This window comes from Pristis pectinata, chromosome 18, assembly GCF_009764475.1.
Source record: "Pristis pectinata isolate sPriPec2 chromosome 18, sPriPec2.1.pri, whole genome shotgun sequence".
NCBI lineage: Eukaryota > Metazoa > Chordata > Chondrichthyes > Rhinopristiformes > Pristidae > Pristis > Pristis pectinata.
The window spans coordinates 10,698,215-10,842,393 of NC_067422.1; the positions used below are offsets into that span (position 1 = coordinate 10,698,215).

The 144,179-nt window shown below is 39.8% G+C and overlaps 2 protein-coding genes across 7 annotated transcripts; both read right to left on the minus strand.

Moving 5' to 3' along the window:
• Positions 1-762: 762 nt before the first annotated feature.
• On the minus strand, positions 763-70,605 carry usp36 (ubiquitin specific peptidase 36). Of its 6 annotated transcripts, none has more exons than XM_052033144.1 (22): positions 70,538-70,605; positions 63,944-64,195; positions 42,919-43,180; positions 39,831-40,049; positions 32,363-32,473; positions 31,429-31,531; positions 30,855-30,922; positions 29,413-29,483; positions 28,112-28,194; positions 26,852-26,963; positions 26,247-26,387; positions 25,591-25,691; positions 25,211-25,349; positions 22,222-22,809; positions 14,640-14,755; positions 11,849-12,320; positions 11,128-11,243; positions 9,131-9,333; positions 7,307-7,483; positions 6,409-6,524; positions 5,004-5,124; positions 763-3,220 (listed from the first exon to the last, which is right to left on the minus strand). In XM_052033144.1, the coding sequence occupies exons 3-21, from the start codon at positions 43,169-43,171 to the stop codon at positions 5,005-5,007; spliced, it is 3,309 nt and encodes a 1,102-aa protein (XP_051889104.1). In that variant the 5' UTR covers positions 43,172-43,180; positions 63,944-64,195; positions 70,538-70,605; the 3' UTR covers positions 763-3,220; position 5,004. The 6 variants fall into 6 exon arrangements, with proteins under 6 accessions (XP_051889104.1, XP_051889107.1, XP_051889102.1 ...); XM_052033147.1 differs by having other exon boundaries at positions 28,112-28,191; positions 63,944-64,211; positions 70,538-70,563; XM_052033142.1 differs by having other exon boundaries at positions 63,944-64,211; positions 70,538-70,563.
• Positions 70,606-80,611: 10,006 nt separating this feature from the next.
• timp2a (TIMP metallopeptidase inhibitor 2a) lies at positions 80,612-130,722 on the minus strand. The gene is made up of 5 exons (XM_052033161.1): positions 130,353-130,722; positions 102,038-102,138; positions 95,613-95,721; positions 90,418-90,542; positions 80,612-84,542 (listed from the first exon to the last, which is right to left on the minus strand). Exons 1-5 carry the CDS (start codon positions 130,480-130,482, stop codon positions 84,345-84,347), a joined length of 663 nt encoding a protein of 220 aa, XP_051889121.1. The 5' UTR covers positions 130,483-130,722; the 3' UTR covers positions 80,612-84,344.
• Between the last annotated feature and the right edge of the window lie 13,457 nt (positions 130,723-144,179).

Genomic DNA, 144,179 nt, shown 5'->3' on the forward strand with positions numbered 1-144,179 from the left:
GCCCTTACACAGAAACAATGGTTAAACGCAGCTGCACATTAATAATGAATTGGGTGTCCCACAAGAGCAATGATGAATATGATGATAACCATTTTCTTTAAAATACTTGAGCTTGATCACAGCTTCAACATCCAAGTCATGATTTCTGTTAAATTTCAATGAGTAACACTGACAAATAAAGTGGTCAGCACTGGAAATTTAGATTCAATCTTTGAAAAGAACTGGCATGGAGAAAACATATCAATTACTTTACTTTAGAAAATATTTCAGTTTCTTGTCCCAGTTCCCAACTTCGGCTGCCATCTTCCACTCAACATCTGGATGCCAGGTACATGAAACTGACTGTTCAGGTTTCCAAATCTTCAAAACTGCTGTTCAACTCCAATAGGAACCTTGCTTCAAGGAGGCCATAATACTGGAGATGCCTTGTGTTTCCATCATTTAATAACATTTAACAAATCTCTCCACCACTCCCACTACTCAGTGTAAAAATTAAAAGATCAACATAAAAAACTGTAACGCAAGCCACTTCTGGCATCCTGCAGAGTAAACCTCGTCTTACAATTTGCACTTATAAGTGGGGGCTCTTGAAATTCAAGTCCTGAAAATGATTGGTATACAACATCCTGTTGCTTCACGAATGAAGAAACCCTCTTAACGCATATGCACAAATCACAAAGACATTGTGAAGGTTTTCACTGAGTAATACGCTCAGTATCTAGTTAAGTACACATAACATTACCTCTACTGTAAACCAAGCAATTGATATTTTTTCTTAATTCATATGTTGAAGGCCACAGATAACACATTGCCAAGCTTTAAACTAGTTTAATTATAAATTTATATGGGCAAATCTGCAATATAATTTTAAGTATTTCACTTCACCAATTCTACTGATCTACTGAAGTTTTACTTGATTGTGTGTTACTATTAAAGTCACAAACCAGAATACTGAAACATGAAGTCCTAACAGAATTTCATTGATGTGCAAGTTGTTCATTTTCCAGACATGTTTCTCTTATAACTCTTGCTGAAATGGGGCATCATTCACTAAGTCTTAACTGAATTGATATGACACAGAATCAAACTTAAAAAGAATACATTCAACAAGTAACAGACATTGTTTTTTTCCTCCCAAATATTGGAATGATGCATCTCAGAAAATGATGAGACATATTAAACAAGTCTGACGTCAGTAAAGCCAAGTTCTAAAGCCTCAAATATTCTCCTTACAAAGCCATTTAACCAATGTATTTCAGTTAATAATGTAAACATACATCACATTACATTGAATTCAATTCAATACACTGCTCAAACATTAACAAACGCCCAGAATTCCCAAACCTATTATTCAATCCTTTCAATACAATTTAAATAAGATACAAACTTGACTGGTACTCAAATTTTTAAACTTGTTAAAATACATTTCTTTTTACAAACAAAATGTAAACTCTTGATAATTCAGCTATTAGAAAAGAACTTTTCCACAGGAAAGTTGTTTGATTTAAATTGCAACCCTTTCTAATATTAACATATTTAACATCACCTTTTGTTTAATATTTTCTGTTTTAATCAAATAGAGATTACAATATTCTAAAGCACCTAAGGATCTAGTTACTTACAGTGGTAAGTTACAGGACTTTCTTGTTCAAATGAAAGACAAGAGCATATCTTGTTACTGGAGCTGAAGATTTGAAGCAGACAAAAGTAAGGCAAATTCTTTTTTTTAAATAAAGCATCAAGTTGGTGTTTTCGTGGTGAATCATTGATTAACATATACAGTCAAAGTTAATATGTATTGATATTCCTCAATGTCTACTTGCATCTCAGAGCACTGATCTTGCACCTTATTTTAGTACAGCAGTATTCCATTGGAAAAAGTAATGAGTTCCTTTAGTAGTAAATATACATTTGCAGAAGCTTAAGTGAATTAAATTGGAAATATCCTAATACAGAGTGTGAAATAAAAATTTGGGAATGCTCCCAAGCAGTAATGTTATAACACACTGAAAGAGTTGAGTTTCTAAGCAACTAATCTTGACATTCAGAACACCCCCTCCTGCTTTCCACCATCCTGTTGGAATAAATATGTTAAAAAAAATTAAGCAGCTAACAGAACTCCTTTACTAATATTGTGCAAATGGAAATCAGAAACATAGCAAAGGAGTGCCACTGTTGTGCACTTTGTACACAATGTCAACTTTGCTCCTTAGCACTTTGCCTGTTGTTCTCAAAATCTTTACTATTTTATAGGCACTTTGTTTTCAAACTGCCTTGCCACATTGATATCTTAATTACAGTAAATGAAGTAGTGTGCCAGGCTCATCTACTAGTAAAATAAAACATGACTGGGACACCTTCTGGAAAGGAGGAAGGCACAGAGCAAGTGTCTTGCACTGTTTAAAAATGGCATCCCAGAAGGAGGAAAAGGCAGTGATATCTTTTTCCCTTCCAATGACAGAAAATTAGGAAACGGTTGCACAAGGGGAAATAAAATTCACTATCTAGTAATTTTAAATGTACCCCGTTCAAATGACCGGTTTGGCAAGACAATACCCATGTTCTATGCTCTATATAAAATTAGTTATTAACACAAAGTGTAAAAATGCCAGTTAATAGGAGTGCAGAACTTGCACAAAACAGAACCTCAGCTTAGTACTGCCCTGCTGTACATCAAATAAATTTGATTGTATCTATAAGCAAATGTGTCATTTCTCATCGACCAACTGATTAAAAATGCCCAGCACAACCATCAGCAAACAAGTTTTCACTGAATATCATGACTAGCTGCTACAATGCAATATAGGACTTCCGTTTTCTTTCCTCCAAGGGCAAGAGAAAATGGATAGAGTTGCAATGCAGTTCTGTATTTTGCCACATAAATCAGAAACAGCTTTCTAACACAAATAATGCATTTCCATGGAATTCTGAATCCAGTTTTTTGCTGTTTATTGACGTGATGAGCTTCATAAAATTGGAGACACTTAATCCACACTTGATTGCAGACTCTCAGTTCACGGTCAGTTTAACTGTGTGTTGTAGGTCTGTTATCACCAATAAACCTGTTTCAAACATTGTAACTTGGGTTTGCTGCTGACAATGGCTTCAGCATCAATGTCTGAACTGTAACAAAAGTCACAACATCATTGCACATCGCCTAACAGTTTGTTGTGCTACTTCTTCCTGTAGACGTCTTTAACCAGCTGAAGTCTGTTTTCTTCTGCAAAAGAACGTGAAAGTATTATAGATACACTCAAACATAAGGAAAGTGACATATTTTCGTACTAATTGAAAATAACTCATTTCACAATATCCTAAACACAATGTGTTCAGTTAACGCTTCCAACTTAAGTTTTTTCATTCCAAAACAATTGACATCAATATGGTATTCCGATTTAGAATGTTGATGTTTTTAAACATAGAAAACCTACAGCACAATACAGGCCCTTCGGCCCACAAAGTTGAGCCGAACATGTCCCTACCTTGGAAATTACTAGGCTTACCCATAGCCCTCTATTTTTCTAAGCTCCATGTACCTATCCAAAAGTCTCTTAAAAGACCCTATCGTATCCGCCTCCACTACCGTTGCCGGCAGCCCATTCCACACACTCACCACTCTCCGAGTAAAAACTTACCCCTGACATCTCCCCTATACCTACTCCCCAGCACCTTAAACCCGTGTCCTCTTGGGGCAACCATTTCAGCCCTGGGAAAAAGCCTCTGACTATCCACATGATCAAAGCCTCTTATCATCTGATACACCTCTATCAGGTCACCTTTCATCCTCCGTCACTCCAAGGAGAAAAGGCTGAGTTCACGCAACCTGTTTTCATAAGGCAAGCTCCCCAATCCAGGTAACATCCTTGTAAATCTCCTCTGCACCCTTTCTATGGCTTCCACATCCTTCCTGTAGTGAGGTGACCAGAACTGAGCACAGTACTCCAGACCATGGATCTACATAGCTGCAATATTACCTCACGGCTCCTAAATTCAATTCCACGATTGATGAAGGACAATATACCATTTGCCTTCTTAACCACAGAGTCAACCTGAGCAGCCGCTTTGAGCGTCCGATGGACTCGGACCCCAAGATTCCTCTGATCCTCCACACTGCCAAGAGTCTTACCATTAATACTATATTCTGCCATCATATTTGACCTACCAAAATGAACCACTTCACACTTATCTGGGTTGAACTCCATCTGCCACTTCTCAGCCCAGTTTTGCATCCTATCTATGTCCCACTGTAACCTCTGACAGCCCTCCACACTATCCACAACACCTCCAATCTTTGTGTCATCAGCAAACTTACTAATCTATCCCTCCACTTCCTCATCCAGGTCATTTATAAAAATCACGAAGAGTAAGGGTCCCAAAATAGATCCCCGAGGCACACCACTGGTCACCGACCTCCATGCAGAATACGACCTGTCAACAACCACCCTTTGCCTTCTGTGGGCCAGCCAGTTCTGGATCCACAAAGCAATGTCCCCTTGGATCCCATGACTCCTTACTTTCTCAATAAGCCTTGCACGGGGTACCTTATCAAATGCCTTAGCTGAAATCCATATACACTACATCTACTGCTCTTCCTTCCTCAATGTGTTTAGTCACATCCTCAAAAAAATTCAATCAGACTCGTAAGGCAGGACCTGCCCTTGACAAAGCCATGCTGACTATCTCTAATCATATATAAACTTTGCAAAGAATATATAAAACTTTGCAAAGTCAGACAAATTTGATCAAAATAATGTACTTATGATGGTAATGGATGAAGTGATTATTCATATCTTTATAAACAACTGAAGTTTGGAAGACTTCAAAGCTGGATGATTACCATGACTGGTATAAATACTGAAGCAGTATGGAAGAATCTGTGCACAAAATGTATAGACTTGCTTTACTCAGCTGTAATTCCTTGAGCCACCTCTGAAACAATGCCCTACTAACTCACTCCATTAACCTGTATATGATGAAAGTCATTGCTACGCTATGATACTTACTTTAAAATCTGGAAAACTTTCCATAGCGAGTGGTAGACCAAAAATTCCTTCTGTTCTGCATTCTCTGGAAAACATTAAAGCTTCTCCTCCTTTCCTTTTTGTATTTCTTCATCTTTTTAACCTGAGAACACAAAATGCAGATATCAATTGCAACTTCAACATTACTCTCAAGTGGTTTATGGGCAGCAATCACACAACAGGACCTAAACCACACATCAAGTGAATGAGTTTAAGCCTGTTATCTGCTTGTTGCTTCATAGCGAGTCTAATCTTTACCTATCGGAAACACATGCAATTCCAGCACAAGGCCAATGATCTACCTGTCGACGTTCTCAACTTGTACTAATTACAGCCAGAATTGTTACCCTCGAACAAACTAGAGCTGCTCTCATTTCTATTAGCTAGAAGGTACAGAAATGTTTCAGTATTTGTACATCAGTATTGCACACCACAATCTGCTGATTACAATCAAAATATGGTAGTCCAGAATCATAGGCATATAAAACAGTGCCTTGTTAAAGATACTTCATGCAACTAATGTGGTTGGTCTGACAGTCTTGGTTTCTGATTTTCTATAATCCATTAAGAGGGTTCTCCTGGTTGCAGGCTCAGAGGTGGAGCAGGAACCTTTTAAGTAGCTCTGGACTATTCCAGGATCAGCACCGTTTACAATAATTCTGACTACCTCTCCCATACGCAGTACAAAGCCACTCCGAGGGTGACGAGCAGCAAAACAAAAGTCCTGGGCAACACTTGCTTCAATTCTCCAAGATTTGCAGATCTTAATGAATGGGGAACATCACTCCCACTTATTCCCAGCAAAGGATATGGTGCTGATAGTGGGCTTCTCAAAATATATTTTAAAAATAAGAAGCTTCTCCAGCCAGGTACAACCAACAGGTTAGAAAGAATAGACAAAAAGACATAACCTACACACAATATTATTAAAGGCATTACAGTGACTCCTAGGATTAATAAGGCCATCCTTTGCTGGGACGTTGAATGTGATGGGCTTACAACTCTCCGGAGATCTCATTGAAACATGCAAGATTCTGAAAGGGTGGATGGTAAGAGACAAGTTTCCCTTTGCTGCAAGGTACAGAATTAGGAATAATCTCAGCTTCACAGGACTGGCGCATTGAGAAGTGTCTTCACTTGAAATACTGTGAATCTTCTATCTTGGAGGGTATAAAAGCTCCAAATTCAAATGTTTCTGGACTTTAACAGTATCCATGGGATTCGGTATCAGATGGAAAAGTGGAGTTCAGGTAGAACATCAACCATAATCTGATTGAAGGTAGAGCAGACATAAGGTGCTGTTATGGTCCTTTTTTATTTTTTGACATTCTATACATAGATCAATTTAATTAAAGAAAAAGCTTCAAGGATATACGGAGCCTCTTACCTTTCCCATATCAAATTCTTCATCCCATTCATCAATGACATGTTCTTCTTTTGCATGTTTTACATCATTTATGGCATCTTCACTGATAGCTGATGTTGCCCCTCCCCAAGTCAGCACTATCAAAACAAAATGATGGGACAGAAGGATCATGATCCAGATTAATCATACTTAAAATTATATCGGTCAATAAAATGTCAATGCTAAATAAATGTTAAATCCTGTATCTCAGTTAAGTGTCCTGCTTTTGCGTAAAGTTCTACGAAATGAAAATGCAAAACTTTAGTCTGTAGTGTTTTGAAAGGGCTGTGTTCAGACAACGCAAAACAAGGTGATGCTAACCTGGCTGATCAAAACCATTGAGTTTACATAATCAGAGCCTCGAAATGAGGCCAAGTTTTGCAAAGTTTCTTCGAGAGATGTAAATATATTCCAATATCATGAGCAATTGCTCTTCACTGAAAATAGGAAGAACACTTAAGATGAATTATAATTCGGCTTAGTCAGGTCATCACAAGGGAAATAAAATTTGCCTCAAGCCTCTGCTCTGTTAGTTTGGGGGAGTGTATCAGTTTGGGAGAAGGTAATCACAAATTACTTATGAATGGCTTATTAAGAGAAGGCCTAAATGTGTGTGGAATAATTAAACAACTGGGAGTCGATGGCCAGTTGATGGATGGAGAGCTGTTGTCAAAGGCAAAAACCAAAACCAATCCCTGGGTCATAGCTGGGATGAAGATCCCTCAACAGGAGACTTGTAAGAATCACTGAATTATAATACAGAAGAACACTGCACTGTGTGTCTTATTGAGTCTTCAACATATTCCATTATTTACAATATTATCATGAGAAAAGACTACAAACACAATAAATTTAAATGTAGGCTATGTTACTTCTCTACCTTCAGTTCCATAAGCTTTGTTGCTTGAATGTTTCAAGAGCTCTTCAATTACAGTGGATCCCTTCTTCTCATCACAGGCCAAGCTGGTAATGGGCTCTGCAGGTTGATCCTCACCAGAGTAATTCTGTGAGCATTTATAGCCATTTGTAATCTGGCTGTCCCATAAAATAACTGGAACTGAAACACAGCAGCATATTACTGACAAGCAATTGACCAATCAATACTTGGTTCCATTGTAAGATCACTTGATTTGTGCCCGTAGCCACAACTTTGGTTTGCACGAGTCCAGGACCAGACAGGTTCTAATACCATTTTAACAAAGCAAGACTTTGCCAGGAACTATTAGCCCCACAATTATGGTTCAGCCACGTGGATTAGTGACAAAGTCTCAGCCCTGCCCATGAACAATGCCTGTAATTGCGTGCAAACTCACCAGACAAAATTCACAACTAGGGTGCCAAACAATAATGAGAAAGCACAGACATCATTATTCTTTTTTAAAAAAAGAGTAATGAGACCCAAAATCAACAAAGATCTGTTTGCAATGGGTAGTGCAAACAGGTTTCACCAATAGTCTATTTGGAAATCTGCACCAAAGGCAAAAGGCATTCAAGATGTAACGGTCACAGAGAGCTTGGACTATGGCAAGAAACTAGATCATGATGTCGACTATTGCTGGAGAAATCAAATATAGATCAATGAAGGACTGATGCCTGGCATGAGGGTTGTCCTACAAGGAAAGGCATTAGACTTGGCCCATGCACAATGGAATTTAGTAGAATGAAAAATGAGCTGAGGGGGCCTGACCTGCGCAGATGTTGAAAGACTGTTTTCCCAGGCTGCAGAGTCTAGGATTAGTGTTAAAACTTCAGGTTAAGGGATCAGCCATGTTAGACTGAGGCAAGGAGAAATTTCTCCACATAATATTTAAAACCTGGCCTGAAAAATTAGCCAGAAAGTGCAATGCAGTTTAAAAAATAAATTATTTTCCAAAGCAACTGGTTCCTACAACAGAGGAGTTAAAGACAGAATACATGCTGATGGAACACTGTTGTAAAACTCGGTGCAAGGGATAGATTTTCAAGTTCCTTCACCGAACTATTTCAAAGGACAACCAGTAATTTTCCTGGGTGAACCAGTCAATTGTGACAGGTGACTTTCATTGCAAATATGCTACCAGGAAAAGTGTAATGAAGAATCAGCAATGTAGAAAACAGAGTCTAAAATCCCAATGTAGCTGGCAAGAATTTTCAGAAGTTTAAATTTTGCATTTTTTCAGGGGGTAGAGAAGCCCTTAGTCCCACACCACCAGATTCAAGAACAGCCACTTCCTTTCAACCATTCGGTTCTCGAATGAACTGGCACAACCCTAATCACTACAGTTTAACAACACTATAACCACTTTGATCACTTTGCACTACAATGGACTTAGTTTCTTTTTGTTCTAATTGTATTCTCTTTTGCAAAAATTCTGTTTAATTGGTACTTAATTTATGTTTTTGTTGTGAATGCTGTCTATATAATGCTCTGACACTTTGCTCTGTTAGTACATTCCCCCTGTCTGATCAAGGGGTTACTTTCTCAGTTGCACTGTGGGGTCCTGCCTGGTATGTTGAGAAGGTATGTCTTCTTCCCCTGCCCACCTGTAACCATTTTGCCCACCTGTGAAAAAGTACAGTTTTTATATAAATAAATGCTGATGCAAGAAAGTTTTTCATTGCACCTGTGCATACACGTACTTGTGCATATGACAATAAACTCCACTTTGAAGTGTTCATTTTGGGAGAAAATTTTAAAAATCTAGAAATGCAAATAAATACGTACCTTGTTGACTTCCACTTTTGCTTTTAGTAGGCTGATCTATTGGAGGTTCTGAACATTCATCTAAACTCAAGCTTCTCTTTCGTTTCCTGCGTTTTTTCTCACCCTTTTTGCCCTCTTTTGTTTCATGGTTTTTCTTTCTTGGTTCAAATTCTTCAGGCATTTCCAGTGCCTCTTCATCCTGTAGTTCATCCCGTATTGAATAACTACAATAAAAGAGATTAACACCAAGTTTTGTTTTACATTTAAAATTAAACAAGCTGTGTTTTAAATATCTGTTAAAGACTTGCAGAATAACAGTTACAGGAAAACCTCTTGTGGAGGCCCACTGGGGTAGAAACTGGATCTTGGCTGCTTTTGCTAACTGCACGATAGAGTTGAGGTCTTCCATTAAATAACTCTTTCAAAATTTTGTTCCACTGAAGCTAATATAGTTGAATTTCAGGAACAGAGTAAATGATACAACTACTAGCATATTTAGTACAAGCAACCAAGACAACTTTCTACCCTGGTGAGGTTCACTGATGAAGATTTCATCATATTGATTATTGGTCATTAAAATCTCAAGATTTTCTACAAATCAGACTTTTCAGGGTCACTAAAGTTCTGTGAACCTCTGTAATGCATTGTGGTGAGGCTTTAACCAAGTTATTTGATCCAAAGCTTGTCGTGTGTTTGCAGCTATCGGGTTGGGATGGTGGAATGAACCCACTGCCCTTGGATTCTGGACAGGAGTTACTGTCATTCATGATCACTATACCTTGAAAAAAAAAATCACTAATCTGCATTCTGACAGGGTATCTGAACTTTGGCATATAAAATTCCACAGACCTTTGATTCACCTTATACGATTACACGTATCTAGATGATTCACTTGAAATGTATTGCTCACTTTCCTGCCACTTGACAGCCAATGTCATTTTCTAACTTTGTGGCATAATTGGGTTGGTTTGCCATGTTTTCTTCTGGGGAGGTGGTACAGGAGTCTGAAGACCCACACTCAGTTCAGAAAGAGATTCTTCCCCCCGTCATCAGATTTCTGAACGGTCCATGAACCCACGGACACTACCTTGTTGTTCCTTTTTTTGCATGATCTATTTATTTTTGTAGTTTATAGTAATTTTTATGTCTTTGCATTAAACTGCTGCCACAAAAACAACAAATTTCATGTCATCTAAGTCAGTGATAATAAGTGGGATTCTGATTCGGGAGAAAACACTTGTTCAAATCTCTTAAGCACTGAGATAAAGAGTTCTCTGTCATTATTGCAAGTGACAGAACCACAATAAATGGTGGATGGTCTCCAGTTAAAGAATTACCATAATGGCAGGAAGTAGATACATACAAATTATGAAATAAATATTTTAGTCAACAGGATGTAGATCAAGAAATACTATCAAACCTGGACTCCTCTACTATCGGGAATTTGTGAAGAAAAAGTGGCAAACCAACCCAATTATGCCACCAATCTCAAAGTTAGAAAATGACAGGGAAGTGAGCAACCCATTTCAAGTGAATCATCTAGATACGTGCTTTAGGATCAACAGAACTAAACGCGAGAAAGAAAATATGCTTGTATGATGTACGTAGCCTCTAAAATTTAGTCCATTTGCCTTCAGTGAAGCAGAATTTTCAGAGCGTGGAATCTACGCTTGTAACTATATCATTGTTTAGCCCAGTCATATTGAAGAATTTCCCCTCCATTGAGAAATGCAACTCAAATCGGAGAACAAGACAGTTCAAAAATTATTTGGGTTCAGGAGAAATGTCTGAACACAGCAAGAACAGATTTGGCCACTCCAGGCACATACTTAAACTGTGGGGCAATAGAAAGCAGTCATTTCACGTCAGAGGTTGTAAGCAAGAATGCTGAATGAGAGTATTCCAGGAGATGAAAGCAGTCAAACACAGGCTAAGAAACAAAATAATCAGGGAAATTAATGGATAATACCACTCCATCAAATCACACAAAAATAACTTGACCAATCATAATTACGCACTTTTCTTCAGCAGTGTCGGCAAGGTAGTTTTCTTCAGATACTTCTGCACACTTCTTACGCTTCTTTTTTTTCTTAACTTTCATTAGGGTCAGTCCTCCAAAACTGTTGTTCTCTTTCTGCAATACATTAGCCTGCTTTAGTAATTATTTCATGGAATCGTTTTAAACTCTGCACATTGCCTAAACACCCTTAATGTCACGGTCAAGAAACAAAATGTTATAAACATGACAGACTTTACTATTGCATTCACCTTTCTATAAACAGCTTAAAATCTTGCTATTTTGATGACAATTCTTTTTTTTAAAAAAAATAAGCGTTCATTCAATCCACTTTCAAATATAGCACACGAAATTCAAAAAGGCACTATTTAAATTCTCGTAAGGATCTGTAAAGGGTTGTGGTTGGGAGCAGTGAGGCAAGGAAATAGCAAATGTGCCTGTTCTAAGTTACATCCATCTTAAACAGATAAACTGAGACTGCACATTTAACTGGCGCAGGGGTTCAACAGATGTTGAAACTGACTAGTAAATAACTCATCATTCTGGCTCACCTTAAGGAAGAAGGGTTAGCCAGCTTAGAAGTGCCAAGTATACGTGAAAAATAGTGTGCTTTTCTTCAAAGACGCAGTCCACAATTAAAAAGACAAAAAGGAACTTCTTCTGCTATTTCTTTAGTATTGCTAAAATTAATAACGTACTGATACACCTGTGCAATAACTTACTTGCAGTTGGTCACAAGCACCACCATTCACCTCTGTCCTGTGTCGCTTTTCCTTGCCTTTATGTTTGCTGTGAGTCTTGGCAGCTTCATCACAATTTGTCTGGACGGATGATTCAGAATCAAAAGAAATCGCATCCCTTTTCAAAGCGGATTTATGTTTTCTCTTTTTTCTTTTACTACTGTTATATGGGTCCATGGAGTTGGCAATGCTAAGTCTGTGTGGCTTACTTGCCAAGTCAGTCTTGGAATTACACATTTTACCAGTACTTTTACTGGATAAACTATTCTTTTCCAATGAGGTAGCACTGCCATCAACTGGAGGAGAACAGGGCAGCCCAGTTGCTTCCATGGCTTTTGATGACTGTAGCTGCGACTCAGAGTAACTAGAACTACATGACTTCTTAGAGATTTTAGATGAAGAACAAAATCTTGTTTGTTGGGAAATCTGCATTTTTGGAGTAGGTGGGAAAGTCCTAAAAATGAAAAAAAAGCATTTTGGAAAGCTCTTTTGTAACCAATTTCCTAGAATACAAGAAATATGGTACAGAGATGGAGCCACACTCAACCTCTCAACCACCTGCTCCACCATTCAACTGTAAGATCACCTCCCATTCCTCTAACTCCTTCAATATGTGCCAATCTCATTCAACCTCTCCACTGGAATACCCCTTTATCCTTGCAGTCAGTTGAGTGAATCTCTTTTGTTAGGCAGTCTCTCAGCATCTTGGAAGACTTCCACTCTTACTTTGAGGGGTCTGAGATCACTAATGAGGCCAATGTAGGAGCCACAAAGTCTTCCACAGATGGGGTAAGAGAGTGGGTAGTTGGTACCCTCCTTTCTTCATTTACACAGGGTTTCCGAGTGTCCCTGAAACATGGACTTCAGGTTCCCAATATTAACTTAAAATGCACCTTCTCCACTTTGGGCAGTAATGGGTCGGAAATACTCAGGAACCAGTAGGGACATTACACTTCTTCAATGAGGTGTTAAGCACATCCTTGAATCTCCTCCTCTACCCACCTGGGAATGTCTTCTGAAAATGTGCTCTTTCACAGGGCTTCTGGTATTGGGCAAATAGACCTGCCTGAAGTAACTGACCAAGTGCAACCAGGACCTTGATGCTGGCCTAGAAGACGACATCAACACTGGTTTGTTTATCCTTCCAATGAATTTGGAGGATTTTGTGGAGATTGCATTTGTGGTATCTTTCAAGTGCCTTGTGGGGCTTACTCTACATAGGCCAGGTCTCAGAAACATCACAGGAGGGCAGGAAGCACTGCCACCAAGTAGACCATGCATTTTGTGTGAGATCTGAGGTCTCGATCTTCAAACAAACTTTCCCTCAATCAACCGAAGGAAGTGCTGGCACATTGAAGGCAGTGGTGAATTTTACCATCAATGCCTCCCTTTGCCAAGAAGTGACTTCCAATGTATCTGAGGTGGTCCACGTTTTCCAGGCTCTTGCTACGAATCTTTATTGCTGGAAAGGCACATCAGTGAATGAACACTGCAGAGACTCCAAGGTGTATAGTTCTTTAGCATGAAATATTTTCTAAACCACATCCCACTTAATTTCTGAAGATTCAAAAGCCCTGATGAACTTCAATAATCACTGCTTCCATTCACCTTTGCACACAAAAAACACTAAACTTTCTCGGTTTTCTCCCAAATGGAAAGACTAAGAACCCAAGCAAAATCTATCTGCAGTGTATGACCACATCAAAATAACATTTCCATGTTTTTTCCACTCCAGAAGTGAAACTGTAAATTCATTTTTTGTGTTTATCAATTTTGCACATAAAGTATACATGAAAATATTTTTACATAATGTGTAAAAAAAAATGCCAGATTTCAAATGTTCACAGGCTTAAAAATAGAATAAGACAAAACAGTGCAAACTTAACTGGTCACCCAGAATATTTATTGAACCAAATATGGTTAAATCAAGTACAGGTAGCTCTGCTATAACATGATAGTTATGTTACTAAGAAACCTCACGTTATAGAAAGTCACCTTGTAGCAGGACAGGCTGTAGTTGCCTTCAAAACACAGATTTAAACAGGCTTTCCCAATCGCAAAATAACCAGTGTGACCCGTGCAATGCGATTGGTGTTCCCTAATCCATCAATCATGTTATAACCAATCTGCATTATAGCAGAACTACCAGTATTGTTTTAGCCATACCTCATGTTTGATACACTCCCTGAACCTAGTAGTGGATGCACTATTACTTCAGCGTGCAAAAGAAATTCCTGATGAAGCCTAAAAATTATATTAAATCACAAATGACTCTCAAAGCTCTTAAAAACAGACATTCAATTCTCACGATTCCTGAACACTTGTACAGATTTTGCACACGAGTTGCTTTTATTTTATTAAAATATAAAATTCTCAGGAGCTATTCCCAGCTCTTCACTTGCTTGGCCAACTCTGAGGTTGCCCACTGGAAACAAGAGGACAGTTATTCAAATGTTATACTAATGACAAAGGTATGTCACACGACACAATATACAATGCAGAGCATGGAGGATTGCTATTACCTCTGGGTGGTGGAAAGGTCCATAAAAATTAAAACAACCCAAAAGACTTTTGAGGCCATAATGCTGCAGCAGCCCAGTCTGTGTCTGCATTGTAATAGGTCTCTGAACACCTCTTTATAACTTAGGTGGGTTAAACTGAATTAATTAGACAATTAAGTAGTCAGCAGCTACTGAAAGCTTTCAGCTGCTTTGTCCAACTTGTGCAATTTCACCATGAAAGATTCAGTTCATAAGCAGCACATTCCTCTTACCTAGTTTTGTTTGCAGAAGGAAATGGGTGGCCTTTATTCATTAATTTTGCTTTGTGGACTGATGAGAGTGATGGGGAGCGTGGCTCATTTTCTGTCACCTTCCAGTTGTAGGTGGCCTGCAGTTATTGACATAAATAAAAACTTGGTGGTCTAAAAAGTATCCATGAATGAAGAAAACATAAAAGAGGGTATGGCAAAGAAGAATCAGAAAGTTTTCATGGTTAGACAGCTAGGGAAACAAAGTAGGAAAACACAAGAAAGTGTTAAAACAATCACTGTTCATTCGTTCAGAAAGATTTGCAGTTTTAAATCGTTAATGCTGGAGGCAAAAAGAAAATTAGAAGGATTAAGATTATAAGGTATACTAATGTCATGAGCTTTATAACATCTATGCCTTATGTTTATAACTGGATGGAACTATTCACATATAAGCTCATGTAAAAGCACAAAAGCTGTTATCAGTGCAGATAACTTAAATTAACTGCTCCGGAATGAAAAAGCAAGCCATAAATTGCTGTAATCCCCGAGTCCCCTTTAATGGAATCTTGCTTGTCATTTTTGTAAAAGAGTAACTATTTTAAAAAGGTAGTAAAATAAAGAGGTGAATACAATGTATTTGATGTAATATTTAATTACTCTAAAATCTTGGATTTGCTTCCATAAAACATGACTGCAAGCAACATGAAATGGAGAAAACTCTCAGCTGAACCAGTGCACAATTTTGGTCAGGCGCACAAGTCACCATTAGCCCTAGGTAGATCAGAAGAACCAGAATTCATTCTCTGCCATGTCTTGATAGAAATGGTCAAGATTGGAGGATGACAGCCAATGATGAGCAGGGAGAAGAGTAAAAGGTGCAGAGCTCCCACTCTTGTTCAGTATCCATTAAGCAGCACCAGAAGGATGCACCTTTTGATTCTAAACAAGACCAGTACTGGCTGACTCTAATGGTTAGATAATCCATTGGGTGAGCAAGCTACTGAAGAGTTCATCGTGCCTATGCACCAAGCACATTCATTCTTTTAGAGAGGAGGGGTGGGGGAATGTAAATATGTATACAAGATAAAAATGGTCACAAATGAAAGACTTGTGTGATTATATGAGTTATCTGGCAACAGTACACAATTGCCTCGACTGTTGAGCTTTAAGGGAGATTTAAAGCACATGCAGTAGGTTCTTTCAGTTTTTGTCTATAGACAAGCAAAAAAAAATCAGAGCAAGACAGTTTCATTTTGTACAGGTGCCAGGACATTTTGCATATATTATATACTCATGTTCCCTCAATCACTGGAAACAATCCATTCTAGCTGCTATTCCAATGAAACAAAAAAAAATGCTCATTCCTTTTATAAGAACTGAAGTCAATTGCTTCAGAAGATCTTTTAAAAATAAATTCCAATAGGAGCTATAGGTTAAGTGCCGGGTTCCAATCTGGTAGAATTACACAGAAATTACAAAATGGAAGCAGGTTTTGGTAGTTGTTTGTTCTTCACACAGTCGTTCTAATTCCTCACAGCTTTTCCTTCCTTTTCCATCAACCATTTATCTAACCTATTATGCCTGCATCATGAACTGTCACAGAGCAACCTCTGCATAAAAATGCTTCCACTGCTCTCTGGCCTATATCTGACATTCAACCGTGCACTCATGTTGCCTCACGTCACTGGAAACTGCCCACTCTAACTGCCAACCCAATACTATAAAGATGTATGGCTATATAATCAGAGATAACCATTTATAACCAGGATTTCAAAAAACTGGGTTTGGCCACAGCAGCTAACACCTTGAATTTAAAGATATGTCCCTCACAATTTGTTTTGTTTTTGTTTCTGAAAAGGCAATTTTAAAATCACAAATGAGGTGCACATTGTCCAAATATGAAACTGGTAATACAATACTGTATTTGGGTACAGTAGCATGGTGGTTCTGCCAGTGGACTAATGAGCTAATGGCTTGGATCCCATCAGGACATCTGCAGAATTTATATTTAGGTATTTAAATATCCAGACAAAAAAGCTAGACTCAGCAAACATGACTCCAGAACTGTTAAAGTGTCATTAAAAACCTTTCAGATTCATTAAAGTGAACTTCCTATTTAGAGAAGGAAATCTGTCATCCTTTCACAACCCAGCCCATATCATTGCTAGACCCATGGCAATTTAAGCAGCTGTCCTTTCAAAAGTAGCAAGCCACTCAATTGTTTCCAAAAAAATCCAATGGTTTCCCATTATCGAACAAGGCAACAAGTTCATCACAGACACACAGCAGTCCAATTGATCAGACAGATCTTCTTCACACACTTGACCCGAATTGGGAGGGTTATCAATAAATCACCAAGGAACAGGCTGACAATCAGAATTTTCTAAAATAATTATTTGGCCAAATTCTTAACTCCATCAGCATTCGATTGGTAATTCAGACACACCAGAGATGACTGCATGGTAACAAATAACTGGGAGAAAGCCATTCGGGAATGCTCAGTGAAGGAAACCTGCTGATGACTAAGCTCCTTTGACTAATGAATCAGTGCACCTCTATGGTGAATGCATAAGGTGCTCTTTATGTGAGCAACTTCAATATCCATCACTAAAAGTGTTCTGAAAGCTTCACTGAGTGAGCTGGAAGAGTCCTTAAGGCCAGGACTGCTAGGATGCTCGGGGGCAAGAGAACCAACAAGTATGAAAAATCTACTCGACCTCATCCTCACTCGTCTACCTGCCATGAATGCATTTATCCTCAACACATTTGATAGAATTGAATGCCCCCTTCGCTGTTATTTGGCACTACAAAATTACATTTGACTACAAACTATGAGCCCATGAAAACACAAGAGACTGCAATGGTGGAATCTGGAGCAACAAACAATCTACTGGACGAACTCAGCAGGTTGAGCAGCATCTGTGGGGAGGAAAGGAATCGTTGACATTTCAGGTCTGATGCAGTGTTTCGACCAGATGGTTTCTCCCCACAGATGCTGCTTGACACACTAATTTCCTCCAGCAGATCGTTTGAGAATTCATGGCCCTGCATACCCCTCACTTCATGTTAACCATCAAAGCAGGATACCAACTGGTTCAATGAGAAGTGTTGAAGAACATGCTTCCAGGTGAAACACATCTAAAAATGAAGTACCAATCTACAGAAACTGAACCAGCTCAGATGCATAATGAACACCAAAAGCAACGTGCAAAAGACAACTGAATAGTCCTAGCATCGACTGATTAAGGGTCAGCATTCCTGTCACATCCTGTTGTTAATGGCGGTGGACAATTATGAAACTAACAGGAAATGGCAGATGCTCCACAAACATCCAATCACCTCTATCTAAATTGTTCCAACACAGCTGCAATACAAGCATGTATCCAGCATGTGGAAAATTACTTCGATATGTCCTGTTTTACAGAAAGAACAACAAAACCAATTCAGCCAATCACCAACCCAGCCTACTCACAATCATCAGTCAAAAGGTGGAAGGTATTGTCAGAAGTCCTATCAAGCAGCAGGAACATCGAATTCTCAAACTTCCAGTAACTGCTCCTCCTACCCCTTCTCTCTCCTCCTGATCTACCTGGTACCCATCACCTTATCTCTTTCCCCTCCCCCACCATCTCCACCTGCCCATCACCCACACACTCCGCCCACCGGTTCCCCTCCCCACCTCCCTCCTTTTATTCAATGTTCCACCTTCTTCTACTATCAGATTCCATCATCACTTCCCAGTTTCTGACATCATTCCCACTCTCCCCCCTCCCTCATCTGCCTATCACCCCCCTCACCTGGCTCCACCTATCACCTGCCAGCTCTTGCTCCACCCTTTCCCTCCACCTTTTTATACCGGCCATCTCCCCTCTTTCTTTCAATCCAGATGAAGGGTCTCAACCCGAAATGTTGACTGTCCATTTCCTCCATAGATACTGCCTGACCCGACAAGTTCCTCGATTCCAGCATCTGCAGTCTCGTGTCAGCATTAACCTGATGTTCAGTTTGGCTTCTGCTGGGACTGTTCCACTCTGGATCCAACCGCAGCAGTGGTCCAGTCTTGGGTTAAAGCAGAATTCTACAAGGGGCAAGAGTGACTGCTCTTGACATCCAGCCAGTATTTGACCAATTGTGATTTCAAGGAAAACTGAAGAGGGATCTGTGAAATTTAGTGGGGAGTTGGGGTGTAGGAAACACTGTTGGGGAGAGTCATATCCAGCACAAAGAAGATTGATTATGGCCATTAAGACGTCAATGTCTCAGCCTGAGGATATCACTGCAGGACTTCCTCAGGTCAGCATCCAAATAACTTCAAGAGCTTCTTCAATGATCTCCCCTCCATCACATCTGAAGTGGGGACATCAGTTGACGATTCAATCCCAATCATAATTCCATGAATGCAATCCATGGCTGTATACAGGAAAAATTGGACAGAAGTGGGCTGCTTAGTGACAAGCGTGCCATATATTAGTGATAAGTGTGCCAGTTAATGACCACCTCCAACAAAACAGCAGCCCAACCCTTCTGACATTCACATCTCAGACACTGGTCAGAATCTTAATTGGACTATTCACATAAATGTTGTGGTTGCAAGAGCAGGTCAGAGTCTGGGCATTGTGTAGCTGGTGATTCACCCACGAGTCCACAAAGCCCTGCCATCATCTGCAAAGCAGACGTCAGCAGTGCAATGGAATGCACATGGCTTTAATGAGTGCATCTCCAAAAATATTCAAGAAGCTAAATACCGCACATACCACACAGACAAAGGAACCCATTTGATCTGCACACTTCCATCATTTAAATTTAAATATTCCATCATAGAACACAATGATTGCAGTATGTAGCATCTACAAGACACACTTCAGCCAGGATTTCAATGGCAGCTCCAAATCTGCATCTTCAATGGCAGCAGATAGTTGGAAATATCACCATCCATAAATCCCCTATATGACTTGGAAGTATATTGCCAATTTTTCAAAATCGCCAGGTTACAACAGTGGAACTTGTTACCTAATTGCATGGTTGGAGTAATTGCTCCAACAGTTTTCAGTGATTCAAAGCAGTGGTTCACAACAATCTGAAAAGCAATTAAGATGTGCAATAAATGCCCACATCAACCACGCCCACATCCTTTGAAGAAAAAAAGGAATTCAATCTCACTTAGAATAAGTGAATTTAGATTGAGTCATAATTCTTAAGAATGATCCTTTATCTTGCCAAATTTTCCCCCTCCCTAACCAGGTACAAATTGCTTTGTGATGATGAAACCTAACCTTCCAAGTGTTGCAGCCAACCACTATAACAGATGAACAAAAAGAGTTTCATATACTCATCTCAATTTAATAGAGACTGGCAAATTCATGTCTACTGGTGCTATTCAACCACATTTTAAAAAAATGTTACCAGTTTCAGCATCATGTTTCTGTCATTCAACAAAATAAAATCAGGTATGTTTCAGATATCTCTCCATTGCCCAGAAAATATTACCCCATTGCATTACATCAGGAAACTATCCAAACCAACAGACATCAGGTGTGGGTTAAAGCCCAAAATTTTTCATGAATTATCTTTGAATTCAATCGTATACCAATGGAAATTACATAAAGGACAGTTTTGATGGAGAGAGGGAGAAGGAAGGAATAAACAAACAAATCAACCCAAATAAATTAACAACCTTTTCTTGGCATCATTGGAGAATATGGTTTTAAAATAAAATGGTAGAAAAAAAAACGAGGAAGGTGGCAGGGTTCATTAAGCAGAGAGTTTAACTGGCTGGTAATAAACAAGTTATAAAAATTCCTTGGCCTGTAGAATAGAGATTAAGTTGTTGCCCGTCATACTGATCTGATCTAGCCATTTGGAATCGCTGCCACATGTCGTCATCTAGCTTGCACTGTGAACACCAATAAGTAAGTGCTTTTGTTTTCTCAAACCAGTGTTCAAAAAAAAAATTTCTATCCACAGAAGGCCACTGCATTGGGTCAGAATAGCACTGTTAGCATTTTGAGTGTACACAAAGTACAGCTTAGAGATGGGTGTAGAGACAAACAATGTAGAGCCAGCGTAATTAAATATTAATTTGTTGGTCCACCTGGGACAACAATGCAGCCTGAGCAACGGAAAACAAAGATCAATAAACATTTAGTTATGGAATGATTCCTGTGTCCCAGAACACCTTTTTGATCAAGAAAGGTAAAAAGGGATAATCCCAGGAATTATAGACCAGTGAGTCTTACATCAGTGGTGGGCAAACTACTGGAGATGATTCTTAGGGACACGGTTTATGAGCATTTGGAGAAGCATCATCTTATTAGAGACTGTCAGCATGGCTTTGTGAAGGGCAGGTCATGCCTAATGAGCCTAGAGTTTTTTTTTTGAGGAAGTGACAAGATAAATTGATGAATACAGTGTGGTGGATGTGGTATATATGGATTTTAGCAAGGCGTTTGACAAGGTTCCCCATGGTAGGCTCATTCAGAAAGTCATGAGGTATGGGATCCATGGTAAATTGATTGTGTGGATTCAAAATTGGCTTGCCCACAGAAGGCAGAGGTGGTTGCAGAAAGGGGGTATTTGACCTGGAGGTCAGTGACTAGTGGTGTTCTGCAGGGATCTGTTCTGGGACCCCTGCTCTGTGATTTTTATAAATGATTTGGATGAGGAAGTGGAGGGATGGGTTGGTAAGTTTGCAGAAGACACGAAGGTTGGTGGTGCAGTAGATAGTGAAGAAGGTTGTTGTAAGTTGCAACACGATTTAGACAGCATGCAGAGCTGGGCGGAGAAGTGGCAGATGGAGTTCAATTCAGAGAAGTGTGAAGTGATACACTTTGGAAGAACGAACCTGAAGGCAGAGTACATGGTTAACGGCAGGATTCCCAGTGGTGTGGAGGAACAAAGAGATTTTGGGGTCCAGGTACATAGATCCCTCAAAGTTGCTGCACAAGTGGATTGGGCGGTTAAGAAGGTGTATGGTGTGCTGGCCTTCATTAGCTGGGAAATTGAGTTTAAGAGCTGAGAGGTAACGTTGTAGCTCTCTTAGACTCTGGTTAGATCACACTTGGAATATTGCATTCAGTTCAGGTCATCACATTATAGGAAGGACGTGAAGCATTGGAGAGGGTGCAGAGGAGATTTTCAAGGATGCTCCCTGGTTAGAGAGCATGTCTTATGAGGAGAGGTTGAGAGAGTTAAGGCTTTTCTCTTTGAGAGGAGACTTGATGGAGGTATACAAGATTATGAGAGGCACAGACAGAGTGGACAGCCAGCATCTTTCCCCCAGGGTGGCAATGGCCAATACTAGAGGTCACCAGTTTAAGGTGCCTGGAGGAAAGTACAGGGAGATGTCAGAGGTAGGTTTTTGTTTACACAGAGAGTGGTGGGTGCCTGAAATGCACTGCCAAGGGTGGTGGTAAGGGCCGATATGATAGGGTCATTTAAGAGACTATTAGATAGGCACATGTATGAAAGGAAAAGAGGGTGATGGGAGGTGAAGTAGAGAGGGGGATAGATTGAATGGGGACAAGGTTAATATACGTCGGCACAACATCGTGGGTCAAAGGGCCAGTACTGAGTTGTACTGTCTTATGTTCTGACACACACCCACCTTTTTGGCTGACAGAGCAAGCCTCTTTGCTGGAGGTGGTGACATGGTACTGGATTGCTCTTCTGCAAGTAACTGGGGCTTTATTTTGGACACTCCCTGTTCCTCAATGCTGCTCTCAGTCCTCTCATTACCAGAGCTGTGTGCCTGAGATTCAGAATCAGACTCTTCTGGCTCAGATTGTTGATTATTCTTTGTAGTATTGCTCTCGTTCACAGCACATTTAGGGCTGCCAATCCCTTTCTGCTGGTTCTGGGTGCCTTCCTTTCCTTTCTGCTCCGCTCCACCAGTTGCCACCAATGACTTCAATGAGGTAGATGAAGGCAGTTCCTTGCTTTCTGCTGCAGACACCTTTGTACTTTCCATCGGTGGTGGTCTGCTCCCACTTGAACCATTAACTGACTGGCCCTGAGAAGATTTTGGTTGCAGCTGAGGTAAAGATTTCTTAAGCTTCTTCAGTGATTCGTCTATGAATGTCTGTGGATTTGTTGGTTTCCCTGGAAGCCTAGGTGACTGGTTAGTGGTGGTTCTTGGCACTGATACACCAACGTTCCCAGAAGCTTGCAGTTTTGCTTGCTGAGACTCTGGTTTCTACATTAAACAACAATACAAATACTCGTTTACGTATAACATTTGGATGCGAGCATCAGAATTACACACGAGTGACAACTTTTGAAAGCGGAGCATAGATATATTCAAATGCTATGAAAGATTGTGACGAAATACAAAGGAACGTTAATAAAATTGGAGAATAGGTGGTGTATTTGGCATAGTAATTTCAAGTATGAAATGATAACTTTGGTAGGGAAAAAGAGGCCATATACTCTTGTGAAAATAAGAGTCTAAATGGAATAGGGAAGCAAAGGAACCTAAAGAATTCAAATGCATAGATCACTAACAAGACAGATTAATAAGACCTTAGAAAAAGCAGAATAAAAAAAAAAATTCATTTCTAGAGGGCTAAGAAAGAAAAGATACTAATTTTACCTAGAACCTTGATTAGACCACACTGGTAGTTTGTGGAGTGTTTTAGTCTCCATGTTATAAAAATAATGAAGAGCCATTGGAAAACAGAGAAGTCATATCTATCGAGATGACCAGTCTAGCTGGGGCATCTTTCTCCCAAAGACTGAGAGGGGTTATGGTATAGGGTAGTCAAAGATGTTTCCACTTATGGGAAATATCAAAATCAGGAGCTTTAAATGTACAATAGTTATTATTAAATCCAGTGGCAAGTTCACAAGAAATTTTTTACTCAAAGTGGGACTATCTTTTACAGTACCCAAGGCAAAAGAAATATTGTATTTAAGACAAAGCTTGATAAGTACACAGGAAAAAAGCAGGATACATCAATAGGGTTAGATAAAGCAAGTTGGTGGAGCAGAAATACAAGCAAACAGTGGGCTAATGGACTGTTTGCGCTATATATTCTTCGGATTATTATTTTATTTACACTCTCCTGAATTAAATATGAGATTACCCAAAGACCATTGTATTAAAAGGGGAAAAATGCATAGATATTTATGTATACATTGACTTTAAAATAACTCTGAAAGACTGCCCTGCTTGGATGTACCACCTGTTTTAGAGATGAAGCAATGCAGAATTTGGCAGGTTCAGTTCTCCGTCTATTGGCTTTTAGGTGATTTCAGACAGGGGAACAGCTGTTAAGCTGCAAATCATTTAAATTCCTCTAGATGTGGAAGGACTAAAAACAAGATTCCACAAATGTTTATAAGTAACCACCTGCAACCACGTGGGCTGCAGTAGCATTGGAGAGGGGAGGAAAAGAAATGTGTAATTTCAGCTGTTCATTATTCAAGTTTGCACATGAAAATCAAAAAAAAGTAACTGCAGATGCTGGAAATGTGAAACAAAAACAGAAGATGCTGGGACCACTTCATTCTGATGAAGGATCCTGGACCTGAAACATTAACTCTGTTTCTCGTTTCACAGACCCTGCCTGACCTACTGAGTGTTCCCAGTACTTTCTATTTTTAAGATAAAAATCACTATTTGGGTGGTGCAAGGAAGAATGAAATGATGATTCAGGAGCAGTCAGTGTCTTCAAAGAACAATTCAAATCTTTGAGGCCAATTTTACAATCAAAATGCCAATTTCAGACCAACACTCTGTATGACTTCTCGAAGAGTTGAAAACAAAACTTTTGATATCTGGCTCCTAAATGCCAATAATGGATCAGAGTTGTGTCAAACAAGACCAAGTTTTAAAAATTCTTTCTATGTTACCCATCTATGGCCACTTTGATTGCTAAATGATCCAAGCTATATAATGAAATGCCATATCTGTTTTGTGAGTTGATACTATTTCAAAGGCTAATTTAGTAAACCATTTGATAACTCCAAGTATAGCGCTTAGTATTAATCACTGGCATTAATTGGTTTAATTTTGAATAATTATGGTCTTCAGTCTCATGCCTAATTTCCAATTAAGGATCACCAGTTATTAATATTCCTTTAGCCCTCATTTGCTACGCAGGCCAGTCACAAGCAGAGTTGAATTTAATATTGGTCATTGGAGACAAGATACATGATACCCAAATTTATTTGCTCATTAACTAGATTATGGGACTGTTCTGCTGCTCCTGACACGTTCTCCATCACTAAGAGGCATCACCATCCCTTGTTATTTTATACATTAAAAAGGTCACATCTGTATTCACAAAGACTGCACACTCGTAGAAGAATATCCCATTGAAAGGATTGAAACAAACCACCACTGGTGCATTTGAATTTCAGTAAACTCAAGACACACCGAAGTTGGGTTCGATTTTCTTCTACAAATTTCATCTTGTGAATATATACACAAAAAAAAGTATAGCTGATCACACGGCTCATTATGTTTGTGGGTCTCATCCATCTGAGTCTTTAAATGCAATTCCATTTCCCATTTGGAAGAACATTGCAGTCTAGCAGGCTTCGTTACCTTCTACACTATAACATGATGTTACCAACATTATCTACAAGCTAACCTTTATCATCTGAGGAGAGCCCAAGTATCCATTCTGTACAGGTTTCTTTGGCATGGTTGTGCCGTTGCTGGTTTTGACAGTTGGCTGAATAGAATTCTGCTTCAACACTTCATCCACGCCACTCTTTGAATTTGTCATCCTGCAACAATGAAACACTTCAAAGTTAACAGGCATAAATTTTTCAAATTACACAACAGCTGAGAAAGGTGGTGAAGTATAAATGCGCGAATGCTTGTTTTTCGCCCTAGTCTTTTATACCAGCTGGATCCCAAATAATTCACCACAGATTAATTTTAACTAAAGCATGGAACCTTCACACATACAAAACAGAGGAAGCCTCAAGAATGATACATTAACAAAATGCATTCAGTAACACCAACCTCAGGTAGAAAAGTACATATGCCTGTTGGTTCAGCACCACCTTGATGTTACTACAATGGACCATTGAATCATTCATCTGATACCACTGCCCATTGCTAGCCTGAAAGAAAGCAACATTATATTCACACCCTGGGTAAATCATTAGCTGAAACACATGACTTTAGTAACATCAGTTCATGTGATTTTGTAACCTGTCTTGAGTCATCTACTTTGGAACTGCTGATGAATCTTTATATTTTTTTTATTTGATTTGCACTTTATGTTTAATCACCAAGTGCTTCTTTGGAGAACTATATATTGCATTTATTTTCACAAGTGAGTTTATATTTTGAAGATTAAAACCGATCTAGTGTTGGATTTAAACATTAGTTCATTATTGCAGACTATTTTTCTGATAATATTTATGGAAGTAAATGACTAGTCAAAACTGTCTTGAAAGTAGATCATAAATCAGTAGGACACAATAAAGCAAGATTAAGTTACTATTCAAAGAATTAGTGCAGGGCCAGTGTACAACATAAGTGAGCAATCTAATTGCACAGCCATTTGTTCATTTTTTTTTACAGGTAATTACATTTTTCAGTATTATGGTGAATTGCCCACATTTCAGAAAAGTGAAACAGTTTGAGCTGAAGTTAACTGTGCGACTTCTTACCTTGACATAACAGTAGTAGTGTCCAGCATGACAACTGTATCCAGAATGTACTAACACTGCATACAGCCCATAATTGACAGGTTCGCCATTGGTTTGGGACATATATGGACGTATATTCAAGTGCTCAGGGTAGCCAATATCCTGTTAAAGCAGAGAGAACAAAAATATAAAAAAATTTTCAGAGTTAATTTTTATTTCCAAATGTGAAACATTCAGAAATCTATCAAAACATTATTTCAAAATAATTGCCCCAAGATATTTTCACATATTCCATTCCAAGCCCTCAAGAAATTCACACATTATCCGTAGAGGGGACTCACTAATGAAACTTTTTATGCAACTGAAAACTAGACTTTAACTAGAAGCAAGATGTGTTTTTAATCCAAAAGGCATTTATTTACCAGCTTTCATTATGACTCTGAAATTCTGCAAAGCAGCAACTCAAATTCTGAAATGGGAAACAATGGTTTCCTTGAAGGAAGCTGTGCACTGCCTCACAATACATAATCTTTCACCCTTGATTTATCTTTTTGCAAGGCAAACATTTTGCTACAGCATAACAAAATGTCATAGCTATTAAAATAATTCACTAAAGATGAATTCACCTTTGTGATTTTGCCACCACTGAAGTTTGCAAATCGCTTTAAGGAAAGAGTCAGAACATTTGACGCTCTGTGAATGGAAAAGCGTTTGGTAGCTGGGACCTTCTTCTTGCACCTAAAGAAATAGGCTGTTGCAGTTAATAACATTCTTCCAAATGAGTTTAAAAAGATCAGAGTTAACACTGTTGTATGCTTCAACAAGAATGGCAAACAAGAGTCTAAATTCTAACTGTAATAAATTTTAATCTGGTCCTGCAAAGATTAATTATTTTAAATCTGCTTCAAATATTTGTTACAGAGATCTAATCTTAATTTGTTAAATTTACACAATTGGATTATCTGACAAATATTACATGTACATTTCTATTGCTGAACAGGACAATGCACCATTCACAAGAAATTTGATGGATTGTGCTGTAACTGAGTACTGGAAAGTAAGGATATCAATAATCTCAGGCATGTAAAACCTTGCATAATGTGCTGATGTGAAATGAAGAACAAAATAAGTATGCTTACCTTGTTTAAATACATTACTGTAAGTACAAACATGAAGTAACATTCTCCCTCCCAAAGCAGAATGCAAATAAGTTCAAATAAAAATATGCCATTTTTTAACATAGCTGAGTGCAGCCAAAAAAAACCATGAAATTGATACAGCGGAATGAAATGGAACACTCGTGATTTCTCACTGTGTTGATTTAAGACAGGTGCATACCAAAAATTGAATGGGAAGGCTGAAAAACAAAACAGGCAGAATCATCCCCAACAACTCTGCAGTATTTTGAGGTGGCAATTTCAAAGCAAATCTTGGGAGCAGGTAAGCTACCAGCTTTGCAAAGGATGGCACAAAGTAACACATGTTGTATAAATATAGATATTATATTTATCTTAGATACCTTGTGCACCCACAAGAGGAGAGGAAAACAAATTATTGTCCTTGAAGTACATGCTTCGCTCTTCTGCATTCTAGACATCTACTGCTCAAGACACAAACTGCTGATGTGGGCTGTATGCAGAAATTATTGATCTAAAGTAAATTACATTTGACTTAGAAGGAAACAGTGCTGTCAAAAGGAAAAGTTCACTGTTCCTGTGCATGGATACATGCTATATTTAATTTTCTATTCTTCCCACCCCCCCCCCCCCCCCCCCCCGCAGCTGAGGAGAAAGACCAACCCTGGTACATTCACTTAATGAGCTTTCATACTTTCAGAATTCTCCACAAATGTTTAAAGTGACTTACTCATTCTGAAAAACACTTACTTTGCACACATGTAGGCATTCTCCCCACTGAGAAAATCAGGTTTCACGAAGAGCTCAAGAGCTCGGACAATGTTGGGTGCCTGCTAGAATACAATTAACTGAGGGTCAGACCAAAAAGAAATACTGAATAGGCATTTATGAAAAAAATAGAATTCTACTTGATTCATTCTATTTATGCTCCAAATAAAAATTGCTATTTGCACAAGGTGCCTTCATAATCTCCATATGTATTGGTCAAATAATGTGTACAAATCCATTCAGGCTTTCTACCATTGCACGTCACATGCTCCGGAGTATAGGCACACTCCACTTTACGGCAGTTGGAGTAACAGAAATTCACTCTAACAGAATTCACAAACTACTACTAAAAAATCTGGAATAAAAATTCACTCATCAAATTTATGTGAAAAAGATAAACAAATGTTTCTTGAACTCACATTTCCTTGACACATGCACAGATGACATGGCTTAATGTAATGGAAAATCACAATATGGACCATTTTCTGGGAACACTACCGCCCAGAAACATGGGGGTTGCCTGTATTATCACGTACAGAACACAATGAAGTAATACACCAAATATAACACTTAAATGAAGACACAAGAGACTGCAGATGCTGGAATCTGGAGCAACAAACAATCTGCTGAAGGACCTCAGCTGGTCGAGCAGCATCTTTCCACAGATGCTGTTTAACCCACTGAGTTCCTCCAGCAGATTGTTTGTTGCTCCATGATCCTTATATATCAGTCTGCAGCACTGTGTGGAATAATACAGCAAGTGATTTACTTCGGTAGCATTAGAAAAGTGGCACCTTATTTGCATAACTGAGTTTATATATAGTTCAGAAGCTGCATAAAAACACCTAAGTAATTACAATCTTGTAATTTCCCATCTATACTAATTCTTCTCAGCTGCTGAATAAATTTGCATTTTGAAATAAGGAGAAGAGGAACATTTAACAAATGTAACAATGACGTATAATTTGCACAAAGATGGTTATGATCTCCAACATGGGCCACATCATCTATTTCAAAGATGAAAGGACAAGAAATGCAACATGTTAAAACTAAAAGCAACCAAGGCAGACTGACTAGAGACAAGGCTTCAATAACAAGGCAGAACTTCACGTAACCCCCATTTGGAATACAAACGCTATTGAAGATTAACATTCATAATGAACTTCAATGAAAGGAGATCACATTCCATCTTTTGGTGTAACACGAATGGCACCCACACCCACATCTGTATTCAGAACATTTTTCAAAAACAACTGATTAATCCTTCAGAAAGATGCACTTACCCTTATTTCAAGAGCAATATCCAAATAAGGATCATATGTATCCGATACACTCTTGCACACGGAGCATTTAACTTTGAGTGCAGAAAGCAAAAAAGGTTTAAAAAAAAACAAAAATATGATATCAGTTAATGGACATTAATATAGAGTGTGGAAAATCTTCCCCCAACCCAACATTTTGGCTTCAAATCACCTTTGATAGAAATTAGAGTGATATTTGCTACCAAAGTCTACGATGTAGCTGTTTCCAGGAATCCCTTTAAATGGTTACTAATACTGGGAAGTGCACTTAATCTGATATGCAACTTGTATTTTAAATGATCAATTCACAAGTCTACATGACTCATATATACCACACTATGCTAAGCAATGCAAGGCAGTAACTCATTCTCAGTCCCTTCTCTTAAAAAGGAAATGCTTTTTTTTTAAAAAAACTTCTAGCATTACTAAGTCACATATTCTCATGGTAAATGAAATTCTTGACAGAAATCCTGGCTGTGATTTTTATAATTGTTGAGATAAACCAAGAAACATGCACTGTGGCTTTTATAAATACAAAAGCTGTCTAAATTCTAATCCTGTAAGAAGTAAATCTTTCCAGTACTACGTATTGGTTAGGAACTGGTCTTGTGTGCTGCTGCAATCTTATTATTAGCCAGCAGAGAGGTCAAAGACCAGAGTGCATAGGTTTAAATTTGTTGGGAGACCAACACAAATATTTTCAGAGTCAAGAACTCAGTGCTTGAAAGAGCAATGGGGGCAGAAACCCTCTAAACAGTTAAAACACTTGTTGGTTATGGTCCATGAAGCGCTCAAACAAGACCATGGACCACTTCTAGAAAGCTAGATTTGCTTCAACAAGTTATTTGCAGCCAGCATGGTTACAATAGGTCCTATGGCCTCCCCGTGCTATAAATTTTATACGATTAATGTTTTCTAACAGAAGTACAAGGAGAGATTGTTTAGGCTGAGTTTGCTTTCCCCGGATCAAAGGAACATGATGCGTGACCTGATAGCGTATATAAAATTATGAGAGCTATAGCTAGGGTAGATGGGAAAGAGATTCTGACCATGGTAGGGGTATCAAAATCAAAAGTGCACAGGTTTAAAGTGAAAGGAAGGAGTTTTAAATGGGATCTGAGGGGAAAGTTTTTTTTTGGGACAGAGAGAGTGGTTGATATCTGGAACCTGCTGGCAGAGGAGGTGGTAGAAGCAGATATAAATCACTACATTTGAGACACTTAAGACAGGCAGTTGAATAGGCAAGGCATTGAAGGATATGGACCTAATGCGGGCAAATGGGATTAGTGTAGATGGGCAAAAAGGTCAGCATGGATGTGGTGAGCTGAAGGGTCTGTATGATTTTAATGACTCTTATGACATTTCTAAAGTTAACAGATTACAACTACATAAAGAATCTGTTAACAATTTTTCATTGAACTTACCACGCGACCGAAGATATCCTCCAAAGATCTGGTGGACTAACGAAGTAGCTTGTGTTTGTCGATCCAACCTTCAGGGGTTGTAAGCGTTTGGAGGGGGAGAAAAAGACACTATTACACTCGACTGCTGGATTATACTAAAGAGACATTGTTCACATTAACATGGGATTAACCTCATTTCATTGTAATCCAGGGGAGACAGAAGCACCTTATTATTTAGCTATAACTGTCCACTTGGTGAATCAAGGAATATAAATAAATGGTACTAGCAAACTACATTTTAATTATACTTGTGTAATTGTGGGCCCCATACTGTGCTCAGACCGGAAAAGGCACATTACAAATCTTGTATGCCTAATTCAGTACCAAATTGAATCTCAGTTGGCACTGAAAAAAACACATCTGTCAAATTGCTTCATTCCACTCCATACACAGATTTTATCCACAAGGGTATTAACAGGATGTAGGGCGTGAAAAAAGATTCCATTCCCCACAATTTTCTTTCAATAAGCAGAAACTTAATTTACATCCCTACCAGTTATTCTCAAAAAATAACTACATGCAAAAATTAACATACTTGGTGCAACTGTTCAGACAGGCCTTCTGCATTGCATCAATGGTGTATCTTAAAAACTCATGTGCATCTTCTTGATTCCCAAATCGAAAATGTCTTGCTATTTCTGTAATTAATATTAAAAGGAACACAAGGCAAAAATCTCACATTACAGGAGTAAAATTCTACAGCAGACTAACAATAAAATGTGATGGACAATTTAATCAAGTCTATTTTGGTCACATTCTTGTTATTTTCACACTAACATGGTCTGAAGAGTTTGGCCTCTGGAACATAACTTTGCAATGACCATTCTGGGAAGAGTGCTTCAGGCAACAAGCTACAGCTGATGGGTGGTGGGATGAGAGGGGTTGGGATTATACAGAACCAATATTTCATACATAGTTACTTGGCAGTTGAATAGAACTTGAGCAATGTTGGAAAATATGAAAAACTAATTTCATGATCTGTGTCTTGTAGTTTGGCAGGAAGAAGACAAGTAGAATTATAGCATTACATTAGTCCAGCAACTTCACTGCTTGACAAATTTCTCCCCCAAAAAGTCGTTGAGACTGGGTCAATTGAAAACGGTTTGCTTTTTTCTCCCCAGGTAAAAGTATTAATTGTTACAGAACCAAGGCTGATAGGTGAAGTTAATGCACAGATCTGATAGGTGGAGTTAATGCATTATCTATTTGAATGGCAGAACAGGCTTGAAGGGCTAAGTGGCTTACTCCTGGTCCTAAAGTCACAAATGTTGTCATTACTTCCAAGCACAACAAACTAATACCGTAAGGAGACATTGTAAATGGACGTACAGCAAGATTTTTGGTTAAGAAAATGTTATAACAGGTTCAAATGAATGGTATTTTAATAGGCCTTCAATAAAATGAAATGCTGAAACACTTAATATACAAACATACCGAAAAACAAACTGCAACTGAAATTAACAACTTACTTTTTAATTCACGAATAAATGACAACGGTTTGATCGCATTTCCACTATTGGCAAAGGCCTGTATCAGATGGTTCTGCATGATGCAGATCATACAAAATCCAGCCTGAGTACCTGTTGAAAAACAACGAAACACACATCATTAACACACAAAATGCAAATTCAAAAATGTTGATGTCAGCTGCTTAGTTAAATGTGATATTTATGAATGGAACAACTAAGTTCAAAAGGTCAATACTTGATTCAAAATAAACTATTTAATCTGAAAAAATCTCAACAACTGGGACTGAGTGATATGCTCCTGTAACAAACTGCATTTGTAAAGCATCTTCCTTCCATAAAATGCACCAAAGAGGTTTTCAAGAAGAGGAACTGGTAATAAAAACATAAAATGGTGAAAGAACACAGCAGGTAAAGCAGCATCCAGGAAGAGAGAAACAATCAAAATTTCAGTCAATAGCCCTTCGTCAGAACTGGAAAGAGCAAGAAAACAAGCATGTTTTAAGCTGAAGGCAGGGTGAGAACAGAGCAAGAGAATGCAGACCAAAGTTGTCAAGGTAGCATTACTTTAAATTATTAGCGATTAGAGACAGAAAGAAACAAAAAAAAACAACCAGTAACATTTGTGAAGGAAAAAGCTGGTTATCTGAAATGACTGAATTCAATATTAAGTTGCAAAGGCTGCAAGGTGTTCAGATGGAAGACAAGGTGCTGTTCTTAAAGCTTACACTGGCCATTGTTGGAACAGCACAGGATGCCAAAGCAGCAAGAGTGGGTGTGGCCAGAGAATGACATTAACTGGCAATGGAAGCTCAGATTCACACTTGCCAATTGGAGGCAAATAATCTGCAAAATGGTTACCCAATCAGCGTTTAGTTTCTCCATTGTAGAGGAGACCACATTAAGAGCACCAAATGCGTAACACTAAATTGGAAGAAGTGCCTTGTGAATTGCTTTCTCACTTACTAGGACTGTACGAGTCTTGGAAGGTGGGAAAGGAAGAAGTACAAGGCATATAACTTTCACCATTGCATAGGATGGAGGTGGAGGAGTAAACCAATGGAATAAGTCAATGGGCCCTTTGAAAGGACAGCGGATGGCAAGGATGAGTCTGGTGGAGGAATCCCATTGTGGGTGGTAGAAATCGCAGAATCTTATCTGTTTGAATGTGGAGGCTGGTGATGTGGAAGGCAGGGACAAAGGAAAAACTATTCATATTCTAGATGGGAGGAGAGGGAATGGGGACAGAAGTACAAGGAATAGAAGAAATACAGTTGAAAATCCTGTCAACTATGGTAGACATGAAAAGGACACCTCAAAAGGCACAGGAATGGAAAGTCTTGTCATCAGAACAGATAAGAGACAGATGGAGAAAGTGGGACAATGGAATGTTGCTCTCACAGGAGGAGGGGTAGTCAAGATAGCTCTGGCTATTGGTGGGCTTGCAGCTTACTAACCCATCCTCCAGAAACGGAGATAGATGTCATAAACAAAAAGTCAGTTATGGACCATGTGAAACTGAGAACAGAGTGGAAACTAGCAACAAAGGAAATGAAATTTGAGTTCTGTATGAGTACAGGAAGCAGCACCAATATACCCAGAAGAGAGTCGAGGAAGGGGCCTGAATAGGACTGAAACAATGGCAGTTTCATGCATTAAACAAAAGGCTTAGGTATTGCTTGGGACCATGCAAGTTCCAGTGCTGTACCTCTGACTTGGAGAAAGTGAGTGGAGTTTAAGGAGAAGATGATTGTTGAAAAGCAAGTTGACATAAGGATTTTATAGGCCCAGTATGTCCATGCTAACCATCAAGCACACTATTCCTACACTAGTTTTATTTTATTCTCTCCACATTCTCATCAACTCTCACCAGATTTAACCACTCAATACAAACAAGGTACAATTTACAGTAGCCAATTATCCTACCAACCTGCACTTACTTGTGACATGGGAGAAACTGTGTTCACAGGGAGAACATGAAAACTTCACACCAGTAGCAACAGAGGTCAGGATTGAATCCAAGTTGCTGGAACTGAGATAGTAGCACTTCTAGCTGCATCATGGTACCACCCAACAAAGGTTTGAAAAAGGCAGAGAGTAGTGGGAGGCACAGAGATTAGGGAGCGAGTTCAAAGAAGAGGATACACATTTAAAATAGGACATCTTTGGAAACAGGAGAGCCAATGGCATTTTTCTTTCTTGCTTGCATAATATCCTATGAATTGGCAAGGGGTTGGGACTGATAGAAAAGCTAGACTTTGAAAACAGGATGCAAGCTGCTGACTTCTGGGGGAATGTACTGCTCAAATTATTTTGGTTTTATAGTTGGTTCAGGTCTTTGTTTCAGCTCTTATCATTGGTGAAAAATCAAGTATTTTCAGTTACTAAAAAAGAATCAAATGCATCAATTCCAGATTCCATTAAATTGGAAATAAATTGATTCTGATTCACATTTGAAGTCTCCCCTTTGCTGCCTGAGCTTTTAGCTATTCTGGGTTTTATTCCTGTTGCCTAGTCACATCACAAATTAGCATATCCATAACTAAGTACGATTGATCTGCCCAAGCACAATACCTGCAATTTGAAAGCAAATACTTGGTTGATATCTGAAATATTTACCATTATATTAAGTTCAGTGTAAAAGAAAAACAAATTTCTCTAGTCTGTTTTAAATGGTCATTTTTGGTTGTCATCAGATAAATTCAAAAAAATCAAGCCAAATGGTAAGCAACAAGCAAACAGAAAGGACGGAATAATTAATCAAGTGATGATTAAAAATAGGGCTGAGGATTTCTGCTGCAAGGAGTGCCGAGACAGAAGCAAAGATAAACAGCACTGGTGACACAAGTAAATAATCTGCCACGGTGAAGATGCAAGGAGTGAAGCTCAGCTCAGCATGAACACAATACCAGCATTGCAAAACTTGGATCACCTTAAGGAAATAGTTCAGAGCAGAAGCAAGACATCAGCACATAAAGAGTGCATACCAAGAACGAGTGCAAACTCAACATTCAACTGAAAGAAAAGGGCAATTATCAAAGACATTATGTTCCACACTGACAAATGGTGAAATGAAACAGCTGAGCATCTTCAACAAGCATAATCCATACTGGCACCCTGCCAGTGGGTGAACTCACCAATTTTTTTAATCCGTTTTCAAATAATGGAAATTCTATAATCAGTGAGAGGCCATACTGCCAGGCCATTGGATTTTCAAGGAGAGAAAGAAAAATACCATGCTGGAAAGATAGACTTGCACTCTTGATCACTGGGAACCATTACAATAGTTAATCTAACTTGGAATTGGTAGAACTCCAAATCTGTCAAATTCAAAGTGAGGTGGTGGGGTGGGGGGAGGTGGGTAGTGGTGGGTGGGTTGGAGAGCTTGATGCAATACATGTTGCCTTCCCTGTTGAGGAATTCAGAAGGTTCCGCACCAAAATTACAACATGTTCAATGGATTTATCCAGACAGGATTAAATTTAAGACAAAGGCTGTCCTTACAACTACAGAGAAATACTTAGATGGATTGGGAAGAGTTAATTGGTTTTAACCATATAATTTTTAAGTGTTTAATTATATAATATAATTATATTCCAGATACAAAAACAGCTCTGCATCAGCACAATAAGTGTAAAATAACTGCAATTTAATTAACTACTTGCACGAGTATCAAAACAATTTATTGATGAACACAAAAAAAATAAAGTATTGAAGTGATTTTCTTCATTCTTCTCAGATAGGTTCGGAATATTGTGAGATACTGCAGCATGGTGTTAAGTTAGCAGAGGCCTATACTAGTTGTTCTGAAGCTAATATCCAACCTCAGGAGCTGGGAAGTTTACGGAAGAACAATTAAATAAACCTGCGTGAAAAAAAACTCAGTAATTCTAATTGTCACAATATACTAGCTAGTTCACCAATACCTGGCCAGTCTAACCTAAATGTGACCCCAAACTCACAGCAGTGGTCTTGTAACTTATTCAGTTCTAAGTCAGTTGATGCCAGTTTAGCCAGTTTTACACTTAACATGTGAATGAAGGTAACTATTCATTCCATTTTATTTCTGAAAACATGGAGCAGAATATTTAAATTGAAATACATCAGCGAGTATGGGGATATTTATTTTATCCAATTTATTTTGTAAATTTTAAGCTGAATCCTTCACTGCCACACAATGTTTGGTACCAGTTACGACATCAAGTCTTTCTTTTGCATTTCTATTGCGAATCCAAGGAATTTATTTTGAGTGCTCCCAATGCCAAGCTTCAAGACTTCTCCCAAATTCCTCTGAACTATATTCATTTACCATGAGGCAGTTTATAATCTTATCCAAAATTCCCAGTTGCTTTTGAAATACTGAACAAATTTTTTTAAAGATTAAAAAAAATTCCTTGCACTTTTCACTGATGCTTTTACTTTGAGGTGAGGCAGGCAGTCAGGTGGGGGTTTCACATTTGGAATCCAAGTTCCCTAGGTTTTGAGTGCACTTCAAACTTATTGCCAGTAATGTACTTCAAAACTAGACAAAGAATGTGCAGCATCTGCCTGTGCCAATTTTTTTCCACTGGTTCTGAATTGGGCCATCATGAGACTGTCATCAAGTTGAGCGTGCACAGCTTCGTGGCACGATTGGCCACTCTGGACAAACTAGAGTCTGTATGGTCAGTATGTAACAGAACAAAAACTTGTTTGGCCCAGCTGCTGTGCCAATCTCTTTGACACTTATTCATGCACAGGATGGGTACCTCAATGGCAAGACTACTATTTGGCCATTCCCAAACGCTCCCTAATTTTGCAAGTCTTCTTCAGAAGGCAGTGAGGAGTCAATCACAATGGTGGGCCTGGAGATGCTTGTAGTTCAGAGAGAGCAAGGATGGCAGATTTCCTTCCTTGAAGAAGGACGGTGAATCAGACTGGTTTCACAACAGTCTGGTAGTTTCATTGTTAATATTACAGATGCAAGATTATTTTTAAATTTCAGATATGTTTAATTACTTGAATTTAAATTCCCCAGCTACTATAGCAGGATTTGAACGTGTGCCTCTAGATCAATAATACAAGCAGATATGTGGTACTATTCTTTCCAAATATCTATTTAAATGTTTGGAATTTGTGCTGTATGCAGCACTTCCTATACAATCACAATACAGATTTGTTTTTAAATGAATTCCTATCTTATGAGCCCAGCTATGTTCCAATACCGTGATTCCTCTTTAAATTAGGGCATGGGAAATGGTGAAATCACAAGTTTTACCACTGCAAAACAAACAACATGACAAATAAAGTCCAGATTCTTCTGAAACACATCTCAAACCAATAGAAGTGCACTAGCTTCTGATGATGAGCACAGCAAAAAGTGTGGCGATTTACTGCCTGCTCACTACAGTTAGCAAGGTTGTACAAAATTCAATATCACCGGAAAAAAAAAGCAGCTGCAGGAAGGTTAACAATTTACTTCTGCTTTCTAGGTCAAAAATCTGGAAGACCTCAAAACATTTATGAATTATCTTAGTTTTAAATAGACAACGCAGGAAGTAACAGAATAAGACAGATGAGACAAAAATGGTCATATATATTTTATCCAGCACAAAAAAAAAATCAAATTATTTGCACTCTATTGAGGAGAGATATTGCAACGTGCATCTGACGTTTTATTCGCCACTTTTGAGTGGATGGTCTGAGCCATATACCTTTGTGACACCATGTCGTCACAGGGACCATGGTATCCAACTGAAAACAAATGAACTTGTCTGGGTAATTAAGCTGACATCAATTTACATTTCAAAAACTGCACTCTATGACAATTTTGTGCCTATCAAAGTGAAAAGGGGACAAGTGAAAAGAACGCATCAAGCCAGGATTAAGGCGGGATGTGATTTAATCTTACCAAGAGAAAATACAACAATGTATTTTTAAATTCATTTGCAATAGCATCTGTATGAGCTTGAATTTTTTTTTAGTAAAAAGCAGTTCATTAGTAGGGTCAGAAATCCCAAACTATTTAAATTAATTCTGTCCAAATTATAGGATTGTAGTTAAAAGAAGAATATCCACCTTTTCCATTTGGATAAGAGGCATGAGCCAGTAAAACCACGCCAAGGTTTATTGTGTTCTTCAATAACTCTGCAATATTAGTGGTATTGCAGAGTTATTGAAGAAAACAGTAGTAACCTCACTAGCATAAATCAATCCCAAATCAGTTTGCCAGCATAAATGATTCATCTGTGTAAACAAAAAGATCCATAAGCAAAACAGTGTTGGGCGGCACAGTAGCGTAGCGGTTAGCGCGACGCTATTACAGCGTCAGCGATCGGCGTTCTATTCCCGTCGCTGTCTGTAAGGAGTTTGTAAGTTCTCCCGTGTCTGCGTGGGTTTCCACTGGGTGCTCCAGTTTCCTCCCACATTCTAAAGACGTACAGGTAGGTTAATTTGGGGTTTAAAATGGGCGGCGCGGACTCGTTGGGCCAGAAGGGCCTGTTACCACGCTGTAAGTAAGATTATAAAATTATAAAAATTATAAAATATTGTTGATACTGGTAATCTGAACAAAAAAAAAGCTGGAAATCCTTTCTGATGAAAAATCAGCAGCCCTAAACTTTAACTCAGATTCTCACTGCATAGATGCTGCCTACCCTACTGAGTATTTCCAGCATTTTGTGTTTAAAATTTAAAGGATGTTTAATAATAAACAATCAAAGAAAACTACAGCCAATACAAGACACAAAAACCTGAAATTTATTTACATTGGACTTGGTGTGATTTCACACACAAGTTCAAAGTGCCCACTGCAAAGAAAAACAATTAAAAGCTCAACATAAAGCAATGATGAAGAAAAGCTGCATTGCCAGAGGTGCTGTCTCTCAGGTGGACATCAAAAGCTCTATATCACAACTTTTTTAAAAGAAAAGGAGGAGCAAAGGGTTATAAAGTGCCTTTGCCAATGTTTACCTCTCCAAGTTAATCTTCTGGTTAACTGATTATCAGAATGCTCGTCTGTGGAAGAGTGCTGTAGGCAAACTGCGGTTCCTAATTTCCAGTAGTGACAGCAGGTCTAAAGAATTCAATCGGAAGTAAAATATTTGGGACGTATTGATGGTGTGAAGGACACCAGATAAATGCATTTTTTCTTTATCAGCAGTAGGCAGCAGCTTTCTTAATAATTGATTTGTAGCTGTTATTTTCATCTCATTCAAATCTCCCAAGGTCAACACCTAGTCTGCAGCTGACAGGGCACCTGATTGCTCCCAAGCTTCTTGAGCTGGTTGAGTGGCATTAAAACCAAACCCTTCCTGACTGTCCAGGGAATATAACTCAGTACCTTTTAAAGCCCCCACAATCCAAACATAGTGATTCCTTAATGCAAAAACCTGTGCGCAAAAATTGGAACATCAAAACTGAGAATATTTCCTGAATATGACTACCAAAAGTGCACGATAATTTCAAAAAGGTCTTAGATACAGCAACTTACATGTCTTACTGTGCTCTTTTGAGAGGAGGTAATTGGCCAGCGGTGGTGTATAAGTCAAGCATTGTATAGTGGAGTTCAAAAAACAGGTGTTCCCAAGATTGTGCAGTCCAGCTCCAACTCTGTACACACGCACCCATTTCATGGACAGTTTTTCCATAGGAAATAGAATTTTCTGAGGTGCTGGGATGCCATCATTTGGAATTCCACTTGTTTCATAAACTGAATACAAAAACAAACAGATTTTTTGAGACAAAAATTCAATTGTTTAAAAAAAAGCAAACGTGCTTTACAGTTACACCTACTTCAGTTTTACATTTACAGATAGACACTCGAGCCGACATAAAAATTATGCTGTAACCAATTAGGAGCTGTGGGAACAACTCTAAATATTAAAACATTGAAGTGACATTTTTATTTTACTAAGTACCCAAGGCTAAAGCACTTCTTGAAAAGTACTAATTCACGTTTTACTAAAGTATTCAATTACTTCCCGAGCTGGTGAAGTGGCATTAAAATAAAACCCTTCCTCTCTGAGGAATATAACTCAGTACCTTCTAAAGCCCCCACAATCAAAACATAGTGAATCCTTAATTAGTTTCCATCCTTTGACATTATGTTTAAAATTTGAAACTAGAATTCAGTTTCTAAACAAGTCAGTCAAAATCATAACATATTGCCAGGGGGCTTCAAAATTTCAGGTAAATGTTACGAAATAAGGCAAGTTCGTGCATACTCTCACAAGAATTAACATCTGATCTTTCAGTCATAAGATAAAGAAAGTGAAATTTAAGCTTCAATGAACTTATTCATGGAACACAAGTCTTTGTCAAGCATTTACCACAGGAAACTCAAACATTGCTGGAAAAACCTGCTGGATCAACAGTGTCTTCAAAACATCTACTGACATTTTAGATGTCAGAACATTTGAGATCATAATTGCAGCAATACTGCCATTCAATCACAACAATCTTCTGTATCTGTCCTTTCCTACAGAATTTAGCCATTATCTGTTGATTTTTCATGGCCCAATCCAGAAATACAAATGCTATCACACAATTAAAATCAAAGTACATGGCATTTAATGCACTGAAACAGGCCATTTGTGCCAACAGGTCCAAGCCACACAAGACTTATGCTCGTCTTCATTTAACACAATTAACATATCATCTCTCCCTCATCTGTTTAACTTAAACGGCATCTACCCCAATTGCCTCTATTTTTCATGCGGTTGTGAGCTCCATGCGAACTCAGACATACAGTGGCATGCAAAAGTTTGGGCACCCCTGGTCAAAATTTCTGTTACTGTGAATAGTTGAGTAGAAGATGAACTGATCTCCAAAAGTCATAAAGTTAAAGATGAAACATTCTTTTCAACATTTTAAGCAAGATTAGTGTATTATTTTTGTTTTGTACAATTTTAGAGTGAAAAAAGGAACGGAGCAACATGCAAAAGTTTGGGCACCCCAAGAGATTTGAGCTCTCAGATAACTTTTACCAAGGTCTCAGACCTTCATTAGCTTGTTAGGGCCATGGCTTGTTCACAGTCATCGTTAGGAAAGGCCAGGTGATGCAAATTTCAAAGCTTTATAAATACCTTGACTCCTCAAACCTTGTCTCAACAATCAGCAGCCATGGGCTCCTCTAAGCAGCTGCCTAGCACTCTGAAAATTAAAATAAATGATGCCCACAAAGCAGGAGAAGGCTATAAGAAGATAGCAAAGCGTTTTCAGATAGCCGTTTCCTCAGTTTGTAATGTAATTAAGAAATGGCAGTTAACAGGAACGGTGGAGGTCAAGTTGACGTCTGGAAGACCAAGAAAACTTTCCGAGAGAACTGCTCGTAGGATTGCTAGAAAGGCAAATCAAAACCCCCGTTTGATTGCAAAAGACCTTCAGGAAGATTTAGCAGACTCAGGAGTGGTGGTGCACTGTTCTACTGGGCAGCGACACCTGCACAAATATGACCTTCATGGAAGAGTCATCAGAAGAAAACCCTCCCTGCACCCTCACATCAAAATTCAGCGTCAGAAGTTTGCAAAGGAACACCTAAACAAGCCTGATGCATTTTGGAAACAAGTCCTGTGGACTGATGAAGTTAAAATAGAACTTTCTGGCCGCAATGAGCAAAGGTATGTTTGGAGAAAAAAGGGTGCAGAATTTCATGAAAAGAACACCTCTCCAACTGTTAAGCACGGGGGTGGATCGATCATGCTTTGGGCTTGTGTTGCAGCCAGTGGCACGGGGAACATTTCACTGGTAGAGGGAAGAATGAATTCAATTAAATACCAGCAAATTCTGGAAGGAAACATCACACAGTCTGTAAAAAAAAAAGCTGAAGATGAAAAGAGGATGGCTTCTACAACAGGATAACAATCCTAAACACACCTCAAAATCCACAAGGGACTACCTCAAGAGGCACAAGCTGAAGGTTTTGCCATGGCCCTCACAGTTCCCCGATGTTGTTCCCCGACCTAAACATTACCAAAAATCTGTGGATAGACCTCAAAAGAACAGTGCATGCAAGACGACCCAAGAATCTCACAGAACTAGAAGCCTTTTGCAAGGAAGAATGGGCGAAAATTGCCCAAACAAGAATTGAAAGACTCTTAGCTGGCTACAGAAAGCGTTTACAAGCTATGATGCTTGCCATAGGGGGTGTTACTAAGTACTGAGCATGCAGGGCACCCAAACTTTTGCTTCGGGCCCTTTTCCTTTTTTGTTTATTTTGAAACTGTAAAAGGTGGAAATAAAAAAGTAATCTTGCTTAAAAATATTAAAGAAATGTGTCATCTTTAACTTTATGCCTTTTGGAAATCAGGTCATCTTTTACTCACTTAGCTATTCACAGTAACAGAAATTTTGACCAGGGGTGCCCAAACCTTTGCATGCCACTGTATATTTTCAGGGTCTGCCTTGCAGTCAGTTCTAGCATTTAGGCATTTTAACTGAGATTTGCAAATGTTCAGGTTATCCATTAATAACAAGTCAACCTATGCCAGTGTTCCCAAAATGATGACAATCACTACATTCATTAACTTCAGAATGCAATCAATAATAAAACATTGCTCAGAGCAGCTGGATACACCTACCTTGTTTTTTTGTTGGGGTGGAACAAGCATTTTGCTCACCAGCAGCCCCTTCGGGTTTAGGGTTCAAAATGACATATTTACTCTTCAGCGATTCAAGCTGATAGGAAAAACTCTTGCTGGCGGGCTCAAATTCAATCTTTTGAAGAAGAACCTTCTTTGCTGAAGCCGCCAGCAGTTTGTTGAGGTCACCTTCGTCAGCAGAATCTTTTCGTCCAGGCTTCAGGGCTTCTTTCAATTTGTCTACTATAGGCATGGTGCATCACTGAAATACAAAATGCAACAAACCAGTTCATCTTCTGCCAGCAGCATGGTGAACTAATCAATACAAGGATAATCTCACATGAACAGCAGCAGCATGCTAAACCAAAGCCATCACAATAAGTTTATTAAAATAAATGAACTTGAATTTGGACTATTAGTCATCACTCCGACTCTCTCCCTAATTCCACAAGTTGAAGAACAGCACATTTCTCGGGTAGATGCAAGTCAGTGAAATTACATTGAGAATTCACAAGGTATTCCAAGCTGGAGAATCAGTTCCTTTGAAATAAAAGAGACCTCAGGCAAAGAGAGAAGCAGGAAAAAGTGTCACACAGGGTCACAATTAGATACATAAAACTTAACGTTATTAGATTACCTTTCATCAAAGATTCATTACAACCTGTGTCCATGGTGTACCTATGACCCTAACTGTGGTCACGCACTTTAAGCCACAGTTTCCAAAGATGGAAATATTTATTAGCTTTTTTTTTGGTAGAACTCAGAATAGCTCAACTCCCTTTTGACAGAGATGTACCACACTGGGGTTAAGAAGCAAAATTCTCCAGAAGATACTATCAAGGAACAGAAGTCCCACAAATAATGCATATTCTTCCATCATTTCTATACCCATGAAATACATTACAACATTCCACATTGAGTTCTGTTTCACTTTTCAGAAAAAAAAATCAGATCTGACCCCTTTACTGTTTAACCAAACTCTAACATTTGAATTCTCATCTTTTGTAGTTATACAGCATGCAGAAGGTAATCCACCTTCCCTTCACAAATTCCTAGGAACTCAGCAGGTAGCAAAGTGTCACCGTCCACAACTTATGCAGAGGTTGCAGTTAGGTTTTAATTTTTGTCAAATTTGGTTAATTCCTGATAATTCACCAAAACATTTATTATGTACTTTTATTCCCCTACCGTAATTCAAAATATATTTTCCTGAAGACATGCAAAAGAACTACAATTATCTGGAATTATTCACTAAAATTTAGACCTAGAAAATCATTCAGTTATGAGCTGCTAAGCGGCAAGGAACACAAGTGCTAGGCAATAATCATCCTCACTAACTTACCCCTGACCTTCAATGGCATTACCATTGCCAGATTCCACACCATCAGCATCTAGGGGATCAATATTGATCATCAACTGGACCAGCCACATAAATACTTTGGCTATAAGAGCAGGTTAGAGGCTGGGTATCCTGTGGCTAAGTCACTCATCTCCTGATACCCCAAGATCATTCCAAGGTGCGAGTCAGGAGCCTGGAAAAGTGCAGCTCCAACAACTCAACAAGCTTGACAATATCCAGGACAAAGCACCCCACTTGACTGGCACCTCATCAACCACCCTGAACATTCATTTCCTTCATCACCTATTGCACATGGTGGCTGCAGTGTGCCATCTACAAAATGCACTACAGCTGCTCAACCAGGTTACTTTGACAGCAATTTCCAAACCCATGACAACAGATTCGAGGGAACACCACCACCTGCAGGTTCCCCTCCAAGTGGCACACCATCCTGAGTTGGAAATGGCCAATTCCTTACTGTCACTGGGTCTGAATCCTGGAACTCCCTACCCAATAGCACTTGCGAGTACCTTCACACCGGAAAAGCAACAAGGCACCTGTTTACCACCACCTTCTCAAGGACAATTAGGGAAGGGGAATAAATGCTGGCCTTGCCAGAGACACCCAAAGTCCAAAAATGAATGAAAATAAAATTCAAGATCAGGTCAGCCTAATTACTGTCCAGGGCATCCACAGCTAATGACTCGTCCATAAGTCAGAAAATACACAAAAACCACTTGATATGGTAACCATACCCCCAGAGTGTTGTAATGAATGGCATCAGAAGCACACAAGGCTGATAAGAAAGAACAATTACTAAAAGTAGAGAGAGGAAAATAGTTCTGCTGTTCGTAGGAATGAACATACGTACGCAAGTCTGATGTCTAATTTTAATAATATTATGGAAGTTAAAGTTTTTTGTGATATGCACAAGTGTAACTATGCACAGATGTAATGAAAAACATTTGCAGCAGCATCACAGGCACATAACATTATACAAGCAACATTCACAAGAAAAACAAATTAAACACAATTTTTACGAGAAAGAACACAACTTGTTCATACGTGTAGGCGATGTCCATAATTTGGGTGTTCGTAACCCAGGGACAGCCTGCACACTGTAATTATAAAGAAAAAAAGTATAGCATAATTTTGATGGTAACATTCATTTTCTCCTTCACTAATGGAATGTGAATGAAAGATTTCATAAGCCCATACTGTTTGCCAATATAATGAAAATGAGAATGAATGCACTACATTCATGCTAGTATTTGTATTGATTAAGCTATTTCATTCTGACTTGAAGAAAACAACATTGAAGACAGGCACCTGGTTTTGCAGGGATTGGATTCCGAAGCCGAGGCTTCAGCAAGTACAGAAGGAACTGTACAATCCATGAAAAAAAATGGCTTACCATGAGGCAGAATTAGGTTTGATTTCTCCAATTGTCACTTTTGCTCATGATAACAATTAAATCTTAGTGTGGCAAATGAAGACAAAATTTGACAGAAAGCAAAGGATCCCCTCCCTGCAAGCAATTATTCCTCTTGTCCCTTCTTTGATCTTCTTGCATTTTGTCCATTTATTTCTTTGCTGTGCTAAGATTTTTTTTCACTCCCACTATCCTCCACATTTCTCCTCTTCTCTCCTGAGCATCTACATCAAACACATGAAAACCATATGCGTGTGCATCGCTTCCTGACTTGGTAGTTACAGAAATTTAATGGCCACTGTTTTTACAGATTGACAATTATGCAGCAGAAACACTTAACGTACCTGGATTACAGACTTCGTGCCTCAATGCATTTACTCCTACCTCAAAATCCCACTATCTATGATTCATCAGCTTTCCTAAAATTAAATACCAATTCCAAAGAAAAATGATTTTACCAAACATTAACAATCAACAGAGCATATTTTTTGTTTGCTGGTGAAGGCTACAAAATAAAACTAATCTTGATTTTTTTTTATTGTAGAATGAGGGTGGGCAATATAAGATTGAAAAAGAATATTTCAAAATATATTCTCTCTTTGGTGACTGAAACAGAAGTATTTGAAAAAAAAATACGATCTTTAACAAGGCAGCCAAATGAGTCATATATAAAACACAGCTTACTTTTAAGTAACACCTTCCAGTTCAGATCTTACACAAAAAAAATGATTACAGGGATTTAACAGGTCTAGGCTTACTAATAAAGTGAGAATGTCCATCAGTCCAACTTGGAGAAGCAATGGATTGATACAAGGACTTGCAAAAGGCACCCTCCTCCCCATCTCAACATTCTGGATTCTATCTACCCTTGGATCCAACGAAGTAAAAGTGGTCCAAGAAAAACAACGCAGCCCAAGGACTCTCAACACGGCAGATATGTTGGAAGAAATTAAATATTTACAGATTAAGGCTTAATGAATTCATCTGGCCAGGTGACCAACTCCAAAGCAGGCTTTCTAAGACCTAGATTTTAGAACAACTATCTGTGGAAGACCGAGGTAGTGATGGGCTGAAGGGTGAGAAAAATCTTTGGAACTTTAAACATTTAGTTAATTTTTCACCTTCACAGTTACTAAGTTTCCAGCACTGCCCATAAATTGTCAAATTCACAGTTAACATCTTTTCATTAGTAAAACTTTCCAATAATTACCCATATTTTGCTGACAAATTTGTTGATGCATTCACTGGTAATTTTACATTCGTTGCAAGTATCTACAAAGGAACATAAAAGGAAAGCTGCAGAACACCAAAGCAAGCAAGGCGGTAGAACAGAACAAACATAAAAAAAGATCAAATTACAACGTTTCAGTGTGCAGTGAGTAGAGCTCAATAGCAGTCAGTGGCAACAAAGACTTGACAAGTCATATCTTGAAAGATCCACATCATCATTATTTTCTCAGTAAATCACCAAGCGATATAGCGTATCCCATGTATAAGCTGCTCCAACAGCTTGCAAGCTGAGAAATTCCTATTTGCATAACATACTAAAAACTGCATCATTAACTCCCATGTAAGCAAACTGGATTCAAAAGGCAATTAAATGCCAGTAGCATTTTTGTACTTAAAATACATGTGAATTTATAAAAAACCATAGATCACAGTAAATCAACTGGCAAATTGCATGTCAAACGGAAGTGTTTTCAGAAGGCACCGGATTTCAGTTTTCCAGATATTTGAGCACATATCAGCCACCACTGAATTTAACTTTTAAGACAACTGTAGAAAATGTATGTTATTGTTTTATTTTCTATCATTTTAACATTTTTAATTTTGTTCATTGAATTGACTTTAATTTTTTGAGATTGCATTCGACATCTTCTAACAGTATCAGGTGTCAGTGATCCTGGACGTACAGCAAATCTGCTCAAAGCCTTGCTGGCTCTGGGACAAATTGGCCACTGAAATGAAAGGCTGGCATTAGAAATGAAAATTCCCACAATGGCTCTGATGAGTTTGGGATTCTGGCAGAATATAACTTTTACTCTGCATGTCTGAGCACTGCTCTGTGCAGGTCGGGCAGCAGTGAGTACAGGCAGCTCCCCATCCGCCATATCCTGTGAACCACAAGATTGTTATGCTGCATTTTGCAGGGACCTGCATGCAAATTGGTTGCCATGCTCTATATTACAAATGTGATTACATTCTTCAGACATTGTGAAACATGCTATAGAAATGCAAGTACTTGCATTTTTAAAAACACATTGCTGTGTCCCTCAGTCATTCCTGCTCCAATGATGATTTTAAGCAAAAAAAATGTTAGAAATAGACCAAGGACACAAAGATTTCTTTAAATTGGGGAATAAAAAAAATTCTTTGGTAAAAGTGTCATTTTAGATTACCAACAAAATCAGAATACTATACTTTTTCTAGATTTAGCCTATAAAGGACTTGCAGTAAGGAACTATCACAACATCCCAGTGTGTAAAAAAATGGAGAAAAGGCTACATAAGCCTCAAGTGTAATTTATACTACTTGTGCATTGCAGTGTTAATGTGATTTTACAACTTAAACATAACTTGAATGGGATATATAGAACTCAAGATTGAGACTACCTGGAGGAGACAGGATTACTGCTTGCTATCAGAACCACTAAATAGAAGTATTCCAGTCTTAAAACTGTTTCACTGTCAGTGACCTGTATAAAAGACTAAATATTTGATTCTACACAAACTGTGGGCTGTGACAGTGTATCGAAAGGAACAAGTTAATTTTAAAAACTGAATAATTTTAAGCGAATTTTCCTATTTAAATATTTTCTTTAATGAGAACTGTTTTGGTTCATGCAGGCGGAAGGGAATCATTGAAACTTTTGGTTTATTTGCTCTGTGAAGTTTCTACTTTCCTACTCAATTATTTGGTTGAAATGGAGCTAACCTGACAGGACTCTCAAAGGCACACACCTTGTAACGAGCTTGTGTACATCACAGATGCATTAGAAGATAACCACCAAATAACACTATTTTGCATTCAAAGGGATGAAATTTGGGTGGTTTCAATTCTGCAATAATTTCAATAGCATTTCTCCATTACAAAAAATGAGAGTAAATCAAAAATACTCTTTCACCCAGTGGTATTTTCTTTCATAAAAAGGTACCAATTTTGGGTGAACTGGTTCCGCTCTTAGGGCTACGATCATTAATTTCCTCACTCAGTTATCAAATATTCATCTAAACAACCTAAAACATAAATAGAGTGTACAACTCGGATTAAAATGATTTCATTCCTGTGCAAGATTACCAGTGTTCCTTTAAGAGTGGAGACATTTGCAATGTAAATATTATACACTTCTAGATTTCTTAGTTACAAGTAGCTGCAGGAAGGCAATTTTTTAAAAAGTCTGATATTATGTTCATATTATCTCTCTAGCATGACTGCCCCTTTTCAGAGTGATTGCTCAGTTCAAGGCGTTCCTTGGTATTATGAATCAAGCAACAATTCACATGATCATACAACAGTAAAGCATGAAGCAGAAAGCACAGTACTTAGTGATATCTTAAAGAATATTAAAGAGCTATAAATAAAGATTAGAACACACAAACTCATTAAATAAAGCCAAAAAAAATCTTCCTTTGATAAACACTTAATAGCCATTTTGAAATAGGAGGGAATTACAATCCATGCAAAATTATTTCTCTTTTAGGGCCAGAAGGTCTGCTAAGAAATTATTATAGCTTAGATTACTGCAAAAAAAATCACTTACATTCACGCAACATGCTTCACATTTTCAGGATATTCTGCAGCAAGAATAGTTTGTAAATAAATTGATGTTTACATCACTTCATTAGCCAGTTATGCCACTGAAGGTTATAGACACACCACAGTCTGTGAAGAAATGGGAACCACTGAAGGCAACTTCTGTATTTCTGCACTGAGCTGGGAATGTACAAACTCCAGGTATTGCTGTCAGTTTTACTGCTCGATAATGCAGAACAATGAGCTTTACTATCATCACAACGACAAATTTCAAGAGATTCAACCCAGCAAGAAAACCAATAGCTTGAAAATCAAAGAAAAACTGCCGATTTGGAAATCTGAAATAAAAATAGAAAATACTAGGATCACTCAGCTGGTGAGACACTAACTGTGGAAAGAGAAACAGTTAATTGAGCCTTGAGGAGGATGCAGAGAAGCTCCAGGATAATTTGGACAGGTTGAGAGTGGACAGATAAACGGCAGGTGCGGTACAATGTGAATAAATGAAAGGTGGCAATAACAGCAAGGCTGATTTATCATCCAAATGCTGATAGATTGGGACAGAGAGATGAAACGAGACCTGGGTGTCCTTGTGCACCAGTTGTTGAAAGTAAACAGGCAGCTGCAAAATATGTCGGCCTTCAGAGCAAGACTGGGAAGGATGTCTTGCTGCAGTTGTCCAGGGCCTTGGTGAAATCACATCATGAGTGTTGTGTGCAGTTTTGGTCTCCTTATTTGAGCAAGGATATTCAGACTATAGAAGGAGTTCAGCAAAGGTGCACCAGACTGATTCCTGGGATAGCAGATCTGACACAAGGAAAGATTAATTAGCTTGATATTCACGAGAGTTTGGAAGATTGAGATGGGTTCTTGTAGAACCCATAAAATTCTGAAAGTACTAAACAGATTAGATGCTGGAAGGCCAATGGCCAAGAGTCCAGGACAGGGGTGGGGTCACTGTCTAAGGATAAGGGTAAGCCGTTTAAGACTGAGAAATTTCTTCTCACAAAGAGTGGTGAAGCTGTGGAATTCTTGACCACAGGAAGTGGTTGAGGATAAATCTTTAAATATATTAAATAAGGTGTTGGATATTTTTCTTCGGGCTAGAGGGATCGAGGATATGGAGAAAAAGTTGGACAGGATACTGGATTTGAATGATCAGCCACGATCATATTGATTGCCAGAGCAGGTTTGAAGGGTTGAACAACATACTCCTGTTCCCATTTTGCATGTTTTTATAATTTGAACTATCCAAGCTCAACCTGAAAGTAAAATATTTTACAACAACCCCATCCAATTTTTATCTACTCGCTGAATTATTATTTTAACACCCACCAATATTCCCAGAGGCATCAGCTCTCTTCAAACATGCCGTCATCATTTTTTCAATGTCTACACATTTTGATGACATCCTTCCCAGTTCTGCCCATATAATCAAGCACTCTTCCAGGAACATTCACCTTCCCTACAACATTGTTCCTTTCCCTAACATCAAGGCCATCAACTACAGCTTTTCGAAACCATCTGTTTACCTTTACTTCTAGTACTTACCACTGTCTAGACATGTGTGGCAATGCTGTTCTATGAGCATCTTACCATTTCCTTTTTCTAAACAGTTGCATACAAAGCATACCTGCCTTTTTCCTCACTAACATGAGATAATGCTGCTTCTTTGTGTCATGCCTGGTGATGGATTAGCTCAAAAAGGATTTTCAAATTGTGCATGTTTAACATTTTTAGTGACTTTTCTTTAAATAAACTGTTTCACAAATCTCCATCCATCTCTTATTTAAATGACATGTCAAACGTCAGACTCAGTATTTTTTTCATCCCTTCCAATGGATCATCTGGTTCAGCCCAAACACTGAGATTCCTGAACCAAAGCTCCTTTAAATTGGCTGAATTTGACTTCTATTAATTGAGGAGATTGTTAAATTTTGAATGGCAAATGACCTCCCTTTCAAATTCAGAGAGAAGCCACTACAGGATGGACAAAACAGAGTACTTAGACAATGCACAACACACAAGACTTTGTTGTTAAACTTAGTATGACATTACATTGAAAAAACATACCACAAAACATATAGAAGCAAACAGGCAATACAAATTCTGTTTCCAGGTAAAGCATAACCTTATCTTTGAATCACACGAGGGTACTTACACAGGTCAGTCAACTGGCCTTAAGGAATTACAATTCCTAATCTATTTTTAGAGGTATGTTACAACACTAGGATAAATGAAAATGCCACCTTTTCATGAACTCACAAAAATGTTTAGGACTGCACAAAATTTTCTTCTGAGTATAAATTATGCATTTTTAAAAAGTTTATGTCAGCTGCTCGACAGCATTCCAAAATGCAGCATTGTTAGGATTCAAATGCTGGGGAGTACTTAACAAAAAGCAATGTTTTTACACTATTTCAAAGTTGCTTTTCTCCCATAAAATGTGTGCAAATTTAACAGAACAAAAAAAATTAACTTGCCATGAAATATCAAAATGCATTGCTTAAAAAGAGTTCTTTACATCAAAAATCATAATTTGATTGCTTAAAAAGTCTTGTAAAACATTTCACAATAACTGTTAGATATCTGACACTTGTAATGAATAAATTGCAGTGCAAAGCAATTCTGTTTGGTTTGGCAAGTGTTGTTTTTAAACATCTTCAGTGTTGTGAGATCCCTTTGCCAGAGTGGTTCCCACCACCAACCATCCTTCTGCCAAAATTTCCAGATCACAATTAACCTTCTCCACTTTGCCAGACTTACCCACTGCTATTAGCAAGGCTCCTCAGTTTGGAGAAATCTCACCCAAGTCAGAAGGCTGTGCATCCCAGTCCCTTGCTGGAAGCTTGAACACAAAAATCTGGATGAAGCTCCAGTGCAGTACTGTGTGGAGCGCTGCATTACTGGAGGTGCCACCATTGAGACGAGAAGCAAAACCAAGGCCCCATTCACTCTCTCTGCCGAAACTAAGTCCATAAGACCTTTTAAAACTTTTGAAGTTTTAAAAGTTTTAGCTTATTTCTGTGATTGAAAATACAGAGGGAAGTTTTGGGTAGGGCTAGTCATCAACTCAATTCTGTTTTGTGGGAACTTAATTTGAGCCAATTTGTTGTCATGTTTCTTTTATTAAAACAGTGACTGCACTTCAATGTTGGTAAAATGCTTTGGGAAACCAGAGTGAAAGGAGATCTTTTTATACTGCTGCTTCTACACCTCTGCACCCAATTTGGGTTTTTTTTTATTTATTCCATGACTACATCCCACTTTTGCCAATTAATTACTGCAACCTTCTGCACTCTCCCAAACTCTGCTTGAAATTAAAAAGCTGATAAGCTTTAACATCTTTTAATTAGCACAAATTTAAACATAACCTCGCCCCCTCTCTACCTGCTGAATCTTTCCAGCATTATTTTGGCCCCCAATTCAATACACCATTGTATTCTTTGCTGCTTACAAAACAACTACATCCACTTAACTCAAAAAAGATGCACTAAATAGTTTTAAAGAACATTGTATCAAAATGTCACTAAGTACTGATAATTGTTAGAGCAGCAATTTCCACGTAAAATGATGTTAAGAGCCATTACTTCCAAATAGTGAATTCAGAAAGAGATCAAATCTTGGTTACTTCCAACGTTACTCTTTTCAATTTCTCTTCTGGTTAAATGATTTAACATTTACTTCTTCAGGGGAAGAATCCAGGATTTATCATGTGTGCTGGAATATTATTGACATGAGAGTGAGCAATGGAAGAGAGAAACAATGCTCACAATTAATTTCACAATTTATTCCTTTTGTTTGTCGTCCTTTTTTTTTAAATTAAAAAATCTAATCTGATTTTTTAAAGAAACCCAAATTGCACATGCTCTCCAAAATCCAATTAAGAATCCTGTTTAAAATAACAGCACGTTCTTACTGCATCATTATCAACAAATTTCAAAACATGTCTGACAGCCTCAGAATTTGAAATTAGAAAGCAGATTGTAAATACACATTCATCCATGAAAATAGAAGTTAGAAAGAGTACCAAAAACTTGATCAGAGAGTAAGGCTGGGAAGATTTTTAAAAAAGGAAGGAAAAGAGTTGTAGAGCAGGAATTGGGAAGAGTGTCAGCATCATAATCTGCAGGTGTGATGAAGTGGGTGGGGAGATTCTAAATCAAGTTTTAGAAGAATGGAGAGTTCAAAAAGTTTGAGGATACAAAGCAGAAAGAAATCTTGGACACACTTAAAGAACAAAAGACATTACATGTGGGCATTGGTAACCAGGAATACAACCAAAGAGCAGTGAGGAATGGCATGGCAGGCAAACAATACTTAATGTGGGACAGGATGGATATAAGTTTTCGTTTGTCAAATTGGGTAGGTGGAATAACAGAGAACAGCAATGAGAGAGTTAAAGTAATCGAGTTGAAACACGGTAAAGGCTTATAGCCTTTGATAAAGATGGACTGTTATGGGGCTACAAGCAAGTCATCTGTGCAGATAACAGGATGAGACTTGAAGGCCGATTCAGGACAATATAGCCGCAAATGGTCTGTTTCAGCAAATGTGATGATTATTTCAAAGCCTTAGCCTGGTCAAGTAGAAAAATCAGTCCTTTCAATGCTGACCTGGTGAAAATCAGGCTTTCCTAAAATAGGCCATGTGTTTGGAAAGCAGAGAAGCAGTCAAACAGTCAAGAAATGTTATGCAGATTGGGGGTGGATCTCATCTGCACCCATGTAGCCATCCACCTTGTGCCTGCAAAAGGTAATGAGATGAAAGAGGTCGAGGAAGGATCCTTGGAGAACTCAGGAGGCAAGTGAGGTTCCAAATGGGAAGAGAATCCTTGGTTGGAGATGTCCCTTCTGTGTTTCAGTAGGTAGAAGCAGAACTGCGGAGAATCTGTCTCACTGCAGATATTAGCAGCATTAAGCTGCCATGGCTGCATTCACCATGGCTGACTTTTATTATGGTTACTTTAGGGAGAGAAAAGGCAACGAAGGGAAGACCGAAGGATTTGGGATTATCAATTTCATCAAGGTCTTCTCTCTCTCTTTTGATGCTGATTAAATCCGGTGCAGTCTCTACCCACCTGTGCAGCCATCTATAAACATGACACCTGGAGGTAACCATATGCAATTACAATAACTATTTATTACAAAAGCATCATGTAAACCATATTAAATTTGCTAACTGTTCTGAACAGTTCACAACCTGCTAAGCCATGATTAAATGCCAACACTCAGAATTCTAGAACCGGTCCTGCTGAGCTCAAGAGATTTTAAAATTAAGATGTGTCTGAGTAACGAAGATTAATTGCGTATGGGGAACCAGTTACTCCATTGGATTAAATGTTATTGATCAGCTAGTGTCTTTGAGAAATAGATTTCAAATGAAATTAAGTTATTGGGAGCATTTACTCCAGATTCAAGGACAAGTTGACCCAAGACTCTCATTGCAATTTATCAAGCAACTCCAGAGCTAGAAAAAATTTGCCCTGACCTTTACACACTTTCGGAATCATTCCAAGCTCTTAATGTTTCCACTATTCCACATCAAATTTATTTGATATACTAATCAATATTTTTTTTTCAAACTCAGTTTCCACCAATATTCCTGCAACAAACTTCAGGGAGTACACCTTGACCGGAAATCCAATATTTGTGGGCACTGAAAGCATATTATTCAACCACTGGATATCACAACCTAGTCTGACTTATTCAAACAACACAAAAATTCAGGTAACCAGTTTCATAATAAGGAGGAAACACAGGGTTATTATGGCCAAGAGCTACAGACAACATTACAGAGGCTCAGTTGTTTCCACGTGTATTCTGAACTATGATACAAGGATACAGGCAAGATCTGGAGATAGAATTTACCCATAGAGATAAAAACATAATTTTTGAGGCAGAAAGCACAAAAATAATGCTCCAGCTAGTAAAAGGTGTGACTTGACACAATTACCATTTATAGCATATCCCACTGGGATAGAGGAGTGGCCTGGAGTTAAGTCAATGAAAGATGAACAAGTGAAAGTCATGTGCACCTGCTCAGAGAAATAAATAATACCTGAACCACTTCAGCCACACATCCCTTTAATTCAGTATTCATAAGCTGTCAGTTTCTTCGTTATCTGGTTACTAAAACTATTAATGTACTTTGTAAAAGTTTGTAACAAAAAGTCAAACCCTAGTAAAGTAAGATGGACCTTGACCTCACAATCTACCTCGTTATGACCTTGCAGTTTATTGTCTACCTGCACTGCACTCTGTAACTGTAACACTTTATTCTGTATTGTTTTACCCTGTACTACCTCGATGCACTGTGTAATTAATTGATCTGTATACAAGACAATATTTTCCCCCCACTATACCTCGTACAAGTGACAATAATAAACCTATCCCAATCACAAACCAAAGCAACAATCAACTTACACTTACTTAAAGCCTTTCACATAGAATAACATACAGAAGTACTCATAGGAACAATAACTGACAGAGCAATCAGTAAATTTTACAAGAGGTGACCACTGTATGGGCAACTAGAATGTGTTTGAAGCCAGAGAACAGAAACTGAAGATGTATGGTGGAACCCAACGATGGATATGAGGCAGGCCGTAAAAATGAAGATGGTGAAGCTATGACAGGATTTGTGGTTGCAGAATTTAAAGGTTGACATTTTACAAACATTATATTCCACCAAACCACACAGAGTACATCAAAACAAAAACTCAACAATTCATTCAACGTCTGTCATATTATCTTGAAAAGCAGGCCTTTTTGCTTTTAAAATCAGACCACTTACTTGAAGGTGGCAGTACAAACACCAGGTTATGTAAAAATCAGGCAGGCAGCAATTACTTATGATAAACAAATCTAAGAGGTACTCTATTTAAAACAAAGCACTGGCATATCAATTCACACCATGCCCTCTGATTAGAGAACATTAATTTGATCTCCATCTTTAATAAAAAAAGATAGGTCTACCTCTCAACATAGAAATGCACTGTGTGACTAGGTACAGCTGCATACGTACCAAGTCCTTTTGAACACAGTCACACAAAGTAAGATATTAGAGGACTTCTGGGAAAATTCATCCTGGGTCAATCTTGTACATCCTCCAGCCATTTGCCTGCTTTCTCAGCTGGGTACATTGCAAAGCGGTTATACTGAAATTGTTACTATATGGAACATCTCCAAATTACATTGAAATACATCTTCATATTAGACTGAACAGCTTTCTTCTGGCAGCATTAAATAGATAATTGCATATTTTACAACAGTATACATCTATTATTGTAAAGATTGAGGTGTAGTGGAGTAAAATAGTACATGAAAAATTGAACGCAACTTGATGCATTCCATTTCTGAAGTACACTTACATCAGTCACTTGTTATTTCTAGGTCCAAATCACATCAGGCTAGGACACAGATACCACGTTTCTTGAAAGAGTTGCAAAGTTTTACTATACAGGCTGTCCCCAGGTTATGAACTGCCGACTTACAACCCATACGTACGAACAAACTCCCATAATATTAGTAAATTCAGAAGTTCAACATACATACATAGGTTGATTCCTACGAATGGCAGGCTAGTTTCTTCTCTCTCATCACTTTTACAAATTGTTCTTTCTTATCAGTCTTGTCCTTTTAATGCCATTCATTATAAATACAGAGAAGGTATGGTTACCATAGAGAATGATTTTTTATGTATTTTCCGATTTCTGGATGTCTGTAAACACAGAACCTGTTCATTACCCGAAGACGGCCTGTACTAAGAAATCATCAACTCTTCAAAACTATGAATAACTTTACCATAAGACATCGGAGCAGAATTAGGCCATTTGGCCCAAGTCTGCTCCGCTATCCAATCATGGCTGATCTTTTTTACAACCCCATTCTCCTGCCTTCTCCCCATAACCCTTAAACCCCCAGTCAAGAACCTCTCAATCTCTGCCTTAAATACACCCAATGACTTGGCCTCCACAATCCTCTCTGGTAACAATTTCCAAGATTCACCACCCTCTGGCTGAAGAAGTTTTTCCTCATCTCAATTCTAAAGGGATGTCCCTTTATTCTGAGGCTGTGCTCTCCTACTAACGGAAACATCTTCTCCACATCCACTCAATCCAGGCCTTTCAGTATCCAGTAGGATTACAGAGAAAAACATAGGACAAGCACTTGCTTCATGGCAACTACCTCAGTTAATTCAGGGGAATTTGCAACAGCCAAGTGTGAACATTCCCATTTATGTAACTGGAAACTGGCTTGTGGCTGGCACTGCAAGAAGCAAAATCTGACAAAATAATTACCCTGACCAATAAACATACATAAATGTGAAAGGTAGCTTTAGCACAGTCACTATTCACCTTGATCCTGCCCACATACTTGCAGCAGTAAGTCACATCCATTTTCCCACTTCTTGACACAGCAACATGAATGCCAAGAGTGGGCTCCCCCCAACACACCCTTCCTCTGATTAGTGTAGTATGGACCAACATGTCCATTAATGTAGTATGGACATTCCTGGCTCTGTACCCTACCATTGGTGCATTTCTCTCTTGATACACACAAAGATCCAGGCTAGCTTAACACAAACAACTTCCAATGTGAATGCCATCCTCTTCATCGTATCTAAAATCTGGTTTCTTTCACACCAACCTGGCAGAAATAAAGCTTGTTGGCATTTGTGGTCAAAACTTTTGTACCTAGGCAGTACCTACTTTTTAAGAGAAAATATAAACATACCTTTATAAAATTAGTTCTATCTACTCTAGAAGGCTGGCATGCTTTATGTAACAATCTTTTATTTAGCAAGAGGAAAACTGAATTAAATTAATGCATTAACTAAGAACATTTTAAAGCACATCACCTTACAAATTGCTTTGATGCGTAGTCACAAGTTCCTGAGAGGACAAATATGGCTGCCTTTCTCACAAGATGAACACTAGTGTATTTTCGTGGTACTCACCGAGGGTGAAAGATTGACAAGGACACACAAGTCCCAGCTCTTCTTCAAACAGAGCACTCAGGCAATTTCTACCTAACTTGACAGCCCAACAGGACCAATGTGTGAAGGACAGCCTTAACGTTAACTCCCTCAGTGCTACGCTGAAATATCACTGGATACAAGCAAGATTCAATGTCAAGATTCAATAAACCCACAAACTTGGTTCATGTGCCATCAACTGGTCCAAATTGATTGATACTTCCTCTTTTTTTTAAAAAAAGGAAATTACCAGGAATTTGTTAACCTACACCTTTAAAAACTAACCTGGAGGAGTTGTCTTTTTAACAATTGCTATGCAAAATTAAAGACAACAGAATTACGTAGTTAAATTAGTACAGTTTACTCATGTATTGATAAATGTTCTTAACCGTTTCCGAAAATGTTGTCACCACAGAAGAGAATACCTGAGCAATTAAAAATACTTTCCAAACATCATTTTAACGCCGTCAGATGACTGAGTAGCTCTTAAACCCCTCTGCTGATGAAGATAATAGTGTACTGAGACCGATGACAGGGTTCCATCACGACTTGTTATAATCGCGATCGATTCCGGCATGCAGCAACCAAGCACGTGTTTTAAACCCTCGAAACAGGACATTAGACGGCCAGTCAAGTGTGAAAGTCACGGTCAAACCTCCTCGTTATCTGCCCTGCCAGTCACCACCACATTGAATCATGTATCTAAGAATATACAGAACATTTAATTCGCGATCACGCCGTGATAGGGTACAAAATATCACACTGCGCCAATTCTGACCTGACTTCCCTCGCTGGCGCCACGGCTACTTTGTAGCTGCTTCTTCGCAGCGCTGATTCTTCCCCCTCCCCCGCCACAGTTTAATTGACAACCGGTCTGACCAATCGGAAGCCAAGCGCGCACTTGATCTCCGCCCACATGCAGCGCCGGGCGGCAATGTGCACCAATCAGCGGCCGGCCCAGCGGAGCCCCTGAAGCAGGCCGACCTGGCTGCGTGTATCCATTTGCAGTGACATTGTGCAATATTCCGCTACAGTCGCTCGCTGCAACCTCCGCTGAGTCCCTGGGGGCTGCCGACTGCACCCGAACCGAAGCTGCCCTTCCTACACCAGATAACGCCACCCCGGAAAGGAAGCCAGTCAGCATTACCTGAGCGGAACAAACGTGGAGCCAGTGAGCAATGCAGATGTGTCACACAACATGGACTCGGTGCAGAGCTGCATTGTACATCCGGGGAAGCGTGCAGTAAACAGCAATGATTGACGGATGACATGCCTGGTGAATGGGCATGTGAGTGTCCAGAGAATGCACTCAAAGTTCTGTAGGTCAGAAGCACGTTCTGTTTAACAACATGCAGCTAGTTATTTGGAAGTCGGTTGTGAATTCAGAAATGCAAGTCCTGCTGCTGTGGACGACAGTGTTTAACAAACTTCAAAACACAAGTTTCAGAGACAGGATAAGAAGTGGATGAGTAGGCCATTCGGTTCCCCAAGCCTGATTCACCATTCAGTAAGATCATAGCCATTTTTCTGCACGCCCTCTGCCCCTCGTTTCCCCATAATTTCCAAAACAAAATCTTGACACACCCAGTGACTGAATCTCCACAGCCCTCCTGGGTTGAGAATTCCAAAGATTCTTGTGAAGGAATTTCTTTTCATCTCTGTTCTGAATTTTCAGATTGTGACCCCAGATTTTAGATAGGCCAGGGGAAACATCAACTTTGCATTTCCTTTCTCACAACTGTACCTTTCCTTGGGTGGGGGAGACCAGATGGGCCATAATATTCCAGATGGGGGTTTCAGCAGGGATCTGGATAATTGGAAATGACATATCTACTTTTATAGACAAATCCACATATATTTTAATTTCCCAATTACTTGCTGAACCTAGGTAGACAAGGACACCCTGGGCTCTCCGAACACCAAAACATTTTAATCTCATACCTGTTAAAAATTACTGTGCCTTGCTATTCAGTTTATATATAAAGTCCCCCATAATTATTGTGTTATTCTTGATACAAGCGCCTCTGATTTCCTAACGTATACTCTGATGTACATTGCCATTACTGTTTGGGGGTCTATGTAAAACTCCCACCATTGTTTTCTTCCCTTGCTGTTTCTTTACATATGTAAGTATCAAAGCAGTTCACTCGAATCTGCGAAGGGTTTGCTTCCAAGAAATGAAGAAATTAAAGGCTGATCTGATTGAATGCAGGGAGGAGCAATAAATGCTGGCCTTGCCAACAACAACCAGATCCCCAAAATAAATAAGTAAAAATACATATTTTAAATAAGTATTTAAATTGATTGGGGAAATGAGACACAGTCTAAATATTAGAGCCAAACTTTCATGAAACATGTTAGGAAATACACATGTAGAGGGAGGTAGAAATTTGGAACTCTTCTGCAAACAGCAATTGATGTGCGATAAATTGGTAGTTTAAAATTTGTTTTGTGTTCTTTGAAACTTCCTCAAACTCTTATCACTCAAGACAGAACTAATAACAGAACACTCTTTACTGAGCACACGCATTCTCAAACTAAACTGCAACATGATACAACAAGGTGGCACACAGTTTTTAAAGGTACATGCACATTCATACGCATATTAGACTGATCCTCTGGGAAAAAACAAACCCTTTGAACAATGAACTATCCACGTTATATCATCAGATAATTATTTACAGTTGTGAAATTATACAATGTACAGATACAAGTTCAACCAAACACTTTTACTCATTCTTTCAATCTTGTCTTGTATTAACATAATTGTCTCCATGACTGAACACACTGCACATTTTAGATAAACCTTAACTTAAATAATGAAATAATAATAATAATAACAAACACAATTGTACATGTATTTTGCACTCTAGTAAATATCATGAAGTCAATGGTAACAGTTTCTGCTTTTCAGCACTCTCTGCCTTTTGCCTTTGCTTTCAGCCTTCTCTTCGACCTTGCACCTTATTGCACTGCACTTTCTCTGTAGCTGTGACACTTTACTGTTATTGTTTTTACCTGTACTACATCAATGCACTCTGTACTAACCCACTGTAACTGCACTGTGTAATGAATTGACCTGTACGATCGGTATGCAAGACAAGTTTTTCACTGTACCTCGGTACAAGTGACAATAATAACCCAATACTTCTCCCCATTAACTTCTTAACCTTTGTTATGAATTCATTCATTGCTTTGCCTTTTAAGGGATGCATCTTGGGCTCTGCCTTCACCAGAACACTTCACCTACAGTTCCGCTGTGCTGCACACTGTGAGGACTTGTGATCCTCTGATTATGTAGGGCTTGATCTTCCATTGCCCAGATTATGAAAGAAATGGCAAGTTTTTAATTTTGCTTTTTTCTTTCATGGAGTAAGTGTTGCCAATCTGAAGTTCCCTGAGCTACACTGATATGCGATAGATAAACTGAATTGTGTGAATCACAGTCCATGTTCTCTTGACACTTCCATTATTTTCTCATTATCTGCAATGTTTGCACCAGCCTTTGTCATTAATTTCTTTCACACCCTGGCTTCAGTCTGTGGACTTCTTTCCAGTCCTGAGTCCACAGTACTATTTCCAGCACTGTCTCCATTCACAGAGTCCATGTTGGATTTGGACTGGTCTTGCTCAAGACGTGTGGTTTCCATCAGCTTTTCTGCTCTTTTCCCCAACTGGTCCTCATGTTCTTGTCACAGCCTTCTTTTGGCCCAGGCACTTGTCAGGTGTCTCTTCATCATTTTGTCCATTTGTGAATCCATGGCACTCAAGAGTAGTCGTGTCCCTCGGTGCTTTTACTTGTGGCTTTGGCCTGTGTTGCTCATGTTTCTGTTTGGGTGTCCCTGTATTGGCACGTTCCCCATATTCTGTCATCTCCACTGACGCCTTCATTTGTAATGCTCCATCATAAGAAATTTCAATGGATTATATCTGCATTGGAACTTGCTGTCTCATCTACAAGAAACGTCTATTCCCCTCCATAGATGCTGCCCGACCTGCTGAGTTCCTCCAGCACTTTTTGTATATTGCTCCAGACTCCCGCATCTGCAGAATCTCTTGTGTCTTCAAATCTTATAATGTTTGTCTGTTTCTCACTTTGAATATACTGTCCCCATGATGACTAACTATGGATCAACTCTGCACCCCTACACCTTTGCTCGGTTCCAACACAGATACTCCAGCCTTTTCATCCCCAAGCATAACACCCCAAAATTCTAGGCCAACCGAACAACTAGGAATTCTCATATCTACAGCATCCTTGAGGATTTCCTCGACATATGGCAGAATTACTTTTTGTGGAGGATTCTTAACAAATAATATGCTGCAGCCATTCTGTGGGTTGTCTTCTCGATTTCATCAATTTCTTCTTGAGCAGCAGCTTCTCCTTCACCACCTCTCCCAAGAGTGGGGACTTCAGTGTAACCAACTCTTTTTCCTATAGCTAGCTCATTCAAGTGACAGCCTGTAAACTTGTTTGCAAGTATTAGCTAGCTTTAAAAACAGTCCATCAATCTAAGTGACTTGATCCAATCTACGTTCTGGATTGTTGATGCATGCTCATAATTCATAACTACAGTATATAATTGGGCCCAACTGTCCATGCAAGACATCAAACAGTCAAATTCACCCCGACTGGAGAGTGTCTTAGTGCATCTCAGCAGAATGTGGTGGAAACATTTGCATATACATTTTGTTGTATCACGGAACAACTTGCCATGGTACCAATGTGTATATTACGGTTGCTTCCTCGATCAGCAGATATATAATTTTTAGTACTCTCAACAACTGTACAATAAACACTATTATATCTATTTCCAATTTTTCACTTCAAGTCCATCTGTTCCGCAGACTGATCTCCTTGCTTCCAAGGCATATGGGAATTACCTTCTCCTTTAGCTGCTAGCTTCTTTGCAGATTTACACCATGGTGTGACATGTCCCATCCTTTCTCGACGGTAACACTGGACATTCTGAAGCTGGGTGTCTCCGTGGCAAGAATTCCCACCATTTCCACCCATGTGTTCAGGAGCCTTCTCACCTTTAGCACTCACGTGACCTGCTGGCTTCCCTCTAAACCCACGTGACCTATCTTTGTGACTCGGCCTTGATGAAGGCCATGACGCCATTACTGATTCTCTGGTCTGTGCCCTTACACCTCAGGATTAGCCTCCAAGCGAAGCTGCCTCACAAACTTGCATGGTGTCTCTCTATTGGTGAAAATCCTATAATACTCCCTTGAGTATTTGGTCCACCAAATACCCTAAAATTCCTATTCTGATATACGCTAGTTGAGCTATACTCACATTCTCAAAGACAGTAACTTTCTGAGAAATGAAATCCCTTTGCCACACCAATGTTACTATGTCTTGAAATTTGGGAAGTCCTACTGTTAATCTAAAGCTCTAAAACTAAAATGCTTCTCTAAACAACATCTGACAATATCAGATTAAAATGTGTCATCAAAGTTTTTATAATATTCTTGTAAGAGACCATGACTGTGCCTTATGGTGTTAGTAGACTCACCTGCCTCTGTATCACTTTCCGCTCCTCACGTCATCGTGTTCCTCTCTCCTGTGTCCTTCCCCAGGACCTCAGTGATGTTCACCTCAGAGAACAACTCCACTTGGTCCAAATACAGGGTGAATGATCGAGTCTGCTGGTACTTATCGAGCCTTCCAACGTTTCTCACGTGTGCATTTCCTGCCATCCTCACGTTCCTACTCCGAGAACCAGACCCTCTCGTTTCATCACGCTGGATCTCTGTCTCCTGTTATTCTGAGAAATACAAAACCTGTCATCAATGTAGTGTCTGTGGATTGCCATAAATACCATCCGTCAGTTTAGATAGAGTCATGCAGAACATTCTTTATTGAAGGCAGTCATTCTAAATCTAAACAGCAACCTCTGAAACAACAATAAAACAGTTATACCATATAGTAATCTCTGCACTGAGATCAGAAGATTTCTTATTAGCAAAAGTATTATGGATTAAGGGGAGAAACATGTAGATGGAGTTAGGTCACCAATCAGCCATAATCTCACTAAATGGTAAAACAGGCTGGATGATTTATAAACCCTTTCCTCTTACTTTGTATATCTATGTGAAAAAATACTGAATGGCTTTTCTTCCTGCGACACTGTTCCTTGCAATGATCGACAGACATTTTAGAAAATTTTCATTGATAGGTTCTCAAATTGTGGACTTCCTGCCTTTGAAGAAAGTGTTCACAAGTGTTGGGAAAACGAACAACTACATGACATTTTAATTCTTTTATATGCTATTGTCCATCAGAATTAGGCCATATTTGTCCTAAGAATTTTCATCAAAAAGTTTATCTTTATTTTCATATCCCTCCATGTCCGTGAACAGCTTCAGCAATCTGAGATTTCTGTGTTTCTCCAATTCTGGTCTCAAACGCATCCCCGGTTTTCAGCGAACCACCACTGTTGGCTCTGACTCCAACTGCCTGACTCTGTGCTTTCCTTCCCATACCTTTCTTCTTCTAAGAGTCTCCTTAAAAGCTACCGATTTGAGCAAGGTTTTGATCATCTGGCCTAACAGCTTGTTATTAGCCTGAAGTCAGATTTTGTTTGATAGCACTCCTGTGAAATGTCCGAAAATGTACCATATTAAGGATGCTGTATAAATCCCAAACAGAAACATAAAATGCTGGAAACATTCACAAGTCAGGCAGCATCTGTGGAAAGAGAACAAAGTTAACATTTCAGATTAATGATCCTACATTATAACTGGGAAAGAGTTAAACAGTTAGTTTTAAGAGTCAGAGACGGTGCAAATAACTCTGATAGGGTGAGACCAAGTTTGGATGACTTTATCTACAGTTCATCCCCATGGCAGATTTCCATATCTGCAGTCCTTCAATGTTTGATTTACAGTTACTATACAAGTGCCATTTATTGAAAGGAAAAAAAAATTGCTTCAAGTAGTATTAGTAAAACTCTTGGATTTCCTATTAGTGGCCTTAGGTCTGGAGCTCATTGATCATTCATTAATAACATGGCCATAAACTTTATGACCACTGCTCGAAATCCAGCTTTTTTTAAATGCTGGATATTATAAAATTGCATTTACAATTCAAGTTCAATTCAATAATTTTAAAATAGTTTTAGATTAACAGTAGGACTTCCCAAATTTCAAGACATAATAACATTAGTGTGGCAAAGGTATTTAATTTCTCAGAAAGTTACTGTCTTTGAGAATGTGAGTATAGCTCAACTAGCATATGTCAGAATAGGAATTTTCATATTCTTGACAGAAGAGGGCATTTCTGGTTATCAAATTAAAAAGCAAAAAAAAACTGCAGTCGCTGTAAATCTGAAAGAAAAACAGGAAATGGTCAAGGAAGATCAGTGCGAAGAGACAGAATTATATTTCAAATAACGATCTTTCATCAAAACTGGAAAACATTTGAGATAAAACAAGTTCCAAGAACAAGGAAAAATTATAATAAAGTTAGTTACTAGTGAGCTGAGTTTATGAATACTAGTCTTCATAATCTTGCTTGAAGAATTGATGGATAATTGAATAGAAACTTCCCGGATTTTAATCCACATCATTTTTTTCCTCCTGGAATGCTGCCTGTTGAGATTCTTTAATGTGATTAACTCGCAGCCACCTTGTTGATACTCTACATGTGGATGCCAGGAATCATACTGAATTGATGACTGGCAGCAGTGGGTTATTGTAAAAGGGAAGTTCTCAACAGAAGGATTGCTGGAAAGAGCTGAGTCAGCAACTTTCTTTGAGGTCTGTGGGAAGCACTTTTGCTTCATCACTGCCTGAAAATTCCGTTATAAAAGTGAGCAAAATGCGATGATTGATTTATTTTTCTAAAACAGAAAATCTGGTAACTTTCCAGTAATATAGTAAAAGAAACTTTGATAATCTGCTATTGGATAGTTAGTCATAGAGCAATGCAGCACGGATACAGGCCCTTCGGCCCAACCAGTCCATGCTGACCACGGCGCCCACCCAGCTGGTCCCAATTTCCTGCATTCGGCCCATATCCCTCCAAGCCCCACCCCTCCACGTACCCATCCAAGTTCTTCTTAAGTGATACTATTGTACCTGCCTCAACCACTTCCTCTGGCAGCTCATTCCGTATACTCACCACCCTTTATGTGAAAAAGTTGCTCCTCAGGTCCCTTTTAAATATTTCCCCTCTCACCCTAAACTTATGCCCTCTAGTTTTGGACTCTCCTAACCTGGGGAAAAGACTGTTACCATCCACCTGATCTATGCCTCTCATCATTTTAAACACTTCTGTGAGGTTGCTCCTCATTCTCCTATGTTCCAGGGGACTAAGACCTAGCCTGTCCAACCTCTCCCTATTACTCAGGCCTTCTAGTCCTGGCAACATCCTCGTAAATCTTCTTGCAGTATTTCCAGTTTAACCACACCTTTTCTGTAATAGGGCGACCAAAACTATACACTGTACTCCAAGTGTGGACTCACCAACGACTTATACGACTGCAACATAATGTCCCAACTCCTTATACTCAATGCCCTGACTGATGAAGGCCAGTGTGCTAAACACCTTTTTCACCACCCTGTCTACCTGTAACGCTGCTTTCAATGAGCTATGCATTTGTACTCCTAGGTCCCTCTGTTCCATTACACTCCCTAGTGCCCTACCATTCATAGTACAAGTCCTACACTGGTTTGATTTTCCAAAATGCATCACCTCACACTTATCTCTATTGAAATCCATTTACCACTCCTCGGCCCACTTCCCTAACTGATCAAAATCCCCCTGCAATCTATGATAACCTTCTTCACTATCAACAACACCTCCTAATTTCATGTCATCTGCAAACCTGCTGATCAAGCCTTGTGTTTTCGCATTCAAATCATTTACATAAATAACAAATAACAAGGGTCCCAACTCTGAATTCTGCAGCACACCACTAGTCACTGGCCTCCATTCTGAGAAACAACCTTCAATCATCACCCTTGGCTTCCTACCTCCGAGCCAATTTTGAATCCGCCTAACTAGCTCTCCCTGGATTCCATGGGACCTAACCTTCCAGACCGGCCAACCATGCAGGATGTTGTCAAAGACCTTGGTAAAGTCCAAATAGACAACATCCACTGCCCTACTGTCATCTACTCTTTTGATTACCTCTTCTAAAAAATTTATCAAGCAGGACTTTCCATGCACAAAGCCATACTCACTCCTCCTAATCAGACATTGTCTATCCAAATGCTGGTAGATCCTGTCCCTCAGAATTCCCTCCAGTAACTTCCCCACCACTGATATCGGGCTGACCAGCCTGTAATTCCCTGACTTGTCCTTGCTACTCTCGTTAAACACTGAATGACATTAGCCACCAGTCTTCGGGAACTTCACCGGTAGCTAATGATGAAGCAAATATATCTCCACAAGCGCCTTCGCGATTTCTTCTCTAGCCTCTCCTGAAGTCCGAGGATGCACTTGGTCAGACCATACCAAATACCCCCTCCCTGGTAATATGAATGTTCTCCAAAACATCTCCACTTGTTTCCCTTATTTCCTGAGCAACCATGATTTTCTCTTCAGTAAATACCAAGGAGAAATATTAGTTAAAAATCCCACCCACCTCCTGTGGCTTGAGACTAGGCGGCCATGCTAAACTCTGAGGGGACCTACTCTCTCTAGCCACCCTTTTACTCTTAATACAGCTATAGAACCTCTTGGGATTTTTCTTAACCTTACCTGCCAGATCCATCTCATACCCTCTCTTTGCCCTCCTGATTTCCCCCTTAAGTGTATTCTTAATCTTTTTATAGCCATCAAGGGATTCACTTGTCCCTGACCTCCTAAACCCAATGTATGCTTCTCTCTTTTTCCTGACCAGAGCCTCAATATCTCTCATCAGTCAGAATTCCCTAAATTTGCCAGGTTTACCCTTCACCCTAATAGGAACATGCTGGTCTCTTAATATCTCACTCTTAAAAGCCTCCCATTTGCCATTCATTCCTTTCCCTTCAAACAGGCTCACCTAATTGACCTCTGCTAGATCCCGTCTAATTCCCCTAAAATTATGACCCTAACCTGTGGACTTGTCTTATCCTTTTCCGTCACTATCTTAAAACTAATAGAATTATGGTCACTAGAGCCAAAGTGCTCCCTGACTACCACTTCAGTTACTTGCCCTGCCTCGTTCCCTGGAGGAGGTCCAGTACTGCACCCTCCCGAGTAGGGCCTCTGCATATTGACTCGGGAAACTTACCTGGACACATTTCACAAATTCTACCCCATCCATGTCCTTAACATTCTGGGTGGCCCAGTCAACACCAGGGAAATTAAAATCCCTCACTAATACAATCCTATTATTCTTACAACTGTGAGCAATTTCTCTGCACACTTGCACTTTAAGTTCCCGCAGACCATTGGGGGGTCTATAATACAGCCCCACTAGAGTGATCCTCCCCTTCTTGTTTCTAAGTTCTACTCTTATGGCCTCATTGGGTGATCCCCCAAGAATGTCACCTCTAAGTACTGCTGTTACGTCCTCCCTTGTCAAAAAGGTTACACCCCCTCCTCATTTACCTGTACCTCTGTCACGTCTGAAGCATCTGTATCCTGGAACATTGAGCTGCCAGTCCTGCCCTTCTCTCAGCCATGTTTCTGTTATGGCTATAACATCCCAGTCCCCAGAGCCACTCCACGCTCTTATTTCATCTGCTTTGCCTGTTAAGCCTCGTGCATTAAAATAAATGTGGTATAAAGGGAGTTTTCTCTCCCTTTACTGTACCCCTGGCTATCCTGATCACTAAACTTGCTCTCGCTGGCTACTGCTTTATCCCATGATTTGCTCCTGCTCAGAGTCCCACCCCCCCTGCCATTCTAGTTTAAACCCTCCCATATATAGCACGAGCAAATTTCCCTACAAGGACGTTGGTCCCTGGTTCAAGTGGAACCCATCCCTCTTGTTTAGGTGGCCCCTGCCCCAGAAAAGATCCCAGTTTGAAAATCCCAATGGTTGCTGATTCTTGTGTTCTCTTTAACACACCAAGCACCAAATGCCACTCCTTCTGGATTCACAGTGTCAATCACAGACAGCAGTCACACCCTTTCCAATCCTAGTGTCGATGACACTGGCCACACCCTCCTGATTCACAATATCAATCACAGACACTGGCCACTCGTTCTTGATTCCCAGTGACAATCACAGACACCAGACGCACCCTTTCCAATCACAATGTATATCACAAAGACCAGCCAGGCACTCTTCCATCATAATATCACTTACAGACACTACTACCAGCTATCATCCTTCCAGTTCACCACTCTTGCTTTTCTTTGTCTTGCGCTGTCCTTCAGGATACCAGTGAAGACCTTCCCTGATCACTGAAAAACACATGCATCTCATACAAGTCAGCAAGTTGATGGAGACACAAGAGACTGCTGATGCTGGAATCTGGAGCAAAAGAACAATGATTCCAGGTCCCAACCTGAAACGTCGACGATTTCTTTGCCTCCACAGATGCTGCTTGACCCGTTGAGTTCCTTCAGCGGTTCGATTTTGCTCCAGTGTAAAATAGGTGCATGTTTATTTGTGGATTTTTTTCTCTCCAAAGAGTCCACTGTAGTAGTAGTGGGGAAAATGCACCCTGACGTGACTTTATAGACCATGTTTGTCTAATAAGATTAGATCTGATAAATAAAATCTAATTTACTTTTTGAAACTCTGCATGTTGATGTACTGTATTTTCATGTTTATTTATACTTTACTAAACTTTACCAGAAGCATTGAAACTATAATATGTAACACAGTACTTTATTAATGGAATTAATAAGGGTTGGTAACTAAATGAATTTGATTCATTATTGAGAGTTTACAGGGAGAAAGCTGAGTGTAATTTAGGTGTTAAATCCCCAATTTGTGCAGGAATTTTATTCACAGCTGATGAGGAGGCCAGAACTGGAGGAGTACGGAGATCTGGCGGGGTTGTTGGACTCACAGATGAACCCGGTGGCATCAAGAAGTAGCCACTTGTTGCATTCCAGGCCGGGTGGGACATCCCACCAACTTACTTCCACCACTGGGAACTTTCCACCAGCTTCTCTCTCGCCGTATAAATCTACTACAAAAGTTAGAAAAGCAAAATACCTGATTCTTTCCCAGTCTCTCGCAGCCCTGGAGAAGCCTCTGATCTATTGCAAGGGGCGGGACCCAACACATCACATGGATCGAAGCATCCAATCCCGGTATAATGAATAGGACGACGCTGCAGCACCTCCTCGCTTGGAGGTGCAGGGGGGAGGAATCTATTGCAGCTCACTGCAGAGTGCGGGGAAATCTAAGGTGGATTGATAGGGTATTATTGCAAAGTAAATGTTATACTTGCAGGAAGTTTGTATGAAGGAATTTTTCAAATACATTTGTGAATTTTAACATTTCAGGGCACATTAATATATTTAGTCAAATGCTGCTCAGAATAAACTGCTCCCAATCCACATTGCGAGGCAGGTAAAACCTTAACTGTCTTTCACCCCTCAATTGCTCCAGAATTTTTAAAGTGTGATAATTAGACTGAGGTTAAATTAAAGAAAATACGAGTAAATGTCGCCAGGTAAAGTAGTTGAGTCCCATTGCTGCTATATTTGTGCAGGTTGGGACTAAGGAACTGTTTGATCCACTGTTTTTTCTGCTACAGTATTACATTCCAACTAGATCAGATTATTCCATCAACTGACAAAGATTTAGTTGTATGAGCATGAATGCCAGCAAAATCTCCCTGTCAAGATTAGTGCTAAATGAGGGACAAAGTTTACTTAAAACATATTCTGATTTGGAGGTGCAATGGTTTGAGTCTGAGACAATAAAATTTCAGTTAGTTTCCTCCAGAGTAGTGTGGTAATGGGACAAAAAAAATGCAGTGAATTACTTGGTATTTTGGTGTGGGTATATCAATTTTCCAGTATCACATCCGCTGAGTGTTGAACATGCCAACCCACACATATGCAAATCAGTCAGTTATAAACATGTGACAATCTGTTAAAATTGTCTTCCCTGTTTTCAAATACCTAAATGGTCATACACTTCTTTACCTTTTTAACCTCCTCCGCTCCTACAATTTACTGTGACTTCTGCACTCCTCCAGTGTTGGCCTATTGTGCAATAGGAATAGCAATAAGGGTAATGTGTAACACTGAGGATTTGGGTTTCTCATGAGTGTTAATGATGTTGGAAGATATCAGGTCAATTGCTCTTTCCTAATTGTCTTTGAGAGTGGCAAGGAACTATCTTCCTGACTCACGGCTGAACAACATTGCTGATGGATGAGGATGGTGTGTGAGTTTGTCTTGTAGGTGTTGAAGTACACAAGCAAACAGCTGTGTTTTCCATGACCACTTGTAACATCCTGGATGTCACAACGTGTTCCATATTGGGTGATGTGGCATATATCAGCTGATGCTGGAAATTATTTGGGAAAGTTTAGAGCCACAGTGATCTTCACCTCTGCAGTCCAGGCAGATGTGTGTGGCTGGAAGCCCATCCATAGATGGTTACAAATCCCTCTCAGCATGGCATATGAAAAACATAGCTTCCAGATCATTGCTTTTTGAGTATGTGACACCCAAAAGATCAATGGGAACATCCTTCCTGTTAACGTTACATAGAACATAGAACAGTACAGCACAGGAACAGGCCCTTCAGCCCATGATGTTGTGCCAAACTAATTAAGTTAGTAATCAAATGCCCAACTAAAGTAATCCCTTCTGCCTAAACAACATCCATATCTCTCTATTCTCTGCACATTCATGTGTTTATCTTAGAACCTATTAAATGCCTCTATCATATCTGGCTCCACTACCACCCCTGGCAGTGCATTCCAGGCACCCACCACTCTCTGTGTTAAAAAAAAATTGCCCCACACATCTCCTTTGAACTTATCCCCTCTCATTCTTAAATATATGCCCTCTAGTATTAGACATTTTGACCCTGGTAAAAAGATACTGGCCGTCCACCCTATCTATGCTTCTCATAATCTTATAAACTTCTATCAGCTCTCCCCTCAGCCTCTGCCACTCCAAAAAAACCAACCCAAATTTGTCCAATATATTGGATGACCTGTCCTGGACCCAGCACATAGATGCAATCACAAGGCAGGTGCGCCAACATTTTTACTTTCTTAGGAGGTTTGGCTTGTCACTGAACACTCTAACAAACTTCTACAGATGTACTGTTGAAAGTATCCTGACTGGTTGCATCATGGTCTGATACGGCAGTTCAAATGCACAGGAACGTAAGAGGCTGCAGAGAGTAGTGGGCCTGGGCCAATACATCGTGGGCACATCCCTCCCTACCATCGGTAGTACATAGAGGAGGTGCTGCCTCAAGAAGGCAACATCCATCGTCAAAGATCCCCATCACCTGGTCCATGCCATCTTCTCGCTGCTACCATCAGGCAAGAGGTACAGAAAACTGAAGTCCCACACCACCAGGTTCAAGAACAGATACTTCCCTTCAACCATTCGGTTCTGGAACCAACCAGCAAAACCCTCATCACTGGAGTTTAGCAACACCACGACCACTTTGATCACTTTGCACTAAAATAGACCTCATGTTTTTTTGTCCTAATTGTGTTCTTTCTTGTAAAAATTGTGTATAATTTACATTTATGTTTTCCTTGTAAATGCTGCTTATCTGATGCTATATGCCTGTGATGCTGCTGCAATTAAGTTTTCCATTGCACCTATGTGCTCATGTACTTGTGCATATGACGATAAACTTGACTTTGACTCTCACGCCCTCTAATAGCACATGCCCTCTAATCCAGGCAGCATCCTGGTAAACCTCTTCTGCAACCGCTCCAAAGCCTTCACATCCTTCCTATAATAGGGTAACCAGAATTGAATGCAATACTCCAGATGCGGCCTAACCAGAGTTTTATAAAGCTGCATCATAACTTCCTGACTCTTGAACTCAATGCCTCAACTAATAAAGGTAAATATGCCATACGCCTTCTTTACCATCCTATCAACCTGTGCAGCCAATTGGTGTCATCCAAAAACTTACTAACCCACCCATCCACGTTTTCATCCAATTCAATTATATATATCACAAACGGCAGAGGTCCCAACATGGATCCCTGTGGAACACCACTCGCCATAGACCTCAGACAGAATAAGTCCCATTAACCACTACCCTCTGTCTTCTATGGGCAAGCCAATTCTGAATACAAACAGCCAAGTCATCGTAGATCCCATGCAACTTAATCTTCTGGATGAGCCTACCATGAGGGAGCTTGTAAAGCGCCTTACTAAAATTCATGCAGACAACATCCACATCTCTACCTTCATCAATCGCCTCAGTCACCTCCTAGAAAATTTAATCAGGTTTGTAAGACACGACTTTCCCCGCCCAAAGCCATGCCGACTGTCCCTAATTAGCCCATCGTTTTCCAAATGCTCATAAATCCTATCTTTAAGAATCCTCTCCAATAGCTTCCCTACCACTGATGTGAGACTAATCAGTCTATAGTTTCCATTACCAACATTGTCGATAATTCGGTGAGCCCTCAGGGAAGTTCTGATATAAAATTCTCAATAATTTGATCCAAAAGCCTTCTCCTCAGAGAAGAAAATTTCCAACCTCTCAATTTAACAATGTTAAGCTGTTGTTTTAATAGCATCTTTTAACAGAAAATACACGAAGGCTGCAGTATATCTTGTGTCTCCAGACTAGGGAGAAGAAAATTGTCTTTGGATCACAATCCTGAACTATTTCGATGATCCTCAATAAAAATTGAAATACTTGGAAAATCCGATACACAGGGATCAGCTTCAGATGCAAAGGCTGCACAATCAATTATCCCTTTCATAACTTGTTGAAGTTTAAGCAGGATTGGACAAGGAATTAAAAAGCAGCCACCACGTGTAAATTACTGCTTTCTTGAGTGAAAAGAAAGGACAAAAAAAGAAAAATACTCTTAAAAAAATGGAAAACAAAAATGTAGAAATTTTGGAAATGTATCTTAATGCACTATTCAAACAGCTGCAATACCATAATATTTCTGCTGGGGGCATTGCTGAACTATTCTATGTCAGCTTTGCCATGTCATTGGCAGCAGCTCCATTGAACTACAGAAGTCACAAACAAGTCGTCAGCTGATTACGCTGAAGGGGAAAAAAATTCTTCTGCAAAGATTTGGATGTGCCCAAAATTCTTTTCAGGAATTCACATTTCCAGTGGCATATTCTGGAGCAAATCATAGAACATAGAACACTACAGCACAGTACAGGCCCTTCGGCCCACAATGTTGTGCCGACATCTTATCCTGCTCTAAGATCTATCTAACCCTTCCCTCCCACATAGCCCCCTATTTTTCTATCATTCACGTGTCTATCTAAGAGTCTCTTAAATGTCCCTAATGTATCTGCCCCCACAACCTCTGCCGGCAGTGCGTTCCACGCACCCACCACTCTCTGTGTAAAAAAACTTACCCCTGACATCCCCCTTATACCTTCCTCCAATCACCTTAAAATTATGTCCCCTCGTGTTAGCCATTGTCGCCCTGGGAAAAAGTCTTTGACTGTCCACTTGACCTATGCTTCTTATCATCTTGTACACCTCTATCAAGTCGCCTCTTATCATCTTGTACACCTCTATCAAGTCACCTCTCATCCTCCTTCTCTCCAAAGAGAAAAGCCCTAGCTCGCTCGACCTATCCTCATAAGACATGCTCATATTTATTTTATATGGTGCAAACAGCAGGCAGTACACTGATGGCAAATGCTTAGCACGGTTGATTGAATGTCAATGGAGTGGGCCGAACAAGCTAAAGTTTCTTCTGCATTTCTGGAATGACAACATTATTCCCAACTTTGACCATATTTTGCACAAAAAAGAAGTTTCTGCAAGGTCACTGCAACGTGTGCCCTCTCTAATGTGTTCACGAAGCCAGGGTAATTAAGTGTCTGGTCCAGAGCTGTTCCTTGTCAATGGTGATCCTCATGTTGTTGTTGGTTGGAAACTGAACGATGGTAGTGCTGTTGATGCTATTAAACACCAGAGAAAATTATAAGACTTCTGGTTGGAAGTGCTAATTGGCAAGCACTTGTTTGGCACAATGGCAACCTACTGCTTATTATCCCAAGTTCAAGCACTGGAAGATGTTGCCGCATGAACGCGCAGGCTCCCTTTCATCTGTGTCCTCACTCACTGGAATTGCCCTCTCAGCTGAACAGTACATCTCCTTCCCCTTCCTCCTCCTCCCCCCTCTCCACCAGTACAACATAGTGAACTTGCAGCAGATGGTACTGAAGTGGGGCACCTCTTCAGTGTGGGCGCTGATGGAGCCTGCACAGATGTACCCACTGGCCTCATAGATGTGGGTGTAATTACATTCTCCAGCTCTTCCAGGAGGTTTTGTCCACAGGAACCATCAATTGCTCTGGTAATTGGTTTATCATTACTGCATATACTGAGATACAGTGAAAAGCTTTCAAAAATTGATGCACAAATGAAACACCACAAAATGAACAAGTCCATTTCTTACTATTAAAAAGAAAGTTGTTCTCTTGATAATGCTTGGATATTATACCTGTTTTACTTTTCAGAATGAGGAGATCAAAATGGGCTGCAATCTTCCATCAGAATAAGTGAGGCCTGGCCAGGTTGCAATAGCTAACTTTTCATTTTCAAAAGAAGCTCTTTAAATTGCATTTTAACAAATATCACTGCTAATACTCACAACGGAGGGATTGCAGTGAATAATCACATTATTTTTGGGATAGAAGGTTTACAGTGTGAGGAGAGATAAAGCAGACTGGGCCTGTACCCTCTTGATGTTAATAGAATGAGAGATGATCTCATTGAAATGTACAACATTTTGAAGGTACCTGATAGAAGTTGATGTTTGCACTGACTGGTGCGTCTAAAACCAAGTATCATATCTCAGAATAAGGAACTGGCCTTTCAGAACAGAGTTAAGGAGAAAGTTCTTCACCCAGGGGTAGTGAATCTTTGGAATTCACAATCCAAGAGGGTATATTCAAAATACAGATCAATAGATTGTTAGATAGTAAAGGAAGGTTAGTGCAGGGAGGGAGTACTGAGGTAAAAGATCAGCTACAAGCTTATTGAATGGCAGAGAAGCATGGACAGCAGGGATGTGCAAGTAGCCTGCAGCTGCTTCTGTTTCTTATGTTGTTATGTCAGTAATCTTACATAACTATCTGTCAGTAATCTGCCAGAGATGTGAAGGAATTTCTTTAACCAGAGGGTGGTGAATCTGTAGAAAAAATTGCCACAGACGGCTGTGAAGGCCAAGTCATTAGGTATATTGAAAGCAGAGGTTGATAGGTTCTTGATTAGAAGGGGCATCAAAGGTTCCAGGGAGAAGGTAGGAGAATAGAACTGAGAGGGAATAATAAATCAGCCATGATCGAATGGCAGAGCAAACTCGATGGGCCGAATGGCCCCAACTCTGCTCCTATGTCTTATGGTCAAATCTAACCAGAGCTGTAGTAAGGATTATCGTTGCATTGAGTCAGTCCGGTGAACTTCTTAGCACCCTTTATTCAGCTCACAATCAGAACACTACCTTTTTAAAGTTTAAAATTAGCTTCCACAAAAGCAATGCCATTCTTTTATTTTGCACTTTTAGTGATATAATGTTCTGTAAATTTGTCAATTTCAGTCAACTGAGCATTTTTGGTGTTTTAGTCACCTAATTTGAAACCTCAACAGGATTTAACACAGGTAAGAGGACTTCAGTATACCTGTAAGTTCTATTTAAGTAAAAAGCAGGGGAACAGAAATGAGGTTAATTGTGTACACTGAGCTTCAGCTAGCTATTTGATCACTGTAGTGGTCTAATTATTTCTGAATAAAGAATGATGAGTTACATGATTTGTTCAAAAAGTTGATACTATGACTGAAGGACACTTGAAACTTTTATTGTGACGTAAATGTTCAATTTGCTTAAAACTGACTTATAAAATGGTTACATGATGCAGAGTGGTTATTTGCCATTCTCATTGATTTTAAATCTATTACTCATTGACAGAGGATAGACTTACTGAAGTAAATATCCCTAATGATAAACCCATTTTAACTGTTAATAACAAAAATTGTTCCAGGTTATCACTCTTAACTTCATTAAGGAACACTCTTTAATGAAAAAAAGGGAACAATTTTGCTCTGTAACACTGTTCAGTTGCGATGGTTCAAGGAAAATTTTACATTGTACAAATACATTTTATGACATACTAATTTGCAGTTAGCTCACATGATTTCAAACATCTGTGGGAGGAATTGCTGATGTTTCGGGTCGAAACCCTGCATCGGGACTGAGAGCGGAGAGGTGATTGGTGGACTGAGGAGGGGTGAAAGATCCAATCTTCTCAGTCCTGATGCAGGGTTTCGACCCGAAACATCGACAATTCCTCTCCTCCTACAGATGCTGCTCGACCCGCTGAGTTCCTCCAGCGGATTGTTGCTCCAAACTCTAGCATCTGCAGTCTCTTGTCTGTTACAATTTCAAACATAGGTTTCTGCTAATGCTCAGAGCAGAAACTATCCTCATGCAATGGAATTTGGGGAAACAAATCAACTCCTTCCTTCATACATGGATGAAGATTCACGCCCTTCTCACTTTAAAGTTTTAATGACTTGCTAACTTTAAGAGCATAGTTTTTGTAAACAATCACTTGTAAATGTAGTACATAAACCATATCGATGCAGCCTATAAATCTGATCACTAAGTAACAAGAGTATGCAAAAGGGCCTCCAGAAATTTTCATTGCTGCATGGAGGTTGAAATTTAATTTAGGTCTTATGAACTATTTGGCACTGATACAAAATTCCAAGAATTCTGAGGATGGATGCCAGCACAAGAGATCGGTGGATGTTTTCCCTCAGTTCTATAATATTCTAATACAACATGCTGAAATATAAAACTTCTTTCACAAAATTGACATTTGTTTTCATATTAACAATGGACCACTTCAAAAACTGTTCCAAATGTCAACTAATAGCTTAGCATACACGAGCAGATAAAAACGTTGGTAGGCACTCTAAATGTCAGAACAGAGCCAAAGAAAAGGATGGAGACTAGTGGCTAGAAATTAAATTTCACCCATTTTTGGTTTGTTTGAAGTATGCTGCATTTAGCCCCGTGGCCCTACAGTGGTCTTGCTTTAAACCATTAAATTGGTGAAGTTTACCTTTAAAACATCTGAAGGATGTTCCCCATTTTGGTGCTAAAACCCAACTTGCATGTCAATGTTCCCAATGTGTGTTGCAGCTGTCGCATTGTTGCTACTAAGGATTGTGGGAAGCAGCTCTCACGAGTACCTTTTAAATCTGTTAATGTACCTGCCTCAACCACTTCCTCTGGCAGCTCATTCCATATACTGATCACTCTCCGTGTGAAAAAGTTTGCCCCTCAGGTTCCTATTAAATCTCTCCCCTTTAACCTTAAACCTATGCCCTCTCGATTCCCCAACCCTAGGAAAAAGACTGCGCGCATTGACCCTATCTATGCCCCTCATAATTTTATACAACTCTATAAGATCAGCCCTCATTCTTTTACGCTCCACTGAAAAAAGTCCCAACCTGCTCAACCCGTCTCCATAACTCAGTCCCCCAACTGCCAGCAACATCCTAGGTTTGCTTTTTCCAAATATTTTCACATCAAGTTGCATTGGAAAACCATGACTTTAAGATTCTTAAATCTAGATATTATCAATCATTTATGGGATAAGCTGCATTTGTTTTCTGAATGTTCCTGTTGAATTGTGTTTATGTAGTTTCATTGAGGGAAATTGCACATTTGTATTTTAACTGTTGATCGGAATCCTGTTACCATCTTTCTGGAATTCTACTGATACTTATTCATATGCCTTGAACTGTAGAATGTGCCTTAAATTTAATATAACTTCAGATTTTTATACCAATGTGTTATTTTGAACTAAAAATCAGTGTAGAGTTACAAGGTTTCCAGTAAAACCAATTGGTGATGGACTAGAATTGACATCAATCTACAACACAATTTCCCAAGAAGAAGGACACGTCATCGTGAAGTCGCAACAAGACTCCAACTGAGTCTGGACTTTTCGCTCAAAGTGAACAGGGTCCTGCAAGCATCAGCAAGTACAGTAGAGTCCTGCCCATTGAAGGTCCAAAGTTCTGTACGAGATCCTAGGATCAGGTCCATTTCTATGGAAACAGCAGGCACAGATCCTCAGCAGCATTTGCTGGGCTTGATGATCAATAGCAACTGACGTACATTTCAATGTCACATTTAAACTAATTTAAAATATACATCTCTGATAATGTAGGCCCTTGGATTTGGGTCACAATGGGCCTCTACTGATAGGGCTCCACCTAATTGGTTAATTTACTTTGCATAGTGGTTTCAATTGGGTTTTAATCAACTGATTTGGTCTGGTTCAGCATTTTTCAGATCATTATGCCACTACTGCAGTGAAGATCTTCTTCTGCCCAGAAACAGAATCTGGAAGCAATGATCACAATTCCATGGTTTCTATTGACTTATAATGTCCTTACAATAAGAATAGTTATCTCAAATTCTGCAGTAATAGGATTTCTGATATTAAAGATTGATAACTCTGTAGGGAGACTGCCTGTCCTTTAAAGCAGTTTTGATAAATGTGGGGAGATCTAAAAACCCAGACTGCCTTATTTTTTTTTCCCTGCCAGTTGAAGCAGGATGAGGTCACTTAGTTCAATTCACTTCTTTATCTTAAACACCAGAGGCACCATCACTCACAATTTATGCATTAAAACTAACCTCTCTATTCTGGACTACCAAAAGACAGTGTTCAGTTTAATTTGTCTTTTGTCAGAATGGAATGCAAATCAGATTGGAATATGCCAATAGTTTTACAAAGAATCATAATCAATATACTATCCTGTTAAGCTAATTTTTAAAAATATAATTAGATTCTATGAAGCAATTATAATTCCTGCACACAGATTGCCCATGATTTGATAGGAAAAAGAAATAAAGGGGGTAAAAAGTAAAATTGTACAGTAAGCAGAATTGGTTGGAAAAAAGAGAGTCTGAGTGCAATATACAATTCCATTGAATGCAGTGAGACTGAATATTGGTGCTGCATGTGAAGGGTTGCTAATCTGATAAAGTCCATATTACAAAGTTGTCCAAAATTTCTAAACCCTAGGTATTTAACACAGAAACATCCAGTAACATATAGTAATAAATCTTTATTTGATAATACAGTTTTTATTCCATGAATTCAGTCCACATGGAATTTACTACATGAATTATACAGAGTAACACATGCGCCAAATGTTTCTCATCATCCTTTTAATATGCTCACAGATCAAATTGCAAGTCTCTGACTTTTTTTCTTCTAACAATCATTGCAAAATATCAAAGCCTTAAATTATGGCAGCAGTTTTTGAACATTTATTACTTAAAAGGCTTAGCTTTAAAAGAATTATAAGTTAAACATTCTATGAATAAAACTTTGAAGAATTACAGAAGAAATAGATCAAATCTTAGTGCTCGGGCATTAAGTACAAAGATACTTCAAGAATGTAGAAAAATAACTTTTGGTATGTGACATTCTATCCATTGTGTTAATAAAGTTAATCTTTATTATTGGTAATACTTAAAGAATTTGTTAATTATGAAAGAAAATATTCACGAGGTATTTACAAGGCAGCTGCATTAGTGGTGAACTGGGAATATTTCAAATTAGATTTTTTTATATATAAACTTTGATATATGTGTCCAATAATATAACTGGTATTGAAAGATGTGAGTGAAAAGTTGTATTTATATTCCTCTGAACTGAATTTTCAATGTCTCATTTCCAACACAGTGGGGCAGTTACTGGTGTGCATTACCTGGGAGATGGATGGGATAGCAGGGAGAAGTGGAATTTTAGGAAGGAAATCTACAACTTGGTACTTCCTTGTATATTGTTGAAGTTGTGCGAGTCTTTTAGCCATGATAAACTGACTATGCAGATATTAATCCAAATGACAGACTGGAAAATAATTTGGAGCAGATGGCAGGAACAGTAGACCCAATCCACAAGCCCTGGGTGTGTTGGGGATGTGTTGTCTGATGCATGAACCTTTTTGGGAAGGAGGAGGATATTTCCAGGGAAATGATATTTCTAGTCCTGACTAAAAGGTAGTACCACTGAGGTCCACTTGCTAAAGCTGCCTAATTTACATGGCCTAGGAAAATCTGCCTCACACAATAAAGTCTGTAATATAGGTTAAATCAGAAGGTTCCAGCTTCATTAACTGATTTAAAATGCCATCCTGCTTCTTGGGAACAAATAAGATGCCCGTTTCCTGTCATGCCTTAGTCAAACCTGAAAGTTGACTTCCTGACCTGCAAGGAATTTCTCCCCATTGAAGCCCCCACTTGCATCTAACATCATGTCAAAATTCCCTCCAGCTAGTAATATGCCCAGAATGCTGAGGACTGATTAAATACTGCAGTTCAAAAGGAAATACTTAATTTGCAAAAAGCAAAAGGCATTTCTTTAAATTTTTAAACTTTTCAAGATAATGCTACTTCACATTGATAAAAGCAGAAATGATGGGACCCCCCGGCAGACCAGGAAACATCCGTGGAAAGGTAGGATTTTTATTCAGACGGGTGTGATGGAGTGGAACTGTGAACCCTTTGTTCCTTTCTGCACAGGGGCTGTTCTTTCGTCTTCCATGCATTTCCAGCATTTATTATTTTTATTTCAGGACTTCCAACTTTTGCACTACTTTCACATTTTATCTAACTTTGTACTTATTCATACAGCAGAAGCCTAACACTCTCCATTGCCTTAAAATACCACCTTGCTTCAGTTTAAAGATAAATACAAAATGATTTGGAAATAACATTTTTTCTTATGATGGTCATATTAAAAAAAACCTATTTATTTTAGAGTCTCGACAATTTCAACAAGTAAATTTGCTGTAATGCCATTAACACTGCAATAATTTGTGGAGCACTGTGCTATGCATAAAATAATTGCTGGTTCAAAGTCACAGAATACATCTAGATAGTCATTTAAAAAACACATTCAAAAGTTAGCCCATTGTGCCATGCAATTCATTGAAATATTACGAATCATTTGGAAAGGGAGGAGGAGATAAAAGGACTGGGAACAAAAGTAGGTTGCTCAAGCTGGTTCAGGCAGATCCAATATATCATCACTGATCTGGATGTCAACACCACATATCCAAATGTTGCTTCGTGTACCTCATCCTCACTCAACTCAATTTTTAAAAAGATGAACACTTCAATTGATCCAACATCCAGTTTTTTGGAGAAAGAATTCCAAACATTACCTTCCGTGATGTAGTGCTTCCAAATTTTTCTTTTGAATGACCAGATTTCAGTTTCAGGATTATTCTGCATTGTTTGGATTATCACATCAGAGGAAATGGGTTTCTAATGTGGCCCTATAAATTCCTCTTATTCTACTGAAGTGGAAGATATTCCTTAAATGAGAACGTGGAGAAGAAATTCAGATTGTTATTCCTTTCCACTCCTCTACATGGTATACGGAATGAGTGAAAGCACAAAATGGCTCTCAGAACTCAATGACTTTAGATTGCAGAGTAAAGTTTAGATTGCAAATCAACTAATAGAGTAATTTCCAAATTCTGAGGAACATGCACACCTTCTTTGCAAAATATAGGATTGATTTTAGTCAACTAAATGCAATCGAAACTCTAGGAGGGGAAAGTACCATATCAGCAGACAATTGGGCAATGCCATTACTTAAGATAGTGGCTTTCTTCTCCAGGACTCTTAGGTTAAATCTCAGATGGATAAAAATCCTCTCTGTTGACTGCAAGCATCCTAGTTTGTTCCATTGTATTGTAGTTCCAAAACAAAACTGTTCCTGGTAAACACTAATTGGAGAGGAAAATAAAGCAAAAAAGTTTCATTGGTTTATTGAGGATTGTTCTTCTAAGGCCCTAAGCTCTGGAATTCAGTTGCTAAATCTCTCCGCCTCTTTTAAGCCGCTCCTTAAAAACAAGTTTTTGATCACGTCCTAATATCTTTTTTTGGCCACATGCCAAATTTTGAATCATAATGTTTCTGTGAAGCACATTGGGATATTTTCCTATGTTAAGAGAGCCAAAGAATAGCATGGCAAACTTTACTCTGCATCTGGCTGTGCTGTACTTGAATTGGGGGAATATTACGAGGTGTGAAGGGTAGGAGTTACATGCCCAAACAAATAACTTGATGAACAAAAGCACTTAAACACTTAAAGATTATCATAAAACAAAATACAATTATGGCCTAAATGATAATCAATATCATGGCTCATATTGGGTTAATAATTTTATCACTAAATATTGTGACAACTATAAGTATGGAAGTTATTAAATCGCAAAAGGAATAAATATTAAGACTCTCAGCGTGGGTTATCATTTTCAGCTTGCAACATACATTTCCATCATGCAAAGTCTAAAACTGCAGTTTTGTTAAGTTATCATGACAAGATTATTAAATTAGATCAAGAATGGTCCAGAATCTGCAAAAGAAAAATAGCATTTCCTAAAGTGAAATGAGGGGGAAGTATCAATTTTGGACATGAATGCAAATGCTTTATTCTAAGTCTTCAAGGGGGTAAAAATACTTACAAAATTGAGGAGTCAATCCTCACTTTAAACACACTCAGACTTGTACCAAATATTTTCAACGCTGCAGCTTTCCATAACAAACAAAAGTGCATTTCTATTTTTAGCCAGAGAAATGCAGTCACTGTACAGCTGATGCCAAATGTGAAATATAAGTATATGCCATATTACAAACAGTTATCACCAGACAGTAAGCAAACAGACCTGCTATACTGGACAGAGAAATTTGGGTTACATTTTTCAGATTATAGACAACACTTTTTTTTTTGAGTGTATTTTCTGCTGAAAGGAGAATTAGATGAAGTTATGGATCTTCTGCATCCAGAAACTCTTTCTTGGGTTGCGTCACACCACGGTACCATGCACAGGAATCATCACTCCTCTTAATGCAAGCATAGTGCTTGGCCTGGCGTCCGTGAATGCTTTTGTCAGTTACCCAATCTGTCCACAGGCACTCGCTTCGAGAGGTGATGTAGCAGGGAGCAGATGGACACCTGACAATCTAATGATGATCAGAGAGAAAGATTAATGTGGAAGTTAAACAGTTTATTAAATGACCAGTGGTCTGCAAATTGCCCATTCAACCTCTCTCTTTTGATGGAGATCTGTCATATGAACTGATGTGAAGAGCTCATCTATAGAGCCTCAAGGAATTGAGGATTCTGAGAACTGGCACAGAAGAGGAGTTGAGGCCAGCATAGATCAGCCACAATCATTCAATAATGGGTTAGGTTTGAAAAGCCTGGTGGCATACTCCTATTCCCTTAGCTTATCAAAAATCTAACTCTGCCTTAAAGGACAGTTTCCACTACCCTTTGATGAAGAGAGTTCTAAAGCCTCATAACCATCAGAAAAGATTTTGCCTCAACTCAATTTTACAAATGACAACCCCTTGGTTTTAAATAGCAAACCTCGATTCTAGTTTCTTCCATAAAACATCCTCTTCAAAGCTGGCCTGTCAAGATCTCTCAGGATCAAAGATAATGAGAAGATGTAGGAAAGAGGAACTGAGAACCTGGCTGATAAGTGCTTAATTCAGTGTCTCATCAGGACATTTAAACAGTACAACAATGTACACAAGAACACGAAACAAAGAGGGCGGGATTAAAGTGTATGGTTCATTGAGACTTCCTTACCACTCAACTAGATCATCACTTATCCTGATCTTAACTGCACTTTCTAATATGAGCCTTGCAACTCCCAAATCCCTAGGTGTCCAAAGATCTATTATTCTTGGCCTGGAGTGTCCACAAACCTCTGTGCCACAGAATTACAAAGATTCACAACCCTTTTAAGTAGATATCTCCTCAAAATCTCAGTCCTAAATTAGTAGCTTATCATAAAATAGTCAGAGTCATACAGTATGGAAACTGGCCCATCAGCCCAACTGGTCCATGCCAAGATTTCTATCCAAGCTAGTCTCATTTGCCTGCATTTGGCCCATAATCTTCTAAACCTTTCCTATCCATGTACCTGCCCAACTGTCTTTAAAAGTTATTATGCCTGCTTCAACCACTTCCTCTGGCAGCTCATTCCACACAGATACCACCCTCCATGCAAAAAAGTGGTCCCTCAAGTTCCTATTAAATCTCTCCCCTTCTCACTTTAAACCAATGCCCTCTGGTTCTTGATTTCCCAACCTTGGGGGAAAAACTGAGTGCATTCACCCTATCTATCCCCCTCATGATTTTATACACCTCTATAAGATCACCTGTCTCCTGTGCTCCAAGGAAAAAAGTCCCAGCCTGTCCAACCTCTCCCTATTACTCAGTCCCTCAAGACCTGCAAACAGAGGGAGCATTGCCACAATGTATTGACATAGCAGCTCAAGCAGCTGTCTCAGAGCTCCAAGGACCTGGGTTAGATCCTGGCCTCTGGTGTCTGTGCTGCATGTTCCCCCTGCAAAAATGTGTTTCCTCCTACATCCTAAAGATGTGCTGGCAGGCAAATTAGATTAGTGGCAAAAAGAATCAGAGAGGAGCTGATGGACATCTTTAAGAGGGAAGAAGTTGTAGGGGTGTAGGGAACTAAAAGGGAGGAGAATGGGACTAAAGGGATTACTTTTGTGGGAGCTCACATGGACCTGATGGCCACATGGCCTCCTTATGTGTTGTTATAAGTACAAGACACATCCTCTCAGAATCTTAAATGTTTGAACAAGACAGCCTTTCACCCTCCTAAATTCCAGTATTCCAGCTCAATCTCCTCAAAGCACAACATCCAAGCAATTATTCCGGTGGGACTTTGTGACACCCTTCCAAGATATCTTTCCTTGATATAGAGACTAGAACTGTATTCTGGACACCAGGTGTTGCCTCACAAAAAAAAAGCTCTTTACATTTGTAGCATGGTTTCTTGTACTCCTAAACTATTACCTGCCCTAAAGCTCAAGAGAACATTCCTCTCCCCAATTGATTGCTGAACCCACAAGCAAATCTTGTGCTTTTGGTACAAGGATACTCAGATAAAACATTTCATCGTTTCTTACTGCACCCCATAATCAGCTGAATTTCAGAACAAAATACTGAAAAATGTAGGAATTGGCATAAAAAGTTAGACCCGATAGAGTAACTTTTTTTTACACTCCCACTGGAGAAACAAACAATGCGCTGGAGGCACTCAGCGAGTCGAGCAGCATCTGTGGGAGGAAAAGGAATTGCCAAAGTTTCAGGTCAAACATCTCCCCACCACTGAGTTCCTCTAGCAGATTGTTTGTTGCTCCAGTTTCCAGCAGTCTCGTGTGTCGCTCCCCCCCCCCCCCCCAACTGGTCCTGCCTGACTTGAATACTTTCAGCATTTTGTTATTTCAATCATAAAGATTAGATCTCAACAATTTGTCATGGGTTTGAAGTCACATCCTTCTACCCCTAGGAAGAGTCTTACTGCAGTGATAATATGGGACCTTAAATGAGAACATGTTAAAGATTATAAATGGACATTAATGGGCATGGAATATTATTGGCTTCTCAAAGACAGAATAAGAAAATTATAGTTGGAGTAATATAGTGACAATTACTGACACAAAACATCATTCTGCCATAGATTAACTACAATCTGATGGCAGAGGATGGGCTGCAAGTTAAGTGTGTTTGTCAGCGTGGGCACTCGAAATTGTACAAAATGGCATTCAGTACAAGGTCCATTAGAAATGGAGTTTGTCAAGTTTCTGACAAGAAAATCTATGACCAAAGAATGCAATATTCAAAACACAAGATAGAATGGTACGCATTGGGTGAGTTGTGACAGTTTTAGGTGGGAGACCTTAAAGATGTGATAGCTAACTGCTCACAAGACCCAAGGCCATTGTATAGTGGAGTACATCTTGCAAGAGCAAGCATACACTAAGGCCTTTCATCTACTGTCTCCTGTCATTGTGGAGAGTGTAGATCAGAGGAAATATGTTGTGGACTGAATTGGGGTGTTGCAAAGGGGTTAAAAAGATACAGCACAGAAACAGGCCTTTCCACTCAGAGGATGCACTGACAATTAAGCATCCACATTTACACTAATCCTACCCTAATCCATTATATTCTCCCCCATTCCAATCAGTTTCTCCCCCACCAAAAAATTCTGCTACTCATCTATACACTAGGGGCAATTAACCTAACAACCTGCACATCTTTGTATGAGGGAGAAATCCAGAACACCTGAGGAAAACCCTCTTAGTCAGAAAGAGAACATGCACATTCCACAGACACCATTCATGTCCATTGTGTTGGAAAAACACCATTAGTAAGTCTCCAGCTTTAGTACACACCCTCTGCAGGCAGTTCCTGTGCAATTAAGGAGATGCAAAACCCTCATATCTTCCTTTCCTCACAAATTTTGGTGATCAGAACACCAGGTGAAGCACGACTCTACTTGTACTTCCTTCACATTAGGATACTAGATCCATGGCACACGTTGCAATCTCCTCTACCTTGCAACTGCCAGATGAAATCGGATGACCACCTTGAGGAACATCTGTTCAGTCTGCATGTGTCATCATGAGATTCCAGTTGCCTTTCATTTAATTGTCCTCTCTGACCTCCTCCCTCAAGTGAAACTCAACACAAGATTGAGCAATAACACATCATTTGTCTAGGCATGTTACACACTCAAGACTGACTTCAACAATTTCAGATCATAATTTATTGCTCCCATGTGTTTGGACAGTGACTTCAGGTATTGAACTTATTCTTCCCGTTTGCATTTCTTTGGATTTATCTTATTTATTTTAAGCTTGTCCCATTACCACCTCCTTCTGATTCACACCATCACCCCTTACATCACCCAACCTCTCCTGGTTTCCTCAGACTTTTCCCCCCCTTTTTTTTCCCCCCTTTCTTCCCCCAAACCTACTTTCCCTTTTCTGTATTTGTATAAAACATAATGCATTTCTAACATTTTATCATCTGATGCAAAGCCTGACTTGACTCATTCACTCTATGCTTAACAATCACTGCTATATTACATTAGGATCATTGGTACAATTTTGTCAAATGCATCACCCTTAATAGTTTTCTGGCCAAGCAGAATTAATCTCCAGTTGCAAATCTTGAGCTTCTAAGAGATATCCCTGACCAGCAAGCTTCCTTTGAAATTCATGTATGAATGCTTGCTCAGGGTTAATCTTCCATGGGTTAATTCTAAAACAGAAGCAAAGTATTGCAAGAGATAGGATTTTAAAATAAACCAAACTTGCAAGAAATACACAGACAGGCAGCATCTGCAGATGAGATGGTTCAGGATTCACCTAGGAATTAAGTCAACAGAAAAAAAAGAGATAGAATATTGAACTGAGTGTTCTGTCCAGCAGCAAATAAAAGATTACTTGAGCAGTATTTGTTCCAAGCTTATTTCTCAATTTCTCCTGAAGGTGAATCTCTCTCATCCCAGTTGTCCTGAAGGCATTAACTTCACTTGTATTTTCTGATGGCAGCCCACTGACATCTCCGTTGACCAGTCACACTTTCTTCCTGTCCACCCACACACCCAATTCCCTCGTGGGTTACTGAAAAGTAGGAGCCCTGGAAACCTTTCCCCAAACTGGGGCAGTCAGGCTGTTGCACTGATAATTAGAACTCAAGCTACATCCTCCAAGGATCAGATGCCATTTCTGAAACACACTTAGTTTATTAATGGATTAAAAAGGTTGTGTGGTTGACAAAGTGTTGCTTTTGAAGTGAACCTTTTGATGAGGAGTTTCCCCCTTTGCTCAATAGCTCGTGTTCACATAGTTGATCTTGACAACTGACCCAAATAGGAACAAGGCAATCTATTGTTTAGTTTATCACTGAAGCAACCAATTGGCTGCAGAAATCTGATCATACTTTCTCATTGTTTTATTAAATAGATCTCACCTTCATACAAAACTAATTCACATCTTTGGATTTCTTTCAAGCACTAACCATGTGAGAGTCTCATACATCTTACAACATAGTAGGCCATTCAGCTCCGAGTCTATCTCAGCTTTTTGAACATTGCCATGCGTCTCGTTCTCCACTTGGTTCCCTAAAGCCATTCTCTCACGTGACCATCAACTCTTCCCCAGTTCCCCTACCACCAACGTACACTAAAGGATATTTACACTATCCCATTAAACTTTAGTATGTGGGAGGAAACTGAAGCACCAACAGAAGAAGCAAACTCCACATGTACAGCACCCGAGGTCAGGATTGAACTTGGGTTGTTGGGACTGTGCTGGACCCCAACTGTCCAGGGACCTATTCTAGTTAATTGAATGCTCACTGAATGGCAGTGTTGGATTTGACTGTTATATAGTTTTGTTTTATAAACATGTATGGTGTTTAATACACCTCAAGTGGCTGCACAAGGAATGGCTGCTTCCTAGCTTATTGGTTCGTCCATCAGGTGATTATGTGTGTTCTCAATGGTTGGTTTGGCCTCATGTATCTAATAGGTTTTCTGATTGGACTATTATTAGCTAAGGAGTACCTCTTATCTCAGGTACAAAAGGTGTCAGTTTTTGTTAATCACGCTCTTGGCTCTTCTCTCTCGCTCTCTTCTCCCCCACCCCCAGCTCATCTTTAGTTCCTTGTGTCTCGGCTCATCTCCTATTAGTAAAGCTAGTGCCATGTGCTCTGTGACTGTTTCTTTGTTTTCAACCTTTCCAATAAAACTTTGTGAAGCACCAAGTTGTTTTTAACTCACTCCTGGACTCCTGAAAGAACCTGTGGATTCGAAAATAACCAGATCTGACAGCAGCTACTTACAAATATATACATTCACCTGCATGGCAATTGCAGACAAGAGGTGAAGCAGGAACCAGTCTAAATAAGGAAGCACCAACTGACCAGGCTTCTGTATAACAATGTAATTGTCATTCACAGTTTTCTCATTCCACATCAATTTCTTGGTCATTTGTTTCTCCTTACCTTACAGTCACACTCTGTTTGGTATCTCTGGTTCAAGCCTTTCTTCTGTGTGACACTGAGATTCTCCCATTGGGAAATAAAATCACAGAGTGTGATTGACATCTTTCCATCCTTGTCCAGTTTGCCTGTGGGCGTATTAAAATGAACCAAAGTTATTTTTTTTTGACAATTACTGGATAGTTTTGCTCACCGATTACAATTTGTCCAAATCAAAGTGAACTTGAGACGAATTGACAAAAACATCTCGTGCATACTTATACATGCAAGGCCTTGACAAGTGGTAATCCCCAAATACTGAAGGCCATGATCCCATTTACCACATTTTTTTTGGAATTTGCTCTTTTTTTTTTGGAATCTGGGAATTGCTAGCAGGCCAGTATTTATTGCTTTTCCCCCAATTGCCCTTGAGAAGATGGAGGTGAGCTACCTTCCTGAACAGCTGCAGTTCTTCTGGTGAAAATACTCCCACAGGGTGGCTTTTCTTTCTGTTCAATGATCTCAGTGCTGTGGATGAAACATTCCTGTACCCATTGTCTATATCAGGCTCCCAAATGATCAATTCCAGACTTAACTTTGCTCTGTTCTGCTCCACTGACATCTCAAACCCAAGCTCTGCAGTTACCTACTATTCATTTACAGCTTCTCCAAGTGTGGATGTTAATTTATCGATGTGCACTCAACCTTAACAGAGCTGGGAATGATCTAAATCATTTTACTTCAGTCCTTCCAGCTGCAGGAAAGGAGAACCTTCATCTTGACAATCTGGGAGTTTTAAGTTAAAGTTTTAGTGGTGAAGGGATCAGCTGTACAGTTTATGCAGAAGAGTTTTCAAATGGGGGGGGGGGGGGGGGGGGGGGGGGAGAAAAAAAAAAAGGAAAACCAAAAAAAAACACCCTTTTTTTTAAAGTTTAATCATAAAAAATATTTTTTTAAAACATTGTAGTTAAAAATATAACAGTTAGCCAGAATATTGAAACTATGTATTCAATTTTGATTTCCCAGTAGATCCTATCCCACCGTCTCCAGATATCCACTGACAAAATGAAGAACGCAGGCAGCTATCCTGTTTAAAACAAATTATGCTTGATTGATGTCAATGATGGTACTGCCAAAGGAGGGATGGTTGTTCAGGATTACGTGATCTTCAGTTCTACAGAATTTGTCAAGTAACTGCAGTGAGCTGCCATTTTCCTGCAAGATGTGACAAGTACTTTGACAGATCAGCACCTCATTTATAACCAAAATGGAAACAATAGTGCAGGAACTCAATTTCAAAATCAAGGTGGGAGTTATGGCTTTCGATTGAATGTTTGGCAGAACGACCCAAGGAAAACTGTTTATGGAGGCCGGGCTAATCCTCTGCATTGGTTGGAGCTGTACGTGGCACAATTGAAGATGATCGATGGAGATGCATCTTTGCGGTCCCAGGGCATTGCTGGAGGAATTTGGGGCAATATCCCAGTCCCGCTTCCATGACCTCCTTTACAATCATAACCCGAGGAGGAGCTGTTCAGTGATGACTGCATAGCTTTCAGTCCTTGAAGTTTGGGCTGGTATGTCGCAAGTTATTATTTGTGCCAACTTGTCAGTAAATTTCCAATAGGTGCATAAATCACCTTCTACCATTTAAAGCTATTACCGTGACTGAGCCGCTCACCATCAACATCTGGATAAAGTCATCATTGACATAAAACTGAATAGATCGGTCAAATAATCAGTGACCTCCAGGAGGTAGTTAGAGGCTGGGCATCCCATGATGAGTGTCTCACCACCCAATTCTCCAAGCCATTTCACCATTTCAAGATATTTTCCACTGCTTGTGTGGGTGAGTGCTGTTGCAGTTTAAGCAGCTAAGTACCACCTACTGCAGTGGGTCTCCTTGATCAACAGCCACCCACTTGAAGGTCCACTCCCTTCACCACCAGCATGCAATGCAGAATGTTGTATACGTAGCATGGAGATGAATTTCTGACTGTGGGACTTGAGAAGGATACCCTGCAGGCTTGCTAACAGAGTCAATGACTTCTGTGAGGTCGTGTATGGTGGTTGAAGTTACTCCCTGCATTTCTCTGGTGTTTTTGCATATTGAAGATGTCAGCGTTCAAGATGCAATTCAGGAAGCAGCTCTTGGCCACTGGATAGATTGAGGAGGAGCTTGCAATGACTTTCACAGTGAAAGACAGCAGGTAGACCATTCTGTAGTTATCACTATCACATCCATTTCCTTTTATGAAGCTGGTCACAATTACGGCAACTGTGGTCCCCTAGCATGTCTTCTTCTTCCCAGAAGTGGGATGCAAAGGTTGTGAATTTGCATCTGAAGTTCCTCTCTGCCATGTTTTAGAACATCAAGGACATCATCTGTTCGAGACCTTATTGTACCTCATCTGATATTTCTTTTCAACATTTTGCGACTGAGGGTAGTGCCAAGTCTGGACTGAATAACTTGCTGTGGGATGCAATCAAGGACACTTGAACCAAGGACAGAGTTGCAGTTTTGGAGGTCTCAGACTGCTCCTTCTGGCTGGTGTTGGTGGTTTCTCGGTCCTTGGTAAATCCACCTCCATTCTTGGGTCTTAATGGAGTATTTAGTCTTGAGTGCTGAAGAATCCACACAGATTGAGGTAGTCAGCGAGTTGGTGGACACTCTGCTCTCTTTCCACTCACCATCCATCTTGGGGTCATGGGTTTTCTATTGGGCCACTGCCTTCAGGTGCCTGTAGAGCAGTCTCTTTTCTCCTCAAGGGGAGTCATCAGGTCGTCTGTGATGTGTTGTCTGAGAAGAGCCATCATCATAGGGTTCGAGTCCTTCAATCATTAATTTTCTTCTGCCAGTATTTCTGTTGCTGCTGTTGTTTTGGGGCCTGGCTGATAAGGATGTCAATGGATTAGGCAGTTGTTAATCCAACAGCTGTCATGGCACAGATGATTCAAGCAGTCTTTCACCCAGACAGTGACATAATCTAACAGGTGCCAATATCAGAATTATGGTTTAGTACAGTCTTGTACTTGTTTGTCTGATGAAGCTCTGTTATACGATGGCACGGCAAGCTGTGATTTTAAACCAATCTCAGTGAAGACTTGTCAAGTAAGCTCCTGCCATCTGTAAGATTTTTCTCCCCCATACTGCACCTCACCTCAAGTGAGGACTAATGGGGAAAAATGATGAACCTGGGTCACCTCTGCTTCAGAATCAAGGCCACTCCAAACTTGATACTTGAGCTGCAGTAGGCAGACAATGCTTACGTGTGTTTTGTTCACCGATGCACTAACGCATGCAGGAGACTGGACCTTACAATAAACACCCTCAAAACAAAGATCCTCCACCAATCTTGTCTTGACGATAAAGGTCCATGACAAGACTCAACACACTTTTGATATCTCAGAGCCATCTTTCAATGAAGTCTGGCATTGACAATGAAATTCACCATTGCCTATTATGTGCAGCATAGCCTTTGGCTATCTGAAGCAAAGGTCAAGACATCAAACCTGCAGAAGTAATTGCTGCCACCCTGTACACATGGACTACCTACAACAGCCACCACAGTTCATTGGGGAGATACCATCAACACGGTCTCTGCAAAATGCTCCACTGGCAGGAAAAGTGAACCAACGTCAGTGCTCCCTCAGAGATCATCTCCAGCTCTGACACTCGAATTACACTCCATCAGCTCCGATGAGCAGGCCAAGTCGTTTGCATGCAGCGAATCAAACTCCCAAAATAGGCACTCTACTCCAAACTCAGTCACAGCAAAAAAAAAATTACTAGGAGAGCAAAGGAAAGCATTCAAGACAGCCCAGCATAAACTGCTGAAGGAAGACAACCTTCCAAACCATCTTCCATTCTGCCCCATCTATCTGCGAGGAAACTCCATCAGCTGTAAGTGACGGCCATTCTAATTTAGACATGCGTTGCCGTCCCTTCATTATCACATAGGCAAACTCCTAGAATTTCCTACCCAATACCACTGTGGGAGCACATTCACCATAGGGACAGCAGAAGTTCAAGACCATGGCTTACCATCACCTTCTTTGGAACAAGCAGGGATCTGTATCAGTGCCAGCTTTGACAACTATGTCCACAGTGCAACAATTAATTAAAATGTCTCCAACAGCAACCGCAATCATTTTAAAATTATCCAAAGAAAAAGTCAAGTTCCTTCTGCAGGAAGCTTGAAGGAAGCCAGGGGTCCTGTTAAATACAAGATTTACATTGTTTTTAATGTACATTACAAGTTAAGGCAACCAAAATGTTGGAAACACTCAGCAGGACAAGTAGCATCTGTGCAAAGAGGAACAAAGTTAATGTGTCATCAGAACTGAACAAGTTGCAGAGGGAAGGGGGTGGAGAGAACAGAGGATCTCTGTGCTGGGGTAGAGATCTAGTTTGTCCAGGTTACACAATGCTTCAGTGCCATCTAGTTAACAAATGGATGAGAATAGTTAGAGAGGGAAGGAAACAAAAGAACATGCTGGCACTGAGATGCAGAATACAACAACAGCTGGAGATCTGAAACAAAAAGAGTGATGAAAATATCCAGCAGATCTAGGAAGTGGAGGTGCCCTGTAAAATGGTTGCCTGACTTGAAATTAAAAAAAACAGAAAATACTAAACACTCAGCAAGTCAGCTAATATCTGTAGAGAGAAGCAGTCAATGTTTCAGTAAGACTCTTGGCTGCCTGACTTGCTGAGTGTTTTCAGTATTTTCTGGTTGGAGGAGATGGAAGAGTGTGTGCATGTGACTAATAAAGATATCTTAGCCTAGCAAGGAGTCGCAAAGGGAACATGCTTCATTCCTAAATATAGTTTTGCTCTCCTGCAAAGTGCCTTTCTTTTTTTTTTAAAAAGATACCTCTCTGCAACTTTACATTTTCATTTTCTCCTTACCATCCTTTATTCAGCAGGCAATGTCCAGGCTGCTGTTAATTTAGTCCCATTTTTGCTGACTGGAGATCACAAGAGTACAACAGTTTGCTATTGGGTTTTCTCTGCCTTCCCAGGAAGGTCTACACAGAGTCTTCTCTCTGACCCCATGCCACCTACTTACATTAACAAAACCAGAAAATTTTCATTGGCTAAACAGCAAGGTTGACCTCACATCTACTTTCTAGGAACTTTTCTGGAGATCCCTGAAGAGACCAAAACTCATGACAAATCTTGACAGAAGTTTCAAAATTAAAAGCATGCACTATACCTGTAATTAGATATTCTTTTTTTCCACTTGTATCAAGCATGACTCCACACACTGCAGATGAAGGGGCAGTGTAAATATATTCAATATTGTGCTCTGGTCCTTTGAACATCTGTGAACAATGGAATTTACCTATTAAGTTAGTGAAATTCAAGAAATTGGAAGGGCAATTTCGTTAAAACAGACAGATGTGAAATCCATTGATTAACAATCCTTTATTACAATGTCACACTTCTGATACTCGGTAGACTAAGTGTTCTTGCACAGATTTTTAAGAAAAAAATTATTTTTAAAAAGACATGCTATGTATGGATACTCCTTTATTTACTGAAGATTAATTTACACAAGTTGCATATCATATCAGTCCTGCCTGGGTAATGAATACCAGGCAGAATATTCATTCATAAATCATAAAGCTGTGCAATTAATTCAGTGGCATATAATACCATCGGTGAAGCATACATGAATGACAATAAACAATTGGCAAAAGAATTGGGCAAGTACCAAGTTTTTTGATATTATATAAAAATAAGTGGATTCTCTTTTTTACCCCTCCCATTATAATTTAGCATTTGTTACTGAAATTCTGGTTGCAACATAGAATTCCTTAAAATGTATTTTCTAATGCAAGCAAATCCTGCACAAACCCTTAACTACCACTGTCCTTGTGGATTTTTTTTGTTCTAGTTCTCCATCTCCAGAATCATCAGAACTGTCTTTAAAAGAAACTTTTATGTTTTAGGCAGCTCGATAAATCATCTTTGGGTAATTGCATTTCTGAATTATGTATCTCTTGCGTTCTCTCCAGCTCCAGCTGAGATTTGACATTTTCAGATGCAGTGATGTACAATAGATCTTACACATCCTACAGTGATGGAATTTTGGAGCGAGGCAATTGCCAGAGGCTAATTTCCATTACCGCTCAATAACATGATTATCCTTCGGTCAAGCAATTTACCCCTCTATACAAGTTGCAACTGTGAGCAGTCAAAATTTTTCAGCTTTGGTCTGCTTGCTACCATAAGGTTTCTATGCTTTCATGCAACCCTCTGTGATAGAGACTGATCAGATGAATAGCAGGTATTTAAATGATTCATTTCCAGTGAGACAATGTGTCTACAGCTTTGAAAATATCCCAGCCTCATTACAGCAAGTATTTGAGCATTCGATGAAACACCAATTATGACTGTTGATTTTTCCACAACAATCCCAGAGGAGTCAACCGAATAGCAATTACTCCCTCCAATGCTCAAGGCATCTTCCAGATAATTGATACAGTGAGTATTTTTGTTACAGAGCATTTTAGAATGTAAAAGCTACTTCATTAATTAAATTCTGTAACAGCACGAATTGTTCCTTCACAGACATGATGATTAAGCTGCCAAGTATACAGCTTATAGCAGTCTCAATATTCTCAAGAAGGATCAGTCACTTTCTGGATTATTGCACATGGGTCCCATTTACTAGTAAGATAATGATATAAAATCCAAGTACAGGACTAAAACCAAGGTCATTTTACCTCTTGCCCCAATAAAGAAAGATGGAAACTATTTTTAAGACAACTCAATTATATATACTTCCCAAATTTGAGAGAGTGTCAGGGACATGGAAATCGCGTTTTTTGTAGTCTTAGAAACTGCAATCTAAATTTGGGGTTGGGGGGGCAGTGGCGGTGTTAAAATCTCTTCATAGATTTGTGATAACCTCCTCCTGATTAGAGGTGCATGTTCAATGCCATGATGGGTCAAGGTTTCAATTGTGGATCGATAAAACCATCATCTTGCATGGATTCATTATTTATTGGCTTTCCACCACTGGCACACCAGCATTTTATTAAACATCTTTGTGCCTGTATCTCTGCTGCAGTACCCCAAGACTCATAGAACAGTACAGCACAGGCCTTTGGGCCCACTGTCTGTGCCGACCATGATGCCAATCAAAACTAATCCCACCTGCCTGCACACAGTCTATATCCCTCCATTTCCTGCCCATCCATGTGCCAGTCTAAATGCCTCTTAAATGTTGCCATTACTTCTGCATGTAGCCAGTTAGTGGCTAGCCAGTTTACTCAGTACACCCCTCTCAAACAGGGTTAGCACAACAAAGGAATTGTAGCCAGTCAAAGTGACCTTTGGATATACGTGATAAAAATATTGAGATCACCCAAATCTAATTAGTATTGAAATGGAATGCAGACTGGGGAGACGTTATCACCGTTTAAGACATGGTCGATTCAGAAGTAATTGCACATTGTTTTAAAACACTACACTGCTGATTATTCCCATATTAGTAAACTTTGCATTTACAATAAAAAGTCCCCCAAAATTAACTATTGAGCAATGCCATTAGGAAGTGTTATATTGTGCCAGAAAATAACATGATTTACCAGCAGGGGGGAGTAGCATGGAAAGTTCCCAGTCAAATTCCTTTTGCAAGTTAACTTACATGTGCTGTGGGATAATAGCAGTGTAAAAGGTACTTGGGAGACTTCAGTTCAGAACAAATACAGCCTCTGTGAAGCTTAGATCAAATGCACTAGAGACCAGCAGGCAAGCTGCAGAAATTCTTTCAACTGCTTGGCGTTTGATCCAGACCACAACCTTTCCCTTCATCAGAAATGACTCCTGGCAGAACCCAGATTTGTCATTGCCCAGCTGGGTCACAGAGGCTTCATAAAAGGGGCAGCAAGTCATCATTGGGCTGTACTTTAAGAACTGAAAACTCACTCAAAGGATGGAAGGCAGAAGACGCACTGAGGTACAGCTGATAGAAAGTCGTCCACGAGCAACAACCTGGCAGCCAGGAGGAAGGTTGCCCAGACACTCGGTTCCACCTTCCTTATCCTGAGAGACTGTACATTAATGCCCGATGTGGCTCCTGTCTATACTGGACAAGATCTGTTCGTGAGCAGAAAACCTTGAACATGCTGGGCATGCTTGACCCAAATGGAAATCCTGGACAAGTATAGTGCAAGTGGAGACCCTGGCTATGCATGATATGGGGGGTGACCTTGTAGGGAGGTTCATTAAAAACCATGAATGTCATAATTAGGGTGAATAGCCATAGTCTTTTCCCTTGGGGAGGGGAGTCCAAAACTAGAGGGCATAGCTTTAAAGTGAGAGGGGAAAGATTTAAAAGGAATCTGAGAGGCAACTTTTTCCACACAGAAGGTAGTGTGTATATAGAACGAGCTGCCAGAGGAAGTGGTAGAGGCAGGTACAACAACATTTAAACCAGTACACGGATAGGAAAGGTTTAAGAGGGATATGGGCCAAAATGGGACCAGCTCAGTTAGGCAACTTGGTTGGCACAGATGAGTTGGGCCGAAGGGCCCGTTTTCTGTGTTGTATAGCTCCATTACTCTATGACCCTAACAGAAATAGGCCATCATAGACTCCCTGGGCAAGTATGGTGTGAATGGAGAACCTGGGTAGGCACAGACCCATTGCTCCAGGTTACGCCAAGACTGAGAGAAGATCAGCAATCCCTAATGACCCACTCAAAACCCATGATTTTGCCCTTGTAATCCATTGCATTACCACACCTATTCAAGCTTCTGCCTGCCCCCTCTCCCCCCCCTCCTTCTGGAAGGAAGAGCACTTTTCACTAAAAAAAACAGTAAGCCATTCAGTCCCTCAGTGCTGCTCTGACATTCAATAATGTCACGGTAGATCCTTTACCTCAGCGTCACTTTGCTGCACTAACCACATAATCCCTTAAGTCCCTCTAATATGTGATTTTATCAGTCGGTCCTGAATGTAGCAAGAAATTCTAGTCTCCACAGACTTCTTGGGTGGAGAATTCCAAAGATTCTCTACTCTGGGTGTATGAAAACAAAAATCTTCCCATCTGTCTTGAATGACCAACTCCTTATTTGGAGGCTGGGACCCATGCTTCTAGACGCCCCAGGGAAAACACCAACTCCGCATCAACGCTGTCAAGCAGCCAAGTATTTCCAAAGGCAGAAGGGGACTTTGAGGAAGAGAAAGTAAACAAATAGTCATCCTCAGCAATATAATGAGCAGTGATCATTCGGGAGTTGGGGGCGGGAAGGAAACAACTAGTTACAGCAGAGAACCAGGGAGGTATCCTCCCTTTGTAGCCACCTAGGGAAGATGCTCTGTCCCAGGTACCAGCCTGGAGGCTTTCAATCAAGGGAGGGTGCATCGGTCTTTGCTCATATCCTGCACAGCCTGAATTAGAACACTGCCAGAGATGAACACTCGGAGTCTATTGGTGGCGCTTCATGGAGTGAGACATATATTGGCTTTGCTCCATCTAACTTTCATGTAACATCCTTTAATAAGACTTTTAAAATACTGTTACAAGATTAGTTTTGATTTTTAACTGTCAAAATGAATACCAGATCCAAAGCTGGAGCTAATGGCAAGAATAATGGAGACCCTCAACCCACTTTGGAAGCTATTTCTAAACTGGATAAAAAGCTTGATCGAAGATTTGCCGATTTGGAAACACTTTTAAAAGGACATTGAAGACAGACAAAATACACTCATTCAGGAAAACGCTAAACAGCAGCAATTAATTGCTGAGCTGGATCAAGCTGGTAAAAAGAGAGATTCCAGATTGAACTCCCTTGAAAAAGATTTAACTACGACCAAACAAAAGCTGGAACAGCAAAACCAGGATTATTGATTTAGAGGGTGACAGTCAGAGAACAAATGTAAGAATCATTGGATTTCCAGAAAATGCTGAAACTGGCAACCCCATTGAATTCCTTTCTAAACTTCTGGTCAGTGTGTTTGGCTCTGAAGTGTTTTCTACTTGGCTTATTCTTGACCGTGCTCATCAAGCAACAACACCAAGGCCTCCGCCAGAGCAAAAGCCACAGCTAGTAATATTGAGTGTTCATCTCTCACTGCTTGTCCTCCTGAATTTCTAGGGTCTCTACTTCACCTCCTTAGATAGCACAGCCTCCATATTAACAAAACTGGATTAACTGCATGATTTTGCACTGAATAAAGACAGAGAGATAATGTGATCAATGCAATCTATCCAGGCACCAAAAGGTGTTCTGCAGCATGCTCCTTTTTCTCTAGATCCTCTAGTGCTAAAAGATGGAATTAATACAGATGGGTGCCCATTGGCTGGCAGAGACAAGGTGGGCCAAATGGCCTGCTTCCATGCTGTAGGACTCTACCCTGTGTTCTCAGCTGCCTCAGTAGAAGCTTCAGTGTGGCTTGTGTGCCTCATCCTGTAGCATCCATCCTTGGAGATATGTGTCCTCAACAAACACGCGAGCCAGTACCTCAGAATTAAAAGGATTATGGCTGCTTTCATATTCACATCCAGGACCTTCTGACAATCATGCGAGACAATTGGAACATTCAGTAACTAAAACCCTTCACAAATGTTGGTGGTGCCTCCTTGGACATCTTCAGTGCCAAGGAAATTTAGTAATTCACTAGAACTCCCTGGATCTCTTCTACCGCTGTCCATGTAGGATAGCAAAGTGGGTGATCTCAGCAGCTCTACTGAGATCACCATCACCTCTTGAATGGTTGACCTAATAGTTCCCTGGCTGATTTTGCATAACTTTTAAGGGTCACTGAATAGAAGCAGACTTTTAAAAAAAAATGGGGAGCTGGTAAGTGCCAGTGCACAAACCAGCCTAGTTCTCACAGGGAACAAAGTTGGTGATCTTCACCAAGATCAACAAGGTGCAAGTAGATAATTGGGTAATACTCAGACATTGTTTCTCAGAGAGGTCCAAGGAGAACCTTTGCTGCTAATGATCATATCAGTTGGCTGACGAGTTCTATTCCCCTTAGCACTATGCTATGCTATTGCCAGCATTTATCCAGAATTATGTCACCCAGAGATGTGCCAAGCGATCTCATGTCTTCTACAAAGTCACTGTCTGTCTGAAGATCAAAAACAATGCAAGGACTAGATGGGAATGCAGGACGGTGAGAGCTTTGGCTGGGCTGAGAGGTGCAAAACTCAGCGAGGTTACACAAACTGTTTTGGAAGCTACAACAGAATATGTGGACTTAAAACTTTAATTTACTGGACATGTAGCATTACCCTTATTTACAACACCACTGGTTGATTGAGGCCCCTGTATAAAATCACATTTATCAGTTAGAGCAGATTCTCAACTTTGGCAAAAATAACACTTTTGCTTAGCACCATAGTTTGGAAATTTCCTTCTCTTTATGGTGCTAAAGCAGAGCGTTAATAGTGTTCATTTCAAAAACTGCAAGCAATTTACTCTTGTCCCCTTCACCAATTTTATTACTCGACTGTATGAACTTGAGACCACGTTAGACTAAGGAGACCAGCTCCAATCATCACTCACCAACATAAAGAGAATGAAGCACAGTTCTAAATTCCAATTCTCCAATTAAGATCTGAACATGCCAAAATAACCAAAGTTCTCATTTTCTTTCGTTCTTTGCTCTAGGTACCTTAATCTGTTTGATCTCATACTGGATCTTCTGGATGGGATTTCCGTAGATGTCATTCCCAGAACTCACTTCTTTATTTGCAACGACTTTTGCTCTGATCACTGGAAAAGTAAAAAAGGATACAAGTTAATTTCCAGCAGAAACAGTTTAGAGCAACAAAGCGAAATCAGGAAGAGCAAATTTCCCCAAGTCAGAAGATTAAAGAATAGCTTTGGAAAAGATTCTACCTATGTGAATAAGCAGAAAAACTGCTGGAGGAACTCAGTGAGGCAGGCAGCACTCACGGAGGGTAATGGGTAATCACGATGAAGGTTCTTGACTGGATTCCCATAGCAATTTGTTTTTTTGCTCCAGATTCCAGCATCTGTAGTTGCATGCTTTTTCAAATGAATAAGGATTTGCTTTAAAGTAAGCAAATCATTTCTGGTAATGCTTGATTTAAGGGACAGATTTGTTTTTTTGGATCTGTAATATACTTTCCTGCTATAAAGCATCATAACTTGGTGGTACCACAAGGTGTAATTGCAGGTCAATTAGAAACAATGAAGTTTGTCTTTGATTGCCAGCACAAGTGTATTGGTTGCATTGATCATCACTAATGTGACTCCACTAAAATGGGTAGAAACTCCCACAAATTTAGCTCTGGTTAGGGTGGAGGACTTTAACTTCACTGGTTTTTAAGAGAGGCACACAAGTGCATCCTTGATGATAAATGGGTGCATTAGTGCGCATGGGTATGTAAGCTGACAAGATTGAGGGCAAGGGTTGGGGGTGGGGTGGAAAAAATGGGGCCTGCTGTGCACCTGCCTTCCCCAGGCCTTGATCTGGACACTAAAGAATGACTTAAATCAGTGGATTTTGTGTTTAAATTGAGCTTAAGATCAGACGAGCTTCATTTTCCCCTCCAATATATAATTGTGATCGCTACGAATCTATTGGAAGATATTTGCCTTGTAATTCATCCCAGTTGAACTGTTAAATGTGCACACATCTTTTGAAATTTAGTTGCAATGAAGGAATGAATTTATTGACAATGTTCTAATTTGCTAGCAATTAAAAACAGATTCCTGAGTAAAATTTCATATCCAATGGAAGCTACCCTTTTTTTTTAAAAAATCTTCCTGAAGTCCCTTAGAATTGCCTGTTGGTGGATATTTCCCAATTTCCTGTTACTTTTCTTCCTAAGTTATCTTATTTACAAGTTATAAGTACAAAAGATGCATCTCAAATAAGTCCATGTATGTTTGTAAAATCCTTTTTCTATCTTTGTCTTTTGTTGCAAGATGTCTGAATATGAAAGTACTTGCTTATGGGAATAAGCCAGTTTACATCAATCTAAGAGGGAATTAGTCCCTCAGTTACCCTAATGAGTGGAATTAGATACCAATTACTCACAGTTGAAACCATGCAAATTGAAAGCCATGACCTTTAGGATTCAAATATAATTAGATTGGATAGCTCTTTCACCACACAGAGTCCTAACACTCTCTCATTACAAAGTTCTATAACATTCATACTCTGAGGCTTGACATTCTGACTGGTTGCATCACTGCCTGGTATGGAGGCTCCAATGCACAGGATGGGAGGAGGCTGCAGAGTTGTAGACTCGGCCAGCTCCATCACAGGCACAACCCTCCCCACTGTTGAGAACACCTTCAACAGTCAGTGCCTCAAGAGGAGGCATTCATCATGAAGGACCCTCACCATCCAGGACATGCCTTCTATTCGTAACTACCAATTGGGGAGGTGGTACAGGAGCCTGAAGAACCACACTCAGCGTTTCAGGAACAGTTTCTTCCCCTCTGCCATCAGGTTTCTGAACGGTCCATGAACTCTACCTCATTATTCCTCTTTTGCAGATTTATTTTTTGGTAACTTATAGTAATTCTTATGTCTTGCACTACTGCTGCCACAAAACAACAAAATTCATGACACAGTGATAATAAATCTGATTCTGATAAAAGGCAGTTTAACAGAACACTTGCTATCAAAGTGAAAATATTTTAATTGCAGAAACAATGCAGAGTTTTTAAAAATCAAAACAGCAGGATGCCCAAGGAGTGAAGTGTTCCACTGAGTTCGATACAAATTGCACTGGTTATGACTATCAACCACCCGGCAGGAAATGGATCTTCTCTGTACTTGGAGATTGCAGTGATTAGTTTGACTTGGTAATAAAAAATTAAAACAATATTATAACCACAAGGCCTGCATTTCTAAAATTATTATTCCTTGTGAGATTTGTTGCAAAGGGATTTTAAAGCATTTATAAAATATCCTTGGCATCTGCACAGATCAATCCATTTTGAAGGAGAGTTGAGTGTGCTGACAGGAGAGAATGGCAATGCTCCAATTTGCAGAGATTTTTTTTTTGCAGATTCATACATTTTCAGACTGTGCTTTTAGCATTTTGTATTGATGTAGTGTTTGGTGATGTCTGAGGAACATTTTGGTGCTAGTGTATTTGCATCCCCACCTAGTTTAATGCTGTTAACCTTATTCATATAGCTTTCAGAATTATGGAAACACGCCGTATCCCCTCAGCACAGTGCAAGTGTAGTGTGGTGTTCATGGGAAAGATGCAACATAAATGCAGTACCAGCAGTCATCTATTGTCACAAGTTTTATTTATGCAATGTCTCATGGCAGGAAGCATGTTCCCTTCTGTAAATGGTCAATTAGGAAAGCAGACATGCAAGTATATCCAAAAAGCTTTCTCCACGATATGCCTGCAATTTAAAAAGGCAAGAGTTGTACAAGTGCAGGAATAGCTATCAGTCTTTGCAATACATGTTTCACATGGTAACAAGATTTTCTCATAATGACTTAGTTAAGGGATCTTCACAACACCTTCTTGTTGATTCTGCTTAATAAGACTTCACCTTAACAAGAAAGTGCTTGACCGATCAATAGTTGTATTCCCTGTGAAGCATGGCCAGTCAGAAAACCTCACTTAATCACATCTGAAAACGTCAAACCCATTCTCAAGTGGACATGTCCGAAGTTAAATGGAGTAAGTTCAGTTGCTAGTTAACTAGTGCCTTCAATAGGGAACTGGATAGGCATTTGAGAGATGATCATTCGCAGAGTTACAGGGAAAGTGGAGGCATGGGGCTGATTACTTGGAGCTTGCAATGACTCGATGTGCTAAATGGCTTCCTTCTGCACCCTGACAATGCTAGGGCTATCAGTACCAGCTGTGCAACTTTTTCATCCAGGATCACTTGCTGGAACTCTTAATCAAGTGATGAACAATTCATGCAATGTCCAGACCATAATTTACTATGATGGCGATACATCATTGGTGCACAGTGATATGCTATTAGCATGGTTCAAGTTTCAGCAAATTCAGGTCCAATTTTTTTTTCTAAAAACAAAAATGAACCAACACGGGTGCCAATAGAATCGTAGGTATTCAGGGGAACAGTCTGATGCATTTAGTTTGGAAAACCACAAAGTCGAGGAAAACAGTGTTGTGAATGGAACATTGTGAATGTTAGACACTCCTTCCTGTTCATCAAACCTCAATCCTGCCTGAAGTCTGTAGCAAGTCTTAATGAAGCAACATGAAGATGTACTGGGACGGAGTTTTGCTGCTGCTGTGTGGATGATGAGCAATGACAGGGGTATGGAAAGAAAAATCTAATGGGGAATTCTCACATTTTGTTCATTCACTGGGTGGAAAAAGTGCAAAAACCTGCCAGGTTCATTGTCAAATGTTTATTATCCATGCAGCAACAGCTAAAAATCTTGCAGATTTACCCAAACCCCAGTGGCAATGATGAAAATCTACACCTCCATCTCCTCACTGAATATGCAATTTCTCTTTTACAGCCAATGAATTGCTTCCAGCTAGCTGCCTGTAATCTGAAGAGGGAAACACAACCTTCCTCATGTTGAATGCAGTTCCCGAAACTTAGCTCAGCACTTTGTATTGGCTGTATGAGGGATTTATTCTCAAATGATCCGACAGGATACCCCTTCAATGAATAACTATAGACCTGCAGCGAACAAGCTCGTCATACTAAATATTAAATGTGCAATCAACCCCTTGATTTTTTTTTGCAAAAGAAATGCTTGGGACCTGGTGGCATGCTTGAAACACACAAGAGTAAATAGCAGAGATAATACTCCACTCAATTTGTGAAATATCCAAGATCTGACAACTGACAGCTACTTGAAGAGATGATGGTGAAATCAAGCAGGACGATGCCCCTGTGAAGCACAAATGCAGACATAGGTCAACTGTACCAAATGACCAAACCTCGGTGCAAATTCCATATTACAATGTATATATTAGCCCAGTTGTACAATCAATCAATCATTCTCCTCCTTCAGGGATTCCTAATTTAGGGAAACATTTTCCTTGACTTTAAAATGCATTTAGCATTTTCCTGTAAATTTTAGATCAGTAACAAAAACAAAAATAAATCCATTTTTAAACTATTGATTCTATTCATAATATACCTGGGTATTTCATTGTTTTGAGTACAGTTTACTAAAATGAAAATACAGAAAATAAATTGAAATCACAAGCCTAATATTAATCAGACAAACACAGAGTGCAAGAGGCACCTTCCCTTTTAAGTCCACTCTAAAAAGGATAGTCAACTTGTTTACACTCTTTCCCCACATTACTTATTAGTATAGGACCTTGGGATTAATGATGGGAGCACTGAGGACATTGAACTGGAATTGCTGCCTACTCTTTTATGTGTGGCAATGTCCTATTTATTTTAAACCAATGTTGTCACCATTTAAAAACAAGAATAACCAATCTCAGAATTTTAAGTGTAGCTTCCTAATGTTTTATTAGCTATTGCACTATTGAAAAGGTTATGCATGATAGAATGAAGAGTGTGTTCACTCCATTTTTGAAAAACATGTATTCTGTTTAATACTATTCTACTAGTAATTGGGACTTGGGGAAAATATTTTCCAATTGTTAACCACCTCACCCCCAGCCCATCCCTTAAAAGACTAATTATGATTCATTCCTTCAGAATAACAGAGTTGGTGACACTGCATTTCTGGGCATGACTCCAGGTGGCAGGAGGAAGGGAACAACTTCTTGCTGCTAATTTATTGTACACATACCCATGGGGTTTCCCTCAACCTTGCAAGGTGGCAGGACTTCAAATTTCCATTACAGTTTTTGGCAAGATCCAGAAACCTGATGATTTTGCTAACTCTTTGTCTAGCATCTTGTAGTGAGGAAAAATCCAGTTTCCAACACTGTTCATTATAAAGCAGGAAGTTCCAACAGGAAGAGTCAAATACAAGTCAGCACAGATTTCAGTATCTCCTCACCATTTTTTTTAAAAAATCCTTTCAGCTTAAATGCCATAAGCTACAAGGTGAAATAATTGCTATCAGTTTTCTGACAACAGAATCTGATGGTTTGTTTTAAAAAGCTGGCTAGATCAGAAATGAATCAAACCAGGAAATCAGAAACATGGTTACTCCCAACTACCCTTGTATCAGACTCAAGACATCTAGGGATAGGCAATAAATGATTCTTTTCCAGGTAGAATTCAACATGAGAATGGTTCAAAACAGAGACCACACTCAAGGTTTATTTTCAAATGGAATCTGAGCAGAGCAGAGGGCAAAAGCTGTAGTGCAAAGAACCTCTACAGTCTGTTTTGAGTTGCAGTGTAATGGTTACACCACTGAAATAATGAGCACGTCCAACTCTGGCAGCTGTAGAAATATATATATTCAGTTAATTAATTGAATCCAGAATAAGTTATCATCATTAAAATAACCACTAAACTACTGGATGGTTGTAAGAATCCATCTAATTCAAAGACTAATAGACTTCAGACTTATAGGACAGCACCATCTTCTATTGCTCTTTGGCATGGATAAAAAGCCTCTTACCAAGCCAATAAGAGTGGTTCAAGGCTATGGCTCACTGCCACTTTCTCAAGGCAACTAGGTTTGGGCAATAAGTGCTACTTTTGCAATTGATGCCTGTGTCCCATGAATGATTTTTGAAAAAAAAACTGTATTAAATAACAATTCAAGAGGAGTCCTGACTTTAATGAAAGTCTTGTGTTATTGAATTGGCACAATCCCAGCATTCCTTTAGAAGTTAAAGTAAAATGTTTTTAAAAAAATCTGATTAAAGTTGCCAAGGATTTTGAGGTAAACACCCATATATTATGGAAATTATTTCCCTCTCTTATCTGTTTTCACCCTTTTTCCCCCTTCCCCCCACCAAAAAAATATTCTCAAGGGCAGTGGGCATCACCCGAATACACTTGTTTTCCCTTTGGCCATATTGCAGTAGATCCAATCCATTTGATTGCAGCCCGTGATGGAACAGCCATTCATCTCCATTTGCTCCGAGTTCTTAAGAGGTGACAATTTAATGTTTGGTAGATTAATTGGCCACTGTATAGTGCCCCTAGTGTGTAGAACCTGGAGGGCATTGATACAATGTGGGGAGAATAAAATAGGATTAGTGTGAACATCCCTAATGGTTAGTGCAGACTCAGTGGGCCAAAGGGTCAGTTTCCATGCTGCAAGACCCTATAATAATCCCTTGGTAAAAAGAACTGCAATGAACCCAGAACAAATCATTACTTTTTATGAAGGAGAGCAAAAAGATTATTTGTCACTTTATTTGATAAGGATGTTCTAATGGATCTTGTTCCGAGTAAAGTTGCCACGGAACGGCAGCCTGTTATTGTTCATTCTGTTCAGAAGTGTCGCCACCTCTCTTATATGGTCTGACCTTTACATTTTACAAAATAAATGCAGGTTACAAAGACTGAAATAGAATCAACCCCAGGCACCAATTTAAGTAAAATTAGTGACAATTTGGAATCCCCAGAGTATTTTTAGCTGAGATGAAATTTTGAGTGGAAGTATCCTTGTTCTTTAGGTTTAGCTATGCAAATACCTTTATATAAATCCATCTTATAAAACCAATCATTACCTTATTAGAAGGTCAAATTTAGCAAGTGTCATAGTAGTCACGTTTCTGGAAGGAATAATCTATATAGGATACATTTATACAAGATTTACTGTCCTGTATTGAAACATTATATAGTTTATTAAAACATAGCAACTTGCTAATGCTTATATAACTATAAGAAATTGATTCAAATGGAGTAGCAAGCCTAAATTCCCATTAAGATTTTGAAATATAATTTTTATTTCACTCCCGTCTCGACTGAAGAATCCTTCCTTCTCCAAAATGGTTGAAGATGTTGTAAACTCCTAAATTTATGCCTATTTTGCTCATTGGAGGAATTCCTCCCAATAAGATTTGCATCATGCCTCAGTACCAAACAACCTCTGGGATGGAAGCCTGCTTCCCTCATTTGGACTGGGCAGCACTTGGTTCCAGCTTGTGGCAATGTGGTTGATGGTAGCTTCCCTCAGAAATGGCCCAGTAAGACACTCAGATGCATCAGACCAACAGAGGGGGGATAAAACTAGAAGGACCACCATTAACCAAATACAGACCCGCAAAGTTGCTCCCAGCCTAGTCACCCTTGCAAAGGCCTCCTCGCAAACATCTGGAGACTCAGTCAAATTAGGAGAGACATCCCCACAAAACAGCCTGATGCAGACTTACTCACAGAATCATATCTTACAGACAGCATACCTCACTTCTCCATCACAATCCCCGAGTCCCATTGACAGAACAGTCCCACCATAGGTATAGGTGTGGTGATATACAGGCTGCAGTAGCCCTGGGACCTCAACATGGATTCCAGAGCCCATGTCATCTCATGACAGCAGGGGAAAGAAAGCCTCCTGATTGGCTACCATCCTCTCTCAGCTGATGGATCAGTGCTCCTCCATTTTGAGAAACACTTGAAATTAGCACTGAAAGTAGTAGACAGAATATACTCTAGATAGGGTACTTCAACATTTCTCACCAAGTGGCAAACAACATTTCTGGCCAGGCAATAACCATCTCCAGCGAGAAACCCTTGATGTTACCTTTCTTGAGTCCGCCACCATCAACATCATTGTAGTCACTATCGACTAGAAACTCAACTCGGCCAGCCACGTAAAGGCAGTGGCTGCAAGAACAAGTCAGAGGAGAGAGAGCGAGTGCGAGAGACTTACTCCTGATACTTCAACGCCTTGCCACCATCTGCAATACACACCAGCTCCAACAACACTCGAGAAGCTTTATTTCATCCAGGACAAGCAGTCAACTTGATTGGCACCATATCAACCACTCTAAACATTTATTTGCTTCATCAACCAATACACAGTGGCTACAGTGTCTTCCATCCACAAAATGCCCTGCAGCTTCTCACCTAGATCACTGACAGCACTTCCTAAACCCACAATATCAAATACCAAGGTGGTCAAACGCAGCAGGCTTGTAGGAACACCACCACAACTTGGAAGTACATAGCCACTTCATCAATGCTGGCTTTCAAACCTGGAACTCCCTCCCCAACACCAGTGTTAACAGCTTCACCAGAAGACAGGCAGTTAGGAATGGATAATCAATGCTGGCCCTGCCAGTGAAGCCCACATCCCCCTCAAAAAAAATGCTGATCAGAGTCACTAATGACACCCTTGTGTGACTGTGACAAAAGGTAATCTGCTCCTCATTCTACAAAGCTGGCTGCAGCCTGACATGGATTGCACTAGTCCCCTTAAACCTCTCTCCTGTCACTTAGTATGCACCTGGTCCAATTGGTTGTAGCCACAGAATCAGTAGTAAATACTTTCTCTTCATTGTGTCCATTCCACCCCTGCCAACCATGAATTCATCCCTGACCCACTCCTCTTTCTGCCATGGTATCATGCAAGATTAATCACTTACTTTTAAATGCTAAATTATTTGATTTCCCCATTATCCAGTACTGGCCAGGCTGAAACCTGCTCTAATACAGAACAGCAAAAGTCCTTGTCCTCAGTCCCAGAGACAAATTCTAGCCCATGTCCACTGACAACTAATCCTCTCCTTGAGGAATGACTAAAACTGAACCAAATGGTTCAAACCTTGGAGTAACATCCGACACTGACCTGCATGCTGGCCAAGTTGAACTGGAGTCCTTGTATTGCCAACTTACCCCAAAAATAGCATTCCAATCTTGCTTTAGCCATTGGCAAGACCCCCTACATACTCCATTATTACCCTGTATTGGTTATTGGCCAGATTCCTTCAATTTACTTCTATAACTTAAGAGTTTAACCAAAATTCTGTTATCCTGTCATAAGTTATGCCAAATACCATTCACCCATCCTCCCCATGCTTACTGACCCAGACTGGCTTCCCTCTTATCGAGGAGTTTATTTTGAAATTATTATATTTCATCTCAAATCCTTTAATGGTCTTCTTTAGCTCCTCCACCCTATTTTTCTTTCTTTTATTTAATTAAAAAATATTACCAAGTTGTTTGCTTTCCTCTGCAAGTCCTTTTAACCCAACACTAACTGTTACTTTAGGGTCATCTTATTCACTAGTTCATTTACTGGCAGATAAAGCTTGAAATTAAAACAAAGGCTCCATTTAACTAATTAATTACCAAGTGTGAATGCACAGATTATAAAATTCCACTCAAATATTGCTGGATTACCCAACCCAGTAACACAATCCTGATGTTACCATTCCCTCCCCCCCCCCCATGTTCACTATTCACATCAAGTGCCGTGAGCCAACAATTGTCTGAAAACAAATTTGAACCAAGCACAATGATGAAATGGAATACTGTGTATTGTGAGATCCTCTGACTACCCTCTAAAACAGGGTATCATATTAAATCACTCACTTGCTCAGACATTGAATTCAATCACTCACTCAAGCGTGGAGTATCATGCAACCATTTAAGTGCTGCCCATGTTCAAATGAATTAGCATGCACAGTGGAAGCAATGCTGAGATATAATCATGTGATGCAGTCTTTAAAAGGTACCAACTTATCTCAAGGTTAACCTTAAACAGAAATATTTCTCGAAATACTGGCTAATAACTCGATATGTATATTGCAAGAGTTCTGCTGCATTAATCCAACTTAAACAGGGTAGATTTTAACAAAATTTTACATTGCCCAGTTTTGATACACATCTGATATTCCTACATTACAATGAGGTAGCTTGGATAGAATTGGCACCCACACACCCATAGTAACCTGGGTCAGATGCAGGAGGGCCGACCTCACTCACTCTCTGCAACCTCTAGTTGAACCGTGGTCAGAATGCCGAGTGGACCTTGGGTGCATAGTGTGAAGGCTCTGCCCTCACCCCTAAAGGCAGAACTGGGATCCTGCTTTGTCACCTGCCAAAGCAGGAAAGAGATTTCTGCAGTTTATATTTCTCCAACATTGTGATATTTAAAAGTAATACATTTAGTTTACGTCTAAATTGAAAATGTAAAGAACATGCAAAAACAATAGAAATAATTAAACAGTGCTAAAATATTTTGTTTATAAAAACTTCCCTTCTAGTGCCTCCTCATCCACAAACCTAGGATCCTCAGAGTGCTGGTGCAGGATCATAGTGGCAATTCCCCACTGAGTGGCAGATTGCTTCACACCTGTCTCTACATGTCATGAGGTTGTTTCTACCACACTTGCAGTTCAGTTGAACATGGACTTCCACATTAACAGTCACTTGAGGCTCCATGTCAGAGAGTGACTGAATGGAGTAGAGACAGATGTGATGTAATCTGTCACTTGTCAATTCCCGGACCCAAAGCAAGAGCAAGTCCAAGATTTAATTCTGTTCAAATGGCTGAATGCCAATCATTCCCTTTGGAATCCCAAGCCACAACCAACAAGATTCAGCCCATTGCTGTTTACAAGCCCATGAGCAGGTTCTCTGTTCTGCCAAGGGTTTTTTTTTGCTGATCTAAATGAAGGTGGTGTGGTGTTCAGTTTTTGCTACATTCTGAGTAGCCATCTCAATCTCTAGCAGCTTATGGTCTAATGATGAAAGTTATCCTCAATTGCTGTTTATCATAAGGCAACAGTGGTCTGGTGGTGTGTAATTCCCATCAGCATAGCTATAAAAATATGCATCCAAATCCCTAGTGATCTCATCAAGAGACATGATCTGAATTCCAATGAAGTTCTGATGATCTACAGACAATTAGGCATCTATATTACAATTGAGACAGTCCTTTTTTCAGTTCCTGACACTATATCAGCAAGAATCTTCATCCTAGTGAAGAATAAATAGCAGTGTTGCTAATGATCAATTGGCAAGTGTATCCACATCCCTGGAAAACATTTCCTATCAGAATCAGATTTATTATCACTGACTTACATGACGTAAAATTTGTTGTTTTGTGGCAGCAGTACAGTGCAAAAACAAAACTACTATAAATTACAAAATAAATAGTGCCAAGGAATAACAAGGTAGGTCTTCATGGACCGTTCAGAAATCTGATGGTGGAGGAAAGAAGCTGGTCCTGAATCATTGAGTGTGGGTCTTCAGGCTCCTGTACCTCCTCCCCGATGGCAATAACAAGAAGGTATGTCCTGGATGATGAGGGTCCTTTGTGATAGATAACACCTTCTTGAGGCACTGCCTCTTAAAGAGGTCCTCACTGATGGGCAGGGTTGTGCCCATGGAGCTGGCTGAGTCTACAACCCTCTGCAGCCTCTTGTGATCCTGCACATTGCATCACAGCCTGGTATGGAGGCTCCAATCAGACCAAACGCTCTCCACCGTACAACTACAGATATCTGCAAGTCTTTGGTGACATACCAAATCTCCTCAAGCTCCTAACAAAGTAGAGCTGCTGGTATGTCTTCTTAGTGATTCTTACTTACATATCTCACTAATACAAAAATCAAACTTCAAAAGTCCAAAAATAACAGACCTTAAGCACATCTTCAGGAACTGGATGCAGACTCAATTGTACATTGAAGAAATTCCTTTCTTCTGCCAGTCCTTCGAACCCACCACTAAATTCTGCTTTAGGGCACTCTTATTCATTGGCAGATAAGCCTTTGAAAGTAACTTGTTAAATAGTACCTTGTCTTAATTATCCAGTGTGAAAACAAGACTAATTTCTTTCAAATTATTGTAATTTTTCCCACTTGATGTTGCTTTATTTAGCTTTAGCCTTCAACTAAGCAAGGAGTACTACAAAATCTACAGGCACAATTATATTAATTTTGTGTCTGAATGATGCAGACACTTTTGTCCAAATCTAACTGTATAATTCACCACTATGCTGTAGGCCTAAATCCTCAATTAAATGATCTGTTCCACTTAGCTTAATTTGCTATATTGCAAGTGGGTGGTATCTTAACAGGTATTTGGCAACTTACACATAGGCAAAACTACAGCAACAGGACTTCCAATAATCAGGATATACAAAAGGCATAGTTAGACGTTTCCCTCCCCCCTTACATACCATAGAAAGCATTCTATCCAGATGCATCATGGCCTGGTATAGTAACTGCCCTGCCCAAGACTGCAAAAAACTGCAGAGAGTTGTGGACACCGCTCAGCAGATCACATAGAGCAGCTTCCCCTCCATGGGCTCTGTCTACCCCTCCCACTGTCTCAGTAAAGCAGCCAACATAATCAAGACCCCTGCCCAATGGGAAAGGGGAGAACAAGAGAATGTCCAGGGTGGGAGAAGGCACAAAAGCCTGAAAGCACATACCTTCGGGCTCAAGGACAGCTTCTATCCTACTATTAAGACTATGGATATCTTGCATGTTAAGATGGACTCTTAACCTCACAATCTACCTCGTCATGGCCTTGCACCTTGTCTGCCTGCATTGTACTTTCTCTGTAACACTAGATTCTGCAATCTGTTATTACTTTTCCCTCGTACTACCGCGATGTGCTGATGTGATGAAATGATCTGTATGGATGGCATGCAAAACATTTTTTCCACAGTATCTTGGTACATGTGACAATAATAAACCTATTTAAAGTTATTCATCTAACTGTACATAAAATGCCGTTATTATGCATTATTTGTACTACTTGGTTTACTAAGCCATATCTGGCTGGGCTATCTAGAATGTGGTCACAGTCTCAAAATAAGGAGTTGGCCATTCAAAGCTGAGATGAGAAGAAATTTCTTCTCAGAGTGTAGAAAATCTTTGGAGTTTATTATACAAGAGGGCTGTGAAAGCTTAGTCACCAAGTATATTCAACAAAGATCAACAGATTTACAAATTTAAGGGAATTAAGGTTAGTGTCAGAAACTGGAGCAAAAGTGAAAGATCAGCCACAATACTTGAATGGCAGAACATGACCTACTCCTATTTCAAATCAGGGCTGATATTGTATTAAAATACAAATACCAATTTAGGCACAAAGTTTCAGAGTTTCACCAATTCATAGGATTAATGCCAGAAAAAGAAAAGGAACCATCCATCAGCAAAACATTGCTGACCAGTGCACTCCAAGCACCGAGAGTGCAAGCAGTGACCATCACAAAGAAGCTACGAGGAAAGTATCGTGTAGGGTTACCCACTCCAAACTGTGCACACAAACAACGTACAAGAGGACTTAAACATATGCAAAGGTACCATGTTGAATATTGTATATAATCAAAATTATATCAAAATGTTTGGTGCTTCTTTATGCAAATTGAGATTGAGTATTTAATCTCGTAAAAGTTTTACAGAAATGCAATACTGAGCTCAGCTCTCCCAACCTTTGCAAATGATTGATTTGCTATATGAATAGCAAATTGCTGTACAAATTGCAATGCTATACATGTATTGCTATAAAAGCAGGGAAGAGGGATATGGATCATGTGCAGGCAGAAGAAACTTAGTTTAATTTAGCATCATGTTTGGCAGAGACATCATGGGCCAAAGAGCCTGTTCCTGTGCTGCACTGTTCTACTTGTATTTGTATGTACTGTAATGTCACTTCATTCACTTTCCAGGGTATAAATGAATCATGTAGAGCCAGTGTCTTGCAATGAATTCCTTTCCCCAACGTTGAACTACCTTCACAAGAAGGAAAAGCCAGACTGCTTTGGCCCAGCCTTCATCAATGATACCTGGAGCCCAACCTAAAAAGCAAGTTTTAGATCGGCTTCCCCTAATTTTCTTCCCTTCCCAAAGGAGACATATCCTGTCTCCACACAGTTGACCTTAGCACTCTGAAAATAAGAACTTGGATGCTGCCCCTCCACACTGAAGAGATTTATGCCCTGACACAGAGAACCATTGTAATTTAGAGACACAAGAGACTGCAGATGCTGGAAATCTAGAGCAGCACACAAAAGGAGCTGGAGGAACTCAGCAAGTCAGGCAGCATCTATGGAGGGAAATGGACAGTCACTGTTTCAGTTCAGGACCCTTCATCAAGTCCTGGTTGATCCAGTCCAGTCAACTGTTTAATCAGGACTTGAAGGGTCCTGAACTGAAACGGTGACTGTCCATTTCCCTCCATAGATGCTGCCTGACCTGCTGAGTTCCTCCAGCTCCTTTGTGTGTTGCACCATTTTAAATTATTTGCTTGCATAAATTGAGTGGCAAGCTAAGGGTTAATTGCACAGGGATGAATTTGGCTGTTTTTTTGCACTGGGAATTAGAATCCAAATTCTAATCCATTCTTTACTACTTCCCTTGGCAACCACTTTACAAGAATGAAGTCATAACACATAACACATGTTATTATGTCACTTTAGATGCACCTATGCTATGCATAAAAATATTCTTTTTCCTTTCACTCAAACACTGACTCCATCACTGTGGCATTTCACAAGAACTAATAATTCATCTGTTAGCAACAGAGAAATATATACATTTTTGTTCAGATTATCTATTGCTTCCTTAAATCCCCTTGAATAAAAGCTTTCCAAAGTGCAATATGATTAAATTACTCCTAATCCTACACAATAAATTTAGTACTTAGAGGTAATGAGATTTGGATAGCACAGCCAAGCTGTTAATCTCTTCACAGTTACCATCTGGTGGCAGAACAGCCATTACCCACTCATGCAGGCACACTGCTTAGCCTTTAGGCTCACTTCCAAACACTACTTTAAGTTAAACTATGATTAATTTGCTAATTAATGGAACTTATAGCTGAGGTGAGGGAAGAAAGGGTGGGGGTAAGGGGCAATGAGGAAGCAACCATTGGACCCAGTTGAGTTCCTGTACATATTTACAAAATATTTAGACAAAAAAAATTGCAATTTTTATACAGGTATAATTCTTTTGAAAAAAACCTTAATTACCTTGTAGTTGTGAGTTTCCCCCTCAACTTCAGAGCAGACATTGGAAATTTACCCAAATCTCAGCCCATGGAAACATTCCAAGCCAAAACTACCAAGTCAGGATGGCTTACTGGACAACAGCATTAGAAAGGGCATTCTTTTCCCCTCTTATTGGCTGGTCTTCCCACTTCACTCTACAGCCGAGAGAACAGGGTAGATCACACTGCAAGTTTCTCCATGCCTGCTATCATTGCTAATCCCTGAACATCCAATGAGGTGCAATTTCTGGGAAAGAGCCAAATTCTGTTGGTCTTTACTAACCTTGAGGTGGGCTGCCCAGCTACCACACATTTGTCTAGCAGTCCTGCTGAGAACGGGGAACTAGTGTTACCATTTCATTGTGAATCAAGTTAACCAACTTGTCAGGTCTTTGATGCCCAAGCAATAAACGGCACCATTTGCTAATCTTAAAACATAGCCAAAACGCACCTCAAAAAGTTGATAAAAGAAAATTACGTTTCCGGACAACATGACTACTTCTGTGACATTTCACAATATTCTTGATTTGTCAAACACCAAGGTCAGCTAGCACTCAACAGCTCCAAAATTTTGGTTTCAGAACTTGGATTGTATTTTTTTTTCTATAGCTCAAATCTCAGTCAAAATGAAGTTTAAATCTTGCTATTGTCCCAACACTTTATAGCCAGGTTTTGCTGTTAACAATATTAAATTCATGCTTTAGAACCCAGGAAATCAGAGTAGTCTTCAGAAATTTAAACACAGATAAATGTAATCTGCTGGGAGGATTACTTTTGAATACTACAAGCTAAACAAAAATAACCTCAATTGAATTTTGCTGCCTGTCTCAATTCTGCTTAATTTTTGAAACTTAAATAGAAAATATGCCTCACATAATAGAAAGTAGCAAATAAAAAAACATTTTATCATTGCAAGATCTGAATTTCTTGCCAAGCAAATATTTCAAGAAATTTAATGCCTCAGGGGGAAAATTGGATTTAAGTGAATAATTAATGTAGAAAAATAAATGTAGGCACAAACTATTCATATTCTTGATCATTCTCAGCATACTGCACAGCCTTCACTGCAACATGGAAGCAGAATTTTCTGCTTCCTGTATAATGAAATATCTGACCTAAAGCATTAAAACCTGCTGATATTCCTTCTGCAAAGTGTGTGTGATAGAAGCCTAGAAGAGATTGAAAACTAGAGAAGCAATCAGCAACCTTCTGTAAGCCACAGGTAAAGAGCTGCTGCAGTTCATCTGCTGCTGGGTCCCCTGTTGATTTTGGATGCTTTCATGCTACTATAAAGCAAGGAGAAAAAAAAGTGTGGCTATAAATTAACTCAATATGCTCAAAAAAAAATGAGGCCCCAAATGCTCCCTAGCACAAAGAGTTTTACAAAGGCATTATGAAGTGATCTACAGTAATCAAAAATATAGTAAATTGCTTAAAAATCAACATTTTCAACACAGATGAGAAAAAGCAGGGATAATGTTATTCAGACTTGCAGTTCATTCCTTCAGATCACATGCCCATGCAGCTAAAGAGGCACTGAATCTGACAGCAGAAAGGTGAATGAAAAAAAGACTGCAACTACTGTACCTTTTCATCCCTATTTCTGCCATTTTTGTTTTTACTAATGGATTTTACATATGAATACGTGTGGCTTTCATGATCTGCCACGGATGATCATCATGGGTTCTCCTGGGCCTTTCAGAAATAAGGAATACAGTGCAAATCATCTTGCCACAATTACAGCACCCCATGCCTTTACAGCAAAGGTTTATACTCAGCCACACTCGCCAGGCAGAAGCAGTATCACTGAAAGGGTGGTCAGCATACCTCTGCTGCTTGGGTTGCATCAAGTGTTCCTGATGACCTACTCAGTAAAAGGTCAGCAGTGATATAAATATACAGTACACTTTACAGGAGAGGCTCAGGGTTTCGTTTTGTACCAGAGTTAATTTGTAAGTATGAATAGTTTCTTGCAACCGATGGGTTAGAAATCACATAGCCATCCTGTGGAACAGCAAATATCAAAGAGGAAGGAGAAAGCCATGATAAGTGGGTAGAAGTCTGGCAGCCACTGGAGCCAGAAGGAAGGAATTGTTTCCTTGGGCCTATGTTCCATTGCATTTTGTTAAGTACTGCTGTTAATGTAGACAACGATGATTGCAAAGTTTAATGTGAAGTGTTCTATCCTTACTAAAGAGAACACTAGACGTGTAGTGCATACTTAATCTGATTTGGTGCCAAGCTGCATCTAATCCTTGTGGTATGTGAACTTGTACATCTTGGTATTCTGAATGTTAGTCTTCCAACATTACATACTACTAGAAGGAGCTTCCTGAGAAGCCACTGTGGACCTTCTGCAATTCAGTTGGCTATTTACAATCTGTGGTGGACAGATATTTATAGCAAAATAAAAATGCACTCTTTAATGGTTTGTGTTGTCCAAATATGATGCAATACATGCTTAAATGTAACATTTAAAAACTAGATTAAGTGTGGTACTCGAAGAAAAAAGTACCGCTTTCACTACAGTTCATAGTTCTATTCAGTATAAAGATATTCAATGCTTTTCATCTTCCATGATCCCCAAATGTGGTATTGCAAGCCAATTACATCTCACCTATTTAAGATCCTCCAGTTCTGGGCTCGTCAATGCACTCTCGTCAAGCATTCTGAAGTGATCACCTTGAAGTCTCAATGACTTCACTGGCCATGATATTCTCCTCCATAGCTCTTCCATGATCAATTTCTCAAACACCATCCTGCCATAACTCCCATGTTTCAAATTAACTTTTAAGATGAATTTTCCCCTCATAGTGGAAAATGGGCACTGAACCACATTTTTCAGGCCCAAGGTAGAACCCAAAAACCTCGGACTCTGATCTCCATGATCTTTCCTCTATCCTGCTTAGTTTAATCTGTTAAATGCAACCTCCATGATCTGTTCAACCCAGAAGATAAAATATTACTGTGCATCTAGTCTAACAGTTGATTATGTCCTTCCATCTCAGAAACCTCACCTGTACCTGTGCCTCCCAAAGGAATGATTTCCCAAAAATTCTCTTGAACAGTTTACCATTACAACCTTTCACAATCCCCTTCATGCTAGCATGTGGAACACTTAGATCCTACCAAAGAAAACCAATGGAAAGATTCATCCAATGGATTTCAGTGACCTTGGGTCACACAATCCGATTGGTTTTGCAGATAGGAGTGATCACTCTTCTGAGCAGAGAGAAGTTTCTTTAGACAAACCAACCACATCTCCAACCTTCAATGTCAACTTCTTGTCCAAATAAGCTTCTTTGAATTGCACATGTCCTACCCATTCCCAATAGCAGTGCTATACGAGCAAGGCAGAGGTTGGACATTCTGCAAATGTGCAGCTTGCCTTCAAAGCCATAATCTGCAATGCTGCAGAGTGTAAGAAAATACCCACTAGCCTGGATAAATACCATTAAAAGACATGGTAGACAGAGCCTTGCTGCTGTCTATCATCAGTATATAGTGGCTAAAATTTGTATGGTCTACACTATAGGATTAGATACTGCCACTGAATTGTTCACTATGGATTCTGGTGTATAAAAGATGACATTTGCATTATCTGATATAATACTGCTATAACACAACCTCTGGCTTACCATGAGCAATGCCTCAAAATAGGTTCAGATGTCTTAAAAAGCACCATTAACAGATATAGTTGAAGAAAAGGACTAAGGCCGATTCCTGAAGCTTAATCTTAAACTATTCAATTGCATTATTTCATTCGTATTGACTATTAAGCAATTTAATTCACACCCACAGCTCTGAATTCTATTAGGATGCTGCAGTACAAGGAAATATACAACATTTGCAGCTCTCCCGTAAGTTTTCTGCAATCAAATTTATCATTTAATAATATTAAATATGGCTTCCATTTGATGTAGTCAGCATATGCATTACAAGACACTGGCATGTTCTCTCATGTTAAAACTAAGTAACAAAGATGCAAAAATTTGTTGGAATATTAAAGTCTACGAGCTGCTGTCCAGATTGCACTGCTTCACATGGTTAGCTTTGCTAAAATGGCATTGCACTGACTCTCTCCCACTGAGTGATGTAAAGTTGCTATATTCATATGTTATGTGTGCATTAAACTTGTCACAGAGAGCCAACTCTCTTTTCTTTGAAATATTCTTTTAACACTATACATTAATTACTACCAGTCTGCAACTTGAAAATAACTCAAGTCTGGAGCTTCATTCCATCAATTTTTAATGGTTGTTGGAGGTTATATGCAACTTAATTTCTCTCTTAACCCAATTTCTTTCTTATCTAATTTGACACTGAATTCACCAACTTTAATTTGTATATCCTATTAAATACACACATTTGATCTTTATATGTTACAAATGAAGTAAAAGCCCAGCTCTTGCCTTGTTCACAGTGATCCCAGATACAGTTTCCCCTCCAGTAAATACCATACTAAAAGGCAATATTTCTATCCAAAATATATACAGGTCCCATGCTTCATAAAGCATTTCTATAATGATAGAATATCTTAAACTGATGAAAGACATCCCCAAAATGACCTTGCCTACATTACTGCAAAACCCATTTGCAGCAGTCTTAACATTTCTTCTGGTAAGATCACATTACCAATATACCAAAAAAAACATTGCAAAAAAAGTGATACTTTATAACATTTTTCATTTAAAAATTGAGATAGTTCATCTAGTTTTATTAAAAAGAGGCATTATTTGGAAGAATTTCTCTTCACTTGATTCAGGAGAGCACATGCCTACCTTGAAGGGATTCAAAATTTCACCCACAAGTATTTTTGTTTTGTATTTGTCATAATTCAGAATTGGCTTTTGGTAAACTGGCAATTCAGTTAAGTATCTAGAGCATTTCAATATTTAGTTTTATCAGGAGTTAAGTTGCAGTCTGGTGCAATTCCTCATTTTTTTAAAACAGTAAGCAAGGAGGCCACCTGGCCCATTGAGTCTAGACCAACTCTCAAAGCAATCATATCAATCCCATCCTATTTTCATTTCTCTGCAAGCTTTTCTCTCTCACATGCCCACAATCACATTGTGATGGAATTTAGATGACTGTAACTGTTCCAATATTACTTTTCCCAACCTTGACTACGCAGAACATTCATTAGCATCCTTCCTTATATCTACATTAACACCTTCCTGGTGAAGACAGTAAATAAGTTCATTTCATTTTGGTATTCAAGTCCTCTGGCCCTCCTGAGCTCAGTTAGACATATTCATCATGAGATTTTGTTCCATCATAGTTGGGCAGAATATCTGTTACAATATTTAAAAAGAATAATATTGGTTACAAAAATGTATATAATAAACTATTTTTGGAAAGCTAAAAATTTAAAAGCTGGAATTCTGCCCAAGGCTGTCCAGCACAATCAAAAGCCAACTGACACAAAATATGGTAGACATGACAGATGACATTTTAGATGTTTGGCTTTAATCTGCTGCTATGTCATAATACCAATAGCAGCAGGATGAAGCCAAGCATCATTTACCTTTGTGAAACTGGCTCCCAACAATAGAGCACCAGAGATACATTTTAGATATTTGCTGAGAGACTGCATTGTTAAAATTGGCAATTATTTTCAAGGCCTATAAATCACCTCCAAATTTGATACAAATTCATCTTTGTAACTGAAACACAATGTTAGATGTGGATGAGAAAACCTTTGTTTTAGATGTCTCCTCAAATTGGAAGCTAATTGAACTGATGAAACAGTTTCCTTGTTGGGGTGGAGTGCCAAATTGTACATTCCCATCACCTTACTTCATCAAGATTGTAACATCAATAAATTCTTTAAGTGGCACATTGTCTTTCAGTCTCTTACTCTCCATGTGACTCGGTTGATTTGACAATTATACACACACACCTCCAAACACACGCTCACAAGAATTTATTGAAAGTACTGCTCTTCAAAACCAAATTATGGAACCAGTAGAGGTGAGAGATATTGAATGTTCTTTACATTATTAATATAGGTATGAATGATCTCAAAATGGGTACCTTTTAGTCACCTCTGACTAACAGTGTCTAATCTGGCATGGAAACCACATGTTCAAATACCTCAAACCCAGCACCGTCAGCTGACCCGGCATAAAGTCCCAGATGACATCAGGTAATTGTTTACAATCCCAGAATTCACAAGGAATTATTCTGCAGTTATCAGGGCTTTAAGAACTTCAAAACTGTACAAAGCATAAACGTTGGTATCAAATATAAGGCAACTTATCTGAATGACAGATTACAGCATTTTTGATGATTCAAAGTTAAAAACAGTTTGCAATAACTAACCTTATTGTTTTCTCCCCCCCACAGAAAGGCAATGTCAAATTTACAGAGATCACTGAATCAATCTTCATTTCACACTGATTAAGGAATCAAGTATTAGTCGGGATAAAGCAGGAACCAATATATCTACAGTAGCTCATTCAAGTTGTCAGGGCCAGGATTCCCATTATAGTTCCAATGGGATCTTAAGCACATTTTCCTGAGCAAATAATGTGAATGGCACACAAAGTGAGAACCCCCAACTTCCTTACTTAAATAAAGTCTGTGTTATCCTGGCTAGATTTAGACCACACACACAGGCATCACAAAAACAGGAATACAAGAAACAGGCAGGAGCGTGCCCTGAGCTTGCTCTGCCATTCTAGTATGTTCACATATGCTTTTGGGGCTGCTGAGGGAAAGGGAAGGGGAGATGGCTTTTTGTACCAATTCTAAAGTTTCTCAAATCTCTTGAGTGTCCCAAGCCTTTTGACTTCAACAACAATGACTCAGCATCCCTCTCTGGGATTGTGTAACCCACACTTGAGCTAAGGTTCAGGATGCCAATGCTTTGTTTTTTAGGGAAGGTAGCTGCTCTTAAATGCACAAGTAGGAGATAAGAGTCATAGAATAATATAGCCCAGAAACAGACCATTCGGCTCAACTTATCCATGATGACCTAGAAGCCCATCCAAGCTTAGTCCGATTCAGAGTCATAGAGCAATACAGCACGGATACAGGCTCTTCGGCCAAACAATTCCATGCCAACCATGGTCCCCACCCAGCTAGTCACTATTTCCTGTGTTTGGCCCATATCCCTCTGGGCCCCTCCCCTCCATCTACCTATCCAAGTGCTTCTTAAATGATACTATTGTACCTGCCTCAACCACTTCCTCTGGTAGCTCATTCCATATACTCACCACCCTCTGCATGAAAATGTCACCCCTCAGGTTACCATCCATCTTATCTATGCCTCTCAAATTTTAAATGCTTCTAAGATCACCCCTCATTCTCCTTTGTTTCAAGGAATAAAAGACCTTGTGGATTAAAAGGAGAAAGTTATTGTCCCAAAGTTGTTATTCCCAATGCAAAATTAAAAAAGGATAAAGAATAATTTTCCAATCCAAGCTAATATTAATAATCTTAAAATCTGTGGACTTGTCCCAGAAAAAAAGTCCTTTACACAGTTTTAAATTAAAGGGTTCATTTTTGACATGTTGCCCATGTGTAAAATCAGAGTTGTGGACTGGTTAGAAGAGAATCAGGCTCTCTAGTCATAAGAGCAGCAGCCTATTAGTTACAAGACAAACCTACCTATTTACTCATCAGCAGGAATTAGATTGTTTCAATAGTCAAACACTGCAGTTCAACAGCACACTAAAATCCTTCCTTGTTTATAGTCAAGTACTTTCAAAAGTGTGTATTGCTCCAGCTTTGCATGGTGTGCCCTTCTGCCAGTGGCGCAATGGTCTGGGCAGTAAGAGTATTGCACTTTTTTTTTTGAGCAGCACAGTGGTGTAGCTAGTCAAACTGCTGCCTCGAATCTCCAGCATCTTGGGGTAACTACCTGCCTCTGGGTGATCTGTGCGCATAGCTTGTATATGTCACAAGGGCTTCCTCCAGGTGCTCTGGTTTCCCCGCCACATCCCAAAGATGTGCAGATTAGTAACTTGGCCATTGCAACTTGTCCTTAATGTGCAAGTCAGTGGTAAAATCTGTTCATCCAACATGCCCAGAAATAACATGTTAATTTGGCCAGAGCCACAGAGCAGCACAAGGTGTTGTGTTCCCAGCATTACCCCAATCTAAAACCAGAGGACCAGCAATACTCAGTACAAGCTTATAATTCCGGTTTTCTGTTTCTCCATCCTGCAAGTCCACACCACCTGTGCACAGGAGCAGAACATCAGCTCCTAAACATCTTTTTAGCAGGTCATGCTCCTGGGGAAAAAAAAAATCATCCTTCAACTGGATGCACCCATTTACTCTGCCACTTATTGGCTTCTGACAGTCTCACACTATTTTCCTTTAAATTCATTATTTTAATCAAATGGTTAAATCTCAAACTAGTTACCAAAAATAAGCAGTTGTAAGCCTATAACCAAAAGTGTTTATCAAACCAACTGTAAAAAAAATAGCTTATTGAGATGAAATACGTTCACAGCAGAGTCAAGACCGAGTCTCTGGATCAAGACAGGCTCATTCTGGTGGGCCAGGTTTACAATGTCCCCTCACTTTGGGTACAAACACTTGCAACACTAGATGGATGGCAGGTTCATGTTGATAGGGATCATAAGTGGGCAGTAAAGCAGAAAGTTACATTTCAGTCTCTGGGCACTGGATTGATACCAGTCCACGTGAAATGGATCCAAAGGTTTGTCTCTCTTCATGCACTTAAACAGCCCGAAGAGAATTGGCGAAGAACAGTTGCTAGTGACAACGTACCCATGTGCAATGCTGCAATCACTATGCAAGAATGTACAAGACTAGCTGGTCTGGAAATTGGAAGTCACACCAATATTACAAACCACTGGCAAGGCAAATTGGGAGCAGAATTTTTTTTTTAAAACCCAGGTGTATCCAAACTGCAGCTCACATACCAGTGGGGGAGGCCAAACATTGCTGTGCATAGCAAGGACAGTTACTCAGTATCAGCTTTGAGAGGCTGTCTGTACTTACTATAGCTATGCTCAGTAAGATCAATGGGGTAGGTAGTCAGGTTCTTGGTTCCAGAAGGTGGTCGAGCAGATGAGATGCAAGATAGTCAGGCAAATGATCCACTTTAGAATGAAGAGTAGTGCTAAATAAGCAAGCCATTGAAAAGTTGGAGCAACACAATGTTTCCACACATCACAAGCTGAAAGAACTCAAATAGCTTCAAGATTTACAAGGTTAAACAAAATAATTGGCATTTAAGGGGTTAAAGTATAAAGTAATGGCTGATAGAGATATATAAAGAGCTGGTAAATTCTGAAAGTGGGTATACATTAAAGGAACCTTTTGAGCTCTGGTATAACCCATTTTATCCATGGCAAAGGATGCAAATGTAGCCATAGTGTTTCTAAAACACATTAACTCTTGACTTCAACACAAAGGTTCTCCAATTTAACACAACACAAGCTCAATGAGGAAAATTATCAAAAGCAGGTGAATCAACATCAGTCAATTTTATTCCATATTATTTTCATATAAACAGTAAATAATCAATAAAAAAGTTACCCTAAATAAGAGGCTGTAATTAAAAGGGAGACAGGTGGGTTGGTATTATTTTGTTCATTTCCATTTATAAGCAAATCTTCTCCTCAAGACCCTGTGTAACATACTGCGCAATGTTTACTCATCTGATTATGAGACCAAAGAGTTGACTGTGGTCTACCACACTATAAGCAGCAACTACCATCTAACAATACATCCAAATACACTTCTCCCTCATTTGTCCATCACATGACATTAGTTCTAACTATTAACATTATTTGACTGCAGTTCCAGGTAACCTTTTATTACCAGTCTGAGTTGCTCTGCAAAGTCAGTCAACCTCCCTAATCAGGTTTTCCTTCTGTAAGAAAGTGACTGAAAAGTGCATGAATTTAATTACTTAGAAGGAATTTAAATTATCATTTGACAAGGTAGTATTTGTAGTTATTATATATAGACATTAAACCAACTTGCAGAAACTATATATAACCTTGAATGCAGAATCTGCCACATAAATCAACATGCAGGACTCCCCTGCTCATATGTAAAACAAATATCATGTAATTTTCTTAAACCACCTCTAAACGGTTTTTTTTAGTCAGATAAACAGGATGTAGATTCTTTTGCCTATCGCCATCAGTTAAGGCAGGAAAGGATCAGTGAGCTTTTTGTTTCATTTAGTCCACATGAGCTACGATAGTTTGGTAAATATTTATTGACCAAATGTCTCCAGTGAGAGGGGAAAAGATTTTATTTGCTATTCAACTGGGACTCGACACTGCAATCTTTTAAGACTATTTTTAGCACCATTCCTTTCTGAGCTGGGGTTAAGTACCGCAGATTGAAATATTACTTCAGAGCAACCTATCTTTTTGAGAGTACGCGTAGAGAAAGTTATTTACAAAACTACCCTGGCAATAGAGACCAAGACTTAAGTTTATGGCGAATGTATGGAGATACAAGATGAATGATGATTACCAATTATTCTTGAATATTCACCTCCATCTCTTGAAAAATACAGACAGAACTGCTTAAATATCAATTGTGCACAATAGATCAGAAAAGGAAAGTTAGCTGCTTATGATTACATATGGTAATGCCCATTCAAATCCCAATTAAAAATCAGGAACACTCCAGCATTTTTGGAGTTGTTCAGTTAGACAGTGGGACTTAAAATCACCATGAACTCATAACATTTCAATGCCAAAGACTTCCAGCAACCCCATTCTTCTCGGTTTATACACAAAAATAAAATATCTGTCCAGATGTGAAATTACTGCCCTTTTATGGAGGAACTCTGGAAGCTGATTTTTTTTTAAATTTCAACTATGTAATGAAAATGCAGCAATGGAAAGCATCCAAGAGATCCGGGGAAACTGCCGTCTCCAGCCATAAAGCAGATTAACTTTGTCTGTACGCTATATTGAATTTCTTTATGATCTATTTAAAACAATTGATTCCAGTTCAGCTGCAGGAAACAGGCTTTAGACTGTAATTGTTTGATGAAATACAGACTCAGCTTCTGGTCATCAGCTGGACCCAAAACTGACTGCACTTTTCAAAGCTTATGATGCTGCCCACTAACTTCTCTTGAACCGAGATGGAATTTTATTTCCCTGCCCTTGACAGTCATCGCCTACAAGCAGGCCCTCTGCCCCACTTCCAACCCACCATTCCCATTTTTTTTTAAAAGTCAATATTGCATAGATAGCAGCCTGCTGATATTTTAGAACTCCTAATGCAGTGAAAGGGTTTGCAGTGGTCAGAATTTCATCAGAAAAGCTGCCATTGAAACCCAAGGGACCGCCTAGGAGACAGATGCAATTGAAGTTTGCAATACAGTGAGTCAAAAAGCATAGATTCTCCAGTTGATAAAACAGAGTGGTATTTGCTCATAGGAAGAGACAGAAGAGGAAAGATATTAAATAAATCAGTGGACACATCACCCAAGACAGCAGCTGTAAATCTTGCCACGATAAGGATGAGAGGTCTGCGGCAGGTTTTCCGACCAGTCCCTTGGCTCTGGGACAGAACATGCTCCAGGAAGAATTGAACCAGGAGAGATACATACCAGACTCTAGGAAGTCCTCAAGAAGGATTTTCTTTGACATCATATTTCTGCACTTGTGAATTAATAGCATACCACTTTGGTTGTACCTTTTACTGATGAGCATTTCCTGTTGTGATAGCAATTTTGCACTGGGCTTCCTATACCGTCCCCTCAGAAGGGAGGTTGGGATATCCTAACAAAGTATTCACAAGGGATCATCACACCACCTCCATTCCCACCACACACAGCGAAAGGTTGGAATACTCAACAGCTCATGGCACAATGCAGAACAATATAGTCACACTGCTCAGTGGTAGACTGGGCCTGTCACTATCATTGTTTAGCCTCCCGAGGCAGACATCATTCTTACTGAACCAAGAGGCAAAATAATTGTTTGTACAAATGATATTTCAGTTACTATTTCTGATAAATAACAATGCATATTTAAGTTTTATTCATAAAGTGGAAATGTAATGAATTCTGGCTTTAAGTCTGACAGATTTGATTCTAAAAACATTTCTGTCACATATAATAATAATTACTTGTAGTGCTATTTGCTTGTTATGTTATTGGGTTTGTGCTTTCATAAGTATCAGGCATTTGCAAGTGTATGGATATAATTAGATTCACAAACCTGCATCTCAATGATTGAATACATGTGTACTGGACACGATGTCCGAGTCAAAGAACTGGCCCCAAGTGTATTTTAGTTCAGTCATGATGCAAATTATATTGTTGCTTTTTCCAGTAATCCATAATGGGTTAAATTAATTCAGAAACAACTAGACATCCTGAAAATCTGCTACTTAATCTCACCTCTATATTCCATAGATCTTCCATGTTACAGATACCCCTAAAAGACTATTACAAGGACCATTATGTGCAAGTAAATCTTCAGTTATCACCTGACGTCCAGAAAAAAACAGATACTGTCTAATTTAAGTTAATTTATGAAATTCTTGTTGGAATGTAGTGCCTCCTACATCTGTGCCCATTAAGTATGAACTCTGTCATACTCTGTTCACGAGGTGTGTCTATAATTGTCTAGGAATGCATAAACTAAAATGTTCCTGAGATATTTCCAAAGAAAAATGGCTTCATTATCTATAAGTGTAGGTTTATAGATCATACATAGATCCAAAAAGAGAAAACTCTGACCACCATATGCGTCTGATCTGATACAACAGAACCCAGCAATGAGCCGAGTCAAAAACCACGACAGTCACGTACAAAACTCCAAGTCAAGAGAATAAACGGGTCACGTTTAACGTTGAGGATTTCAAAGCATCATTTTCATGAAACTTCATATTGGCGGCTTCAATACACAACTTACAGATCTTTCTCCCCTTTCAAGTAAATACATTTCAATTCTGGTTTACAGACAACGTTTGAAATTAACCAGTAATATTCCAAGCTGCTCAGAAAAATAACATCTGGAGAGACCATCTGCAAACAACCCAAATGTGTAACAACGCAGGGATACGCGTCTCTTTAAACTTTCCTTTCAGCCGTTTGGCTGAGGTTACTTCGGTGGGCCACGGTTACTGCGGACAATGCATTCACGTTACACCGAGCCCCGGAACGGAGAGGTGTCCACACTCACCTACATCTGCGTTACAGAAAGCCTGCTGCGGATGGATTGGAGCACAGCTACATGCCTCGGCAATCTGTTCCACCCTCAAAGCCAGAAGCAGAAGCACCGTTACCACCAAACTGCTGAACGTAGCACTCATTTTTTTTTGAAAAAGCTCACACAACAACAACAAAAAAATAAATTCTTTTCTCTCTCTCTCTCTCTCAGCAGAGAACGCCTACAGGTGCCTGAGCGCTCTCAAACAGCAGGCAAGTTATGTTTGTGGGTGATCGCGGTAAAAGGAGAAGAAATCCACCAAGATAAACCAACATCAAGTTGCCTGTGCCGTAGCTCTGCGCCTCCTGCCTGTATTACCTCACCCCCCACCCCTCTCTGAGTTGAGCCCCATTTAACGCGGGAGCTATCCCCGCCTCCGTGTCAAAGGCCAGTTACAGCAAGCAGCCAGTGTTGAGGGCAATATCAAAGACGCATGTTGTTTTTTTCCTCTCTCTCAACATTGCTTTGGCAATTCCACATTTTTTTAATCCTGTTTAATGAGCTACAAACCTCTCTAGAGAGTATTGTCGTGACTCAGTTCATTAAAAATATAAAAAAAATCGTGGACTTGTAATAAACAAAACACTGAGATCTGACCTGATTTTTTCAGGCAGACTTTTTAATGCATGCCTTCGGATTAAACTGCTATTAACCGTATATCAGCAATTGCACACACATTTCAGCTGGAAGGAATTCTGTCAATAATAGATTCTAGAAGCTTCTTTTTTTTCATACCAAATCGAGTTAGTCATTTTCGTGTCTGTGCAGCCCATCAAAGAGGGAAACGTCTCTGCTCTCTTCCTCCAAAACAAAAAGTTTGCATTGTTCACAGCAAGATTATTTTACATTAAAGATGTGAAGGGGAATATTTTCAGAATCAAATCTTTTGCACATACAGAATTGGTAAGCAAAACCCCTCCTCCTCACAATGCTGAATTGTCCTGGTAAATACATTACTGATTTCACTGAGTGCAGTACTGCGCTTCACTTCAAACGCATAGTCGATTAAAAAGCACCATGTGATGTTTTTCCCAGGAGACACATTGATTGACTATTCAGAAATATTCAGGACAATCCTGGTGAGAAGCCAGTCTGCAGAGAAAAACGGGGAACATCCAATATCTTAGAAACAAATTTCATGGATACCTGAATATGATTGAACTTCCTGGGTGAATACTCATTGACCAATATTAAAGCAAAATTCCACAGGAATGAGGTTGACATGACACATGCTTCCTGCATCGACAGCTCTTAAGGAAATATAGCCAATCAACTCTGGATCTGGACTTCACCGACCCAATGAGGGTGCACCATCCTACTTCCTCGGCAGTCCCCTAGGATTGGGGATGACTTGCTATTTCTCCATTTCTATGGATTTTCAAACTGGCTGATGAGGTCAGTCTTTGCCTGAGGTGTGGCAGAAGGTAACTTAGAGTATTGCGTTCATTTCTGGTCGCCTTATTATAGGAAGGACATGGAGGCTTTGGACAGAGTGCTCTGGAGGTTTACCAGGATGCTGCCTGGTTTGGAGAACATGTGCCCTGAGGAGAGGTTGGACAAGCTGGGGCTATTTACTCTGGAGTGGTGGAGGCTGAGGGGAGATTTGATAGATGTTTATAAAATTATGTGAGGCATAGATGGACTAGACAGCCGGTATTTTTTTTCCCAGGATCGAAATGTCCAGAGGTCATGTATTTAAGATGAGAGGGGAAAGTACAAAGGAGATGTGCGAGGCAAGTTTTTTTTACACAGAGAGGTGGGGGCCAGGAATACACTGCTAGGGGCAGTGGTAGAGGCAGATAGCACAGGAGTGTTTAAGAGATTTTTAGATAGGCACGTGAATATGTAGAGAAGGGAGGGATGTGGTCAATGTGCGGGGAAGAGGGATTAGATTAATTAGAAGTCATTGGTTTAATTAGTTCAGCGCAGCATTGTGGGATGAAGGGCCTGTCCTGTGCTGTACTGTTCTATGTATGGGTACAATTGAGAGGTGGCATGCTTCTTCCGTTCTTCACAATTACCTTCCATGTGCTCCCATATAAGGGGTTTGAGGTTTGCTATGCCTGACAGAATGGTCCTATTACATGCTCATGGGCCAGGGATTCCCACACATTGGTGGGGCAGTTACGCTTTTTCAAAGAGGCTTTAAGGACATCCTTGGATTCTATCCTTCAATCTCTCACTTTAACAGAATTTGGAATAAAGTGGCTATTTCAGGAATCTGGTGTCAAGCCTGCACATGACATGGCCGGCGAAACAGATTGAGTGTATTCGCCCTTCACCCTTTCCACCCAAGGTCGGAGTGTTCTGTCGGACCTCGGCAAGTGCCTTTAGAGCTGTTTTTCACCGTTGCTTGTTGGAGCATGTTTAATGTCTATTTGCTCTCTCTGATACAGGTGAATAGCAGTGACCATTCAAAGAAGGTAGCTGGAAAAGGTAGTGAGGTGTTATCTTCAACCATAGCAAGAGGTACCCTTGAGGTAGGGTGAGGAGAACTGAGTAGAGTAAAAGACAGCTGTCAATCAGCTGCATGATGTGCTCAATAAGTGAGGGCAAATTTTGCCAGCTTGTTAACTGAGGTTTCTCAGCTTTTATTTTTAGCTTTTTAAAAAGCAGAAAATACTCATTGGAAAATTGGATCTCAAAAAATCAATTAAATTCAGAGAAAATCAACAATAGCTAGGTGTGTGACCTGAAACAGCCTTTGTTTGATGACCTTGGACTTGATGGGAGCAACGAGGAGAGTGTGGTGTTGTGCTTGCTAAACACCTAATGAGGAATGAAGGATGCAATAGCAAGAATATTGACTTCACAGCAGCTTCAGGAGAAAAATCAGACTTGATGTTGCTTCCTGTTAAAGTTAGGGCTAGGGCGCACACACAACACAACATGCATGCTGCCTGTCTGAATGCAATACAGAGGTATTTTGGCTCTGAAAAGAAAACAGTGATATTTCATGTCTCATCCAACTCAGGAAGAAATTTGCCAATAAATATGATGGCTCATCAGTAGAAAATAGTCAATGCTGATTTTAAATACCCATCTGGATGGAATAATCAGAAAGCATGCAATGTAGAGACTCAGGTAAATGAGTTCAAAGAGCATGTTACTGGCATATTTTGAACAGTCACTCTTTTTATTTATTAAAATTGATCTTAACTCTGCCATATATTTCCATTTGGTAATCCTTCCATTAGGCATTAACCATTGACCTATTTTCAATAAGGGTGGCTCCATTCACTCGCTCTGGTACCAATTAGTCAGTCACATGAAATATATTTTTAAGCTTAAAATCTGGTCCCTATTATTGACCAAAAGAATGATCCTCTCACTCCTCTCTTGATCGGCAAATTGAAGAAATGGCTGGCATCATGACAAAGTTCAACTGAACAATATTGCAATTAGCATCAATGCTGGAAAAAATCTGCTGGGGGTGGAGCTGCTTGTCATATAACCCAAGTGAAAATAAACATCACAACTTAAAAGGGAATCGAGGTCCTGAGATCAAAGCCATGTCTTAGAACTTCCAAAAGAGCAGATTGTTAAGATGACTCAGAAATAAATAAAACTGCAGCTGTTAATAGCATTATCCACACCACCAGCCAAGCAACAAAAACTCTTGCTGTGTAGAAACCAATGCGAGATTACACACACATTCTTGAAAGAATGTGGGTTATGAAGCCAATATATCTGCAACTGATGCTTGAGAGAGTTTAATTTTCCTGGCTCTTGACAGCAAAAGGAGTAAAATATACATGGCATGTGATGTCACAAAGCTTGGACAACAAAAAACAGATTTTGTTAAGTTCGAAGCAATAAACTAAGAGAGATCGAGAAACTTAATGCCCCTTTTCTCATGTATCCATTGATTTCCCTGGTGTCTCTGGATTGCAATAAAGGAAATCCCATTTTCACTTTTGAACAAGACCATACACTTTCCCAACCATTACTTTGCCAACAAGGTGTAGGATTCAAAATAGTTTTCATTTTTAAAATATTTCATGTGTGCATAAACAAGACAAAAACAAAATGCTCATGAAATCATGAAGGATTCCTGCTCTACATTCTCCCTAGAAGAAATTTCTTTAGCTTTTTGCTGCCTGGAGAAAAATCACCACCGGTTATTAGCGGGAACAGTCTCTCCTCTCATAACTGGTGGACTTAATGATGTAGTTTCTGAAAGGATGCAAAAGGGGGCCATTAAGCTCTTCCTTGTCAGTTATCAAGATAGGGTAAAAGATTTGGCACTTTACTCTTTAGAGATGTGCAGACTTATAGGTGATGTTCCATTGGGTTGTTTTTTTCCAGTTAGAGAAAATCAGGGGTCACCATTGTAAATTGTAATGAGGTCAGCTATCAGGAGTTAGTTCTGCCCCCCCCCCCAGTATAAAAGACTATTTTTTCCCCAGAAAGCACTTTATTCCCCCAAAAAACTCTTTATTCATGAAATATATAGTAGTATAATTGGGGCATGTCATTCCCTTCATTCATTTTATCAAGCAGTTCAGTGCATTCATTTTTATCACGAATGTTTCATCCCCAAGGATTCCATCAGTGAAGCGTTTGAGAGGACGTTACACAGAGCCCAGCCCCTCGGTGTCCAGTGATGACAGGAACCCAGAGTGCAGTCGTTCCCCAAGGAGCTCTCACATTCCAAGTGTAGGATTACCCGCTGAGGGCCACACCGAGCTTCAGTGTGTCCCTCAGCATGTATTCCTACACTTGGAATGTGCACCGGAAGACCAACAAGTTTTGGACAGACCCAGGCTGATGACTTGCCAGCAGCAGTCGACATTTTTCTAAGCACTTGTCCCTGGGAGCAGCTCGTAGAACAGAGTCCTACGTGTTATGCAGCAGCTTCAGATGAACCTCAACAAAGCCCACTCCTTTCCTTTCAGAACTTCGTGGCTAAAAAGCAGTCCACAAGAAGGTGGATGAGGCGAATATCTACCCTGATGTCTCACACATGGGAAATTAAATCCCTGAGCAGTGCAAGGGTGTTGAAGATCTTCCTGCTGGGTACAGTACAGGTCTAGTCTGGATGAAACACCTGCCCCCTGGGCAAACTAGACTTGATTGGCGCTGGTCTTGTAATCCAGTGAGATGGTTCACCAATTTCTGATCTTCTTCCTCTCCTAATTCTGCTTGTAGACAAGGGTGATGATGCTTTTCTTCAGGGATTCTGACACACTGCCAGCTAGAAACATACTTCCAGCGGGTCTGGGCCCATCCAGTCCCACAAGGCCAAGTACAACTCAACCGGCAAGTCGTCACTTTTGGGAGTTGTATTCTCCTCAAATGATTAGATTGAGTTTGTCAGCACGTCCAGGGTCAATGGCTGTTCCAGTCTCTCCCACTTGAACCTTGGAGATAAGAGGACAGGAATTTCTGAGAGGCTGTGCTGTCTGTGGCCTTCTAATCATACAGGCTGGCACAGAAGCATTTGCCGATCCTCTATATATCCAGCTATGAGGACATTACTGAGCCAAGCACTTCAATGACAGAGCTCCCTCTGTGAACCTTTTCAAAGAAGCGTGAAGACCTCTCATCCTGCTCCATGGAGTGGACTCTGGATTGGAAGATGACCTGGGAGGATCCCAAGGCAAAGGGTGAGACCTCTCGAACATCCTCCTCCACATCCACTCTCCTCACTTTGCACTCTTCTGAAGTTGATCCAATTCTCTCTGACTCTGTTTTGCTTTCTGAACACCTTTGAGGATGAAGAACCTCCAGGTGTTCTCCTTGATTGCATTCCACAAAGACAGACTACATGGTTCTTGAACCTGTCTAATCTCTTAAATGATCCTCAATGTTTTTTTTGCAGTCACCAGTTTGCTATCCAGCTTCTATATCCCACTACTAGCTTTCAGGTCTTCCTGCAGGTGACAGAGCCAGCAGGAGGTAATGGTCAGAGAAGAGCACTGTAATGATGTCGGTGAACATGACCGTGAGTGGTTGGAACTCTGTCTGGGTCCAAACTGTGCTGTCTGGTCTCAACCAGGTGTATTGCCACACTGCTGCACCTGCAGTGTTGCTGAAGCTATCACGTGCATTGGGTTCTTTTTGCCACTTCCGTAGGATTCTGGAGATGACGTCCAACTTACAGTTGGCCCTGTTGGATTGTCCAGTTGCATCGATGATGCATCTGAAGTCATAGCTAGAATGACTGGGAGTGGTGGGAGCTGGTGGAAGACAGCCAGCCACTTGTTATGGAGTTATATAGCACAGAAACAGGCCCTTCAGCCCAACTTGTCCATGCCGACCAAGATTCTCATCTAAGCTAGTCCCATTTGCCCGTGTTTGGCGCATATCCCTCTAAACCTTTCCTATCCATGTACCTGACCAAGTTTCTTTTATATGTTGTTATTGTACGTGCCTCAATTACTTCCTCTGGCAGCTCATTCCACAAACTGAGCACCCTCTGGGTGAAAAAGTTACCCCTCATGTTCCTATTAAGTTTCTCCCCTCTCACCCTAAACCTATGCCCTCTAGTTTTTCATTCCCCAACCCTGGGGAAAAGACTGTGTGCATTCACCCAATCTATATCCCTAATTATTCTAATATCGTCCCTCATTCTCCTACGCTCCAGTCCCAGACTGGAGAAACAAAGAACTCCAGATGCTGGAATATCCAAATGAAAAACACGATGATACTGGAGGAACTCAGCAGGCCAGGCGGCATCTGTGGAGAAAAGCAGGCGGTCAACATTTTGGGTCAGGTCCCTCCTTCAGGACTCAAGATAGGAAAAGGGGAAGCCCAATATATAGGAGGGAAAAGCAGAGCAGTGATAGGTGGACAAAGAGGGGAGGTGGGGTGGGCACAAGGTGGTGATAGGTAGATGCAGATAAGAGATAGTGATAGGTGGGTGTGGGGGAGGAGGGGAGAGCAGATTCACCGGGGGATAGGTCAAAGGTAAGGAGGAAAAAAGGGTAGAAAAAAGAGATAAAGGGAAGAAAAGGAGAGGCATATTTGTGAAAAAGGGGATGTTGGGGGGGGGGGGTGTGGTTGAGGGGACTACTTAAAGTGGGAGAATTCAATATTCATGCCATGAGGCTGCAAGGTTCCAAGATGGAAAATGAGGTGCTGTTCCTTCAGTTTGCACTTGGAATTCTCCTGGCAGTGGAGGAGGCCGTGGACTGACATATCTGTGATGGAGTGGGAGGGGGAGTTGAAGTGACTGGCAACGGGGAGATGCAGATCGCAGTTACGGACGGGGCGCAGGTGTTCTGTGAAACGGTCCCCTAGTCTGCATTTGGTCTCGCCAATGTAGAGGAGGCCACACGGAGCACCGAGTGCAGTAGGTGATATTAAGGGAGGTGCAGGTGAATCTCTGTCTCACCTGAAAGGACTGTTTGGGTCCCTGGATGGAGGTGATTCAGGTGTAGGGGCCCTCTACACCACCTCCATTTTCTCCTAGGCATCACTTACATTCACAAGCAATAGCCACCCAAAGCCAATGGGAATGAGAAATCACTTCAGCCAAACAAAAGTCAAAATTCATAACTTGGGTATGAAGGGTAAGCAACAAGTGAGGATGTTGAGATCCACCAGAGAAACTGTGAGTGCCAAAGACCTGTGCAGACAGACAGCAGAACACGAGGGCTTCCAATGGCCACTGATCTCACAAGATTCACATTGCAGAGACCTTCCCCACAACCATAGGGAATATCACGGGAAGTTATTTGAGAGGATGAAGCTGCCTAATACGATTATTTTATATTATGCTTCAATGTACCTGGAAACACAAAAGGCCGATGAGACACCTATTTCATGAGTGTTGGTCACAATTTTCCAAATGCATGAAAAACCTCCACAGCAGTTATGGGAGCACTTAAGTGTAACAAATAGAACGAGTGAGAAATTGGGCTTCACTTGTAATCCTTGCAGTTAAAATGAAAACATTTGTTACAATTGCAGGTTGAACCAGCCAGCACAGGGCAAGTTAATGGTAACAGCTTAGCCTTGGAAATGTAGCAAAATTCTTTGACAAGGATATGGTCCAGAGAACTAGCCTTGATGTAGCATCCTTCAGCTAGATAAAGGGTTGCAGATAGTGCCATTCTCATTAGCTGTCCTTCATTGAGCAGCCATCTATTTAAACAAGAACATAAGTAGCCTGGGGCAGGTACCTGAAGGAGGAAAAATCTGTCTTGCTACTTATCCTCATACAATTGGACACGTTCATTGGGGAGGGTAGTTCACAGGAGAATTTAAAGAATGAACTGGAGGAAAGCTAGAAATTTCCATTCAGTTCCACGTAAGTCAACAGCCTTGACACCCTGATAGCTCAATAGACATTCAGCTCTCTTGTAAGGTGAGTAAAATCAGTCCACTTGTTATTGGCTGTGCCTCCGTCGCTCACTTGTAATGGATGGCATCAAAAACATACAAGATTGATAAGAAAGAACAACTACTATAAGCAGAGAGAGAGGAAACTAGTTCTGCCGTCCATAGGAACAGATACGGCTTGGTGGACACAGCTCAGCACATCATGGAAACCAGCCTCCCCCCTATGGACTCTGTCTACACTTCTTGCTGCCTTGGTAAAGCAGCCAACATAATCAAATACCCCACCCACCCTGGACATTCTCTCTTCTCCACCCTCCCATCAGGCAGAAGATACAAATGCCTGAAAGCATGTACCACCAGGCTCAAGGACAGCTTCTATCCCGTTGTTATAAGACTATTGAATGGTCCCCTAGTACGATAAGATGAACTTTTGACCTCACAATCTACCTCATTATGACCTTCCACCTTATTGTCTGTCTGCACTGCACTTTCTCTGTAACTGTAACACTTTATTCTGCATTCTGTTATTGTTTTACCTTGTACTACCTCAATGTGCTGTTGTAACGAAATGATCTGTATGAACGGTATGGTAGACTAATTTTTCACTGTACCCCGGTACATGTGACAATAATAAATCAATTTACCAATTTACTTGGACTTTGATTTTAATAGTATTATGGGAGCTCATTTGTATGTTGGGGGTGTCCATAAGTGGAGTGTTCAAACCCCAGGGATGGTCTGTAATCACTTCTCTATAAATTTGCCGATATTATCCCTCTGCACTTTGGGTAACCTGCGGTTCTTTTCAAATGTTTAATTCTTGTATAAATCCCCCATTTTATTGGCTGCTTACTAAGGTTACTCTTATTACCATTAGTTCAATGGTGGATTGAAATCAGGAGGTGTGCTTATCTGTGTAATTACACCTTTAATATGAAGTATCTTGAATGCATAAATAAACTTATCCAGCAGGTCAGGCAGAATCTGTGGAAGATGAAACAAAGTGACTATTTCTGATCAATGACATGTGTTTATTGTCCATCCTTAACTGCTCACAAAAAGCTGGCAGTGAACTCTTTAGTTGAACTGACTCAGCTGTTAGGCAGGGACTTCCAAGGAGTAGATCCAATGACAAGGAGGGCATGGCAATATATATCCAGGTCAGGAGAAACCACAGGGTGTGGTGTTTCCATGCTCCAGCTACTCTTGTCCCTTCTCCATGGATTGTCACCTTGTCGTGGTGGAGAAGCTTGTGTGGTCCTGAGATCCCAAGAGCGATGCCATCTGGAGCTATGCTCCTGGTAGGGTCACCCATGGCGGTAAGGTCGATGCTGAGGTCCCTGACAAAGAACAATCCCACCAATAACTCAATGGTGGAACAGGCGGACAAAGTTACTTCGAACTCAATGGCTGTGAAGGCAGATGAAGGCATCAATTCCATCAGCTCCAATCGTCGTGGTTTCCATGTCATTGGAATCAGTTGGTTGATTTGTGAAGTACCGTGTGCTTTTCGTAGTGCAACATTAAGTGCACATTAAACAAATACACGCACAGGCGTCTTCGCTTTGTGGGCTATTTCTCAAGTCTTTCAGCGATCGAGGCAGGGCGACGGGAGCAGGCAATGTGATGGCTGGAAACTCCTAGTCAAGAACCGGACTCATAAGCCACTTGAGAGCCCATGAATAGATCAATGGAACACAGACCATCATCCTCAACTTCGAGGGATAGCCACGACGACAACTTTTGTCCACCTTGGTGGTAGAGGTCATAGGTCTGGGAGGTGCTGCTGGGGAGCCTTGATGTAGCATCATAGTAACTGCAGTGCACTTTGCAGATGCCCCACAGCCATGGTGCATTGGTAGTGAGGGAAGTAATGTTTAAGATGGATGTGATGTGGCAACAATTGGAACAAAGATAGGATTAGCAGCAGCTGATCAGATGTCTCCGTATCCCCTCAGTCAACTTGAAAGCTTGGAGGGCAACCCAGCAGAAACAACTGGACTTTGATATGTTCACGATCAGCATGGACAAGATGGGCTGAAGGGCCCATTTCTGAGCTGTACAACTCTGTATTAGCAATGGGGTTTCCTATGTGCTTTTTTTTTTAACTTCCCTCAGCTTGCTACAGCATCAAATTTGTGTCATTACCGACATGTTTAAAGTTGCCTGAGTGAAGAAAACCAATAGTGTTTTGAAATCGGCAGCTGAGAGAAAACATAATCTCATTGTGGGAGCTTGCTCTGGCAGGCAATTATTACTACACTGAAGCAGGAAATCATCCCTGCATACATTTCCTGAAGCTTCGGTTCGCGTCTGAGTGAATGCGTCTGCAGGGAATGGTAGGGCCTTATATAAAGGGCAACATGAATAAAAAAATAAATTCAGTTTTGGGTACCCGATGTTGACAGAGATACATTACAGCAGAGTGCAACCTTTAGTTTGTCAAATGGGTGCATTGAATTAAGTCATCAGCATGAGTAATTATATTTAAAACAACATTCAAGCATATGCTTGAACATAACTGGCAATTACTATAATTAATGTTGCATTGCTTCATAGCAAAGAGCTAGTATCAACCTAATGGGCCAAATGACCCTCATCTGTGCTGTAAACTTGGATAGCTGGAACCAAGCTTCAGTCAAGCCTGATATTTGATCAATAACGTTAATCAACTGTATTGATTTGAGGCAGGAACAGACCTGCGGGGAAAAATCAGCAGACTATTGACCTATTTGTCTTAAAGATACGAATAAAAAGGAAATGAACATTTCCTCTTTGCACAATGCATTGCATTGTAGCCTTGGGAGCAATTCTATGAGGAGATTCAATGTGAATTTCCACTTCTAACAGTAAACAGAGAATACCTTTCTATGAACTGTGTCCGTCCCAGTGGCCATTTGACATTAATGTGCATAGAATCCATTCCTCTTAGCAACTTATTCTATTTCTTTAACATTTCTCTTACTGCACTGTTAAAAAAGGATCTGTTTGGATTTTTATCCTAATGTTGTTAACCATCCTTTTTTCATTTTCAAAAGCTTATTTACCTGCAACATCAGCAAGATTGTTAGGACAACAACTTACAGCATGTTATGCAGTCCCTTACAAAAACAAAGAAAAATAATCAAATGGAATCTAATAGGGGAGCTGAACAATGGACCGAGCTCCCTTGATTGTCTGGCCTTTTGTGTTGTCCATTGAATTATTGAACAACATCTATGTTTAGAGTTCACAGGGAATGGAACTAAACCCCGAGTAATAATGATTAATTTCTCAATACTGACTGAGATATTTATAGAAAAATGTGTTCATTGGACATAGCCCTAGATGAACATGTTCATATTATACAACAAGGCAGCAGGAGAGCAAAGGAGGTAACAAATGAGATGCATAATAGAGGTAAAGATACAAGCCAATGGAGAATTGAGAGTTTCATGGGCACAGCCGTCCCCAGTACTGACAGCATCTTCAGAAGGTGCTGCCTCAAGAAGGTGACATCCATCATTGAGGATCCCCACCATCTGGGATCCAGGTCATACCCTCTTCTCGCTGCTATCATCAGGCAGCAGGTACAGGAGCCTGAAGTTCCACACCACTGGGGTTCAGAAACAACTACTTTCCTACAACCATCAGGTTCTTGAACCGACTTGCACAACCCTAACCCTTATCAAGTCAAGTTGAGTTTATTGTCATGTGCACAAGTACGGTGAGGTACAGGTACAATGAAAAACTGTACCCCACCTCAGCAACAGAACACTACGGACCACCTCTTGGACTACCATGGACTTGTGTAATTTTTTGCATTGACGTCTTGTTTTGGAAACATTTTTTTTTCTCTTCACTTTCTTGTATAATGTATGTATAGTTTATATTCTGTGTGTCTGTACTCCCGTGCCTGTGATGCTGCTGCAAGTTTTTCATTGTACCTGTGCCTCACTGTACTTGTGCACATGACAATAAACTCAACTTGACGATATAGTTCAACTGTGATTGCTTACGTTCTTTTAAAAGACCACAAAGTAAGATTAAAATCAGAGCAAGAGAGTTCTCCCTGTTGCACTATGCGGTTCCCTGCAATTATACTTTCTTCAAATAATACTTCTTCTCACACTGTAGATTCTAGGTAAATCTAATCAGATTATTTCTGAGCTATTCAGAAGCCTGCAGTGTATATTCCTTTATCTAGGATATACCCTTTGAATTGGAAACATTTGGTACTTTGGATTGTTGTGTTACCATGAGATGGCACAAAGTTTCCTACATCTAGCATATCCTTACCTCAGGGATCTGTACTGGGACGCTTACTATTTGTGATTTTTATAAGTGACCTGGATGAGGAAGTGGAGGGGTGGGTTAGTAAGTTTGCAGATGACACGAAGGTTGGGGGTGTTGTGGATAGTTTGGAGGGCTGTCAGAGGTTACAGAGGGATATAGATAGGATGCAGCGTTGGGCTGAGAAGTGGCAGATGCAGTTCAACCCAGATAAGTGTGAAGTGGTTCATTTTGGTAGGTCAAATATGATGGCAGAATATAGTATTAATGGTAAGACTCTTGGCAGTGTGGAGGATCAGAGGGATCTTGGGGTCCGAGTCCATAGGCCGCTCAAAGCGGCTGCGCAGGTTGACTCTGTGGTTAAGAAGGCATATGGTGTATTGTCCTTCATCAGTCGGGGAATTGAATTTAGGAGCCGAGAGGAATTGTTGCAGCTATATAGGTCCCTGGTCAGACCCCACTTGGAGTACTGTGCTCAGTTCTGGTCGCCTCACTACAGGAAAGATGTGGAAGCCATAGAGAGAGTGCAGAGGAGATTTACAAGGATGCTGCCTGGGATGCGGAGCATGCCTTATGAAAGCAGGTTGAGGGAACTCAGCCTTTTCTCCTTGGAGAGACGGAGGATGAGGGGGGACCTGATAGAGGTATATAAGATGATGAGAGGTATTGATAGGGTAGATAGTCAGAGGCTTTTCCCCAGGGCTGAATTGGTGGCCACAAAAGGACATAGGTTTAAGGTGCTGGGGAGTAGATATAGAGGAGATGTCAGGGGTAATTTTTTTACTCAGAGAGTGGTGAGTGCGTGGAATGGGCTGCCGGAAATGGTAGTGGAGGCTGATACAATAGGGTCTTTCAAGAGACTGTTAGATCGGTATATGGAACTGAGTAAAATAGAGGGCTATGGGTAAGCCTAGTAATTTCTAGGGTAGGGACATGTTCGGCACAGCTTTGTGGGCCAAAGGGCCTGAATTATGCTGTAATTGTTTTATGTTCTATGTTCTATATTGTGCCTTACCCAAATGCACCAAAATAGATCACCTCCTATCGTTTCTGTGAACCTCTGCTCTGCAAACAACTACTGTCCATTCCTGCTTTGCACCATTTAATTAGATGTAAGTATTTTGGGATGTCATCAGGTAGTGAAAGTTGTTTTTGAATGAAAGCTCTTATGTTCTTAAATCAAGGGAAACAAAGCATTCATTACAATTTCTAATTAGTATACAGTAATAAAACCAATGG

Coding starts and splice junctions, on each gene's coding strand:
- timp2a (XM_052033161.1), bottom strand. CDS start 130,482: ATGAGTGCTACGTTCAGCAGTTTGGTGGTAACGGTGCTTCTGCTTCTG. Junction 102,139..130,352: donor TTTCTGTAACGCAGATGTAG/GTGAGTGTGGAC, acceptor TTACTTTTCCAG/TGATCAGAGCAAAAGTCGTT. Junction 90,543..95,612: donor AAAAGAATATCTAATTACAG/GTATAGTGCATG, acceptor ATACGCCCACAG/GCAAACTGGACAAGGATGGA.
- usp36 (XM_052033144.1), bottom strand. CDS start 43,171: ATGCCTATAGTAGACAAATTGAAAGAAGCCCTGAAGCCTGGACGAAAA. Junction 25,350..25,590: donor TATGTACTTTTCTACCTGAG/GTTGGTGTTACT, acceptor TCATTGTTGCAG/GATGACAAATTCAAAGAGTG. Junction 22,810..25,210: donor GCTCTCCTCAGATGATAAAG/GTTAGCTTGTAG, acceptor TGTTTAATGTAG/AAACCAGAGTCTCAGCAAGC.